This window comes from Pan troglodytes, chromosome 12, assembly GCF_028858775.2.
Source record: "Pan troglodytes isolate AG18354 chromosome 12, NHGRI_mPanTro3-v2.0_pri, whole genome shotgun sequence".
NCBI lineage: Eukaryota > Metazoa > Chordata > Mammalia > Primates > Hominidae > Pan > Pan troglodytes.
Window position 1 is genome coordinate 69,202,495 of NC_072410.2, and position 144,179 is coordinate 69,346,673.

The window sequence follows — 144,179 nt, forward strand, 5'->3', positions numbered from 1 at the left end:
GTCCGTCATATTCGCTTTTGCATGGGGCAAGCAAACATTGCTGTTTTCATGCAAAAACCAAGGGAATAAACACAGAAGTATGTTTTGCTCAGGATTATCTTTAATTGTTTAATGAGTCTTCATAAAAGTTCAGGTGCATTCCCAATTCTCAGCTCTGTCCACAGCTGCATATTTTAATTACTCTGGAGTATAGAGGGAGATTTTGTTAATCCTTAGCTATAACATGCTTGAGTGATTTGAATACTTCTTCCCTAGGCCAGTAGCATGCATATTCTGTATTGAGGCCACATTAACTATGCAAGGGCCAAATGAAGACCTGTGAGAATGGTTTTCAAAACATGGTCCCAGCATGAGGGATGTGTTGTTACTAAGTCAAAACAACTCCACAAAGTTCCAATGAAACCCACAGGCTACTATAACCTCGGACCAAATACTCATGAATAAGTCTCTCAGGATGTAACCATCACTATGAATAAGTTTTAGGATATATTTTTAATGAATTTATTCTATTAAAAATAAAACAAATTCATTTACTATAGAGTAGAGATGCCCTTCCCTGGGGTATTCTATCTGTGAAATATCAGGGTTTATATCACAAGTCCAAATAAAGGATATTTCTTGAGATTTTAATCTCCTAAAATAAGTTTTGGTGACTTTTTTTTGTCCAAGTGCAATTTTTGCTTGGATTTGAAAGGGTATTTATATTAGTAGGGGGCGAAGGTGAGAATGATTACAAAGGTTGCTTAGAATCTAACATGCTAAGCTTGTTTGTAAAGCAATCCTATATACCTGACACATGCGATTCTCTAGGATTGTTAGCTTGGGAACCAACTTCAATCCCAGAGACGCTGCTGAGGCTGGAAACATTTTTGGAAGCCTCCTTTAGAAATGGCTGTAAATGTCACTTTATAAATGATAGAGGACTTCCTCACTTATTTATGTTGATAACTCCTTTTAAAAAATACATTCTGTCATTTTCCTTATTTACTACATTTTACTTCAAATGATGTTTGGCTATTTAAAAAAACTTGGAACATAAAAAGGATATTGAAGAAAAGTGAGAAAATCTGAATAAACTATGAACTTTAGTCAATAACAACGTTTGGTTCATTAATGTAACAAATGCATCATACAAATGTAAGATATTAATGATAGAGGAAATTGGGTATGAGTTATATGGAAATTCTCTGTACTATTTTTGCAATTATTTTGTAAATATAAAACTATTCCAAACTAAAAAATATTTTAAAAAAAGGACAGACCTCATGCTTAAGGTATGTTACCTTTTTTTGATACTTCTTATTGACTAAGAAAAGAAAAGAAAAGGAAATGAGGAATAAAATAGTAAATAACATTTTCTGGGCTTCTATTATATTTCAGAATCTTATATATGTATGCTTATTTAATTCTCACAATAGGCCCATCCAGTTGTTATTTCAATTTTGTAGGATAAAAAAAAGATACAAAGGTTAAATAAATTGGCCAAGGAAAAAATAGCTAATATGTGGTAAATGTGAGAATTCAAACCCATTTTTACCTAGGCCCTAAATTCTCTCCACTACATTATCATATGTCTTCCATAAATGTGTCATTGGCTTTGAAATTATTTCCCAAAGAGCAGTTTTCAAAACAGTATCACGTACAAATTGTCGAAAACTGACCACTTTGAACAGAGTAGCGCTGCTTTGGATATAAAATTTCTGGTGTATTTATCTTCAAAATTAGTCACACTATTTTCTCATTATTGTTACTAATTCTCTGATAAAGTCCATAGTAGTGACAGATCTTTCACATTTGGAGGAACTGTTTTCACTTCAGGGATGGTGAATCTCTTGGACCAATCTCCTTTCTGAACTTGTCATCAGGCCAAAGCGTCCATTTGGTAGAAAGGCCTGTAGTGTGGAAATGAGGTTGGCTCTTGGAAATGTGGGGCCCAAATAAATGCTCTATTAATGGAGGATCCAGGACTTTTGCCAACATGGTGGCTTATCCAGCTGCCAAGCGTATCATGGAGAAATAAAGAGACCTGTTCATGAGCCCAACAAATGCCGTGTTGGAAGTGGGCTTTCATACCTGCGGTGAATGCTGTGGTATATTGCCTGGACACTCACTTCCCCAGCTTCTGTGAGTGTTCACTGCTAGATTCTCACAAATGTGTCCCTCCGCAGGAATTGCCCTCTGCTGGAGGGGTTGCCTCACTACAGGATTGCCCCCTCCTTTGGGGATGCCTCCTTCCAGTGACTGATAGATGTCAGAGTAACAAAGGCTTGGTCCCCTTGCCTCAATACAGGGCATCTCTGAAGGAACCCCTAGCTTCAGAGCTCCTTCTGGGATAAGCTGAGGTCTCTCTTGCAATTGTCTCACACTTCAACTTTACCTTTTTCCCAGTTCTGTTTCCTTCACTCTCTCCAAGAGCGTTTCTCAGTAGGCCATTTATTTAATATATGGCCACCTCAGAATGAGTTTCCAGGGAAGCACAGTCTGTGACAACTCCTCAATGTGTTACTGCCTTCTCTCCTTTTGGGAAGAATCCACTAAATTTATAATGCTGTCTTTACTTAAAAGTGTAGACTGCATTTGCCCAATATAGCACTTGTGTCACCAAAATGTAATTTCTTTTCTTTTCTTTTCTTTTTTTTTTTTTTTTGCATGTATTCCCTACAGAAGTGGTCTCTTTAAAGGTTGGAGCTGTGTGTTGCACATTTCTGTGTCCCCATTGCTTGGTGCACTGTAGGAACTCAGAAAACATTTGTGGAATTGAATTGTACTTAGATACGCCAAATTAGTCAAGCTCCTTTCAAGATCTTTTATTTATATTGGTTTTGCTTCAAAGTTACTTTGTCATACAACCAAAAGCATTGATGGGATTATCCTGGACACTTATTTCTTATTTGTTAATACCGGTTGATTTTTAAAAACTGGGCCAAGATTTAAAAGGAATGGTTCTGGAAGAAAGAAATTCTGAAAACCAAGATTTGCCTACAGGTCAAAATTCTTCTTCTAATATGTGTGGTTCTGAAATAGAAATATACATACTACAGGATATTGATTCAGAAATTATTATGATTTCTTCCAACCAAGGAATGACTACTTAGAACTAGAGGAAATTTTATGGTGCTCCAAATAATGTAATTTTGTTTACACAGATGATAGAATTGTCACATGTCACTTAGAGCTTACAATAAGCCGTGGCACAACAGCCATAGCCTCCTGCTTATAGTATCATTCCTCTTTTCCGTCTCTTCATTACCTATTTCATTTGTGCAACCTGCTAAGACTTAATTATGGGTTGGCTTGAGTACCTTTGCAGACAGGCCACTAGGGAATCTCTGCCCACAGACATCTTGAACAAAGCACAGACTCAAACTAGAACTGAGAAAATCACCAACTGGAAAACATCTCTGTGATTTCCCATCTAGAAGCAAAGCCTTGATAAATATTTTGACCTTATAGGCTCATAGGGCCTTAGCTTATGGGCCCTCTAGCTGTTGCCTACCGTGGTCAATGGGCTTGGTGTTAGTCCCTTACATTTCTATGGTTTATGTCTCCCAAGGCCTCTGTTAGATGTTTTATCTTGACTCCTGCCTTTGAGACCACTCTCCCATTCTCCATCATAGAATGTACTTGCACAATCAATTGCTGCTGAAACTTTCACTTAGTTTGAGAGTTAGGTAGTGAGTGCTATTAATAGTTGAAGTTGTGAGTCTGCCTTGACCCTGGAGGAGTTTTAAATATCCACTCAATCCTTTATATACTGAAAAGATTTAGGAGTTAATAAAGAGCATCCAATAGTTTGTGTCTTACCCAGCACAAAGCCAACTAACTTTCTTACTACTTGACATATCCATGAAACTTTATATTCAGTCTCATAACTACTTTTATGTTGGGTTGAATACTAATAATTCTCTTTTGCTGATGTTTAACTCTTCACATATATCTCTTGTCTTCTTAGAATAAATGTTCCCTAAGAGAAAAGTTCCTGTCTTATCTATCTTTTAATCTTTCAAAATGCTTGGAATACTGCTTTGCATATAACACGCTAGGCTAAATATAGTTGATTACACTCAGCATTCACTTCTACCTTCTTTTTATCACCATAAAAGGTCTGGGAGGCTAAAGACTACATTTCTCAAACTGCTTTTAAGCTTGGGTGATGAGGTGCTTTTTGCTGGGCCAGTAGGGTGTATATGCATGAGATTGGAAGGGAGGTGGAGGACAGCTTTCCTCAAGAGTGTCAGCTGCAAGCCAACCCCTAAGAATGAAAGTATTTTCCATATCCTTGTGCCAAATTCCAATCTCTGGCCACCAGCTTGTGGGTGTGGGACAACAGGTGATCACAGCAGTAGTTCAGTAACCTTTGGAGCACAGCCAAGGGGGTGTAACTTTGATTAAAAAAATCTAATCAGTGGCAACTCCCTGACTGCCTTTTTCACTGATTTAGAGAATACCTAATTCCTTATTAGATTTCCTTCTTTTGAAATGTTGAGTATTTTTTGTTTCTTGCCTTGAACCCTGACTGTTATATAGTTGCTCTACATTATTTGTTGACATAGTAAAAATATTTTATGCCCATCTCAGGTTATGCAAGAAAGTTTTGCACTGTAGTTCTGTTTGTTTCTAATTTTATGTTTATGTTTCTAATTTATTTTTCTTTTCTTTTCTTTCTTTTTTTTTTGGAGACAGGTCTCTCTCTGTCACCCAGACTGAAGTGCCATGGCATGATCATATGTCACTGCAGCCTTGAACTCCTGGGCTCAAGTGATCCTCTGGCCTCAGCCTTCTAAGTAGCTGGGCTATAGGTGTGCCCCATCATGCCTGGCTAATTTTTAAAATTTTCTGTAAAGACAGCATTTTGCTGTGTTGCCCAGGCTGGTCTTAAACTCCTGACCTCAAATGACTCTCCTGCCAAAGCCTCCCCAAGTACTGGGATTACAGGCATGAGTCACTGCTCCCAGCCCTAAGTTTCTAATTTCTGATGGACTACAAAGTGTTGAAAAGGGCTAAGGATTCATTTATATTCCTTTAGTCACTCTGATGGCATAATGAGCTCCTGGATTCTTCCAAACAAGCACAAATGCATTCAGTTGGTCGGTACAAAGGATTATAGCAAATAGGACATTATAGACTATAGAACTTTGAGTTGAAAAAACCTTGTATTGCGAAGTGAGCCTTTTCAAAAGGATCTGAAATGATTTACTCAACATCCTAAACAGTGAACACTCATTTATTTAAGCCCACGAAATCTCCCATGGATGCTTTTGATTTCATGGCAAAAATCCACATTCTGAAGCTGAATATTGTGGACTATTTGAGGAAAATTATATCTTTTACATGTAGTAGGCTTATCATGGGAAGAACTCAAAACACACTGAGAGATGTTTAGTGAGGCATGAACCATACATCATTTGCCTCTCTCCAAATGGCACTTCTGATTGTAGAGGTAGGACAACATCCCAGCGGTCTTGATTTTTGTCCACTGTGCTGTCTTGTGCCATTGGTCTGCTAAGTGTGTGATGCAGATAATCCTTTTTGTTTGAGCTTTCTGTAGTTCTTTCTCACATACATCCTCTCTGTGGGCCTGTAAATTACAACTGCGTCCAGTAGTTCAGCAACCTTGGCTTCCGTGAACATAATGATGGATGCTGACATTAACATGGTAACTTACTGCTTACAAATCTTTCACAAATTATAATTATCTGAGCCTTTCAAGCTTAGTGAGGTAAGTAAGGCAGGTCTGTATCATACCACACTTATTTTATGGGTAGGGAGAAAAATATCCTAGAGACAGTCACATATATATTAAAATGAAGGATGGAATCAGTTGGGATTTTTAAAAATTATTTCTATGTTGTTAGCTGATGTCTTCAAAAATATTTGCTAGAAGGTTGAACTATTGTGTCCCAAAATTAAAAGTCAATTGTATTAAAATGCCTAAGCCCCAAGTCCAGTCTGTGGTAATGGGTGATCTGGTAAAGATTTCTCCACAGGAGGTCTCTCAATATCTGATGTTTACAAGTTATCGTGATTTATAAGCAAGAGAGAAGGTAAAAAAGACACTTTGCAGGATAATTTTTGAGCTTTTACCAACCTTTGCAATCTAGATTTTGACCCTGAGGCAAAGGGATCATCCGAGTCTTTCTGGTTTCCTGGACTCTTCTGGTCCACTGGCTGTGAATTATTCAAGGGCAAACAGACCATGTCATTCATTTGTAAACCGTGCGCCTTGAACAGTGCTGAAAACAGAGTCAAATGTCCACTAAGCCTGGCTAGTGGTTCTTATCCCATAGTTCCTCTGAATTAATTCATTATCATTTGAGGTACTGTGTCAAATGCTTAACCTCCAGTGCTAATGTGTATCTCCAGCCCTTCATTTGGGATTCTCTTCTAGTACAAAAGCAATCAATTTTTTTCCTGGCGTGGTGGCTCTTTATAAATGCTTGCTGTTTATTGTGTCTGCTCCCATTATTCTCTCTCCTTACACATTTAATTCACTCTTATACTTTATTTTGTTTTGTTAGATGCTATTGCCAAATCACAAAATACATACAGATAGAATATGAGTGTAACACTTTCCCACTCTGTTCTAGACACATGCTCTTTAACAAGAACATTTTTATCGTCAAATTGGGAGGAATAGAAGGAACACTGAGTCATTCCCCAGGAGTATGAGAAAACCTGGTGCTGCAGTGGGGACTTGGCTTTCCCACCTGTCCTGCCTGGGTTCACACTGGGCTAAAGCATCAGATGGAGGAGACAGGGTACTGACTACATCGACACTGACTCTTCCATTGCACTGGAATGATTGACAACTGGTTGGCAATTCTTCTGTGAGAATTTTCAGGGGACAAGGGTATTCTGAGGCTGGCTCTTTCAGGCTTCTTGTTGTTGTTCCATTTTTAATACATCCCTTTCTTTTCAAAGAAAAAAAAGTCTTGTATTTTTGAGGGTTCAATTCAGATTAGAATTTTTTTGGTATGTAAGTTATGAGTATTTTTTTTAATCCTCTACTGCCCACATCCTCCTAATGTCTAAGAGGAACTGAATTGGCAGCAAGTAGCACATCTATTTGCTTCTCCTTTTCCTGAGAAATTCCCAGAAGATCCTTTCAGAAAAACAGGCTTGAATTGTGCCCGCTCCTTGTTGCTAATGCTCACTAGGAGAGATGGCAACACTAATGCAAGCAGTTATTAACAATGGCATTTGGGCCATGAGTGGCTTGCAGAAGTTGAGAATGCAGTATTTTAAAATGGGACTGTGTGGAAAAGCTGAATTCAAATTGAGAAGGGGGCTGCACATGTGCTTCATTTAACTTCAGACAAATTTTTGACTACTTGTGTCATATGCAAATGTGTACAACAATGCTTGAAATTGGATTTCCATTTTACTTAATTAGATTAGTGCAAGATCTGCATAATAATCAACAGTTAGTAGTCCTGCTACTCCTGGGGTTGAGAATTTCAAAATGATTGCTGGTTTTGAAGTTTGGTCTGACCCAGGGGAATTAGGTCAATTGGTTGATTTTGGGTATAGCTATGGTTGGTTATACTTACATTTGCGTGGTCTGACTAAAAGACCTCAATTTTCTTTAACTCAGAAAGGTAGACATAAAAATAGAATTGTGTTTTTTTAAAATTCCATAGAAGTAATTAAGGATTTTTTTTAAAGACTACGCTCTAACAAAAATAAGTTTGTTTTATTTTTTCCTGAGTTTTAAAGAAAATGAGTAATGAAACCTCACTGCATGTTTTCTCTCCAACATGAATAATAGGAATTTGAAATCCATTATAATTACAATTAGGGTGTTTTCTCTCCAGGTTTTAGATATCTACAGTGTGTGGCCTGCAAAGAGAACAGCTTTACATAATTACAAAAGACAAGGAAGATTGGTTTCAGAAAAGCCAATGGTGGAACAGATGATTACATATAAAATTCTGGGCAAGAAGACAATGAAAATACTAAGAGAGAGAGAGCTCAAGAGAGCGATACTAAGAACTCATTCAGAAATCAAGAAAACCCAAATAGCATTTATCCAAGCAGAGAGCAGCTCTGCAGTGTTCTATTAAGCAAAAGGAAGGCAGATGTTCCATTTTGTCCCTGTTGGGAAGGTTTTCATTTATAGCTGGGTGATGTTTTTAAATAAGACTTTCCTAAGTAACTGCTTTATGGAAGGAAATCGAATTTCTATGACAGGTTAGAGGAGTTTTAGGCCGCTCTGGTGGCTCTCAGATGGGCAGTTCAAACTTTGACTTAAAGGTAGCATGTAGAAATGGAAAAAGTTCAAGACTTAGAGTTAAGGACTCAATGTCTGCCTTTGCCATTAAGTACTCTTTCTACCTTTCATGCCTCAGTTTCTTCATTTGTTAATCAGGATTATAATAACACACTGTGTGAAATTGGCACACCTTTTAACTTCCCTGGGTCTCAGGATTTTTATCTGTAAAATGAGACTATTTTATGACTCTAGAGAACATCTAAGCAAGGATACTTTGGTTTTTATGTAAGCAAATTCTCAATTACCTCCCTATATCTCATATTCTGGCCCTGCTGTTTGTTTTTCATGTTTCGTGGAGTGTTTATGAAGATTAAATGAGACTACGTACAGATAATTGCTTTAAAAGTTATAGAGGGTGACCTAGAAATCAAAGTGAGACTTTTATTGCTAAGTCAACATCAGGTCTTGAAACAAATTCCAAATTTTTGCCAAAGTGTCTATAAATCATACATCCAGTCCAGCATAGGATCCTAAGGGGGAAATTTCCCACCCCAAAATTGGTAAGTGGTGGAGACAGAATTTAGACCAAGTCAGTGCAATCAAGGTCCATGTTCCTGATGATGGTCTGTATTGTGCAAATAGTGGGAATGACCAAAATTCAAACTGAATCAGGAAGAATACTGATGAAGAGGTTCATACCTGCTTTTCCCTTTTCCTTTGGATTCTTTCCATCGGGGGAAATGTCCATAAATCCTTCTTTACTTCTCATAATAGGCCTCTGTAATGTCAAAGGAGAGATCGTCTGGAGCATTGCTTTTACTGAGGTGTCAGATGAGTTCTAACCCCTGTGATTAGGTTATTGGTGAGGAAAATACACATTTTTCCCTTATCTGTTATATATGATCCATGTAAATTGAGTTTTTAGATTTAGCCATGCTGGAAGACTAAATGTGTTCTTGAAAATCTGTGAATGGCTGAGGTTTTCTTAAATTTTATAGCCTAAGTTATTGGTAATGTACTTCATAAATCTCAAGAGATAAGAACCCATGCAAAGATGTTATTATTAAAGACGAAGTGTTTATAATGGATGAGTTATGGTGGTAGAGGTGGTGGTATGTGTGTTTTCATTTAATTGGGAAGAGATAGGTGTAATGATATGGGCAGGGCTTTGTTGATAATATCTCTGCAGTGTCACCTTTTCTGAGTCAGACTGGAGGCAGATTCCAACCTGCTTCCATGACATCCGGCAGGCATAATGAGGCCAACAACATTTGCTAAGACCGTGTGAGTTAGAATCATGCTTGTCCTCAAGATTTATAAGTACCACATTTATAAAAGAAAGATTGTCTTAATGTTATGTAACAGACTGGATGTAGGACGGAAGGAAGTGGAAGGAGCCATGGATATATCAAAGGTTTCCAACTTGGGTGACTGAGACAGTGGGGACAGGAAGAGAAACAGGCTTGGTAAGAAAGATGATGACATTTTTGGACATCTTGTTTGTGAAGTGGTTGTGAGATATCCAGCTGAGGATGACAATAGGCTCTGTGTTAGGCCATTCTTGCGCTGGTATAAAGAAATACCGAAGACTGGGTAATTTATAAAGGAAAAAAGTTTAATTGGCTCACAGTTCCACAGGATGCATAGAAAGCATGATGCTGGCATCTGCTTGGTTTCTGGGGCAGTCTCAGGAAACTTACAGTCATGGCGGAAGGTGAAGGGAGAGTTGGCACTTCACATGGCTGGAGCAGGAGCAAGAGAGAGAGGGGTGAGGTGCTACCCACTTTTAAATGACCATAGCTCATGAGAACAGCACCAAGGGGATGGTAGGAAACCATCATGAGAAATCTGCCTCCATGATCTAGTTACCTCCCACTAGGTCCCACCTCCAACAGGGGGGATTACAATTTGACATGAGAGTTGGGCCGGGACACAGATCCAAACTATATTAGGCTCTACGAAGTAGAAGTTTAACTCAAGGGTGGGGGAAGTATCTGTAGTTGATATGGTTGGGCTGTATCCCCACCCAAATCTCACTTTGCATTGTAATAATCTCCATGTGTCAAGGGTGGGTTCAGGTGGAGATAATTGAATCATGGGGGTAGTTTCCCCTATACTGTTCTCATGGTAGTGAATAAGTCTCACAAGATCTCATGGGTTTATAGATGGGAGTTCCCCTGCACAAACTCTCTTTGCCTGCTACCACATAAGACATGACTTTGCTCCTCCTTTGCCTTCTGCCATGATTGTGAAGCCTCTCTAGCCATGTGGAACTGTGAGCCAATTAAACATCTTTCCTTTATAAATTACCCAGTCTCTGGTATGTCTTCATTAGCAGTGTGAGAATGGTCTAATACAGTAGTTAATGTGTGGGGTTGGGATGCACCAGCTTTGTGAAGATGGGGTGACCTAGCAGAAGAGATGGACATTGGAATAGGATGTGTAATGAGATTTTCTTATTAGAGCTGATTTTAAACAGAGGGAGGTACAGAATGAAGAAGAAGAAATAGTACTAGCAGATAAATTGGGATGCAGTCTTGGCTGACACAACTGCATATTTCTACTTTGGGGCTCTAGCACATTTTGTGCTATTTGCTGGAAAAGTTCTTCCCCCATAAAACTATGTTGGTGATTGCCTCACCCTTTTCAGAACTTGGCAAAAATGTCACTTTCTCAATGAAGCATTCAATGACTATTCCTTTTAAAACTGCAATCTCCCCTTTGTTCATCATTCCCTGTCTTTCTACCCTGCATTATTTCTCTAAGCACTTATCACCATGTCACATACTGTCAGTTCAACTTAATGAGTTGTTTAATGTCAGTCTCTATGTATTGGAATTGCAAGCTCTATAAGGGCAAAGATTTTTGTTTACTTTGTATTTTGGGGATCTCTTAGATTTCCTGGCATGTAGTAGGAGCTCTAAAAATACTTGTTGAGAAAATATATAGGCTCAGAGGGGCCTAAAGGTACAGATTTCATGTGATCATTTGCCTTGAAAATTTGGGAGAGCGCAGTTTTGGAGGAAAAGTGAAAAAAAAGATTATACCCTAAAACTTGATAGCAGGAAACTAGAGACCAGGTTTTGTGACTAGAAAATAGTTAAAGAAGACAAATGGTAAAGCAATTTGTCTTCTAGATAGGATAATTTAGAATATTAATGGGGCTGCTGATAAGTTAGTCAAGAAAATTAAGGATGCGCTTGCAGTGTTTGTGCAGGTGGAGATTGATGACAAGGGAGCCAGTTTGGAGGGACGGCAGCACATTTGAAAACCAGGCAGGCTGTGGCTCATTTCAGCTGGGCACAATGATGTCTCTCATATACTAAGGGTTGTTGTAAATGGTAGGTAAGGTTTGGCTTCTTAAAGTGCTTTGTTGTAATGTCTCTATAATGCAAAGAAATTAAGGATTACAACAGAGAAACTACCTGGGTTGATAAAATGAAGAGAAATGAATATTCTAGATTTAGGAAATTTGAAATTAAATACTTTTTGAGAAAAATACAAAGTTTAGCATGATATAACTAAAATTCTTAAACATGATTGAATGATATGTTAAAATATAGGAAAAACTAAGTGTAGCTTACAACATTTTATTGCAGAGTTTTAAAAGGATATAAACCAGTTGTGGAGAAGACAGTTGTCTCTCTTGCATCCTCAGAAGGTCCAGTTGGCTCATGGACTTCCTGGTAGTGCAACTTTCCACACTGGGAAGGCCCCTGGGTTACCAGGACCCAACCTGAAATGGCCATTGCAAGGTCTTAGGAAAAGACCTGCAATTGTGGTCTGTAGTCCACGAGACAAATGTTTGACTTAATTAGGTTCTGTTCAAATGATGAGCTGACCAATATTATATGTATTTAAAGGCTTTTATATTCTAAAACACAAATAACTGCATAATATTTACATATATTCACTGACTTCTTTTTCTGCAAGGAGAGTTTGGATAACTAACTTCTCAAGAGTGATAACACTTATCTTCCCATGGGCTGATCACTTTCAGTGATGCTTCAATTTTTGATCTAGTCTTAGTGAACACCAAGCTAGAGGAGGTATTACTCTCCTTTCATCTCTCCTGTTTTCTCTTCTACATGCCTTAAAGCTCTTCTCATGTTTTCTTCTGGTGCCGCTCAGGATTCTTTGGCTGTAAGCAACAGACGTCAGTTCTGGCTAATTTACAATAAAGAGGAGTTTCATAGAAGGTGGGGGTGAACACACAGAATTAGAGAATTAGAGCATTAGGCTTGGAGCAATCAGGGATGAAGCAGCTCCAGACAGTCTTGCTGGCAGAAATGTCTGCATAGTTTTGCCCAGGCTGAGCTCTGAAATTAGTTTTCTCCAGCAATTTTTAGTGTTTGCACCACATGGCTCATGATTCACATTCTAGGAAAGGATATCCATTTTCTCGAGGTTGGCCAAGGGGAGATAGGGCCCCCAATTTATATTCCCACACATCTGATCCATTGGGGAGGGGTAATTCTCTCAAAACAAAAACCAAAAAATCAAAGACCATAAAATAGACCATGGTCAGTGAAAAAGCAGCCAATATCTAAAACCACCGTAGGTTAAAAAAAAAAAACCCTGGAAGTTAACTGCTGTGCCCCTGGATGTGGCCAAGGCAGTTTAATCTCTGTGCTTCACATTTTATCTTGGACACCTCTAGTTCCTTGATGCTTTCTTCCATAGTGTATCAGAGTGCTGGTAGAAAATCAGCTCACTTTTTGTTGGTGTGTTCTGTGATGAAATTGTGGACAGAAATTAGATGGAGCTTTATAGTTTCCATCTGATAATCTGTATCTGTAGGTGAATGAAAATAGGATTTTAAATAACTTAGGCAGGATGTTATTAAACAGTGATTGAGAGCTACCACTTTCAGTAGTTTTAATGTTGTTACTTTTCTAGAATATTTTCTTTATTTTACTTCTCGGTGAGGATCTGTTTTCAGCTTGATCCCTATTCAGAAAGTCTTATCCTAAGGGATTTTTTTTCAGGCTTTGCTGTAATAATGCTGTTACTCCCTCCATCTCCCACTTATTTCTCACTCACTGGTCTAAAGGTCCAGTGGTTCTGATGGACCCTGCTGTGCTCAGTTGGGCTTAGCTGGGATTGGCTGAGCTTGGCTCTAGGCTGCAGGTTGTATTTACATTTGGTCTAAAAGCATCCTTATTCTGGAACCAGTGATTCCTTAAGGCATGCTCTTCTAATGGTGGGTACAGGAGTGTAAGGGGCTGGTGAAACTTGCCAGGCCTCTTAAACCCTCAGCTTGGAAGCAAGTGGCATGTATCATTTTTGCCCATGTTCCAATGGCCAGAGCAAGTCAAGTGACCATGCCTAGTGTTGAGGAAGCCATAGCAAGGTCAGAGAAGAAGGATAAATTGCAAACAAATAATGCTATCTTCCACAGGGCTTAAAATCTTTTCTTATCTTCATTCCAGCTGCAATGGGTTGCTGCAGAGAGCAGGCAGCTGAATGTCCTGGTTAGAAAGGGAACTAACTGAAGGTACCACAGATGTAGTGATTGCTGATGGTAGGAGAAGGAAAAAAAGTTTTATACAGGAATCGGTCAGTTTAAATTTTGTTTTATGAAGACACAAAGCAAATGCCTAAGCAAGGACCTGTACTCGGCAAAACGAGAATGGAGGCCCAAATGGAAAACCATTTAGAGATGAAAGAGCACCTAAGCAGCATGGGATGGACATGTGGGGCCAGAGCACACCTGAAGAGAAGAGAGGCTACCCTCTTGGCCATCCTGGTCAGATGTCGGTCACATTGTGTGAGAAGGAATTGAAGATTGGTTTCAGGACCAATTATTTACATCCTGTAGTTTGCATATAAACCTATATAAAAAATACTTACAGAAGACTGAAAAATCTTTGACACAAAACTGTGCTCACATGACCATATCTTCTCCAGTATCTTCCAAATTTAATATTTTTGTTTTTCAGGGTGTCTCATCAGTCATTTGCAATGACACTTGATTTTTTAAAATAAAGCCCTTGGTTGTATTAATAGATACCACAGCTAGGTAGGTACTACTTGATTATTAAGGTCAAAATGCTGGTGATCAAAGTATGCAAAACCAAGAAAGCAAGTTAGCTTTTTACAGAATGTGTATGTGTTATATACGTTTATGAATAAGGAACATGTTATCCTTTCATATCCCCAAGAATTGAAGTGTAGACACTCCAAATAAAATTTAAAAAAATTTGTTAGAGACGGGGTCCTGCTCTGTTGCCCAGGCTGGAGTACAGTGACATGATCATAGTTCACTGCAGCCTCGACCTCCTGGACTTACGTGATATTTCTGCCTCAGCCTCCCGAGTAGCTGGAAATACAGGTGCATGCACCCATGCCCAGCTAATTTTCAATTTTTTTCACAGAGACAGAGTCTTACTATGTTGCCCAGGCTGGTTTTGAACTCCTGGCCTCAAGCTATCCTCCCTCTTTGCTGCCCAAAGTGCTGGGATTACAGGTGTGAACAACTGTGTCTGGCCTAAAATCAATTTATTTAAAATATAAAGTTATTAGGTTATGCATATAGACATAGAACTAACTATCTGACCACAAATGATATGAAGGCAATTCATACAATGTTATTAGCCCTGCAGTGGCCTCTATCTTGTCCAGCACTGTCAGCCTGTAGGCAGAATCTGAGATTGGAAGGTGCTAGTATAATTTATTTAAACATACTTTCTGAGCATATTCTATATACTGGCTAGTCTCAAAACTTAATTTCAGTCACAGCACACGGAATTCTGTCTTAAGTACATTTCTCTCTTGGGGTGGTATGGGTAACCTCTCCTCTCCCCTAATTAGTTGTGTGTTCCTGTGTCTCAACCTGTAAAATGAAAATAACAACACTAATATTAATAGTAACAATAACAATAACAGCAACAACAGCACAACATAATAAACCACTACATGGTGTTTCTCTAAAGAGAAAATATTTTGCAAGAGAAAAGAGGTTTGTTAGTGTTAGCATGTTGCTATTGACTTATGAAGAAATGATGGGCATCACACAGTTGTAGGTTGAACAAAATGGAGGCAAACTGACCACTTGAACAGCTGTATATCCATAGGAATGTGGAATAATATTTTATGACATGTTTGTTTCCTAGGGCTGCTGTAACAAATCAACCCAATCTTGGTGGCTTAAACTAACAGAAATTTATCCCAGCACAGTTCTACAGGCTAGATGTCCAAAGTCAAGGGTTGAGCAGGGCCATGCTCTCTCTGAAGGCTCCGATGAAGAATCCTGCCTTGTTTCTTCTTAGCTTATAATGGCTCCTGGCAATCTTTGGTGTTCCTTGGCTTGTAGTGGCATCATCTCTGTCACCATCTTCCTTTCTTCCCTGTGTGTGTGTCTATGTGTTGCCAAATCTCATTTTTCTTATGTCAGTTATTAGACTTAAGTTCCAATCTAATCCAATATGTCCTCATGTTAATTACATTTGCTAAGACCCTCTTTCCAAATAAGGTTACATTCACAGGTACTAAAATTTAGGACTTAAACATATCATTTTGGAAGACAAAACAACTCATTATAGACATATAATAGAATGAAGTGATAAGATGACAATCTCCTCAGTTGACAAGATGTTATCAATGGATCAGTAATAAACTGAAGTTGATCATTGCTTACCTTTTTTTAAATGGAGAACTAAGGATAAGGTCCTAAATCATTTCAAAACAATGGAAAATCTGTAGACCAAATTTGGGAAAACAGGGCAAACTGATCACAAAAGTCATACTTTCTTCATTGTTTTCAGATGGCAACTGAAAATATCCTTTTTTTTTTTTGAGATGGAGTTTCACTCTTGCTGCCCAGGCTGGAGTGCAATGGCACAATCTCTGCTCACCACAACCTCTGCCTCCTGGCTTCAAGCGATTCTCCTGCCTCAGGAGAGTAGCTGGGATTACTCTCCCAAGTAGCTGGGATTACCAGCATGCACCACCACACCTGGCTAATTTTACATTTTTAGTAGAGACAGGGTTTCTCCATGTTGGTCAGGCTGGTCTCGAACTCCCCACCTCAGGTGATCCGCCTGCCTCGGCCTCCCAAACTGGTGGGATTACAGGCGTGAGCCACTGCACTTGGCCAAAAATTCAACCTGATGCAGATAAAGATAAAACAATAAGCCTAGGGCGATAAACTGGGTTAAAGAGAAACTCAAATGATCATGCAGCATACTAATCAGGAGTGGAATCAGTATATTTAAATCCTTGAAATTATCAGGTTAGACTATTCCTCCTTTTAAAGTAATTGATTAGGAGACAGATATTATCATATAAGGTATATAAACTGATAGGCAAAGGATATGGTTTTTAGAACTGTAGATATAAGGACATAGAGCTGTGTCAGATTGTATTTTATGTAAGCTGTAATGCTACCAGTGTTTGACTTAACCTAGTGAAAAATGCATCCATGCTTTTTAAAGGTTCATAAATTTCTTAGCAGAGTTTAGCAGGCAGTTTCATTCTCTATCCTAATTAACAATAAAATATTTTAAGTAAACTGCAAGGGAAATTATTTCAGATCCATTAATCTGAAGAACTACTATGCTTTTATCACTTATAGTCTTGGTCCATCTGAAGATGGTGGTGTTTCAGAATACCAGTGTATTTATAATGGCAGACTTTTCTGTAAAGCCTCATCTACCTGCACTGTATATTCATAGAATAATAGACACTGATGATAAGGTTACTATCGCATTTGCACAATGACTTGTTAGAAATTTAAGGGTTTCATGGGTAGGTGTTAGCTTGGCAACTCTACCCTCCATGGGTTTATTTTGTTTGCTGTAATGGTTAAATTTTATGTGTTAACTTGTCTATGGTGCCCAGTTGCCTGATCAGTCACTGGTCTAGACGTTGTGGTGAAAATATTTTGTAGATGTGATTAATATGTACAATCAGTTGACTTTAAGTAAAAGAGGAGAGTGAGTACCAATGTGGCTGACTAGAAGCAGCTAGTGAGCACCACTCTCACAGAGAGGAGACAGAGCAGCCAGTAGACACCAGCTCTTCAACTAGATGGTTCAGGAGGACACACTGGGATTCATCAAGGAAGCAATAAGGTCCATGGGGAACAGAGAAGAGCAAGACAGGAAGCCACCTACCTGGGACTGCTGCTGAGTCAAGGGAGGCTCCCCACTATGGGGAAATGGTGAGTGAGAGTCCCCAGGGGCCCACATTTCTGCCACAGACCTTTGCTACCGTGGGCACAGGAGATCCCCCTGACCTCCTCCCCCTGGGGCCTTTTGACTGACATGGAGAGCTATGTGGGTTCTGGGCAGAGCCGTAGCTCAGGCACATGCAAAGTCCCAAGGGCTTTGGACCCCTGAGCACTCCAGGCCAGCAGCAGTAGCTCCACCAACAAGGTAGGCTAGGCTCTCTCACATTCCTGAGGATAGCGGCTGGATCCAGACTGCTGAGGAGTGGACCGATTTGCCTCCGCTACACCTCTGCTACACATCACCTGCTGGCCTGGGACCTCAGCACAGCCACCCCACCCCTGCCTGAGCACTCAGACAGGTAGCGGCTTTGCATTTCTCTGGGATGGCGCTACCAGAGGTAACAGAGAGGCCTATCATTTTTGCTGCTGCAGTCCCTGCTCCTACTGTCCTCAGGCTTGGGAGGGAGTGAAGAATTTAAGGACCATTATTGGTCTCCAGCATAGTGCAGCTACCTTACAGAAAAGTGGCCAGACTTTCCTATGCAGGTCCCTGCCGCTGCTACTCCTCACTGGGCAGGGCCTCCCTGCCTGGGCTTCCAACACAGCCACCCTACCCCACCTGAGCACATCAGTCAGTGGCGGCTTTATGTTCCTCTGGGGAGGAAACTGACAGAGCAGGAGCACCGTCATCTTGGACAAACAACGCCACTTTAAGTTCCAGCTCTCTTTCTAGCCTCATGCATTTCAAGGAAATCACTTCTCTTCTAACTATGAGCAGCCAGAAAGAGGAGACAGTAAAACATAGATAAGACAGCTTGGGCACAGAGGGGGATGGGGGGAAAGTCCCTTTGGTAACTGCCAAAATTTACACTCATAAAATGGGCCCCAGTAAAACAGTGGGCCTTAATAAGCACATTCCTTTCCCTTCAGGTGCACTAAGATAGGGAAGCTAAAAGCAGACTCGGGGGTATGCCTGCAGTTGCAGAAAGATGTTTGGGAACAGACACACAACTCTCCCTCCCAGATAAGCACAACAAAGAGACACAGAAGCAATCCAAGCCTCTGATAAACTCTCCCACCCTGAATCCTTAAAAACTCCTAGTCTGTAAGAGAGTGTGCCTCTGACCTAACTTGGCCAGAAGCTCCTCTCGGGTTTGTTTTCTCTAAAATAAAACTGTCTTGACTGGTGAGCTGCATTTCATGTTTCTTTCCTCTTTAATTCTTACAGAAATCCCAGAGACAACCCAAAACCCTATTGCCACTGGAGCTGCAGAAGTACCACTTGCTGTCCTTGGGCTGGAGAAGAAACAAAGAGCCTGGATGTTTTGCTGGCACCTCGAGCATGACACAGTCACCATAGAGAGAGGAGCCCAGCCTCTCAGTCTCTCTTCCCTGTGAGCCTCTACCTCCCACTCTTCACCAAGCAGCCCTGCCCCCCACAGAGCTGCCCCACCCCTGCATGAACATTTCCATTGGCAGTGGCTCTGTTTCTCCAGGGTGAGGCTCCCAGATGCTACTGAAAGTCCCTCTGCCTTTGCAACTGCAGAGGTACTGCCCTTGCTGCCTTTGGACTGGAGAAGGAACAAAGACCCTAAGTGCTTTACTCATACCTCCAGCCTGCCACAGCTGCCCTAGGGAGAAGAGGCCATTCTGTCTTCCCTGCAAGCCCCTCATCCCCGTGTTCATCACCAGGCAGGGCCTCCTGGCTTGGGCCCTCAATGCAGCTACCCATCCTGGGGCTGACTGTTCCAATTGGCAGCAACTCTTAATTTCTCTAAGAGAAGTTAAGTGAAATGAAGTCCCAAGAGACAAGTGAAAGGCCCTCTGCCATTTACACTACCAAGGTCCCTTACCCTGCAGCTCCCAAGCTGGGGAGAAAACAAAAAGCCAGAGTTTACCCCAGGGTTGCAGTGCACAGCCTGAGAATGCCAAGCTGGGATATGCAGCCAGCATTGAATTGAAGAGGAGCCCTACACTCTCAGAGTACTGAGAGAGAACACTGCTGCAATCATGAGGAAATGCAGAGGAGCTAATGCAGAGGAGCTAATGTGGCTGAGCAAGAGCCTACATACTGGCCATTACACATAGGCTCCATCTACTGGATCCCAGGCCAAACTTTGACACCAAAAATACTTTGCTAGTATAGACCCCTGTGAAACCAAGGACAAGAATTCAGCCACAAATAAAGACCCTGCACAAAGCCTCGGCCTTTTGAAAACATCCAGAAATGAAGTCAACTGACGGTACTCAAATTACACCACAGTTAAAGGCACATCAGCCCACATGGATGAGAAAGAACCAGCACAAGAATTCTGGCAACTCTAAAAGTTAGTGTCTCCTTACCTCCAAAAGACCACATTATTTCCCAAGCCATTGTTCTTAACCAGAATGAAATGGCTGAAATGACAGACAGAATTCAAAATCTAGATGATAACAAAGGTCATTGAAATTCAGGAGAAAGTGGAAACCCATTCCAAAAAACCTGAAGAATCCAGTAAAATGATTCAGGAAATGAAAGATGAAATAGCCATTTTAAGAAAGAACCAAACTGAGCTGATAGAGCTGAAAAACTGACTACAAGAATCTCATAACACAATAGGAAGTATTAATAACAGAACAGACCAAGCTGAGGAAAGAATCGCAGAGATTCAAGACCAGTTCTTTGAATTATCAGGTTGATGCAAAAGTGATTGTGGCTTTTGTCATATTTGATGGCAAAAACCACAATTACTTTTGCACCAACCTGATAACCCAGACAAGGAAAAAAAAAACCTTGGAAAAATATAGTGTTATGTAAAGAGTCCAAATCTATGACTCATTGGCATATCTGAAAGGGAGAGAAAACAAGAAAATTGGGAAACATATTTGAGGATATTGTTCACAGAAATTTCCCCAACCCCACAAGAGGAGTCAGCATACAAATTCAAAAAATTTAGAGGACCCCTGTGAAATATAGTACAAGAGGACCATCTCCAAGACAAATAGTCATCAGATTCTTCAAGGTCAATGTGAAAGAGAAAAAATATTAAAGGCAGCTCAAGAGGAGGGGCAGGTCACCTACAAAGGGAACCCCATCAGGCTAACAGCAGACCTTTCAGCAGAAACTACAAGCCCGAAGAGATTGAGGGCCTATATTCAGCATCCTTAAGGAAAAGAAATTCCAACCAAGAATTTCATATCCAGCCAAACTAAGCTTCATAGACATAGAAGAAATAAGATCTCTTTCAGAGAAGCAATTGATAAAGAAATGTGTTACCACAAGATCTACCTTCTAAGAGGTCCTTAAGGGAGTGCTAAACATGGAAATGACCACCATGAAAACACACTCAAGTACATAGACCATCAACAACATAAAGCAAATACACAATCAAGTCTACATAACAACCAGCTAACAAAATAATGGCAGGATCAAATCTGCACATATCAATATTAACCTTGAGCATAAATGGGTTAAACACCTCACTTAAAAGTCATAGAGTAACAAATTGGATAAAGAAGCAAGACCCATGTATGTTGTCTTCAAGGGACCCAGCTCACATGCAAGGACACCCACAGGTTCAAAGTAAAGGGAGGGAGAAAGATCTATCAAGCAAATACAAAACAAAAAAGAGCAGGAGTTGCTATCCTTATTTTAAACAAAACCAACTTTAAACCAATAATGATAAAAAAGGAAAAAGAAGGGCATTACATAATGATAAAGGGTTTAATTCAACAAGAAGACTTAACTATCCTAAGTATGTATGCACCCAACACTGGAGCACCCAGATTCATAAAATAAGCTCTTAGAGACCTATGAAGAGACTTAGATAAACACAATAGTAGTGGGAGACTTCAACACCACACTAACAATATTGGACAGATCAAAGCAGAATGCTAACGAAGATATTCAGGACCTAAACTTTACTCTTGACCAAGAATCTGTAGATGGATCTAACAGGCATCTGCAGAACACTCCACCCAACAAAAACAGAGTATACATTCTTCTCATCTGCACATGAAACACACTCTAAAATTGACCACATGCTCAGCCATAAAGCAATTCTCAACAAATTAAAAAATGGAAATAATACCAACCACACTCTCAGACCGGAGCACAATAAAAATAGAAATCAATACCAAGAACATTTCTCAAAACCATACAATAAAATGGAAATTCATCTGTTCCTGAATGACTTTTGGGTAAACAATGAAATTAAGGCAGGAATCAAGAAAATCTTTGAAATTAATGAAAACAAAGATACAATGTAACAGAATCTCTGGGACACAGCTAAAACAGTGTTAAGAGGAAAGTTTGTAGCTCTAAACACCCACATCAAAAAGTTAGAAAGATCTCAAGTTAACAACCTAACATCACACCTAGAGGAACTTGAAAAAGAAGAGGAAACCAATATCAAAAGTAGCAGAAGAAAATAAAAAAAATCAGAGCTGAACTGAATTAAATGGAAATGAGAAAAACCATATAAAACATCAAGGTAACCAAAAGTTGGTTTTTCAAAAGAATAAGTACGATTGACAGACTGCTTGCTAGGCTAATAATAAAGAAAAAGAAGATCCAAATAAACACAATCAGAAATGACAAAGGGTGCATTACCACTGACCCCACAGAAGTACAAAAACCCTCAGAAACTATTATGAGCACCTCTATGCACACAAACTAGAAAACCTAAAAGAAATAGATACATTTCTGGAAACATACAACCTCCCAAGATTGAACCAGGAAGAAATTGAAACCCTGAACAGGTCAACAATGAGTTCTGAAACTGAATCAATAACAAAAAAACCTACCAATCAGAAAAATCCCTGTAGCAGACAGATTCACCACCGAATTTTACTACATGTATAAAGAAGAGCTGGTACCAATCCTACTGAAACTATTTCGAAAAAATCATTGAGGAGGGTCTCCTCTCTAACTCATTCTATGAGGCCAGAATAATTCTGATAACAGAACCTGGCAGAGCCACAGTGAAAAAAGAAAACTTCAGGTCAATATCCTTGATGAACAGACATATAAAAATCTTTAACAAAATACTAACAAACTAAATCTAGCAACATAGCAAAAAGCTAATTCACTATGATCAAGTAGACTTTATCTGGGATGCAAGGTTGGTTCATCTTACACAAATCAAAAATGTGATCCATTTCATAAACAGAACCAAAACCAAAACCCACATGATCATCTCAATAGACACAGAAAAGGCTTTCAATAAAATTCAATATCCTTTCATGTTAAAACTCTAAAAAAACTTGGAATCAAAGGTACATATCATAAAATAATAAGAGCCATCTATTACAAACCCACAGCTAACATCATACTAAATGGGCAAAAGCTAGAAGCATTCCACTTGAGAACCAGAACAAGACAAGTATTCCCACTGTCACCACTCCTATTCAACATAGTGCTGGAAGTCCTAGCCAGAGCAATCAGGCAAGAGAAGAAATTCCAACCAAGAATTTCATATCCAGCCAAACTAAGCTTCATAAACGCAGAAGAAAAAGATCTCTTTCAGAGAAGCAATTGGTAAGGAAATGTGTTACCACAAAATTAAAAAAAAATCCTATCCAAATAAGAAGAGAGAAAGTCAAATTATTTCTTTGCAGATGATATGATACTATACCTAGAAAACCCCATAATCTTTGCTCAAAGGCTCTTAGATCTTATGAACAAGTTCAGCAAGGTTTCAGGATACAAAATCGATGTACAAAAATGAGTAGCATTTCTATACACTAACAATGTCCAAGCTGAGAGCTAAATCAAGAATGAAATTCCATTCTCAATAGCCACCAAAGGAATAAAATACCTAGCAATACAGTTAACCAGGAAGGTGAAAGATATCTGCAATGAGAATTACAAAACACTGCTGAAAGGCATCAGAGGCAACACAAACAAATGGAAAAATATTCCATGCTCATGGATAGGAAGAATCAATACTGTTTAACTGGCCATACTGACCAAAGCAATTTATAGATTCAATGCTGTTCCCATCTACCAATGATACTTTTCACAGAATTAAAAAAATTATTCTAAAATTTATTTGGAACCAGAAAAGGAGCCCATACAGTCAGAGCAATCCTAAACAAAAAGAAAAAAGCTGCGGGTATCACTACCTGATTTCAAGCTATACTACAAAGCTACAGTAACTGAAACAGCGTAGTACTGATACAAAAACAGACATGTAGACCAATGGAACAGGTTAGATAACCTAGAAATAAAGTTGCACACCTACATCCATCTGATCTTCAAGAAATCTGACAAAATAAGCAATGGGGTAATGATTCCCTATTCAATAAATGGTACTGGGATAACTGACTTGTCATATGCAGAAGATTGAAACTGGATCCCTGAATTTTACCATATATAAAAATTTACTGAAGATGGATTAAAGACTTAAACGTAAAACCTAAAACTATAAGAAACTTAGAAAATACCATTCTGGAAATAGGAACTGGCAGAGATTTCATGATGAAGTCACAAAAAACAATTGCAACAATTGACAAATGGGACCTAGTTAAACTAAAGAGATTCTGCACAGCAAAAAAACAAAACAAACAAAAAAACCCAAAACAAAAAAAAGCAAACAAAAAAACCCCAAAACAATTAATAAACAGACAACCTACAGAATATGATAAAATATTTGCAAACCATGCATTTGATAAAGGTCTAATATTGATAACCTATAAGAAACTCAGAAATCAATATGCAAAAAACCCATTAAAAATGGGCAAAGGATGTGAACACTTCTCAAAAGAAGACATGGATGTGGCCAACAAACATATGAAAGAATTCTCAATATGACTTATCATTAGGGATATGCAAATCAAAACCACAATGAGATACCATCTCATAACAGTCAGAATGGATATTAATAAAAAGTCAAAAAATAAAAGATGCTGGTAAAGTTGCAGAGAAAAGGGAACACTTATACACTGTTGGTGTGACTGTAAATTAGTTCAGCCATTGCGGAAAGCAGTATGGTGACTCCTCAAATAGTCAAAAGCAGAACTAGCATTTGACCCAGCAATCTCATTACTGGGTATATACTCAAAGGAATGTAAATCATTCTACCATAAGATACATGTACGCTATTCACAATACCAAAGACATAGAATCATGTCTAGATGCCTACCAGTGATGGACTGGATAAGGAGAGTGTGGTACATATATACCATGAAATACTATGCAGCTATTAAAAAAATATTATGGCCTTTGCAGCAACATGGATGGAGCTGGAGGCCATTATCCAAAGCAAATTAATGCAGGAACAGAAAATCAAATACTGCATGTTCTCGCTTGTAAGTGTGAACTAAATTCTATTGATTACACATGGGCACAAAGAAGGGAACAACAGACACTGGAGCGTATTTGAGGGTAGAGAGTGAGAGTAGGTAAGGATTGAGGAACTATAATATTTATTAGGTATTATGCAGATTACCTGGGTGACAAAATTATCTGTACCCCAAATCCCTGTGAAACACAATTTGCCTTTGTAACAAACTTGCACATGTATCCCTTGAGCTCAAAATAAAAGTTGAAAAGAGAACAAAAACAAAACAAAAAAAGTGAAAGAGGTTATCCTCTGTAATGTGGGTGGGCCTCACCTAATCAGTTGAAAGCTTTGAAAGCAAAAACTAAGATTTCCTTTAAAAAAAAAAAAAAGGAATTCTGCCTCAAGACTATAATACACAAAATCCTGTCTGCATTCCAGTCTGCTGGCCTGTCCTACAAATTTGAGATTTGCCAAATATATCCTATTTGTTCTATGTGTCTGGAGAACCCTGACTGATAACAGTTGCTTTTTAATACATTTAAGCATCTTCAGACTTGAAGTTTAATAATGTTTCTAAAATTATGGTAGGATTGAAAATATCACAATAGCTGCTCTAACCCTGTATCCATTGTAAGACAGTGTATGGAATGCTGAGTCCCAGGAAGGGGCAAGATTGTTTGAGTATCCTTTTTTTAAGTAGCACCAGAATCGTGAAGACCATTATCAGTCCTATCCTCTTGGTTCAGCTGTCTTCTCTTCTATGACATTTAAAAAGCTTGTTAATTTTGGGTTTTCTAAAGTCAGCAAAAGGATAAATAGAGAAAAACAATACTCTGACATATGATTACATACAAAGTACACATATAAAATACATCCATGTATATTACTGCTACATAAAAATAGATGTGATCTCATGTATAATAAATGACAAAAACGATATTTTGTGGTTCTAATGTCTACATTGCAACCTTGTAATGTCATAAACTGACAAAGCCCCACAAAGTGGGAGTTGTCTCAGTTCTGGTCTTGTTTAGCCTGTCACCTTTCCTTGTCCTGGTTTTGTGTGTGGACAAATCAGTGTTTGAATCTTATGACATTTCATAGCATTTATTTTCTGCATTGGCCAGGTTGCTTCCTTATACATTAAGTTTCTTACCGTAAATGTAGATAATTCTTAACATCTCTGTAGTTTCTTAAGTAACATCTTTAATAGAGAGTTTACACCAGCTGTTTTCTTTCTCTCTCTCTGTAGCTACCCCTGATTGGGATTCATTCCTTTATACTGAAATTTTTCCTGAATGCCTGTGCTGGATACTATGAGAGATAATAGATGAACAAAATAGATGTCCTATTAGTTTGTTAGGGCTCCATAACAAAATACCACAAACCGGGTAGCTTAAACAACAGAAATTTATTTTCTTACAGTTATGGAGGTTGGAAATCCAAGTTCAGGGTGTCAATAAGTTTGGTTTCTCCTGAGGTCTGTCTCTCCTTGCCTTGCAGATAGCTGCCTTCTCAATGTGTCTTCACATGGCTTTCCCTCTGCGTATGCATCCCTGGTGTCTTCCTCTTTGTATAAGGACACAAGTCCTTTGGAATTAGGGCCTCACCCTTATGACCTGATTTAACCTTCATTACCCCTTTAAAGGCCCTTTCTATAAATATAATCTCATTAGGAATAAGGGTTTCAACATAGAATTTTTGGGAAACACAAATTCAGTCCATAACTGATGTAGTCATTGTACTGGTCATGTTCATAACTCCTGTCTGTATAGAGGCCCTGCTGGAACTGAAGCATGCTGGTCTTCTTCAATATGTCTTCTTCTAAATGTCTGCAAATTATTTAGGAAATAATCTCTCTGTGCGTTGTGTCCCTTGTCTCCTTTGCTAAGGGGTTGTAATGCAGAAATATTCCTCACAACTCAATAGCAAATAAAACAACCTGGGGCAAAGGATCTGAATAGACATTTCTTGAAAGAAGACATACAATTGCAACAGGTGCTCAATGTCAGTAATTACCAAGGAAATGCAAATCAATACCACAATAAGCTATCACCTTCCATCTGTTAAAATGGCTATTATAAAAAAGACTAGAGACAGCAAATATTGGCAAGCACGTGGGGAAAAGGGAACCCTTTACACACTGTTGATGGGAATGTAAAATGGTACAGCATTATGGCAAACTATTGTTGTTCCTCAAAAATTTAAAAATAGAGCTACTGTATGATATAGTAATCTTAATTCTGGGTATATACCCAAAGGAAATAAAATCAGGATCTTGAAGAGATATCTGTATTTCCATTTTATTGCAGCATTCTTCATAAAAGTCAAGATATAGAAATAACCGAAGTGTCTGCTGACCAATAAATGGATAAAGAAAATGTGTTATATAACAATGGAATATTATTCAGACATACAAAGGTAAGTCCTGCCATTTGTGATGTCATTAAGTGAAATAAGCCAGGCACAGAAAGACAATACCACATGATCTTACTTACAAGTGAAATCTAAAAAAGTTGAACTCACTGAAAAAAGAGTAGACTGTTGGTTGCCAAGGGCTGGGGGATCAGGGAAATAGAGTTCATCTGGTTAGTCAAAGGGTACAAACTTTCAGTTATAAGATGAATGGGGGTATAATATACAACATGGTGACTAAAGTTAATAAAGTATCATTTACTTGAAATTTGCTAAGGGAGTAGATCTTTAGTATCCTCATCTCCTCCTCCCCACTGCAAAATGATAGCTATGTGTGGTGATGGCTGTGTCAATTAATATGATTGTGGTAATCATCTCACAATGTATACATAAGTCATATCATTATGTTGCACACCTTGAATATACCCAATTTTTATTTGTCAATCATACCTCAATGAAGCTGAAAAAATAAACAAGATTCCTTTTGTTGTTTTGTGGGAAGTGGTTGTTCACAGTTTATTTCATGCCTGCTTGTGTAGAATAGAATTCTACTTTCTCTGAACTAAAATACTGTTAATAAGTGGACTCTCTAGAAACCTTGTAAACCCGTATATTGGAATGAAAATGGCATCTTTTTTTTTTTTTTTTACAAAAGAGGTTTAGTGGACTTACAGTTCCACCTGGCTGGGGAGGCCTTACAATCATGGCAGAAGGCAAGGAGGAGCAAGTCACGTCTTACATGGATGGCAGCAGGCAAAGAGAGAGCCTGTGCAAAGAAACTCCCTTTTTTTTTTTTAAATTATACTTTAAGTTTTAGGGTACATGTGCACAACTTTCAGGTTTGTTACATATGTATACATGTGCCATGTTGGTGTGCTGCACCCATTAACTCGTCATTTACATTAGGTATGTCTCCTAATGCTATCCCTCCTCCCTCTCCCCACCCCAAAACAGGCCCCAGTGTGTGATGTTCCCCTTCCTGTGTCCAAGTGTTCTCACTGTTCAATTGCCACCTATGAGTGAGAACATGCAGTGTTTGGTTTTTTGTCCTTGTGATAGTTTGCTGAGAATGGTGGTTTCCCGGTTCATCCATGTCCCTACAAAGGACATGAACTCATCCTTTTTTATGGCTCCATAGTATTCCATGGTGTATATGTGCCACATTTTCTTAATCCAGTCTATCATTGTTGGACATTTGGGTTGGTTCCAAGCCTTTGCTATTGTGAATAGTGCCGCAATAAACATACATGTGCGTGTGTCTTTATAGCAGCATGATTTATAATCCTTTGGGTATATACCCAGTAATGGGATTGCTGGGTCAAATGGTATTTCTAGTTCTAGATCCCTGAGGAATTGCCCCACTGACTTCCACAAGGGTTGAACTAGTTTACAGTCCCACCAACAGTGTAAAAGTGTTCCTATCTCTCGACATCCTCTCCAGCACCTGTTGTTTCCTGACTTTTTAATGATCGCCATTCTAACTGGTGTGAGATGGTATCTCATTGTGGTTTTGATTTGCATTTCTCTGATGGCCAGTGATGGTGAGCATTTTTTCATGTGTCTTTTGGCTGCATAAATGTCTCTTTTGAGAAGTGTCTGTTCATATCCTTTGCCCACTTATTGATGGGGTTGTTTTTTTCCTGTAAATTCGTTTGACTTCATTGTAGATTCTGGATATTAGCCCTTTGTCAGATGTGTAGATTGCAAAAATTTTCTCCCATTCTGTAGGTTACTTGTTCACTCTGATGGTAGTTTGTTTTGCTGTGCAGAAGCTCTTTAGTTTAATTAGATCCCATTTGTCAATTTTGGCTTTTGTTGCCATTGCTTTTGGTGTTTTAGACATGAAGACCTTGCCCATGCCTATGTCCTGATGGTATTGCCTAGGTTTTCTTCTAGTGTTTTTATGGTTTTAGGTCTAAGATTTAAGTCTTTAATCCATCCCGTGTAAGGTGTAAGGAAGTGATCCAGTTTCAGCTTTCTACGTATGACTAGCCAGTTTTCCCAGTACCATTTATTAAATACGGGATCCTTTCCCCGTTTCTTGTTTTTGTCAGATTTATCAAAGATCAGATAATTGTAGATGTATGGCATTATTTCTGAGGGCTCTGTTCTGTTCCATTGGTCTATATCTCTATTTTGGTTCCAGTACCATGTTGTTTTGGTTACTGTAGGCTTGGAGTATAGTTTGGAGTCAGGTAGCATGATGCCTCCAGCTTTGTTCTTTTGGCTTAGGATTGACTTGTCAATGCGGGCTCTTTTTTGGTTCCATATGAACTTTAAAGTAGTTTTGTTTTCCATTTGCTTAGTAGAGCTTCCTCCATCCCTTTATTTTGAGCCTATGTGTGTCTCTGCACGTGAGATGGGTTTCCTGAATACAGCACACTGATGGGTCTTGACTCTTTATCCAATTTGCCAGTCTGTGTCTTTTAACTGGAGCATTTAGCCCATTTACATTTAAGGTTAATATTGTTATGTGTGAATTTGGTCCTGTCATTATGATGTTAGCTGGTTATTTTGCTCGTTAGTTGATGCAGTTTCTTCCTAGCCTTCATGGTCTTTATAATTTGGCATGATTTTGCAGTGGCTGGTAGCAGTTGTTCCTTTCCATGTTTAGTGCTTCCTTCAGGAGCTCTTTTAGGGCAGGCCTGGTGGTGACAAAATCTCTCAGCATTTGCTTGTCTGTAAAGTATTTTATTTCTCCTTCACTTATGAAGCTTAGTTTGGCTGGATATGAAATTCTGGGTTGAAAATTCATTTATTAAAAATGTTGAATATTGTCCCCTACTCTCTTCTGGCTTGTAGAGTTTCTGCCGAGAGATCCACTGTTAGTCTGATGGGCTTCCCTTTGTGGGTAACCCAACCTTTCTCTCTGGCTGCCCTTAACATTTTTTCCTTCATTTCAACTTTGGTGAATCTGACAATTATGTGTCTTGGGGTTGCTCTTCTCAAGGAGTACCTTTGTGGCATTCTCTGTATTTCCTGAATTTGAATATTGGCCTGCCTTGCTAGATTGGGGAAGTTCTCCTGGATAATATCCTGCAGAGTGTTTTCCAACTTGGTTCCATTCTCCCCGTCACTTTCAGGTACACCAGTCAGACGTAGATTTGGTCTTTTCACATAGTCCCATATTTCTTGGAGGCTTTGTTCGTTTCTTTTTATTCCTTTTTCTCTAAACTTCTCCTCTCCCTTCATTTCATTCATTTCATCTTCCATCACTGATACCCTTTCTTCCGGTTGATTGAATCAGCTACTGACACTTGTGCATTCGTCACGTAGTTCTCATGCCATATTTTCAGCTCCATCAGGTCCTTTAAGGACTTCTCTGCATTGGTTATTCTAGTTAGCCATTCATCTAATCTTTTTTCAAGGTTTTTAACTTCTTTGGCTTGGGTTCGAACTTCCTCCTTTAGCTCAGCGAAGTTTGATCGTCTGAAGCCTTCTTCTCTCAACTCGTCATTCTCTGTCCAGCTTTGTTTCGTTGCTGGTGAGGAGCTGTGTTCCTTTGGAGGAGGAGAAGCGCTCTTGATTTTTAGAATTTTCAGTTTTTCTGCTCTGTTTTTTCCCCATCTTCGTGGTTTTATCTACCTTTGGTCTTTGATGATGGTGACGTACAGATGGGGTTTGGGGGTGGATGTCCTTTCTGTTTGTTAGTTTTCCTTCTAACAATCAGGACCCTCAGCTGCAGGTCTGTTGGAGTTTGCCAGAGGTCCACTCCAGACCCTGTTTGCCTGGGTATCATCAGCAGAGGCTGCAGAACAGCAAATTTTGGTGAATAGCAAATGCTGCTGCCTGATCGTTCCTCTGGAAGTTTTGTCTCAGAGGGGTACCTGGCCATGTGAGGTGTCAGTCTGCCCCTGCTGGGGGGTGCCTACCAGTTAGGCTACTTGGGGGTCAGGGACTCACTTGATGAGGCAGTCTGTCCGTTCTCAGATCTCAAGCTGCATGCTGGGAGAACCACTACTCTCTTCGAAGCTGTCAGACAGGGACATTTAAGTCTGCAGAGGTTTCTGCTGCCTTTTGTTTGGCTATACCCTGCCCCCAGAGGTGGAGTCTACAGAGGCAGGCAGGCCTCCTTGAGCTGCGGTGGGCTCCAGCTAGTTCGAGCCTCCTGGCTGCTTTGTTTTTCTGCTCAAGCCTCAGCAATGGCGGGCGCCGCTCCCCCAGCTTCACTGCTGCCTTGCAGTTTGATCTCAGACTGCTGTGCTAGCAATGAGCAAGGCTCCACGGGTGTAGGACCCTCTGAGCCATGCACAGGATATAATCTCCTGGTGTGCTGTTTGCTAAGACTGTCGGAAAAGCTCAGTATTAGGGTGGGAGTTACCTGATTTTCCAGGTGCCATCTGTCACCCCTTTCCTTGGCTAGGAAAGGGAATTCCCTGACCCCTTGTGCTTCCTGGGTGAGGCGATGCCTCACCCTGCTTCAGCTCATGCTTGGTGCACTGCACCCACTGTCCAACAGTCCCCAGTGAGATGAACCCTGTACCTCAGTTGGAAATGCAGAAATCATCCGTCTTCTGCATCGCTCGTGCTGGGAACTGTAGACTGGAGCTGTTCCTATTTGGCCATCTTGGAACCCAAGCCTGAAAATGGCTTTTTAAAATACTATGTCTTAGGACGTCAATTATATTTTGTCATTTTCCTCTGTGCTGAAATCAAAATTACCAGGTGGAATAAGAGTAGAATAGTTAAATGCAATTCTCTCCTCTAAGAGAAAATACAATTTCATATGCAACCTCCAGAATATTAAAATTTATTCTTATGAAGAAAGGAGTATTTCAATGAAAATTCAACTTAATTTTTTAAAAGCAAGATTACAAAAATTGAAGGTAAAATGAAAAAGTCCCTTTAAAATATCTTGGAAGTTCCTAGTTATATGATGCCAAATTGCTGATGTTAACATTTTAAAATAAAATAATGCCCTCATAGTTTATTATTTTCAAGGGGTACTTTGACCATGGAGTTGTGCTGTTTATTGATTAGATAGTTCTGCAAGTGAAAGATGGGCACTGAGAGCAAAATTCCAGATCTGCTGATTTTTTTTTGTTTGTGTTGTTTTTGTTTTTGAGACAAAGTCTCCGTCTGTCGCCCAGGCTGGAGTGCAGTGGTGCAATCTTGGCTCACTGCAACCTCTGCCTCCCAGGTTGATGCCATTCTCCTGCCTCAGCCTCCCTAGTAGCTGGAACTACAGGCACCTGCTACCACGCCTGGCTAATTTTTTGTATTTTTAGTAGAGATGGGGTTTCACTGAGTTAGCCAGGATGGTCTCGATCTCCTGACCTTTTGATCTGCCTGCCTTGGCCTCCCAAAGTGCTTGGATTATAGGTGTGAGCCACTGTGCCTGGCCCCTGGGCTGCTGAATTTTTACTGAGGCTTCCGGTTTTGCACACAGCACAATGGTTTTAATCATGTATTCTCTTTTTTCCCCACTTAATGGCAATTTTTATGTTTGAACAAATTTTAGTTTCTTTAAAGAAACCCTATTTCCAAACAATATCCTATTTTTGTTACCTAAACTTCTTCTAAAGACTTTTCCTCTTCGTTTCCATTATGCATATTTTAATTTTTTCACTGCCATATGTTTTGATTGAAGTTCTTAAGCTTACTCTCTGTTTTCTACTTCTTACCAATTTATTGTCTTCGAAAACTTTGATTCCATCCCTGGTGCTCTACAGAAACTTCATATGATTCTTCTGTCACCTCAAACCAAACAGCCTTTTCTTTCAAATAGTCTTCTACTTATTGTCTATTGCTGTATAACAAATTATTATAAACTTAGCCATTTAAAACAACACAAAATTATTATCTCATTTTTGTGGGTCAGAAATTTGGGCAACATTTAGCTGGGTTCTTGTCTTTGGGGTCTCTTGAAAAGGCTGCAGTCAAGTTATTGGCCAGGGCTGGGGTCTCATTCGAAGTTTTGACTGGGAAGGATTTGCTTCTGAGCTCACATGGTGTTGTCATGAGTTAGGTACTTGAGGGTTTTGAACTGAGGGCTTTGCAATTGTTTGACTGTCAGCCAAAGGTTTCTTTCAATTGCTTGCCATGAAAACCTCTCCATAGTGCATCTCACAATATGGCAGCTTGATTTCATCATAGCAAGCAAGAGAGAACTTCTGCTAGTAAGTTAGAAGTCATAGTCTCTTGTAATCTAATTATGAAAATGCTGCTTTATTCTTTTGGTTAGAACTAAGTTGATAGGCCAGCCTACCCTCCAGGGAAGGGGATTATATAAGGGTATGAATAACAAGTGGTGAAAACCACTGGGGGCCTTCTTAGAATCTCTGCCACAAAGATTAATTCTCAAATACTTTTTAGCTGACAATAATATCATGTTTTATCTGACAGTCATGTCTTTATTATATTTTAGGTCTGTTATCCTGGCCTAAAATCTTGGAGTTAGTCTTGATTCTAGTTTCTCTCTATTTGACTTCAATTTTTTCATCTGTTTCTATGTCGTATTGAAAAGAGTAGTCAGAAAACCAAGTTACAGTCCTAACAATTCTACCACCTTTGGAGAAGTTACTAAATTGGGCTGCAGTTTCATCTGCAAATGAGATCTGGCATTAAGTAATCTATAATTATATTCAGTCCTAATAGTTTTTGATCTCAAGTATGCTGAATTTTCCTGTGTAAATCTGTTTCTTTTCTTTTCCTTCTCCAATCCAAATAGACTATCATTTTCATTTTGCCATTTGCCAACTCAGGGGCCTATAGTAACTTCCCTGTTGCCTATAGGATAAAAGCCAAATTTACCTTAGTCTGCTGTTAATTGGCTCTCCTGTCTAACCCAAATTCTGTCCCCAACTTCATCTTGGATTCTACTAATATAGGAACCCTCTAGCTATGACTAGACTAAGCTATTCATTATACCTTGACTTTCCTCTATGGCTTGTGTCAACTCTGCTTTCTCCCTGATTATCATTCATACATTCCCTCTGCCTGTGTAACTTCTGTGCATTCTTTAGCGATAAACCGAACTTTCATCTTTACTACATAGATGATTAGTATACCGATTTCAAATTTGGAAACACTAAGTTTCAAATTTTGACATTGCACAGGTAAGCTTTATTACTTAGGCATATTTAAACTTTTTCAGTCTCATCTTTAAGGGTATTAATACCTTGCTTGTGGGTTATTATAAGAGTTACATAAAATAATTATTTTCAAGTGCTTAACACAGTCCTTGGTACACAGCAAGTTCTCAAAAATCATTATTGTCCCTCATTTTTTTCCAGTCTGTTTTAACTTTTCTTGACATTGAAATACTATGACATATTGTTCCTTGGCCTCACATTTTTTTCTACCTTTCATTGTTAATTGACTTTTTTTTTTTTTGCATAAGCCTTATTATGCCTCTATGCCTCCAACGGGTAGGCACTATGCTTTGTACTCTTTTCTGTTTCTCTCATCACCTAGAATAAGTGCTTTGTAGCACATTTATTACCCGCCCTTCTCTAAACTTACCATCCATGTTCATGCCATCATTACTTCTTGCTTTTCCCCCAGCTCTTTCTTTTACTTTTGATGTATGAATTTTGTAATTCTTTTGGTCTCAGCCCTAGGTTTCTCAATGATTCATTCAACAGGTATTTATTAAGAGTCCACAATATGTTAGGTACATTATTGCATTCCAGGGATATATTGATGAACTAAGACCAACATATTTTCTGACTCATGGAACTCACAGTCTAGTGGGAGAAAACTGGTATTTGTAAATATTCACAGAAACAAGTGCACATGTTTCCATGAGGAAACTGATATATCCTCAAGAAATAATAGCAATGTATGGGCATCATGAGCAACTATAATGGGGAAATTTGGTAGGCATATTTGATATATGAAAAATAATAAAAATTATCTGGATGAAGAGATAATGGAAGAGTATGATGTTAGAGGGAACATGGTGAATAAGATTCAGGGCAGAGCTAGGTTTTAAAATTTTTGGAGTGAGTCTAGGGATGAACCAGGCCAGTAGTGTGGGAGGTAACGTGAAAAGCCACCTTTTTGGTTTCTGTTTACATATATCATGATCTTGCATTAATTCTCCATAATATTAATAGTTGTCATGCTAAATTTTACTTTAAAATAGGTACCTATTTTGGAGAATGTATTCAGGGGACCAGTTGTATAATTTAATACCCCCAGCTATGGTTCTGAGTAATAGGAACTGAAAAGCCAGTGTGGGCAGATCTCAAAGTGGGATAGGATTCTGGGAGTAAGTCAGATTGGAGTGGTAGAAGGGGCCAGATTACACAGGGAATATCATATTAGGTTAAGGAGATTTATCCCAGGGGAAATTATAGGATAGAGATTTTTAATTTTAAGGATTATAAGATAGAGATTTTAATTTTAAACTAGAGCATTAATGAGATCTAATTCAAATTTTGAAAGCTATCTTTGGCTGCCATGTGGTGACAGATGACATCTCTGAATCACTTTTTGTCACTCAATTTTTTTGTGAAGCAGGATGTTGTTATATGACTAACGTTTATTTTAATCTACTTGACATTATAGCATCTTCCTCCATTCAACTATATGCTCTATCAATTAGGATTTGGTGTGCAAACAGAAGAATCCCAAATAACAGCTTAAACAAATAGAAGTTTGTTTTTATCTTATATAAAGGAATCTTGAAGTAAACATTCCAGGATTAGTATGGAAGCTTAGCAGTCATCAAGGAGCTGAAATCCTCTTTTTTTTTGTTACTCTAGCAGCATAGTGTGTCTGCTTCATGGCCCAAGATGGTCACTTGAATTCACTTTGGTCTTCCAGTTAGCAACAAGGAGAAGGGATTGAGGAAGGGCATGTCTTCTTTATTTAAGGACACTTCCTGGAAGTTACATATGATGTTTCCATGTTCCAGAACTTAATTACATGCCAACTCCCAGCTCCAGTGAATGCTGGGGTATGGTTAGTTTTCTGTGGGGCCAAGTGCCTAGCTAAAAATGCAAGGCTCTATTCTTATGGAAAAAGGAGAACATGAACATTTGGGGCAAATTTGGATTTTTGGCCACCCACTTCCTTTTTAGGGAGGCAACCCTGAATCCCATTAATTTACTAATTGTAGTTCAAAGTCCAGGATCTCTGAGAGTTAGGCAAACCTATCCATGAAGCTTGGGTGTGACTTTTTAAGTTCTGGTAGTGCGTAAATTAAAAGACAAATTGCCATAAACACAACTAACATACTATATTGGGGAGAAGGAATAGGATAATTGCAATAAAAACTCCCATTTAGAAATGGATAGAATGGAAACAACCATCATTCACTGGTCCTTAGTAATTATAAATTCCCTGCAGGCAGGAATGTGAGGGATAAGTTCCTTGATTAGCCATCCAAAAACCTCTGATTCTGTTCTTTGGAAGGAACTCCCTCATCCATTGTCCTGTGTTGCTCTGGATTTGCTCCTGGAAAGTTTTTTCTTTTCTATTTCCATGCAAGGACATCTCTGAGGACAATGGTTAGTAAGCCCCATGGAATGTTTCACATCACTTATTATTTTTGCTGTTTTGTTGGGGGGAGTAGGGCAGGAATTGTATTCTGAAGTATAGACAGTTATAGACCTTCCCCTGGCTAAAGATGGCTGTAACAATATCTTCCATCCTACGAGTTCTTCTTACAAAATAAGCAGTTATTTCCCCATCAAGAAGTAGAGTCTCTGTTTCCTCTCCTTGAAACTTGCACCTTTTGACTGCCTCAACAAAAGAGTATGGCAGAATGGCACCAAGTGACTTCCAAGGCAACATCATAAAAGGTGATGCAGCTTCTACCTGTCTTTCTAGGATGCTTTCTCTTAGAAACCAGCCACCATGTTATGAGGGAACTGTGCCATCATGAAAAGAGGGTTCCTAGATTTCCACCCTCTAATAATTTGTTGTGACCTACTACCCACCACACCTTAGAAGCCAATACTTGATATTTTTTAGGTGCCCACTTCCGGGTATCCACATTCTGAATCACTTTGGATTAGATTCAGCTACACATAACAGATAAATAAAAATAACAGTGGCTTACATAAGGTAGAAGTATATTTCTGTTCAACACAGAGGACTCCAGAGGTAGGGAATCCAGGATTTTTATGGTAGTTGCATGATTATCAGGATTCAGTTTCTTCTCTCTTAATGCTCTGTTATTCTTAATTTGATGCCTTATGTTCCAAGATAGCTGCTTGAACTCTAATCATCATGCCTACTCTCTAGCCAGGAGTAAGGAAAAAGGTAGGAGAAAAAGATCATTCTTCTTCCTTTAAGGGCACTTATTAGAAGTTTTACGTACAGCTTTCCATTTATACTCCATTTTTCAGCAACTCGTCATCTGGCTGCCCTTAGCTGGAAGGGAAGATGGGAAATGTTTTTATTCTGGGTAGACATGTACCATAGTCATGTACCATGAGTAGCCCTTAGTCACATTTTCTTTAAAATTACTTAGCTATGTTTTATATTTTCTTTATATCATTTTCTCATGAATTTAAACTTTTAAATGAACTATGTTATGCAAGGGAACATTACTGGGCCTTAATCAGAAAGGGGGCATTTTGGGATGATAAAGCTGAGAAAATTAAACCTCACATGTGTCCTTGGGACCTGGACTCCCAGGACCTCATTCATTCCTGGTAACTGAATCCCCCACACCAACCCTTATTAACCATTCTCACGGCAAGCTATAGTCTTCCCAAAAGGATTTATTATTTGCATTTTGGGGAGGCAATTAGAAGTTTATAGTAAGATTTAAGTTTGATAAGAACCCCAGTGCTGTTTTTTGTATTTCATCTCAATAACCTGACCAAGGATTTTTTTTCCCTAGCTTAATAAACTTTGTCAAATCTGATACTAGGAGAAAAAGCTGTTTGATCAAATGAAAACTTCTTTTTGTTTATCAAAAATAAGTTGATAAGAGATTCAGGAGCCCCCTCTTATTTGTGACTCATATGTTCCAAGACGCCAGTGGATGCCTGGAACCATGGATACCGCCAAACCCTATACTATGTTTTTTCCTATATATACATATGTATGATAAAATTTACTTTGGAATTAGGCACAGTATGAGACTAACAACAATAACTAATAATAAAATAGAACAATTGTAACAATACAGTGTAATAAAAGTTATGTGAATATGGTCTCCCTCAAAATATCTCATGCACCATACTCACCCTCCTTTTTCTTGTAATCTAGTGATCACAAGGAAACTCAGATGACTGCTGAGTGACTAACAGGCAGGTAGCATATACAGCATGGATATGCTGGGCAGAGATGATTCATATTCTGGGTGGGATGGAGTAGAATGGTGCAAGATTTTATCATGCTATTCAGGAAAATGCCCAGTTTAAAACTTGTGAGTTGTTTATTTCTGAAAATTTCCATTTAATATTTCCAAACTGAAGTTGTCCATGGGTAGCTGAAACCACAGAAAGTGAAACGGAGAAGAGTGACTACTGTAATGACTTATCTCTTGTTGTGTCTATGAGGAAGATTAATGAGGCATTCAGGTGATAAAAACTCACTAAATTCATTCATGTGTTCTTCAGTACTATTAACTGGATTCTTACATGGCCGATGCAGCACTAGCTGCTGGGGATATTGTGATGAATAGAACAGCCAGTCTTGACTGTAGTAGGCTGAATAATGACCACAAATAATGATCCAAGTCCTCATCCACAGAACCGGTGAATATGTTACCCTATATAATAAAAGAGACTTTGCAGATGTGGTGAAATTAAGGATCTTGATGTGGGGAGAATATTCTGGATTATCTGGGTGGGCCCTGAATGAAATCACAGTGTCCTTCTGAGAGGGATGCAGAGGGAATGTGAGAGAAGAGGAAGAAGGCAATATGATAAAGCAAGGGGAGGTGCAGAGCCGTGGGCCTCGGAGGCAGGACAGCTTCCAGAAGAAGGAAAAGGCCACAAAAAGGATTCTCCCCCAGAGCCTCCATTTGGAGTGGGGCCCTTCCCACAACTCAATTTCAGCCCACCAAAACAGCCAAATTTTGGTCTCCAAAACTGAGAAAGAATAAATTTCTGCTGTTGTAAGCCACCAATTTTGTAGTGATTTGTTACAGCAGCTACAAAAAACTAATACATTGCCTTTCACAGAGCTTATAACCTAGTGGGTTAAAAGGCAATGAGAATAAGGAATGAGACAATATCTTATCAGAAACTTGAAAGAGCAATAGGGGTTAGTCTGGGTAAGAGAGTGGGGAAGGGAAAAATCAGAGATAGCTATAAGTGTTGAGTTTTAAAATGTCAGCCAGCCTCTTTGGAGAATGCTTTTGTGGGGGCAAGGGGTTGGGAGGAATGTTGTGGCAAAAAATGAGGCTGAATGAATCATTAAGCAGGTGATAGAGGATGAGGGTTCATGTCATGCTAAGGAGTTTGCACTGCATTCTTAGAGCCTGGGGGCTGTACAAGAGTCCTGAGCAGAGGGATAGCATAATCAGGCCTCCATTTTAGAAAAACTTCTCAGACTGTAGGGTGGGTTATTGGAAAGCCCCTCATACCACATCACTCTCTTCAGGACCCATTCTTGGGCCTTTCGGGTTTAGACATTTTGTCTTACTGTTTTGGTCATTTTCCTAAACATGAACTTTTATTTGCAAGATTCTCTTGGTTTCAAGAGATCTCTTTTTGCTTTCTCTCCCTTGAACTCCGGACACATATATCTGTGTGCCTCCTCAACAACTCCATTTGGATAATAATAAGTATCTAAAATTTAGCATTCCCAAACTGATCTCCAGATTTTCTCTTATCCTAAAGCTGTTCCACATCTCAATAAATGATGACTCCTTTTCAATTGTTCAAGTCAAATACCTTGGAATTGCCCATGACTTTTCTTTTCTCTCATGTCCTACATGCAATCCAACAGGAAATTCTTGATAAGAAACACATCCAAAATCTGATCACTTCTTGCCATCCACACGCTTTCGTGGTCCAAGCTACTGTTACCACTCAGCTGTATTATTGCAGCCACCTTTGAATTCACTCCCTGATGCTACCACACCTCCTTATGGCTATGCTCAACACAAAATCACTCTTTTAACAAGAGTAATCTTGTTGAAACTTAACTCATGTTCCTCCTTTGCTTAACACCTTCCAGTGGCTCCCCATTTCATGTAGAATAGAAGCCCGTGGCCTATCGGGCTCTACAGAATCTACCCCTCATACCGCAAGTGAAGATGTAACATTCTGCTCACAGCCTTCCCCTTTTTCCACTCTGCTCAGTCTCACCAGCTTCCTTTCTGTTCCCTGAAAACGCGCATGCTCTCCCCAGGGCCTTGCAGTTCCATTTTCTTCAGTGATTCCCTTTCAGACATCCATGTTGCCAGTTTCCTCATCTGTTTCAAATCTTTGCTCAAACGTCCCCTTCTCAGCAAGGTGTTTTCTGACCGTTGTATTTAAAATCACAAACTTCCCAAACTTTCTTCCACTTCTGCACTCTATATCCCTCTTTTTTTTTTTTTTTGGTGGCACATACCTTATAATACTATATAATTTCTTCTTCATTAATATTTTTAATATGTATTCCTCTCCCCTGTGAAAAGTAAGTTCTTTGAAGGAAGACATTTTGTCTGTTTTGTTTAGTAGTTTATTTTCAGTGTCTAAAATATTTCCTGTCACATAAGGGGTGCTTAATAAGGGGTACTTGAATGAATGAGTCAGTGACAGCTGTGTTATGACAGTTTTATTTGGTGATCTTTCTGTGTTTCTTTTTCAGGTCAGAAGTTTATTTGATATTCACAACATGCAACTAAGGGTCCTTTAAGTCTGGAGCCATGTCACATTTCAGATAAGAAAGGTGAGACACTGAAAAGTTCTTCTGTAAGCAGTGAATGTTAGCACATCTGAATATCTACTAGAAAAATGAACTTACATGCCATACTTATTTAAAATGATTGTGTTTTCTGCCTATCCTAGAGCTTCTTATAGGGTTTGCCATGGCATGCTAAGATAATGGTCCCCTAAGCCCTTAGGAAGGCTGGGGTAACTGGAACTCCCAGGTAGCTGTCTCTGGAGGGAGCAGTTTTATCTAAGGCTTCTTAGAGGGTGGCCAGGAGCAGTGTCTGATAGCACACTCCCCATGTGTGCTGGGGATGGCAAAGGTACTTATCCGGCCTAGCTTCGGTACCAGGGCATGCCTCCCTCCTCATCTCCTCCAGCAGCCTGTTGCAGGGCATTCTGCTGCTCAGTATGCATAAGAAGTCTGGGCACTACTGAATGATCTCATGTTCTAGGTGTCTTAAGAGCACCAGCCAAGGGTGTAGGTTAAGGTGATGCCAGTGGGATGATGGTGGGGCTGGCAGGCTAGATGGAGGTTCCTTGTGACTGCACCTCCAGATGGGAATGAAGAAGCTCTTTCTTGTCAAATATCAGATACTTCTGTCCATCCATGGATGGGCCCTTTTACTTATGTCCAGGCTAGCTATAGGGTTTTGTTCTAAAATATATGTATTCTAAAAATCAAGGCTTCCTCATTATTTTGAAATACTTGATATGAAAATTTCAATTGGATTTAAAATGTCTTCATGTTATTACAAGAAATTGAATAGTTATATTTGTCAATGGAAGAGCTCTCAAATTCCTTAAATATAATTTCAACTGTTGTAAATTTTTGAATGGTTGCATAAAAAGGTTTTATTTATTTATTTATTTATTTTAAATCACCTACTAGTAAGAACAGTTTCTCATTGATGGTGTCCATCAAGAATTTATAGAGATCATCATTAAAATGTCTTGAACAGGAATTTAATAAAACCATCTTAACTCTAACCATGGATACAACTTTTTAATATCACTTTTTTTTATGGCTAAATGGCTTCATTAAAAAATGTTGAAAGATTTTAAGAGAAGTTTTATAAAATTTCTCTTTTTAACACCTTCCCTAACTCTTCGCATTTTATTTTTCTTATAATTGTGCAAGGAAATGGTAATGACTTTTTAATAAAGTACCAGATAGAGGTCCCTCCGTCCCTTTAGGTTTACTTCTGGCTCTTGTACAAACATTAATTTTTTTGTATGTTCTCCCATCCCCCCCACAATCAACTTAGAGGTTTGTTTTGCTGAGGTTGAGGAGGTGCCCAGGAAAAAGAAACAAACCACAGGAACATCTGTGATTAATGCTTTTTCCAAAGAGGGTCTGGGGACTTCAGTATTTAGAGGGGAAATAGTGGGCAGTAGGGGAAAGAGGAAAGAAAAAAAAGTGGGAGAGTAGATAAAAAGGGCAAGCAGTTGCATTCTTTTGAGGTTTTGAGCTGTGTTCACTAAATCTACATCTTACATGTAAACAGAAAGGGTAGAGTAATAGTCAATTACTGATTTGTCTCACATTCAGTGAATCTGCATTTTTACTTAAGATAAAGTAAACACAGAGTAGACAAAGCAGTCAAATATGCATTTATTTTAGGTGGGTGGAGGGATGACTTTTGATCCTGTCTGTCCCATACCGTTTCCTGGCTTGTGGGGTGTCCCAGTCTCTTCCCTGCAGATCTCCCAGTATCTTCAGGTCATAGGGCAACAGAGGTTGTGGTGGAGCCACTGGGGACTCCCAAAGCTGAGGAAACAGCAGTAGAGGTCTATGTTCTTTTATTTAAAACAATTATGGTAAGATACACATAACATAAAATTTACCATCTTCTCCATTTTTAAATATACATTTCGGTAGTGCTCAGTACATTCACATAGTTGTATAACCCGTTTCTGGAACTCTTTTCATCTTGCAAAACTGAAACTATATCCATTAAACAATTCCTGATTCTCCCCTTACCCCAGCCCCTGGAAACCACCATTTTACTTTTTGTCTCTATGAACTTGACTCCTCTAAGTATTTCATATGAGTGGAATAATACAGCATTTGTCTTTTGTGACTGGCTGATTTCACTTAGCACAATGTCCTTAAGGTTCATTCATATTGTAGCATGTGTCAGAATTTCCTTACTTTAAAGTCTGAATAATGTTCTATGGTATGTATACACCACATATTTATCCATTGTCTGTCAATGGACACTTGGTTGGCTTTCACCTTTTGGCTATTACGAATAATGTTATTATGAATATAGGTGTAAAATATTTCTTTGAGATAGTATTTTCATTTGTTTTGGTTATATACCCAGAAGTAGAATTGCTAAATCATATAATTCCATTTTAATTTTTTTTGAGAAACCACCATTATGTTTTTTCCACCATGTTACATTTCTTCTGATAGTTCACAAGAGTTCAAATTTCCCCACATCCTTGCCAACACTTGTTATTTTCTGTTTTTTTGACAGTAGCTGTCCTAATGAGCGTGAGGTGGTCTCTGTGTTCTTTGATATGAATGCTCAGGAGTGCAGTTGTTAGGTAGTATGGTAGTCGCAAATTTAGTTTTAAAAAATAAACTACCAAACTTTTCCAGAGTGCTTGTACTGCTTTACATTCTCACCAGCAATGTGTAAGTGATCCAGTTCTTTACATCCTTACTAGCATAAGGTGCTATTACTAACTTTTAATTTTAGCCATTCTGAAGTATGTAGTGACATTTCATTGTGGTTTTAGTTTGCATTTCTCTTAGGGTAGATGTTGAGTTTCTTGTCATGTGTTTGTCAACTGTATATCCCCTTTGGTGAAATACCTCTTCTTGTCTTTTGCCCATTTTCTAATTGGATGTTTTGAATGTTCTTTATGTATTGTAAATAGCAGCCTTTTCTTAGATATGTAGCTTGCACATATTTTCTCCTACACTGTACCTTCTCCGTTCATTCTGTTCCCAGTGTCTTTTATGAGCAAATGTTGTCCATTTTGATGAAATTCAATTTATTAACTTTTTAAAAAATAGCTTTTGCATTTGGTGTTAGATTTAAGAACTTTTGCTTAGCACTAGATCCTGAACATTTTCTCATATGTTTTTACTAAAAGTTTTATAGTTGTACTTTTTTCATTAAGCCTGTGATCCATTTGAATTAATTTTTATATATAGGATGAAACTTAGATTAATTTTTTTCTTCTTCTAGATGTCCAATTGCTCCAGCTCCATTTATTGAAAAGGATATATTTCTTCAACTGAATTGCTTTTGCACCTTTGTCAACAATCAGTTGAATATATTTGTATGGGTCTGTCTCTGGGTTTTCTATTTTGCTCCATTGATCTATGTGTCTAACTCTCTGACAATACCTCACAGTCATGATTACTGTAGCTATATAATAAATCTTGCCGGTAAATGGATTCCTCCCACTTTAATCTCCTTTTCCAAATTGTTTTAGCCATTCTAGTTCCTTTGCCTTTCCGTATAAATTTTAGAATAATATTATCTATATTTACAAAAAAAATCTTGCTGAGATTTTTAGAGGAATTGCCTTATATCTACACCTCAATTTTGGGAAAATGGACATCTTTATGATGCTCAGTCTCTCCGTCCATGAATATATTATATCTTTCTATTTATTTACATTTATTTTAGTTCTTTCATCAGCGTTTAGTACTTTCCAGCATACAAGTCCTGTACATGTTTAGTTAGATTTATACCTAAGTATTTATTATTTTTAGTGACTGTGAGTGGCATTATATTTTAAATTTCCTTTTCCATGTGTTCATTGCTAGTATGTATACAAGCAATTGAGTTTTGTATGATTATTCTGTATCCTGTGATCTTCCTGAACTCATTAATGTCAGGACATTTTTAATGTTTAGTAGATTCCTTGGAATTCTCTGTATGGACAATCATGTCATTTGCAAATATGAACAATTTTATTTATTTCCAATCTGTTCACCTTTTATTTCCTTTTCTTTGACTTAATATAATGGTTAGAACTTCCAATACTACAGTGAAGAAGAGTGGTGAGAGCAGACATTCTTACATTGTTCTTCATCTTGGAAAGAAAGCAGTCAGTCTTGCACCATTAAGGATAATGTTTGTTGTAAATGCTCTTCCTCTCTCCTAGGGAAATGAGGTTCCCCTCTACTCCTATTTTTTAGTTTTTATTATAAATGGATAGTGAATTTTCTGTAATAATTTTTCTTCATTGGTTGATATGATCATTGTGATTTTTTTGTCTATAGCTTGTTTATATGGCAGATTATATCGATTAGTTTTCACATATTGAGTCAGCCTTGCATCCCTGGTATAAACTCCACTTGGTTATAATATCTAATTCTTTTTATATTTTGCTACATTATATTTGCCAGTGTTATGTTAAGAGTTTTGGCATCTAAATCTATGAGGGATATTGGTCTGAAGTTTTCTTTTTTGGGTATTGTCTTCGTTTGATTTTGATAAAAGGGTAATGCTAACTTCCTAAGATAAATTGGGAAGTGTTAATATCTCTTCTAGGTTCTGAAAGAGATTGTGTAGAATCTTTCTTAAACATTTGGTAGAATTTTCTGGTGAAAACATCTGGGCATGGAGATTCCTTTTTTGTAAATATTTGGATTATGAATTCAATTCCCTCAAAAGTTACAGGGTTATTCAAATGGTCTCTTTCATATTGGGTATGTCGTGGTAGGTTGTGTTTTTAAAGGAATTCGTTCATTTCATCTAAGTTGCAAAATTTATGCACATATTATTGTTTGTAGTGTTCCCTTAATTCCCTTAGAGATTCTTTTTGATGTCTGGATGTCTGCAGGGTCTGTAGTGATACCCTATTTCATTTCTGATACTGGAAATTTGTGTTTTCTCTTTTTTTTCTTTGTCATTATTGCTAGAGGTTTACCAATTTTACAGTTCTTTTCAAGAAATAAACTATTTTTCTTTTTCTATTGATATTCTGTTTCCAATTTAATTGATTTCTGCCCTTATCTTTATCTTTATTATATTTTCCTTCCTGTTTACTTTGGGTTTATTTTACTTTTCTTTTCTGTTTTCAGGCTCTTAAGTTACGGATTTGAGACTTTTTTGTTTTCTACTATATGCACTTAGTTTATTAATTTGGCTGTCAATACTGCTTTAACAAACTTTGATATGTTATATTTTCATTTTCATTCAGTTCAATGTATTTTTTCAGTTTCTTTGAGACTTCTTTTTTACTTATGAATTATTTATAAATGTGCTGTTTAGTTTTCACGTGTTTCACGCTTTTTCTGTTATCTTTCTTTTGTTCATTTTTCATTTGATTTTATTGCACCAGTCAACACAATTTGCATAATTTCAATTTTTAAAAATATGTTAAAGTTTGTTTTATGGCCCAGTATATGGCTTACGGGCCATGGTCATTAGAAAATAAGTGTTTTCTGCTTTTGTTGGGTGGAGTGATCTATAAATGTTGATTAGATTCCATTGGTTGATGGTGTTGTTGAGATCTATATCCTTGCTAATTTTCTGTCTAGCTATTCTTTCAGATGCTGAGAGACGGATGTTATCTCCAACTAAAACTGTGGATTTGTGTGCTTTTCCTTTTGGTTCTGTCAGTTTTTATTTCACGTGTTTTACAGCTGTCTTGTTTGATACATACTTAAATTTAAGATTGCTATGTTTTCTTGATGGCTTGACATTTTTATTATGTAATATCTCACTCTGTCTTAAGTAATTTTCTGTGCTTTAAGGTCTACTTTATCTTATATTAATATAGCCATTCATGCTTACCTTTGGTTAATGGTACATCTTTTTCCATTCTTTCACTTTTGACCTGTCTATGTAATTAAATTTGAAGTGAATTTCCACAGAAATCCATAGCATATAGTGGGTTTATTTTTGTTTTACCTACTTTGTCAATCCCTATTAATTGGTATATTTAGACTATTTACATTTAATGTAATTATTGATACATTAGGATTTAATTATGCTGTTTTAATTTTTGTTTTCAGACTGTTCTTTATTTTTGGCTTCTCTCTTTTCCTTTACATGTCTTCATGTGGTTGCTTGAACATTTTTTTTAGAATTTCACTTTGGTTTATCTATAGAGTTTTTGAGTTATATATCTCTTTATATAACTATTTTTGTGGTTGCTCTGGGCATAAATATATATATATGTATATATAGACTGATAGTTGTGGTAGTTTGTGTTTTTATAATTTTATATTTATATAAAATTAATATAAATTTATCAGAGTCTACTGGTGCCACCATTTTATCAGTTCATACAGAAGCTGTACTGCCTTTACTGCCCTTTACATAATTTCCCCTTGTTTAGAATTTAATTGTATTCTAAATATTTCCTTTCAGATATTTAGGAGCACAGCAGATAGTGTTATAAATTTTGTTTCAACCATCAAACATAATTTAGCACTCAAGAAGAGAAGGAAATTTAATTGTGTTTACACTGAATTTTGCTTACCATTGCTTTAATTTTCTATCGTTGTAATAAACCTTCACAAACTTACTGGAATAAAATAGCACAATTTTATTATCTTATAGCTCTACAGGCCAAAAGTCTGAAATAAATTTATTGCGTTGAAAACTGAGGTATTGGCAGGGCTGTGTTTTTTTCTGAAGGCTCCTGGGAAGAATATGTTATGTTTCTCAGCTTTTAGAGGCCACTTGCATTTCCTGTCTTATGACCATTTCTTAATCTTCAAAGCGAGAATCATAACATCTTTAAACCTCTTTCTCTAACGCTTTACTTCCATTGTCACATCTTCTTATATGACTCTGACCTTGATGCTTTCCTCTTATTAATATGCTGTGATTATAACCAGCACAACTCACTAATCCAAGATAATCTCCCTGTTTCAAAATTCTTAACTTAATCACGTATACAAAATCCTTGCTGTCATATAAGGTAACATATTTACTGGTTTCAGGGATTAGCATGTGGATATCTTTTTTTGGGGAAGGGGTCATTATTCTATCTGCCACAGTTCCTTCTCTGGCCCCCATGATGATTTATGTCTATCCATATCCAAAATATATTCATCCCACCCTAGCATCCCCCAAAGTCTCAACCTATCGAATAATCTATCCAAAGTTCAAATTGTCATCTAAATCTCATCAGCTCAGAAGCCCCAAACCTCACCATCTAAATCATTTCAATCAGGTATGAATGAGACTCTAAGTGTGATTCATTTTGTAGAAATTTCTCTCTATATGTGGACCTGTGAAACTAGGAAACAAGTTATCTGCCTCCAAAATACAAAGGTGGGGCATGCATTTGATACCAATTATAGAAATTCCTGTTAAAAAAGGGAGAAAATGGAAGGGGAAAAGGAACCAGAGCCACAAGCAATCTTGAAATCCAGAAGGACAAACACCATTTGGTTTCAAGGCCTGGCAATAATCATCTGTGTCTCTCAACTCTGTGGGCCATTATTCTCTCTACACACTGATACTCAAAGATTCCCTTCTGGTTTTCTACCTGTTTAGAGAACTTCCTTTAGTCTTTCTTTTAGGATAGGTCTGCTACCAACAAATTCTTAGTCTTCCTTCATCTGAGAATGTCTTAATTTACCCTTCATTTCCAAAGGAAATTTTTGCTGTGTACGGAATTCTGACTTGGCAGTTATTTTCTTTCAGTACTTGAAAAATCTACCATTTCCTCTGGCCTACATGATTTCTGTGAGAAATATACTATTAATTTCATTGTTTTTCTCTTTTAGGTAAATTTTTGTTTCTCACTTCTTTTAAAGCTTTTTTTTTTTTTTTTTTTTTTTGTCTTTAGTTTTCAAAACCTTCACCAAGATGTGTCCTGGTGTGGATTTCTTTAACTTTATTCTGTTTGAAGTTCAATTTCTTGAATTAATCTTCTTGAATCTGTAGTGCTGTGGGATAATGAAGGAATCAGAGAGACCGAGGAGTTGAGGAGGAATTATTTAATCATTTAGGTGCACCGACCCAGTCAGGTTAACATCCAAAGGACTGAGCCCCGAACAAAGAGTCAAGCTACTTTTTAAGCATTTTGTGGGCTGGGGGAGATCTGTGCAGGGGGAAGCGTATTACAGAAGTGAGAAACAAAGACAGTAGTTTAATTGAGACATGCATTACATTATTTTTTACTTTTTAAGGAAATATGTTTTATGACTTGATTTTATCTATCTAGTGACCTTACAGCTGCACAGCTAGAGAAACAGGGTCTTTACAATGCCTGGGAAAGGGAGAGATAAGGCTCAGTAGCCACAGAAAAACAGGCAGTTAATTTTAAAGGACTCCAGCCCTTTCTCTACTTTAGGGGGAATTGGCTTTTCTTATATACAACTGAGTTTTTGCTTATACAGTCTTTAATTTTTTTAAATTTCTGTTCCAGTAGGCTTATGTTTGCCAAATTTGAGAAGTTTCATTTCTTCAAGTACTTTTTCAATCCCGCCTTACCTCTCCTCTTCTTCTGGAACTCTGATAAAAATGAATGCTACATATTTCGGTATAGTCTCACAGGTCTCTGAGGCTTTGTTCACTTTTTAAGTCTATTTTCTCTCTGTTCAAATTAAGTAATCTTTATTAATCTATCTTCTAGCTTATTGATATTTTCTTTTGCCCTCACCATTTGCTATTGAGCCTATCCATTGATATTTTTTATTTTTGATTGTATTTTTCAGTTCTAAAATTTTCAGGTGTTTTTTATAGCTTGTTTCTTTGTTCTGTTTGCTTGCTGAGACTTTCATTTGTTTCAAATATGTTTATAATTGCTCATTGAAGCATTTTTATGATGGTTGCTTTAAAATCTTTTTCAGATAATTCTAACTTTTCTTTCATATTGGTGTTAGGATTCTTTTTTAAAAAAAATTTGATTTAAGATCTTCTTGGTTGTTGGTATAATGAGTGATATTCAATTTAATCTTGTACATTTTGGGTATTTGTTATGAGATTCTGGATTTTATTTAAATAATCTGTTTCAGCTGGTGTCTAACATTTTTCTAACGGGGAAGGAGCGCACTGTCTTATTATTGTTGAGTGAAGAAGTCATCCAGCCAGCCATTCCATTTGGCCTCCACTGGCACTCACTTGAGGGAACTCTGTTCTTTTTGGGTGTGAGTGGGATTCTATGTGATTACCACCAACATTGCAGGAGGAGAGTGCTTCTTACTACCTGGAGGGGATGAAAATCTTGACCTTCTCCTTGGTTTTCTTTGATTGTACCCTGGGAAACAGGAAGGTTTGGTGGTGGTTGGGGCACCCTGTTACAGCCTGGTGAGGATGAACGTCTAGGCTTCCTGCTTGGCCTTCACTTTCATTATCCCAGTTGTAATGTTGGAGGGTCCTTCATCATAGCCTCATGAGGATTGAAGTCTAGGCTCTCTCCACTTGGTCTTTGCTGATGTGGTTGGGATTAGGGCCATAGTTTATTTCTGTTGTATTTGGCTGTAGTAGAGTGGTTATTTTCTAGAATTTAAAAAAAAAAATCTCCCTAGATTGTCTCTTTCTCTTGATTCTTTGGTTAATAGAGTAGGCTTTTGTTGTGGGTTTTTGCTTGTTTCTATGTTTATATGTATTTTTTGGTTTGTGCCTATTGATATTTCTGGGTAGTCAGTTCCAGGTCTGTGAAATATGAGAAAAAGTGAAAACCCAGGAAACTTTCTAGTATGTTGTTTGGGTCCTAAGCTTCTTCCCTTTTTCTCTTTACTTTTCAGAGTTTACCTGTGTTTGATGTATAATATCTGGAATTTTACCTGCACATGGCAGAAGAAATAGGGAAAAGTATGTCTATTCTATCTTCCCAGAAGAAAAAGACCTCTAGGTGATTCCGGAGAAGCACTGTTTAGAATCTCAGGTTGTGCTATCCAGCTGATTATCTTATTACTATACTTAGACTTTCCTAGGTCTAGTCATTTATGTGGATATTATATGAGAATAGTGTTATATTGTTTAATGCCTTAAGACTCTGAATAACCCAATATAAATAGCTCCAATTAAACTTGTATGGTCTCCTAATAAGCAAGGTAGATAATCTGCCTGAGTCTCAATAATGTAACTTATAAATTGGGCTCTTGAGGCCATTTAAGCTTCTGGTTTCTCAAATCTTACAGGAACAATTAGATGACATACTCCATCATTGATGGTTGCATATTGATCAGGCTTTTTACAGAATCATCTTACATCTCCTGATGTCAGAAAATCTCGAGTTGGTCAGCAGTTTTATGTAATTCTACCAAAAGATTTTGTCACACTTTAAATCACATGTGTAGGCTATTCATATATGCTCTTAACTATGACAAAGATCATTGGATTGAAATTCTTATACTCTTTAAAGACCAAATTTCTTTTATTTATTTATTTTAAATTAGGAACTGGTATATAAATTGAAGTATTAAAAAACCTGGGTGATTTATTTCTGTTTACTACAAACTACAAAGCTGGCTCTGGCTAGAAACGTGGATTTGTGAGTCTCAATCATTTTGACATGACAGGGTTTTTGAATGAGCTCATTCAAATTGTTGAATCATAGAAATCATTGAAATGCTTTTTTAAAAAAATGTGTTTCCATAGCTTTATCTCTAGAAATAATAAAGGAGCCCACTTTCATTCTAATTCCAAAGCCAAGATAAGGAGTTTACTTCTAAGAATTCAAAATCCTTGAAAGTCTGTTTTTTTTTTTTGTTTTTTTTTTTTTTGTAATTGCCTTCTTTGATATATTGCTCTCTCAATTCAGTGGGGTTTGGAGAAGATTTCATCTCAAATTTGGGAGATTTGGAAGGTGAATTCAGTTTAGTGTCCCATAACCTTCAAATACACTTATTGCCCCAGCAATCCTTTCGTACTCCAATTCCATAGAAGGTTCTGGATTATTTGTGATTCTTTTTACCGTTTTTCTTGGAAGCTTACAGTGTCACCACCTGCATCATCTCTGCATCATCTGCCAACTTCTGAATTTCCACAGATAAGCCTGAAAGTTCAGTCCTACAGTTCTCTTGCAAGTTGATAGTATGAAATCTATTTAATTGATTTTGTTTTGTCTTTCTATTCTGGCAAATTTCAACTCTAACTTGTTTCCCCTAACCCCAGTTAAAAACTTTAGCGCTGGCCAATAAGTTCTCAGGTAGATATCTATGAATCTTAATTTATTTTCATTCAGTCCCTCTTGTTATGATTTATGTTGCGGGAAGTCAGGGACCCCAAATGGAGGGACGAGCTGAAGCCTTGGCAGAAGAACATAAATTGTGAAGATGTCATGGACATTTATTAGTTCCCCAAATTAATACTTTTATAATTTCTTACACCTGTCTTTACTGCAATCTCTGAACATAAATTGTGAAGATTTCATGGACATTTATCACTTCCCCAATCAATAGTCTTGTGATTTCCTATGCCTGTCTTTACTTTAATCTCTTAATCCCATCATCTTCATAAGCTGAGGATGTATGTCGCCTCAGGACCCTGTGATGATTGTGTTAACTGCACAAATTGTTCGTAAGCATGTGTGTTTAAACAATATGAAATCTGGGCACCTTGAAAAAAGAACAGGATAACAGCGATGTTCAGGGAATAAGGGACATAACCATTAGGTCTGGCTGCCTGTGAGCCTGGCGGAACAGAGCCATATTTCTCTTCTTTCAAAAGCAAATAGGAGAAATATCACTGAATTATTTTTCTCAGCAAGGAACAGCCCTGAGAAAGAGAATGCGTTCCTCGGGGGAGGTCTCTAAAATGGCCACTGTAGGAAAGTCTGTCTTTTATGATTGAAGATAAGGGATGAAACAAGCCCAGGTCTCCCATACCACTCCCAGGCTTATTAGGACGAGGAAATTTCTGCCTAATAAATTTTGGTCAGACCGGTTGTCTGCTCTGAAACCCTGTCTCCTGATAAGATGTTATCAATGACAATGCATGCCCGAAACTTCATTAGCAATTTTAATTTCGCCTCGGTCCTGTGGTCCTGTGATCTCGCCCTGCCTCCATTTGCTTTGTAATATTGTATTACCTTGTGAGGCATGTGATCTCTGTGATCCACACCCTATTCATACACTCCCTCCCCTTTGAAAATCACTAATAAAAACTTGCTGGTTTTGCAGCTTGGGGGGCATCACGGATCCTGCCGTCATGTGATGTCTCCCCCGGACACCCAGCTTTAAAATTTCTCTCTTTTGTGGTCTTTCCCTTTATTTCTCAGACCGGCTGACACTTAGGGAAATAGAAAAGAACCTATATGAAATAACATTGAATTATCGGGGGAGGGTTCCCCGGATAGATTTATATTTCCATCCCTTGTTCCCGAGTTGAGGTTTATCCCATCTCTATGCATTTTGTTTCCTAAGACAAGAGTTCTAGTTTTAGACCTGCTACTCTGTTCTTCTCTAGCCAAAACCCAGACATGATGGGTGTGGATACATCTCCCTGACGATATCCATCTGGTGCAGTAACTCCTGATTTTGTCTATCCCTGGATGCCATGTCTGTGTGCTATATCCACCTGCTGGGACCCTGCCTTTTCCTTTGAAATACTGCAGGTTCTATGATATCTTGAAAACGAGTGAGCTATTTATGCCCTTTGAACATTTCCTAACTCTCATTTCCAGGCACATTTTACTCTCACAGTTGAGTTTCATTCAACATTGAATTTTATATTTCAGGAAAATGGAGAAAACTTTGCAAAGAAACCTAACCTAGAGATAGCCAAATCAACTCTATTGATTTTCTGTATACCAAGCTCTCTTTTTAAAAATTTGTAGTGACCTAACTATAACACATTCTTGTGGTACAGAAGCCCTGGTGTCCTGTGTGGTCCTATACCAATGCTCATCTCATAAATTGTTTATCCACATTTTGGATCTGGAGTTTGCGATTATAGTTTTCATTTCTGACAGTCACAGTGTTTTTTACTCGGGAGGTCATAGCGTATAAAGCAATAGAGCTCCAATTCTGGTGTCAGACTGCCTGAATTGAAGCTTGCCTCCATCATTTATTAAAAGTGTGAACTTGGGCAAGTGGATTAATCTTCCTAAGCATGTTTTATTATTATAAACTGGGAAATACAATAATAGTGGCATTTATATCATAGATTTTTTTCATGAAAATTAAATGAAATACTGTATATAAAAAAATACGTAACACAGTTCTTGCCATATAGCAGTTTCTCAATAAATGCTATAATTTTAAAAATTATATGTAGCAAAAATTCAAATTTATAATTCTGAGTAAGCATAGCCCTACCAATTAATCTTATCTTCAGTTAATGTTTGATTAGACCTATATTTAGCAAATAACTAAATAGGCCTGTTTTGAACTGTTAACTCCACACAGGAAGGATAGTCCTTTATAAACAATGAGGCTATTTATTGGTCACAGGTTGCACATAGAGTTTCACTTCCAAAACTAAGCATAGATGTGGTTCTCAGAGTGCATTGCCAGTGAAAGTAACATAAATGCACATTCTTGGACCCCATTCCTGACATAACTGAACTAGAAGCTCTGGGGGTGAGGTCCAGCAACCTGCCCTTTAACAAGCTCTGCAGGAGATTATGATGCACACTCAAGTTTGAGAAGCACTGCTAGATTAAGATTTGAACCACTATAATGCATTTCTTGTCTTGTGGCTGTTGCTCCTGTGTTGACTGTTCTTCCTGCTGTCATGCTCATCAGGTGCCTTTAGCTGGTTAGAAACCTAAAAGGCTCAACATAGAATTAAATGATTGTGTCAGATTTGGGGAAAACTACTTTTTTAAGGGTTTTCTTATAAGGAAGAAAAATCTTTTTTTAAAATTATACTTAAAGTTTTAGGGTACATGTGCACAATGTGCAGGTTTGTTACATATATATATACATGTGCCATGTTGGTGTGCTGCACCCATTAACTCGTCATTTAACATTAGGTATATCTCCTAATGCTATCCCTCCCCCCTCCCCCCACACCACAACAGGCCCCGGTGTGTGATGTTCCCCTTCATAAGGAAGAAAAATCTAAAGGGAGAAATAGCCAACAGCCAAATCAAGTAGTCACATCTCCTGTGAATAATCACTGGAATTGTCTTAATTGTTTGATTATTTGCTTTTCTGTTCAATAGCAGCAACCTAGGCCTCGGGATCTTTATTTTCCTTTCTTGGAAATAATCCCAAAGAAACCAGGACTAGTTAGTGTCTGTGACTGCCTTGTCGATTGTTATTTTAAGAAGCCTCTGAATTTAATCTTGGTATACTCCTTTTTTCCTGTTGGTGTTTCAGTGCTTATTTCAACACATGAATAAATTTAGAGTGACTGATTAAAAGCATTTTGGGCTTCTTAAAAGCATTTTGGGTATAATCTTGGCAGTTGTAAATACAATTTCACTTATTCTGAGCAGCTAATTTCTGGATAAACAGTAATTCAGTTGCTAAAAGCTATCTTTGTTGTATTTCCTATTTTTCTAAGCATTTAAAGTGAATCAAAAACATTATGTAGAATTGAGAAAGAAAATATTGAACATTATATAAATTTAGTGCATGAGTGCTCAAAAAATAGCATGTCCTTTTCATTTACTTATATGGAGATACTAATGTATTTGAAACCTAAGGAGAGAATGAGGTTTAGGGCAGATAAAATGTGTGACACTGGTTCTGCCACCTCCTTGGCATGGAGTTTGGGTAAGTTGTTTAATATACCAAACCTTGGATTCTTCATGTTCAAAATGATGACAATAAGGGCATTTTTGAGGTTATTGAAGTGTAAGTAACAGAATATAGGTAAAGTATCTGGCATAGACTAAGAGAGCCCCCAAAATATTGTCACTACTTCTGAGGCATTTTCAACATTACATAGTTTTGATTTGCATTTAGTACTCTTTCTAATTAATAAGGCTATTTATATACATACCACTTGTGATTCCTTGTTTGAGTCTTTCAATTTTCCTATGAGATATATAAAATAGATCTCTTTATTCATTTTTTTAAAACAGGGAAAAATATTTTAATGACCGGCTTATTACCAGGCCTAACACTGGTTCATAAAACTTTAGAATCAGATCGAGACGTGATTGATCTTGGAGGCCATCAAATTCAAGCTCTCCCTTAACAAATAAATAAACAATCTGGGCCCTGACAGTGGAAATGAGATATCCAAGGCCTCATAGCTAGTTGTTGGCGTGATGTTACCTGTTCCCTGCAAGTTTGTAACCTGTTAGATGGCAGGGAGAAATATATCATTTTAAATGCGCAAAGCTCGTTAGCTTGGCATATGAGGCCTCTGCTTACTTCTAGCTTCATCTTCATCACTTCCTGCCTCATACTTCATGATTCCGCAGTACGCATTATACTAACGTTTTTCCCTATGCATAGCTCTGCTGATATTGTCTTTGCCTAAAATACCCTTGTAACTCTTTCCTATTTTCAACTCATTCATTCTAACTTTGAATCACAGGAGTCCTTGCAACTCTCACAGTCCTATCTCTTTCTCACTCAAATATACCCCCCAAACCTCGTTTGCTTCCATGTCATACTTTTGTCATAACTCTGACTATATTCTATCACAATGATGGATTGATAATGTCTGTCTCACTTACCATATTATAAAACTCTTCAGTGCTGGGAACATGTCTTATTTATTTTTCTATTTTCAGTATCTAATATAGGGTCTGGAGCATTTTACAGGTTCAGCAAATGCTTGTTGAACTGAACTGTTGTTTGGCTTCTGTGGACTGCCTTTTGGATTGCCTTTACTTATATGTCATTGTGGTCTTCTCTAGTCTAATGCTTTCAGACTTGAATGAACATGGGTCAAGGTTTATTTATACAAGTAGCTACAAAAATGAACCTAAGTTTTCCATCTTTGCCACCTAAAAGTTATGCAAATACAGAAAACTTAGAATGTTTCAGGGCCTTGGTTTCTTTCTTTTTAGTTTTTTTGTTGTAAAAAATAACACACAAAAATGCACAAAACATAGATTTACCCTTCACATATTGATATAATGCAAATGTACCTGTCTCCTTCTCTTCTCTGTCACCACCACAAAGTCTGATGAATAGAGCATTGCTAGCACACAGAAGGTAACTTTCTGTCCTTTCCTGATCACAACCCCTCTCTCCACACTAAAGGTAACCTGGATTCTGACTTTTATGATAATGATGTTTTCACTTTTCTTTATACTTTTACTAGGTATATATTCTTAAGAATTTCAGATTGCTTTTGCCTATTTTTATACTTTATGTAAATGGAAACATACATTGGGCATCATCCTCTATGTGGCTGATATATAGAAATATAATTGATTTTTTATTATGCTAAAAGTACGACATAAAATTCAGTGTTTTAATCATTTTTAAGTATACAGTTCAGTAGTGATAAGTATATATACATAGCTGTAAAACAGATCTCTGGAACTTTATCTTACAAATCTGAAACTTTCTACCCATTAAAAAATAGCTCCCTTTTTCCTCTCTCCTCCGAGGCTCTGATAACCACTCATATTTTCTGTTTCTATGAATTTGACCACTTTAGATATATCAGACAAGTGCAATCACACTGTATTTGTCTTTTTGTGACTGGTTTATTTCACTTGGCATAATTTCCTCAAGGTTCATGCATGTTGTAGCGTGTGTCAGAAATTTTTTCCTTTTTAAGGTTAATGCACTGTATGCATAGGCCACATTTTGTTTATGTACTTATCCATCAATGGACATTGGGTTACTTCCACCTCTTTGCTATTGTGAATAGTGCTGCTACGAACATGGGTGTGCAGATATCTCCTTGAGATCCTGCTTTCAATTATTTTGGATATATATCCAAAAGTGGACTTGCTGAGTAATATAGCAGTTTTATTTTTAATTTTTTGAGAAACACCTCTACGTTTTTTTATAAAGGTTACATCATTTTATGACACCCTCAACGGTGCACAGTGATTCTAATTTTTCTGCATCCTTGTCAATACTTGTTATTTTCTGTTTCTTTGATAGTAGTTATCCTAATGAGCAATATCTCACTGTGGTTTTAATTTGTATTTCTCTGGTGACAGTGATACTTAACATCTTTTGATATGCTTGCTCATTTGTATATCTATAATTGGTTTTTATATATTGATTTTGTATCCAGTCACCTTTTAAAATTCACATATAAAATTGAATATTCTTTGTAGATTTCTTTGGAACACACACATACTTTTATAATTTATGAGTAATACTAGTTTTATTTCTAATTCTTACAATTTTTTTCCTTGCCCTACTTCTTTGGCTAGAAATTCACCATTGACTTCGGACTTTTTATGCTCACAAATATTTTTACCGTCTTCGAGGAAAATGCAGATTCATTAAATCTGTTTAAGCCTTTTTATCTCCTGTCTAAAACATGCTATTATTTTTTACATTGCTGAATTCTCTAAGAGTGTGTTGTTTGGAGACCTTGAATTATACTGTCTTCTGCTAGAAAACACCTGTCAGTTGACTCTGGGTACCAGTAATGTAGGATCACCTTAACCTATTTCAAGTTTTAAGATTATTCTGTGCCAGTTAGATGAGTTGAAAATGGGCAAGACCTCAAGGTCTTAATCTGATTACATCTACAAATACCCTATTTGCAGATAAAGGTCACATTGTAAGGCACTGGGGTTTAGGACTTCAGTATATCTTTCTGAGGGGCAGTTCACCCCTTAACACTTAGTAAACATTCTTTGTCAACATTTTGAGGGGTACAATTCACCCCTTAACACTTAGTAAACATTCTTTGTCAACATTTTTTAGTATTTTAATAAATATTTGTTGAACTCATTACTGCTCAAAAATCCCTCTTTGAAGGGGCATGCATTCTAGTGGGCAGGGGTAGCTGTAAGAAGAAGGGGGTACAAAATACTATGTATTTGCTGGAGGTAAAGAAACACTTGTAGTCACTGTTCAGTTAAAAAGAGATTTGGCACTTCCAACCAAATGGATGCCTGTAGCAACAGGGATGTCATAAGCCTCAAGTGAAGATAGCATCCCAGCTGCTGTGTGACAGGTCATCTGGGGCTCCTCAAGCACTTCTTTCATCACTCCTCCCTGTTCAGTAACAGACTGCAGTAGTTCAGACAAGAAAAGGATATCTTCCAAAGATTAGTGCTAATTTACTAGTGAGATGACATAGAGCTCTGTGGTCCCCAAACATATACACTTTAATTATTTTGTTTGTATGGTTTAGCTTTGTGCTTTCTGCAAGTGTGTGTGTTATGGATCAAAGTAGTCCTGGCCACTTATTTATTGGTTAGTCTGATGATCTACTTGCTAGCAATTAGAGTGGGGTGAAGTCAACTATTAGTCAGATTTCGGGCTGCAGAGAAAGCTAGTATTGGCTGCAGTTTTTTTTTTTTTTCAACTTTAGGCTTGATGGGCTTTGTAAGTAGACAGAAGAGATGCTGAAGAAAACTAGGGGAGATTGGAGGTCAGGTGAATCATTTGAAGAACAGAGGGCCAGGGCAGCTGTTTTTAAATTGGAGTCTGCAGACCCTTTGGGGTCTCTCAAGCTCTTTCAAAAGGTTTGTGAGGTCAAGACTATTCTCATTATAATATTAACATGTTATTTGCCATTTTTGCTGTACTGATGTTTGCACTGATGGTGCAATGGTAAAACTGCTGGTGCCTTAGCATAAATCAAGCCTGTGGCATCAAACTGTATTCATTACCGCCATACACACATGTAATTGAAAGGAAAAGTGACTGTCCTTGATGAAGCAGCAAAATATTTGTTTCATTAAATTTTGATCCTTGAGTACATGTCTTTTTAGTACCTTGCATTAAAAATGAAAGGTGCGCATAAAGCCCTCCTGTTGTATGTCAGTGTACGATAGTTGTCCTGAGAAAAAGCATTTGTGTGATTGCTTTAGTTGCAAGCTGAACTAGCCACTTATTTATAAAACATCACTTTTACTTGAAACAATTACAGATAAACTGTGGTCATGCAGATTTGTACATTTGGTCAACAGCCATTTTTGTGAAAATGAATGAAGTGAGTCTGTTTTTTCAACAATAAACAATTCACAGCAAGTATTGCCAGTGATAAAATTTAAGATTTCTATTAACTATTAGAATTTTGGAAAACTTGTATTTGCCACTGTGACAGTTCCCCAGTAGTTAAAGATTCTTTTGATGAGATTTGTGGTAATATAAATGAATGTGATTTTTAAATAGTATTTGGTAAAAGGCATCAACATTTGGAAGATCTATGTAACTCAGTAAACTAATGTTTTCCAAATGACCAAAGCATGATATTACAAAACCATGCATCAAAATATACATGATTTAAATGTAAGAGTATGAAAAGTTCATTGATAGTGGTTCCAAACTGCGCATTGCAACTAAATGGAGAAACTACCACTTGTCGAGTTTGGATATTGTTTTGTCCTATATTGTTTTGTCCCACTGAACCCATGCCTGGAATTGCCCCAAAGGCAGAGGCAGGGAAGTTCCCACAAGGGAGTACCCCAAACCAACCCCAGATGTGGTCAGTTGGGATTCCAAAGAAAGAAACACTAAATGCCAGGGTGATCAGTTCAAAGCATTTATTAGGGGAACTTCCTTATAGAGTGCTGTAGCAATCCTTGAGATGGACAGTGAGAGAAAAGGGTGTTCCACCTGTGGACAGTGAGGGGGTCAGGGCATGGAATTTATATGAGGGGTTAAAGAATTTGGCTCAGGGCTGGAGCCAGTTTCTTTCAGTGTTTTGGACAAGCTAGATACTGTTATCACTGCTTGGGAATGTTCAAGGCCCTGGTTTGGGTTCAAGCCTGCTGGGAAAATATCTGCAGCTGGCTGGGTCACAGAGCTGTCAAGATACTCTGTGATTTTTACTTAGGGCACAGAAAGAAAGTGGGGGAACTGGGAAGCCCTAAAGATATAGGAGTAAAAAGTAATATCCACAGTTATTTGAAAAGACTATTAAAATACACCTCCCTTCTCCAACTTCACATTTGTGTAAGGAGAGACTTTCTTCATACACTTCAACCAAAAGAACATAATGAGAACCCAGTAGTTTTCTATCAAGTCTACTATTAAAAATATTAGCAAATTAAGAAAATTTGCAAAAAATCTAATGAAAGAGGTTTCATGGAGGCCATTTGAAAACAAGATCCTGTTCACTGGCGGAGAACATAGTGAAGGGGAGCAAATCTCATCTAGATTTTCCAAATGACTGCAAATATCCATAAAGATTTCATACAAAGTTGTAACACCTATTTTCAGATAGAAGTTTCTTTTAGGACTCCTTTGCAGCCTGCTAAAAGAGTCCCAATTTTTACCAACTAGGTAGCACCATCTCAAATATTCAAGATAATTTACCTGCACTATCTTTCTTCTTGGCTTTCAGATTTTAGAACATCTGATCAGAGATTTGACTTTTATTCTTTTCCCTCAGGAGTTTTGATTTTGTGTTTAACTACCTTCCAAATAGGGTTAATTATTATTTATGGCTCGAAGATCTTTTAGATGAGTCAAAAGAATTCTTAGAATATTTCATGAGTTTTAGACAGACCTACCGTGCTTTTCTTTCTTGACTATGTAAAAATGAGATAAAATAGAATGTGAGCTAGTCCTACCTTAAATTTGGAATATTAATAAGATGACAACCAGCACATAGAGAATGAATCTCACAATTCTATTCACAAAACCACAGTTCTTAATGTCTATATCTGGATCATTATTTAAATTCTTCCCATGGTCATTTTGACAGCTTCCTGATATATTAAGCTATATATTTCTGTAGCCAACTTTTATGCTTCCATAGAAAGAAATTTAGACAGGCTGGGCTTAGTGGCTCATGCCTGTAATCCCAGTACTTTGGGAGGCTGAGGAGGGCAGAACACTGAGGTCAGGAGTTTGAGACCAGCCTGGCCAAATGGTGAAACTTCGTCTCTACTAAAAGTACAAAAATTAGAGGGCATGGTGGTGCACACCTATAATCCCAGCAACTCGGGAGGCTGAGGCAGAAGAATTGCTTGACTCAGGAGGCAGAGGTTGCAGTAAGCTGAGATCACACCACTGCACTCCAGCCTGGGCAACAGAGTGAGTGAGATTCCTCTCAAAAAATAAAAAATAAAATAAAATAAAATAAAAAATAAGAAGAAGAAGAAAGAAACTTGGAGAAAATTTGAAAATTTGAATTGAAAAATACAGTTAGTGTATGAGTAAAATATTGGTGCAAATAAGCAGAGAGTATGTCTATTGTCCACAGTTTTGTTTCTTGAAATTTGAAATAGAAGCTTGGGGGAAGTACAAAGATACTAAAATACAAAGTTAACCATTTGGGTTTTATTATTTGAGATAATTAAGACTACCGACCTAATCATGTACTTATCAGTACACATTATTGAAATTTTTACCTACCTCCAGTTTAAATTGTAGACTAAAAAAATTCCTACTTTTAACACCTGAATTTTTGGGACCTGTACCCACAAGACCTCTCAAGAGATGTCACATAATAGTTTTAGTCCTTAAATTGTCAATTGTTTCAAATGTTTAAATGTGGCATAAAGCCTTCATGGAATGACCCTTACCCTCCAACCAGTGCCTTCTTTCCCCATTTCTCCATTATTTCTCCATTATTCTGGCCACAGTGAACTCATTAATATTTTTATAAACATGCCATTCTTTTTTCTTTATATAAACACCCAGTTTATATATACTGCTCTCTATGCCCCAATAGCCCTTCATTTTTTTTTCTTCCTAGCCAACATCTAATCATTTTTCAAAAAATAGTGATAACACATAGTGCTTACTGTGAACAAGGTACTGTTCTAAGCACTCTTGCATATTTTAATTCATTTAATACTTACAATTACTCTATGAGATGGGTACTATATTAGCACCATTTTAAAGAAGAAAAAACAGCCACAGAGAGCTTAAATGAAAGTCCAAGATCACCCAGCTTATAAAGGGTGGAGTCGTGATATGAACCCAGGCTGTCTGGCTATAGAGTCCACACTTTTTTAAAAAGCTTTTAAGTTCAGGGGTACATGTGCAGGTTTGCTACACAGGTAAACTTGTATCCCTGGGGTTTGTTATATAGATTATGTCGTCACCCAGGTATTAAGCCTAGTACCCATTAGTTATTTTTCCTAATCCTCTTCCTCATCCAACTCTCCACCCTCCAGTAGGCCCCAGTGTGTGTTGTTCCCTTCTATGTGTCCATATGTTTTCCTTATTTATCTCCCACTTGTAAGGGAGAACATGTGATATTTGGTTTTCTGTTCCTCTGTTAGTTTGCTAAGGAGAATGGCCTCCAGCTTCATTCATGTTCCTGCAAAGGACATGATGTCATTCTTTTTTATGGCTGCATAGTATTCTATGGTGTGTATGTACAATATTTTCTTTATCCAGTCTGTCACTGATGGGCTTTTAGGTTGATTCTATGTCTTTGCTATTGGGAATAGTGCTGGAGTGAACATACATGTGCATGTCTGTTTATAATAGAATGATTTATATTCCTTTGGGTATATACCCAGTAATGGGATTGCTGGGTTGAATGGTAGTTCTGCTTTTAGCTCTTTGAGGCATCATAATACTGCTTTCCACAATGGTTGAACTAATTTACACTCCCACCAACAGTGTATAAGCATTCCTTTTTCTCTGCAACCTTGCCAGCATCTGTTATTTTTTGACTTTTTAATACTAGCTATTCTGACTGGTGTGAGATGGTATCTCATTGTGGTTTTGATTTGCATTTCTCTAATTATCAGTGATGTTGATCTTTTTTTTCATATGCTTTTTGGTTGCATGTATGTCTTATTTTGAAAGGTGTCTGTTCATGTCCTTTACCCTTTTTAAATGGGCTTGTTTATTTTTTCCTGTAAATTTGTTTAAGTTCCATATAGATGCTGGATATTAGACCTTTGTTGGATCCACGGTTTGCCAAATTTTTCTTCCATTCTGTAGGTTGTCTGTCTACTCTGTTGATAGTTTCCTTTGCTTTGCAGGAAGTCTTAAGTGTAATTAGATCTCATTTGTTAATTTTTGCTTTTGCTGCAATTGGTTTTGGTGTTTTCATCATGAGATCTTTGCCTATTCTTATGTCCAGAATGGTACTGCCTAGGTTGTCTTCCAGGGTTTTTATTATTTTGGGTTTTACATTTTAGTCTTTAATCTGTCATGATTTGATTTTTATATATGGTATAAGGAAGGGGTCCAGTTTCAATTTGCTGCATATAATAAACCAGTTATCTCAGCACCATTTGTTGAATATCGAGTCTTTTTCTCATTGCTTATTTTTGTTAGCTTTGTCAAAGATCAGATGGTTGTAGGTGCAAGGCCCTATTTCTGAGCTCTCTATTCTGTTCCATTGGTCTATGTGTCTGTTTTTGCACCAGTACCATGCTGTTTTGGTTATTGTAGCCCTGTAGTATAGTTTGAAGTCTAAAGTCAGACAATGTGATGCCTCCAGCTTTGTTCTTTTTGCTTAGAATTGTCTTGGCTATTGGGCTCTTTTTTGGTTTCATATTCATTTTAAAACAGTTTTTTTCTAGTTCTCTGAAGAATGTCATAGGTAGTTTGATAGGCAAAGCATTGTGTGAGATGGTATCTCATTGTGGTTTTGATTTGCATTTCTTTAATGATTAGTGATGTTGATCTTTTTTTCATATGCTTGTTGGTTGCATATATGTCTTATTTTGAAAGATGTCTGTTCATGTCCTTTGCCCTTTTTTACCTAATCTATAAATTGCTTTGGGGATTATGGCCATCTTAATGACATTTATTCATCCTATCCATGAGCATAGAATGTTTTTCCATTTGTTTCTGTCATCTATGATTTCTTAGAGCAATGTTTTGTAGTTCTCCTTGTAGAGATCTTTCGCCTCTCTGGTTAGCTGTACCCCTAAGTATTTTATTCTTCTTTGTGGCAGTTGTGAATGGGATTGTGTTCTTGATTTGGCTCTCAGTTTGGCTGTTGCTGGTGTATAGGAATGCTAGTGATTTTTGTACATTGATTTTATATTCTGATTATTTGCTGAAGGTGTTTATCAGCTTAAGGAGATTTTGGGCCGAGACTGTGGGGTTTTCTAGGTAAAATTCACCCCTTCATGTTAAAAACTCTCAATGAACTAGGTATTGATGGAATATACCTCAAAATAATAAGAGCCATGTATGGCAAACCCACAGTCAACATCATACTGAATGGGCAAAAGCTGGAAGCATTTCTCCTGAAAACTGGCATAAGACGAGGATGTCCTCTCTTACCACTCCTATTTAGTGTAGTATTGGGAGTCTTGGGCAGAGCAATCAGGCAAGAGAAAGAAATAAAAGGCATGCAAATAGGAAGGGAGGAAGTCAAACTATCCCTGTTTGCAGATGACATGATTTTGTATCTAGAAAGCACACTTTTAATCGTATGTAATCCTGTCATCTTTGGGCACAAAAAGAATTTTATCTTTGTTCCTGGTTCATACCTTGGTTATAGCACTTATCACATTGTTGCTATGATGTGTTTTCACCCTTATTTCCCTACAATAGACCATGAAACTGTCAAGAGCAGGAACTGGGTTTTATTCAACTTTGTACCCTCAGCAGATTACCTGGAGTAATGCATGTTGAATAAAAAAATTGACCAATTTGGTAAAAACTCAAATGAAACATAAAGTACTAAATATGTGTTTCCTACTTTAAAGCTCTAGATACTTTTCATGGATTGACTGCCTTTCAGCAAAACATTACTTATCTGACCTGGGTAGCTTTATTAGGAGAACCAAAGACAATTGGACATCCATTATAATTTATGAATATTAGAATGATAGGGCTGGAAGCAGCCTAATATAACAGAATGTCTACCACCCTTCAAGCCAGTGAAGTGCCTTGCCCAAAGTCAGAGATTTGTAGCAGGGTAGGGATTAAAAACCCGGTTCTCTTGATCCCCAGACTGAATTTTCTAGCAGAAAATGTAAAACTTCTTCCTTAAACTCTATAGTTTCAAGTTAGATTAGTATTCTCAGTTCTGTGCTTGGGGCATGTTTGAGCTCTACATTGAATGCAGTATGTGCATTTTTAGAGAATAGTTGTAAAAGATTGAATGTTTCTTTACAGGTCAAAGCTTCTTTGTTAGGTTTTTTCTTTCTGTTAAAAAAGTTTCAAATTTACAAATGAATTCCTTTTTGATTACACATAAGTGCTTTCATGCTTTCTCATTAAAGATGAATATTTATTCCTTTAAATTTTAAATGTAATTGGAGGATGAGCTGCCAGAAACCTGAAATACTGTTACAGAAGCAGATTTCTTTAAATTCAGCATAAAATAGAAAATGTTACCTTTTTTTTTTTCTAAAAAAAGACTTTTATTCAAGTTACCAGTTATAATTAATTTTATTAAGGTCTTCACTAATGGGGATACTCTTGGCAACTAAAATATTTCAATAAGAATATGTAAAGAGTAGAAGGAAAACTGAGGGTGATAAGAGGGAAAAGCCTGTGAGAGCTTTCTGCCAATGCTAAAAGTATTGGAATGAACTGTAAACTTAGTAAGAGCATAGATTAGAAGATATTATTTAAAAAGCTGTAATTACTTCCTGTCTTTGATGCCATGGTCAATGTAGTGGCTACAGTGGTTCAATGTAACTTGATTGGAATTAGCAAAGGTATGGTTTAAAGTAACTGAAATTTTAAAGTGCTGTTAAAGTATAGATGAGGATTTGCAACCAATCACCCCTACCACTTTAAATGATCCAAAAGGCTGAATCTTTAAAATCTGGTAGGTTTTGATGCAATGTGAGGACTGCTTCTCTAAGTGTCTGATGTCTGAAGAGTATTCGGATTCCTTTAAAAAAGTCAGTAAATGTTAAATCAAAGAAGATAATGAACTCAATTGCAATGTAAATTCCCAATTTCTATGTAAGTATGCTTATATTTCAGTTTCAGTGACATGTTACCTCTTCTGCTCTCCTCAACAAAATGTTTTCAGTTCCAAGTGTAAGAGGAAGTAAAATGCTTCCTTTCGTGTTCGTTAAAATAACACCTTTGTTTAAAGAGACAACCACTCCAAGTGGAAATCCAATTGTTTGAATGGGACTTGGAGTAGACAAGACCATCTTTCTTTCACTTAAATTCCTGAATCCAGAAAATTTTTAGAAAATCTTCCTTCTCTTTCTCTCTTTAGTTTCTATTTCCCAAGGCAGATAAAATTGGAGTCCCCTTTGGGGAAAATTTTGTCTACATTCAGTGGAGAGTCTGTTATGGAAATTCTTACCCCAGGCTATTTGGACAAATCAAGAGTGTATTTTAGTGCACTCCCATTGCCTAAGGAAAAGAGATGACATTCTCAGAAATGTTTTGAAAGATGGTATTTGAAGGAAGGGTTGGGATTTTCTCTGTGCAGAGTATTCTGTAAAAAGGCGTATATCTTCTTGCTGATTCAGATGAAAGACCTACAACAGGCAGAAATAAGGAATAGTTAGAGATATTCTTGTAGAAACACAACAGACAAAAAGCAAAAGTGAGTGAATCTTGCTGATTGTATAAATACTTCAATTAAATCTCATTTGTATTTACTGAGTGCTTTCAATTCAAGCATTGAATTAGGTACTTTAACCCTAAATGGTATGAACTGGGCCACAGGAATATGAGAACCAAAATAGGAAATAGCAATATAGGATCCAAGAGAAGAGAAAAAAGAATTTGGGAACCAAAATAGGAATAAATACATGGAACAACAACAACAACAACAAAAAATAAGCGAGGAGAATAAAAAATTAGGAGTTAGAGATGGGTTTTTGTATCACTTCTTTCACCATCCATGTGCCCTTAGACTACTCTGTGAATTATATATAGTCATACTTAATCTACTCATATCTTGCGATTGTGGTAAGGATAATAGATATAGAAATATACTGAAAAATTAATGATGGAATATAAATATAAGATAATACTCTTTTTTTCCCTTTCCCATCTCAACCCACACACTCTAAAGCAGGATCAATTACTCCTGTTGCTGCCTTCCTACCACATAATATTCTTTTTATTTTTTGTAGAAACAGGGTCTTGCTATGTTGTTCCAGGCTGGTCTTGAAATCCTGGCCTCAAATAATCCTCCTACCTTGGCCTCCCAAAGTGCTGGGATTACAGATGTGAGCCACCGTGCCCAACCAATGATATTCTTAATTATTATTTGTTAGCTATCCTTTTTTCTTTACCTTTCAGTGATTTGAAGGACATGAAGTTTAGATCCCATTTCAACAAACTCTTTGTGCAACCAAAGATTTCCAATGGCTAGATAATGATCACTACAACATTATCCCAGAGAAACAGTATTTCTGACAGGACTTGAGCTGTCAAAGCAAAAGTAAATATCACTCAAGAGCAAGCAAGTTTCATTAAATTCAATTCTGTAGTGGAGATGGACATGTCTCCTAAGCTTTATCTGCACTATGCTGATCTATTTCAGCACACAATAAATGTGCTCAATATTTCAGCAGTTTCAGTCTCTTAAACCTTATATCATTGCTTCTGGCTGCCATTGTTGTTTAATCAAAGCCACAGATTAAAGTCACTTCTGTAATACAGTCAGATGAAGCAGTAAAAGTAAAGAAGGCTGTTATAAGAAAAGGATAGAAGAGGTAACCCAAGGTGCTTTTTTATAGTCCAAAGCTAGATGGTTTCTTATTGATCTGATATGAAGTAGGATCTGTTTTTCGCCTTTGAATTTCTTCAGAGTTTTATGCATTTAAGCAATGTGGAATTATCCAGAATTATTTTTTTATTTTTTTATTTTTTTTTGATACAGAGTCTCACTTTGTCACCCAGGCTGGAATGCAATGGCGTGATCTCGGCTCACTGAAACCTCTGCCTCCCGGGTTCAAGCAATTCTCCTGCCTCAGCCTCCCAGGTAGCTGGGACTACAGGCGCCTGCCACCATGCCCAGCTAATTTTTGTATTTTTGGTGGAGATGGGGTTTCACAATGCTGGCCAGGCTGGTCTCGAACTCCTGACCTCGTGATCCACCTGCGTCGGCCTCCCAAAGTGCTAGGATTATAGGTGTGAGGCACCATGCCTGGCCTTTTTTTTTTTTAAATAATAATAAATTTGAAAAGCATAACGGAAAAAAACAAAACATGTTCTAAGATTTCTGTATATATCCTCTTGTCAACAGAAACAAGCCCTTTCTCATAGGGCAGCATAAAGTCAAAGTATCCAGGCAAGCAGATTCTTTATAAGAACAAAAGTAGAAAGTTAAAAGGGAGAGGAAGAAATACATCACACTACCAGATGAAAAGAAAGTAAATGTTAGTCTTTATAATAAGTAGTCTCCTTCTAATTGTTTATAGATTTCTCTTAAATGAAATTCCAAGATAAAAGAGAAATATACCCAAAAGCTAAATGCTTAGAATGAATTATGTGAATTATAGGTACAGGGGTTTGAGAAGACTAGAAAGGAAGGCTGGAAAGTGAAAATTCTGATTGTCTTAACTAATTCAAATAGATTGCACTACAGCCTTGTCCTTATGCACTTCCTCATTATTAACACATTCCATTAATTCTGTCCAGAACTAAAAATAGTACAGCCAATGCACACTGGTACCATAGAATAAATCTGGAAAAAGAATACATAACACAGTAGACTGGAAGTATCAGCGGTCTTATAGGAAGATCAGGTTGTCAGTCTACTTTTTTCATGTAATCTCTTCTTTAAATTCAAGTTTATCTGTAAAGTGGGAATGAAAGCTCTTTACTTTTCTTAATTCAGGAAACTTGTTCAGATGATGTCTTCAAGACAATAAGTTCTGTCTCTATGATATATTCTGTGTCTAAATCTGGATAAAATGCCATTTTTATTAGGCTAAACTTAAATCAAATACAGAAAAAACTTTTTCCCTGGCCATAACTTCAGTAGAACTCAAGTTAGCCATCCTAACTAAAATAAAAACTAAATTTTCTGAGTTTTCAGTCATCTGGCCTCTGTGGCTGCTGCAGGACTTATCATTAATTATACACTTATGAAATATAATTCTTTAAGTCATTAATTCGTAGACATTTTGCAGGTAAGACATAGTTGGACATTGTTTTAAAAACTGTCAATTAAAGGTTTTCTCATTTGTTTATAATTCCTTGATATATCCTGGGCTATATGAAACTTGGGAAAATCACAATGATGAATTATTCTGATTAGATGTGTGCCCCACTCTACTCTAACAGGATATCATTAGCCTGTTCTTTATCAAATGCATATGGACAAAGTATTCAAAAAAGTCTAGTCCAAGCTCAAAAATTAATTAATAAAATTGTATACCCTTTTACTTTAACCATTTGACGAATGTACTATTTTGGCTACTGTACTTTTTACTGTAGTATTTTCTTCTGGTAGTTTAGTGTTTTAGTGTCATCTCCTTATTGGTTAATAGTTGATATCTTTGGATTGAGGCAGGATTCTCACCTTTATTTTCTCATTAAATGATACATTCTGCTTCATTTTAGTCTTCCCTTGATTCAGGATTTTATTGCCAAGTGAATCAAATTTTATAAAGAAGAGTGACAAATTCAAAGGGATAACCATTTCTTTTGATGAATTTAAGTAGGAGAAATTCACTTCTGCAAGATTTGATTCTTTACATTTTAAACTTTCAACCTAGAATGTTGGAAACAGCAGGATGGCAACCCTTAACCCAGCTAAGTAGTGCTGGCATGGAAATGGAGAGGTGAGGCCCTGTGGTTCAGGTTGGTTATTTCCTCCTTCACCCATGTTCTTGGTTCATTTTACTTATTTTTTAGGATGGCTTTATTGCCAGTCTATATTGATATGTAATAGATTCCTTTTGTCTTTTACTTATTATGCAAAAAATAATTCACAGAAAATAATTGATATATTCTTGTTAAAAATTACGATTCTTTCTTCTGTCTTCCTTAGTGACCTAGAATTTTTATATACCTTTAAAAGGAAAAAAATTCATCATGGCTTATACTTTTTACTGATTAATAGTGCTTGCAACCATTTCCATGTTAGAAAATACATATAGATGTTTATTCACTGTTTTTTAAATTAGGGTTTTGCTCTGTTGCCCAGGCTAGAGTGCAATGGCATGATCATAGTTCACTGTAACCCTGAACTCCTGGGCTCAAGTGATCTTCCTGGCTCAGCCTTGAGTAGCTTGGATTATAGGCATGCACTACGATATAAGTCTAATGAAAACAATTTCTTTGTAGTGATAGGGTCTTGCCATGGTGCCTGGGCTGGTCTTGAACTTCTGGTCTCAAGTGATCCTCCTCAGCCTCCCAAAGTGCTGGGATTACAGGCATGAGTCAGTGTGCCAAGCCAGTTCACTGTTTTTTTGTTGTTGTTGTTGTTTTTTTTTTTTAATAGAAACATACAGCCATGTACATTGCACTGATACTTGTTTTTGTTCAGGCAATATATCAGAAATATTTCTTTCAGTTAATGCATATAAATAAATGCACCATAATATAGGCACTCAGCTGTTAAAAGATAGTTGTTTCTAATTTTTCCTGTTCACTGAATGTTCAGTGACAATATTTTATTTGCATCTTTGTTACTGGGTTGAGTAATATTAAGGAACAGATTATCACATGTAGAAACAAAGGGTCAAGGATATGAACATTTTAAGTTGTGGTAGGTAATGCCATATTGTTCTGAGAAGAAATTATCAATTTGCATGCCTACTGATAGTAAATGAGATTTTATTAGTCACTTTAATTTTTGTTGATCTGATAGGACAGAAATGATGTATTATTGTTGACTTAATTTGCCTTTCCATGATTACCAATGAGTTTGAGAATCTTTCTCTTTTTTTATTTCTTTGATATATTATCCTTTCATAAACTTTACCCATCTTTTCTAGTCAATTATCAGTTTTCTTGATTTAGGGAAGTTCTAACCATGGTTGGTATCAGCCTACCACTTATTTTTAATTTTACAAATAATATCCTTTAAATCTCAAATACGCTGTCCTTTCCTGGAGTTTATTTTCATGTATGGCATTAGCGGTGTAGATGTGTGTAGTTTTTTTCAAATATGATTATTATTAAGTTTGCTATGCTTTATCCTACAGATTGATTCTAAAAACAAAAATTCAATAAGCAGGTTTTACAATATTATAATTATATAAGTGTTGTTTACTTCAAAATCTAGTATGTTTGGGCTTTTAAGAAAATGTAATCTATAAACACTAACCCATGCCACTCAAGAGGAGATGTTGCTAGTATCAAGGACAAATGGATTCTCTATGTCCTTTTAAAAAAATACTGCAACCCCTGCTAAAAAAATCATACATTTTAGTTTGCTTTATATGTAGACCATTAATTTCTTTTACAGCTTTTTGTTTTTCTTGCCATTTTAAATTATCTCTCATTTGAAAATATTACTCTGGTTATCAGTATAGAAAGGAAGGTCAGTGGTCCAAGTTAAAACAAACTTAACTTTGAGATATCTGACTTTAATTTCTATATGTCTATTCATAGGACTCAATTGGTAGATGTATAGGAAATATTCATTTATTAAGACATTGAAGATTTCAGATCTGAGTACCCATGGAACCAGCATGGTTAAAAACAGGATCTGTGGTCATTCTTGGTCAAATTTCAAGAACTTCTCTTTACTACTAGGTCTTCTACATGTGAGTACATCATCAGTAAGTTCTGAAATCTTGTATTCAGGTAGAAACCAAATAAATCTTGCATTGCTATTGAAAGGTGAGTTCCACAGAGATAGAGACCCACAGAAGAATGCTGTAGGGACAGTGGAGGAAGATTGGAATCATGCTGCCACAAGCCAAAATACACCAAGGATTGCTGGCAACCACCATATCTAGGCCAGAGGTGTTGAGCAGACTCTCCCTCTGAGCCCCAAAGTAGGAGCCAACCCTATGGATACCTTGATTTCAGACTTCTGACCTCCTGAACTATGACAATAAATTTCCGTTGTTTTAAGCCAAAAAATGAAAACAAAAAAATTACAAAAATAAAAAAAGAGAAAGTTGAGTTGTAAACTGAGTGGGATCCACAGAAGCCATTCGTTTCCTAATGGGGCATGAGGAAAAGGCATCGAGAAATGTACATCCTCTTCAGGAGGCTCAGAGAAATGAGGAGATTTTTGAAAAAGCCATTATATCTCTGAAAATCCTTGTTACCAAAACAGCAATGTAACTATTAAGTGACACAGAATAATGTACAGTAAGGCCTTTCAAAATCAGACAATTGCCACTGTTAGAGTTATTTTAAGATATTGGGGACTTCCTTAATTTTTTTTTAACGCAGCATTATGTTTAAAATGATAGATTACTTGTTTAGAACAGGGGCAGGTGGGAAGAGAAATGGGAATGTCAGCTTTAGAGCATAAATTAGCAGAAAAGTACCTCTAAAAGTTCTTCCCTGAAAGATGAAATAAACTAACATGCTTGTTGGGCTCGTTTGCTCCAATTTTCTCCTCTGATTTCCTGTTACTGAAAGGTCTACTAACCCTTTGTACTGCCTGTGGATTGCAGATCCTCACCAATACTCTAACACCATGGTCAGCAGCGCATCTGATTTACATCTCTCTCTTGCTTAGAACAAGCAACACAAAAAACAAAAAACAAACCCTGAATTGAAATTCATGCTCTTTTAGATGAGTTGAGGATCCTATGCCATGTAGTCCATGCCGGAAATCTATACATAGAGCCATGGTTTTAAGGTCTCCTAAGAAAAAAGCATGGATTTGCGGCTTAATATTTGGTAGTCTATAACTCGGCATGATTGTTATCATCCTCTGTTAAGTAAATCTGGAAACCACGCTGAGGGCTGGGCAAACTTGAATGGCAGTCATAAAAATTATGTTTTACGAAGTGGGAATGGTTGTCATGGTTGTTTAAGTTTATGTGCTCATTAAGTCCTGGAAAAGCTACCAATTACCACTTTGCTCTGTCCTTGGAAGTAGGACCAAATTAGTAATCTAGGGGAGGAGTAGATAGGGTTGATAATGTACTTTAATTAATACAGTTCCTTTCAGCATGTCCTTTGAGTTTAAATACTTGGGAGTGGCTGTGGTTGAAATTACATAGCAGCAGGAATGAAAATATTTTCTGTAAAAAATTAGTGTCTGAGATTATTAGTTTTTTTTTTTTAATGAGAGAAATGTGTGTTGTTTCACAGAGCCCACTGTTGATCACTTTAAGAACAATCTGAATAATGGAGTGAATTGTCAAATTTTGTGGATTGACATTTAGGAGTACTTTTGACTTAAGAGTGACAATTGAAAGGTGGTTTAATGGCATGTTAGGAAAAACAGAGCCTCTAATTTTTTTTTTTTGAGACAGAGTCTTGCTATATCACCCAGGCTGGAGTGCAGTGGTGTGGTCTCAGCTCATGGTAACTTCTGCCTCCCAGGTTCAAGCGATTCTTCTGCCTCAGCCTCCCAAGTAGCTGGGACTACAGGTGCCCACCACCACACCCAGCTAATTTTTGTATTTTTAGTAGAGATGGGGTTTCACCATATTGACCAGGCTGGTCTCGAACTCCTGACCTCGTGATCCACCTGCCTTGGCTTCCCAAAGTGCTGGGATTACAGGCATGAGCTACCATGCCCTAGATACTACACAGAATTATGGTTTTAAAAAAGAAAACGACTTGAAATTATAGAAGAAATTATGTTATTTTCAGATATCCTCTAAAGAAAAAATAAGCAAGCATTGGAATTATTATGTTAGAAAAACTGAAAACCAATTTGTGAAAATTAAAGTGACCAATTGCTATGTATTTCTGTCTCCAACTTCCACCCAAATACAGATATCCTCAGGTTTAATAGTATAACAGAATTTATTTAGCCCCAAATAATTAAATATTATTGTAGATGTTTATAAAATATATGGTAATTGTCTCTCATTTTTTTTTAATCCAACATGTGCTATACTTCAACCCAGGATGTAGTATTTCACCATGTAAAAGAAAAATAACAGATGCTTCCAAGGAACTGGTTGGTTAGATCTGCCTGGAGCAAAAGCTGTTACTCAGAAACCCCAAACATATTTTTCTCTTGTAAAATATGACCTCTAGATCAAGGGAAGATAGCCCTTAGGATGACTTATTAATATGGCAAAATCTTCTATTATGAAAAAATGGTCCTGTATTGAAATGCAGCGGGTTCTATTTTTCCAACTGCTAGATGACTTGAGGTGGGACAAGTCAGCACATGCATCAGAGTTCTGTTCTTTGAAAGGAAAATGATAAATCCTAAACTCCTGTCAATGACAGCATTAAGAACAAATAAGATTAGGAAGAAACAGATCTTGCCTTGAACACCCAAGTGTTCCAATCTTCTGGCACCTATTGTGCCCTTTTATTGTTAATTATGTTTTTATGTGTTTAGTTGTCAGAAGTCAGAGTTAAGTCAAGGATCTTTTTTCCCCCTAAAAGACTGATAATTACACCAAGAAAATAAAATACGTGGCTACCAAAAAAAAAGATTGTTTGCATTGGAGCTTATGTATGTCACCTTATTTCCTGGTTTCTGGTCTTGAACTCCTTCCTTTAGATACATGTTTGAGTCTAATTTTTATCTATTTACTGGTTGTATAGAAACTAGGTAAGTTACTTTACTCCTCTGAACTGTCATTTCTTATAAAATGGAGATTACAAGGTCTCCTTTACTAGGGAGATGCATTTCATAAACTGTACAGCATTATAGAAAAGTAAGATGTTGTTGCTGAAATTTGATATTAGTTCCTATCTCCAAGGGCTTTGACTGAGTTTCTTTTTCATTCTCAATATTCAGCTTTAATCTCTGTCTCTCTAAAAGGAGTCCTTCAGTTTCTTAGGCCAGACTTTGGTAATTTGTTCTAAATTGAGATCACACCATGAAAGTTGTGCCTGCCTAATAAATCGCCAGTCTCATCAGGGTAGGGTCTATATTTGTTCACTCCTATTTTCTATGTTGTTGCCATTCAACAAATATGTATTATCTGATAATTCTAAAGAGTGCATTGAGTTATTTGATAATATCGAAATAACAAAATTACTTCTATATACAATCCAAATGTCCTCAAAGGTGCTTATTTAGTGTTCAACACTAAAATTCGTTATTAACATTTTCTTGCACATTGATATGGTTTGGCTGTGTCCCCACCCAAATCTCACCTTGAATAGTAGTTACCATAATCCCCACATGTTGAGGGAGGGGAGGTAATTGAATCAAGGGGGTGGTTACCCCCATACAGTTCGCATGATAGTGAGTAAATTCTCATGAGATCTGATGGTTTTATAAGGCACTTTTCCGCCTTTGCTCAGCACTTCTCTCTCCTGCTGCCATGTGAAGAAGGGTGTGTTTACTTCCCCTTCCGCCAAGACTGTAATTTTCATGTGGTCTCCCCAGCCATGCAGAATTGTGAGTCAGTTAACCCTCTTTGGTTTATAAATTACCCAGTCTTGGGTATTTTTTCATAGCAGCATGAGAATGGACTAATACACACACACACACACACACACACACACACACACGTGTGTGTGTGTTTATTATATATAATTTGATCACATATATTAAAGTATTTCTTGGATTGATTTTTCTGAGGTAGTATTACAGGTCAAAAGCCATGTATACTTTTGTGGCTTTTGCTGTATCTTACTAAGTTGCTTATATATATTTTCATTCTGACTAAGTGTTCAACATTTTTAATTTGAATTCAATAATAATGAAACTAAAGAAAAAGAATGAAATATTATATTTCAATAGGGATAATTGGAAGCATGGGTATTTGCCATAACCAATGAGTGGTCATATTAGGACTAAATCACAGGCAAGTAAAAGGCAGATGCATAGACTACATGGCCAGCAGCATTTTCTTTCTCCCTTATTTCCTGGCAGAGTGTGCTTGGCTGAGCCTGCCTTCCACAAGAGAGACTGAACATGCAAGAAACTTGGTTTCCCAGGCTCATCAGCAAAAGGCATAAATACAGGACACAGTCTCCAACCCTGGGGAGATTTATTCTGGTGGATTCTTGAAAAGGATATCTTAGGACTGCTGTGTTTGGTCATCTCTGTAGGTTGCCATACTCATTGTGGGTTGTGTGATTGCTCCTCTGGAGTTGTGAGGTGTACAACCTGTGTGGTCACATACTGTGGCTACGGGCTTCTCCCCCGTTAGAGACTTGTAAAGTAGCTGACCTACCAGACTTTGGACCTGGTAATTCATTGGATTGATTCTTAGAGCAATGGCAGTCATCTTGTGATCATGATGAAACAAATTTTCTAATGAAAGCAACACTCTGAGAATGACTAAGTACAAAGAGAGAGTACTTCAAGCCCTTGATTATGTTATTTAGTCCCAAATTAACCCAACTCTGGACCAACCTCTTTCCAGATTCTTGTTCAGTGATGTAGTAAATGCCCTTATCCTTTAAGACCCATATTGTTATAGCTTTTGTCACTTATCACAGAAACAATTCAACTGGCACAGTAGGTAATTCGTCTTTGGACTTTCCTCCCGAGCTAAGTTATTATTTGTCTTATATATAATTACAATATAGCATTGTTTAGTACCAGCCACTGGCATGCCTCAAAACCCTTTTTATTTGGAATTGGTTTCATGCATTTGAAGTGAGAGGGTGGTAGCACTGGTAGCACTTGAAAATACTGCAAAATGAATTTCAAGTCTTGTGAAAGACGTATTCTAATTTGTTTTTACCAAAGGCAGCTTTGGTCCAAACTCCACTTTACAGGATCCATTTTTCTTTCTGGAGGTGCATACCATGCCATGAGAGCTGATGGCAAAGATACATTTGATATTTTAAAATCTTCTTTTCAACTCCCACATGAACTTATTCCAGCTCTGTGAGGTCAAGAGTTTCTTTCACCTGCTCTTCCAATCGGGTAATGTCTTCATTAATCAGAGCAGCTCTGACTGTGTGTGATGGCAGGTCAAAACCAAGCTGATTTTCTTATTTTTATTCCTCCCACATTATTTTTCAAACAAAATTGGATCTAATAATTTCGTAAAGAATTTAATCTACTTTAATTTAGTTTTTGACTTGGCAGAAATAAACAGGAACTTACACCTACAGACCCTGAAGTTGACTGTGACAATACAGCACAACTAATAGAGCCAACCATCTCCTAATTGTTATAAAACTCTTAGGTTTACATAATAATGACAAAGTTATTTTTGTTTTATCTTTGTTTAGTTATCTGTTTTTTTGTATCAGTGTTAAAATCTTGGTTAAGTATAGATTTCTTACTTTGTTTTTTGTTTTTGAAGTTTACTCCAAATTGTGTTGGGTTGAGTTACACTAAATAGGCAGGAATTATCAGACCTTCAATAATAATCCTTACTGAAACATAATCTTTCATTATCTGAAGTCAGTGTTCTCTCTACCTAGAAATATTCTCTGCCCTAGGTCTAGCTGATAATTTCCTACTCATTCTTCAGGACTCAACCTAAAGTTTTGACCTTTAGATGAAGATTCTACTTATCTTCTCTTTTCCTGCTAAGATAGTAATATACCTAGCATAGTAGTGGCAACTTGTATATGCTCAACAAGAGCTGGTTTCTCTTCTCTTTCCAGACTTTACCCTTGTTAAGGGTGTATATATGGTCTTATTCATTGGTATTTAGTAGATACTTTATAAATATTTGTTGACTGAATTAATAAAAAATGGCCCTGTCTACATCTACTTTGAATTTCTATAATAAATTATGCAAAGCCACTACAAGGAAACAAAACAACTATCATATCCTGTTGTACATACACTATTCTCTGAAGTCAGGCAACAGTATATGGGTGGAGATCATCTTCCAAACTGGTGGAGTGTGGACCTTGTTGAACTTGCTTTCCCTTAAAAACAAAGAAAATACTAGCAAAACTAAAGCCAACCATTTCAGAACTCTAGAAATTAACCAAAGGCACAGAACAAACTGAAAAGGAAAACAATGCACTGAATATCAAAAAAAAAAAAAAAAACCCAGTAGGGTCTTTCATGTTTTACCTTGACACTATTGTTATCCCCTCTTTCCCAGCTTAGTGGCATGGTAGTTGCCGGTACTCTTGAAACCATGGAGGACTGACAATTTTTGGAGCTCCAATAAATGTTCTTGCTCCAAAGCACAGTAAATATTTTGTCCAAAATATGCAACTTTAGAGAAAATCTCTGTTCCTGGATACTATAGCTATTTGATCTGACTGAAACCTCAGCTTAGTAAAAATGTCCTACCTCCAAGGCATTACTGAAAAAAGTAGCAGTCCTTTGGCAATTTCATTCTGCTTGTGGCTGAATTTCAGCTGGGGTGTATAAGAGCCTAAGTGGAAATTTAAAAGGATTGTATACTAAGACCAAGCAGGATTTAGTCCAGGAATTCAAGGTTGGTTTAACATAAGAAAATCACCACATAAACAGAATAAAGGATGAAATGTACATGATCATCTCAATATATAAAAAAGAACAGTTGAGAAAACAGTATCCTTTCTTTATTAAAAACAATAAACTAGATATAGAAAGCATCTGATAAAGGACATCTGGGAAAACCTACAGTTAACATCATACATAATGTTGAAAGCCTGAAGGTCTTCCCCAAAACAATAAACTAGATATGGAAAACATCTGATAAAGGACATCTGAGAAAACCTGCAGTTAACATCATACATAATGTTGAAAGCCTGAAGGTCTTCCCCATTAGGATAAGGAAGGAGACAAAAACACTTGTGCTCATCACCTCTATTCAATACTGTACTGTAGGTTCTAGCCAGGACGTTTGGCAACAAAGGAAATAAAAGGCATCTATATTGGAAAAGAAGAAGTAAAACTATTTCTGTTTACAAATGACATGATTTTGTATATAGAAAATCCTGGGGAACCCACTAAGAAACTGTCAAACTAATTAACAAGTTCAATAAAGTTGCAGAATATAATATCAATAAAATTAATAAAATTAATTTTATTTTCACATACTATTGACAAAGAATCTGAAAAAATTAAGTAACCAATTCCATTTATAATAGCATCAAAAATAATAAAATACTTGGGAAAAATTTAACAATATAATGGCAGGACTTATATACAAAAACTACAAAACATTGTTGGAATACATTTTAAAAGATCTGAATAAATGGAAAGATATCCCTTGTTCATGAGTTGGTACACTTAATGTCAACATGGTAAATAATCCCAAAATTGACCTACACATTCAATGTAATCTCTATCAAAATATTGGCTTTTTTTGCAGATATTGCCAAGTTGATCCTAAAATTCATATGGTATGCAAGACACCCAGAGTAGCCAAAAAATCTTGAAAAGGAAAAGCTACTAGAGGACTCACACTCCCTGATTTCAAAACAATTAATGGAGAAATAATTATCTATCTAAGAAATAGTGTCAGACAAGTGAATATCTGTATGCAAAAGAATAAAGTTGGATCTCTACCTCATACCCTAGAAAAAATTAACTTCAGTGGATCAGAGTCTTAAATATAAGAGCTAAACCTATAAAACTTTTCAATAAAAATGTAGCAGTAAATTTTTATGATCTTGGGTTAAGCAATGGTTTTTCAAGATATGACACCAAAAGCACAAGTAACAGAGGAAAAAATTTAAATTTCCTACCTCCAATTAAACATTTTGGGCTACAAGTACATAATCAAGAAAGTGAAAAGAAGACCCACAGAATGGGAGAATATATTTTCAAAGATATATCTGATAAGAGACTTTTATGCAGAATATATCAATAACTGTAACTCAATGGTGAAAAGACAATCCAGTTAAAAACGTGGTAAATAATACAAATAGCTATTTTTCACCAAAAATACAAATGGCTTATAAGCACATGATAAGGTGTTCAACATCATTAATCATTAGGAAAATGCAAATCAAAACCTTGAGACACCACTTTATATTCACCAGGAGGTTATAATCAAAAAGGCAAAAAAAAAAAAAAAAAAACCCAAGTGTTAGCAGACATATGGAGAAATTGGAACCCTCTTCATTGCTGTTGAAAATGGAAAATGGAAAACAGCCTGTCAGTTCTTGAAACTGTTAAACGTAGATTTAACCTATGATCTAGTAATTCTACTCCTAGGTACATTCTCAAGAGAAAAGAAAAAATATGTGTACAAAGAAACAAATATAAAAATGTTTTTATTATTATTCATAGTAGACATAAAGTGAAATCAACCAAATTGTCCAGCATTTTATGAGTAGATAAACAAAACAGGGTATATCTATATGATGAAAAAATTACATAGCCATAATAAGAAGAATTACTGATAGAAGATACAAAATGGATTAATCTTAAAATAAAAATAATACTCTAAATTTAGATTGTGGTTATGGTGGCCCAACTCTGTATATATACAAAAACCACTGATTCATACACTTTAAATGGATGAATTTTTTAGTGTGTGAATTCTCTCAATAAAACTGATAACATCTTTGTGTTATACTAGATTGTTGTTTCATTTGAGCAGTGGCAATAGAGACACCAACTTCTGCCTTCACTTTGAGACTTTGTGAATCCCAAAGCAATGCAGTTGAAAAATCATTACAGTGTAGTTCTAGAGGATTTACTCCTTATGGTTCAGATATTAGTTCATAGCAGAAGGAATGTCAGTCTCTCAGTTTATAAGGTTGTCTTCACTCTGCACATCGATTGATAATGCTTTTTTATTCATAGCCTTGGACTTTAGAAAACAGTAAATTATGCAGGAAAATAATTTATATCAAAAAACTTGTAAAGATAGATGGAGCCCTCCCTTTTTTTCCTATATGCATTTTAAGAATAATTTTTTTTTGACAAAGTATTTCCAGGTTCTGATTTCTTTACAATGTCTGGATAGACATGATAAAAGGAAGAAAGGAAGTCTTACATTTACTCGTTATTTACTTATTTATTCAAGAAGTGTTTATTAAACACATCCCAGGCATTGTGCTAGGGTTTGAGAAAACAGAGAACACTGTGTGAACTGAGACTTCAAGGATTCCTTAATCTAGTGCTGTCTCAGCAAGATAGACTTCGTAAACGCTCATTGCCAAGTTAAACAACAAGAAACTAGTGAACCTCTTTGGCCAATCCTTAAATCATGTTTCCCAGGATTCTTAGCAGTTCACACTATATTTTGTAATTGTCTAGTGATGAGGCATAATTTAATCACCTTGGTTAAAAACTCTCTTAAAAACTCCCAAACTCCTCAGGATGTAATACAGAAAAACCATCAGAGATGACATTATCTTTTAAACTATGAAGTGAAAATAACCAGTCCAGATCTTTGGAACTAGAAATACTGAATCCTTTGTCAGAAGTAAGTTACTACGAGTAGCAGATATTCTGCCTTCACCTTTGTATAATAAATTCAAGGGTTTTTGACTTATGCTTCTTGGTCATTTTCCATGTAAAGGTGGTATGCTGGCAAATTTGTGATGAATATCATACATGTATGTTCCGTCACAATTTTTCAACCTCAAAAAGTCATCAAAGTTTTTTTTTGTTTTTTTTTTTTTGAAATGGAGTTTCACTCTTGTTGCCCAGGCTGGAGTGCAATGGCGCGATCTCTGTTCACTGCAACCTCCGCCTCCCTGGTTCAAGGGATTCTCCTGCCTCAGCCTCCTGAGTAGCTGGGATTACAGGCATGTGCCACCACACCCGGCTAATTTTTGTATTTTTATTAGAAACGGGGCTTCTCCATGTTGGTCAGTCTGGTCTCAAACTCCCGACCTCAGGTGATCCCCCCATCTCGGCCTCCCATAGTGCTGGGATTACAGGTGTGACCCACCACACCCGGCAAAGTTTCTTTATTAAATGAAATATTGAGTAGAAATGTGTCCAAAATTGGTGGGTTCTTGGTCTCACTGACTTCAAGAATGAAGCCACGCACCCTCGCGGTGAGCGTTACAGGTCTTAAAGATGGTGTGTCCGGAGTTTGTTCTTTCTGATGTTCGGATGTGTTCAGAGTTTCTTCCTTCTGGTGGGTTCGTGGTCTTGCTGGCTTCAGGAGTGAAGGTGCAGACCTTCGTGGTGAGTGTTACAGCTCTTAAGCTGGCGTGTTTGGAGTTGTTCGTTCTTCCAGTCTGGAGTTGTTCATTCTTCCCGGTGGGTTGCTGGTCTCGCTGGCCTCAGGAGTGAGCCTGCAGACCTTTGCAGTGAGTGTTATAGCTCATAAAGGCACTGCGGACCCAAAGAGCGAGCCGCAGCAAGATTTATTGCAAAGAGTGAAAGAACAAAGCTTCCACAGTGTGGAAGAGGACGCTAGCAAGGTGCTGCTGCTGCCTCAGGCAGCCTGCTTTTATTCCCTTATCTGACCCCACCCACATCCTGCTGATTGGCCCATTTTACAGAGAGCTGATTGGTCCGTTTTGATAGGGTGCTGATTGGTGCGTTTACAATCCCTGAGCTAGACACAGAGTGCTGATTGGTGTATTTACAATCCTCTAGCTAGACGTAAAAGTTCTCCAAGCCCCCACCAGATTAGCTAGACACAGAGTGCTGATTGGTGCATCCATGAACCCCGATCTAGACACAGAGTGCTGATTGGTGCATATACAATCCTCCAGCTAGACATAAAAGTGCTCCAAGTTCCCTACACAATCCTCCAACTAGACATAAAAGTTCTCCAAGTTCCCACCCGACTCAGAAGCCAAGCTGGTTTTGCCTAGTGGATCCCCTGCCAGGGCCATGGACAGAGCTGCCTGCCAGTCCCATGCCGTGTGACTGCACTCCTCAGCTCTTGGGTGGTCGATGGGACTGGGCACCGTGGAGCAGGGGGCGGTGCCTGTTGGGGAGGCTCGGGGCCACGTGGGAGCCCACTGCAAGGGGGTTCAGGCATGGCGGGCTGCAGTTCCCAAGCCTTGCCCCATGGGGAGGCGGCTGAGGCCTGTCGAGAATTCAAGTGTGGTGCAGGTGGACCAGCAGTGCTGGAGGACCCAGCACCCCCTCTGCAGCTGCTGCCCTGGGTGCTGAGCCCTTCACTGCCCAGGGCCAGCGGTGCTGGCTGGCTGCTCTGAGTGCGGAGCCTGCAGAGACCATGCACACCCAGAACTCGCACTGGCCTGCGAGCGCACAGCCCTGGTTCCCACCCGCGCCTCTCCCTCCACACCTCCACGCAAGCAGAGGGAGCCGGCTCCAGCCTCGGCAAGCCCAGAGAGGGGCTCCCACAGTGCAGCGGTGGGCTGAAGAGCTCCTCAAGTGCGGCCAGAGTGGACGCCAAGGCCGAGGAGGTGCCGAGAGCAAGCGAGAGCTGCTAGCACGTTGTCACCTCTCAGAAACAAAGTAACATTTACACAACATGAGTTAGGCATAAAGAATAATGAACACCTATGTGTGTACCACATATTTTAAGAAGAATATTAGCATTACCTTTAAAGTCCTGTGTGCACTCTCCTTGAAGCCTATCTTCTTCCCAGAGGCAGCCTCAATCCTAAATTTGTATTTATTTTGTTTTTCCTATAGTTTTATTTTCATTTCTCTCCAAAGAAGAGAATGTAGTTTTGCCTGGTTTTGAACTTTATAGAAATGGAGTCATTCTGTTTATATTCTTTTGTATTTCCATTTTTTTAAAGAGCTCAAGTTTATGTTTGTAAAAATCATCTGTATGATTGTAGGTAGCTCTAGTTTGTTAAGTTTTATTGCTCTATAACATTCTTATGCATGAATATGATAAAGAAAATATCTTTTTTATTTATGACTGACGTTCGGGTTGTTTATAGGATGGGGTTGTTCTGAAAAATGTTGTGCTAAACTTCTTATTTATCACTTCTGGGCTCGGAAATACATAGTTTTCTATACTATGAGTGAAACAACTGGTAGACATCTATTTAGTAGATAGCAACACTTTTTTCCTACATAGTTCTATCAAGTTACGTTTCCACAAGCAGTGTTTGAGTGTTTCTAGGCCTCCATATTCTCTCCAATAAATGCTTACTTTTCCAGGCATGAATTTATTTTTTTCAGTCCAGTGAGTATGTAGTGGCAACTCCTTCGGGTTTTAACAGTGTTTCACAATGGTTGAACTAGTTCAACCATTGTGGAAGTCAGTGTGGCGATTCCTCAGGGATCTAGAACTTGAAATACCATTTGACCCAGCCATCCCATTACTGGGTATATACCCAAAGGACTATAAATCATGCTGCTATAAAGACACATGCACACATATGTTTATTGCGGCACTATTCACAATAGCAAAGACTTGGAACCAACCCAAATGTCCAACAATGATAGACTGGATTAAGAAAATGTGGCATATATACACCATGGAATACTATGCAGCCATAAAAAATGATGAGTTCATGTCCTTTGTAGGGACATGGATGAAATTGGAAATCATCATTCTCAGTAAACTATCGCAAGAACAAAAAACCAAACACCGTGTATTCTCACTCATAGGTGGGAATTGAACAATGAGAACACATGGCCACAGGAAGGGGAACATCACACTCTGGGGACTGTTGTGGGGTGGGGGGAGAGGGGAGGGATAGCATTGGGAGATATACCTAATGCTAGATGACAAGTTAATGGGTGCAGCGCACCAGCATGGCAAATGTATACATATGTAACTAACCTGTACGTTGTGCACATGTACCCTAAAACTTAAAGTATAATAATAATAAAAAAAAGAAAAAAATAGTGTTTCACTGATTACTGAGGCCTAGTGCCTTTTCACATGCCTATTGCCTGTTTGTATTCATTTTTTCATGAAGGGCATGTCCAAGACTTTTGTCTACATTTTTAAGTCTTTCTTTTTCTCAATGATTCGTAGGACTTCTCTATGTATTCCATATATGAATTCTTTGTTGATGGTGAGTGCAAATATCTTCTGCTCAGTAACTATTGTTTGTCATTGCTAGAAGTTAATTTTTTTCTTAAATTTACTGGTCATTGTCTTCATCTTTTTATATTTATTCATATTTTTCATCATTTAAAAACATACTTATATTTCATATTCTATGTTTGATAGTTATGATATAAACGAATTTTGAAACTGCGCTGTTGTTTCTGTTGTCTTTCCCTCAAGATTCCTTGTTTCCTTGCATTTTTTATGACTTTTGGGTTTGAGCTCATATTTTTTAGAGCTTTACCTTTGTCTTTTGAGATTTCTTTTTGGAGATGGATTTCTACAAAGAAGATTTGCACTATTTCTAACATTTTTCTACTCCTGTGATCACTGTAAGTTAAGGTAGCATAAATTCAGGTTGTAAACCCATGGGAAGACTACTTTGTGGTAAAAAGTATTCAGCACCAAGTTTCTTTTAGGTTTTTGTTACATTCCGTTGTGGAGTAGGTTTATTTCTAATCAATGTTAAGTGAAGCCATATGTTGCCTTGGCTTTTTGAGAATGTTGTAATCTATTAAATTTCCTATTTGGACAGATCCTGCACTTTGTCTCCTGTCTTCTGTTTTCTGTGATGCTATGAAAACCCAAGTTCACCCAGTTTGGCCTATGTCCTCAAGGGAAAAACCAACTTTAGTTATTTGTCTTATTTTTCTAGGTTCTTCAAAGTATTCCTTATTTTCTTGTCAGGTTAATAATTCATGAAGGAAGATTGTAAAACTATTTTTATGTACTATACATATATATTTTTTTCATCAGGAGAGTCAGGATTTCTGCTGTGCCTTGTTACATGAAACAGACAGAATACCCCACACATAGCTTTGCAACACCATTGTGAAATCAATTTCTACGTGGCTACTCCCATTTATTGACACATTAACAATGATCCTTATGAGTAGGATGACCATTAACTTTGTTGCCCTAACTGAGACACTTCTGAGAGTGAAAGAAGGCACACCTAACAATTATGTAGGAATCACAGGTGTAATGTGGAATTATTGTAGGCAAGCAAAAATTAATATTATTCTACTTATTGGTAGAGGTCATATAATGGAATCATGGGTGAACTGATTTCCTCATCTGTTTGTCTATGCAGAATATATTGATTTTATCATCTTGACAAGATAGGAGGTCTTGCTAGTAGAGGTGATAGAATGTAATTAAATTAGAATTATACTTGGTTTACATCCTGATTTTGCCATTTACTACCTATTTGTCCTTGGGTGAATTATTGAATTTTTCTGAGGTTTACTTTTCATGTATATCATGTTTATATAATATGGGGGGAATAAGCTATCTCATGGTGTTGTCATGAAGTTTATGTAACATGCTTGATAGAGTACCTCACACACTGTCAATAATAGTAGTTGTTAATAATGCAATCATGAATTCTTTACAACAAGATGACTTAGTGACTCAATATTCAATATTTTACTTTTGGACCTTGAAGGTTATGCACAGCAAAAGACTCAGGAACTGTGAATGAGACATAATTAAGAAAGAAGATGTAACTGTAAACAAAGAGTTTAAGGTGAGTCTTGTGATCAATATCATTAGTTAAGGCACATGTGTAGAGTAATTATAAAGCTTTTTGATTCCTGTAATAAAAACTGCCCAATTATGGGAAGTCATTTCTTTTCTGTAGATCATTGCTTTATAAGCTATTGTTGAGCTTGAATGTTATAGTCCTAAGGCAGTACATGTTTTCAATTTAAAAAATGGTGCCCTCATTAAGCTGTTGATCTAATTTATAAAATTTGTACATATGTTCACAGAATTCTGACTATTTATTGCGTTTCTTAGACTTAGATGAAGCAAGTGCTGTGAGAAACTTGTAACACATATTCAGGGCCTTTGATTTTCAAGAATTCTTTGTTTGCTTCAGTATAGAATAAAAGCATATGAATTCCCGGAACAGGCTAACTTCAAGCCTTTCAATATGGCTCAACGCAGTAATTTGATGCATTATATCAGAGTTGTGTGATTTTTTAATTTTTAATTTAATTTAATTTTTTTATTTCCAAAAGTTATTTGGGAACAAGTAGTGTTTGGTTATATAAGTTCTTTAGTGGTGATTTGTGAGATTTTGGTGTACTCATCACCGAGCAGTATACACTGTACCCTATTTGTAGTCTTTTATCCCTCACCCCCTTCCCACTCTTTCACCCTGTGTCCCCAAAATCCATTGTGTCATTCTTATGCCTTTGCATCCTCATAGCTTTGCTCCCACTTATGTGTGAGAACCTACGATGTTGGTTTTCCATTCCTGAGTTACTTCACTTAGAATAATAGTCTCCAATCTCATCCAGGTTGCTGCGAATGCCATTAATTCATTCCTTTTTATGGCTAAGTAGTATTCCACAGTACATATATACCACAGTTTCTTTATCCACTCATTGACTGATGGGCATTTGGGTTGGTTCCACATTTTTCCAATTGTGAATTGTACTGCCATAAACATGCATGTGCAAGTATCTTTTTCGTATAATGACTTCTTTTCCTCTGGGTAGATACCCAGTAGTGGGGTTGCTGGATCAAATGGTAGTTCTGCTTTTAGTTCTTCAAGGAATCTCCACACTCTTTTCTATAGTGGTTGTACTAGTTCACATTCCCACTAGCAGTGTAGAAGTGTTTCTTGTTCACTGCATCCACTCTAACATCTACTATTTTTTGATTTTTTGATTATGGCCATTCTAGCAGGAGTAAGGTGGTACTGCATTGTGGTTTTAATTTGCATTTCCCTGATCATTAGTGATGTTGAGCATTTTTTCATATGTTTGTTGCCCATTTGTATATCTTCTTTTGAGAATTGTCTATTCATGTCCTTAGCCCACTTTCTGATTGGACTGTTTTTTTTTTTCTTGTTGATTTGTTTGAGTTCATTGTAGGTTCTGGATATTAGTGCTTTGTCAGATGTATAGATTGTGAAGATTTTTTTCCCACTCTATGGGTTGTATGTTTACTCTGCTGACTATTCCTTTTGCTGTGCAAAAGCTCTTTAGTTTAAGTCCCAGGAATTTATCTTTGTTTTTGTTGCATTTGCTTTTGGGTTCTTGGTCATGAAATCCTTGACTAAGCCAAAGTCTAGAAGGGCTTTCCAATGTTATCTTCTGGAATTTTTATAGTTTCAGGTCTTAGATTTAAGTCTTTAATCCATCTTGAGTTGATTTTAATCCATCTTAAGTTGTAAGGTAAAAGATGAGGATCCAGTTTCATTCTCCTACGTATGGCTAGCCAATTACTTCAGCACCATTTGTTGAAAAGGGTGTCCTTTCCCCATTTTACATTTTAGTTTGCTTTGTCAAAGACCAGGGGGCTGTAAGTATTTGGGTTTATTTCTGGCTTCTCTATTCGGTTCTATTGGTCTATGTGCCTATTTTTATAGCAGTACCATGCTGTTTTGGTGACTATGGCCTTATAGTATAGTTTGAAATCAGGTAATGTGATGCCTCCAGATTTGTTCCTTTTGCTTAGTCTTGCTTTGACTCTGCAGGCTCTTTTTTGGTTCCATATGAATTTTAGTTTTTTTTTTTTTAATTCTGTGAAGAATGATGGTGATATTTTGATGGGAATTGTGTTGAATTTGTAGATTGCTTTGGGCAGTATGGTCATTTTTACAATATTGATTCTACCCATTCATGAGCATGGGATGTATTTCCATCTCTTTGTGTCATATATGATTTCTTTAAGCAGTATTTAGTAGTTTTCCTGTAGAGGTCTTTCACCTCCTTGCTTAGGTATATTCCTAAGTATTTTTTTTTTTTTTTTGCAGCTATTGTAAAAGGGGTTGAGTTCTTAATTTGATTCTCAGGTTGGTCATTGTTGGTGTATTGAAGAACTACTGATTTGTGTATATTAATTTTGTATCTGGAAACTTTGCTGAATTCTTTTATCAAGAGTTGTGCAACTTAATACTCGAGAGTGTTTATACTACTGTTATTGTTTGTCTATTTTTTTGGAAAGAAATATGTATTGTCTGAACACTATTATAAAAATAGTAACAAAATTTAAAATATATTTTATTGACTAATAGATTAACATATTTGTATTTTAAAAATAATTTGCAGCCTTTTACACTCCCATATGTAATCTTTCGATGATGTAATTATAGGGTAGACATAGTTTTGCGTTTTATTCTGTTGACATAGTATAATTTTTAATGACCATGTGGCCATTTCTCTATTGTGAGAGGAGCTTTATTGTTAAAGGTATCTCATCTTCACCACCCAAAAACGTTATGTGCTATTTCAGGGGCCAACTAGACTTAGACTTTCAACAACTGCCTTGCATTGAAACAGAAATGATTGGAACTAATCCTGCCATAAATCTCTGTAAAAAAAAAAAACAAAAAACAACTATTAGATTGGCATGTCTGAGCTCAGACTCTCCTTGGGCAGGGCTTGCTGCAGCTGCTGTGGGGGACAGGGGTGTGGTTCCCAGGCCAATGGAGTTACATTCCCAAGGGGATTATGGCTGCCTCTGCTGAGTCATACAGGTCACCAGGGAAGTGAGGGAAAGCCAGCAGTCACAGGACTCACCCTGCTCCCACACAGCCTGCAGTCCCAAAGGCCGATCTCACTCCCTCTATGTCCCCCTCAACAGTACCAAGCCTATTTCCAGGCAGCCAGTGACCATCGCTGAGAACTCACTTCAGACCACCAGCCTCCCTGCTGAGAAAGTAAGCAGACTCAGAGTTTTTCAGCATGTCAGGGAGCCTGCAGTGGCAATCCAGTTCCTTCAAAGTGTCGGTGGATTCTCTCAGCTTTTCTGATATGTTCCTGCAGTAGTTCTTGGAGCAAAATTCATGATGTGATTTTCTACCCGCTGCTCTGTCTGTCCAAGCCTGAGAGCTGCAAGCCAGTCCTGCTTCCCATCCACCATCTTAATCCCTATGTCTCAGAATGGTTATTTTTAAAAAGACAAAAAATAGCAAATACTGGCAAGGATGCAGAGAAAGTGGAATGCTCATACAGTGTTAGTGGGAATGTACAGTAGGATAGTCATTATGGAAAACAGTATGGAGGTTCCTTAAAAATTAAAAATAGAAATGTCATATGATCTAGCAATCCCACTACTGGCATTTATTCAAATAAAAGCAAATCAGTATATTGAAGAGATATCTGTTCTCACATATTCACTGCAACACTATTCACAGTAGTCAAAATATGAATCAACCTAAGTGTTCATCAACAGATGAATGGATAAAGGAAATGTGGTACGTATACCTAATGAAATACTGTTCAGCCATAAAACAAAACAAAATTCTGTCATTCTCAGCAACATGAATATCTTGGAGTACATTCTGTTAAGTGTCAGGCACAGAAAGATAAAGACTGCATGTTCTCACTTATATGTAGGACCTAAAAAAGTGAAGCTCATTAAAGTAGAAAACAGAAGTATGGTTATTAGGGCCCAGGGAGAGGATGTAGAAATACTGTTGGTTAAGTGATACAAAATTACAGTTACGTGTACATATATTCCTCCCATATATGGGGACTATATATAGGAGGAATATGTGTGTGTGTGTGTGTGTGACACATATAAATATTTCTTTATATATATGGAATGAGTTCTTGTTTTCTATAGCACTGTACGGTGACTATAGTTAACAATAATTTGTTGTATATTTTCAAACAGAAGAAGAGAGAATTCTGAATGTTCTCAACACAAAGATATGGTAAATATTTGAGGTGACGACTATATTAATCATCCTGATTTAATCATTACATATTTTATATATACATATACATATATATGTATCAAAATATCACTCTGAACCCCATAAATATGTACAACTGTTACAAGTCAATTAAAAATGAAGAAAATTAAGTCAGTCTGCATATACTAACATGGAATGAGACAAAGGTCTAATATGTAAATAAATGTAAATATTTATGTATATATAAAAATACCTTTAGTATGATTAGATACATCAGAAAATCTATTAGTTATAACTTTTTCTTGAATACATTCTTCATGGAGCTATCTCTAGGCTTTCTATACATCATTGCCATTCATCATTATTCTAGAAACCTTCTTTGCCTAGACTCTGAGTCAGATTTCTTATTTCCTGGATCTTATGTTTTTACATTTATTGCTTTATTTTACATTTTTGGGTGCAATATGTTCTTCAACAGCTTCTCAAGAAGTAGAGAAAATGTATTCTTGAGAAGCTTTCATAATTATAAATGTTTTTATTTTTGCTCACATTTAATAGTTTGATTTGGGATAGAAATAGATTGGGAATTTTTTTTCCTCATAATTTGGAGTTATTTTTCTATTGTCTTCTAGCATCCAGTGTTGTTGCTGAAACTTCTGCCATTACAGTTTCTAATCATCTGTATGCATCCTTTAACTTATCTCTAGAAACTAATATTCTTTATTCCTGGTGTCTTGATATTTCATGACTACATGCCCTAATATATAGGTCTTTTAAAATCATGTTTTTTTGGTTATGCTGTGGGTCCTTCCAATCTGTAAATTCATGACTTTATGTTCTGGAAATTTTCTTGAATTATTTGACAAATTTGTCCCCTGTTTTTTTCCTATTCTTTCTGTAAAACTTCTATTCAAAGGTTGAACCGCTTTGCAAGATCATCCTACTCCCATATTTTCTTTATTATTTCTAAACACTTTGTCCTCATATTCTGCTTTATTGGAGATTTTCTCAGTGTAATATTAAACTTTTCTTATTTGTTTTTGTAATTATCTTTCATCATGTTTTTTGAAAATTTTCAGGACTTTCTGTCTGTATGTCTCTGAATCTTCTTTCTCGGTGTTTTTCTCATTTGATAACATTTTGTTCTTTCCTTTTTGGCTGTAACAATTGTAGATTGCAAAAAGGTTCATTCTTCTGCCTTCATTATTTCTGTGTCATCCACATTCTTATTTTTTGTTTTCTTTTGCTTTGTTTTTCTTTGGTCTCTGCTTTATGTGAGAGGTGTGCCTCAAATGGTCTCATGATCTTTGTCTCCACTTATATGTAGGATTGAAGGCTGAATGTTTGAGAAGTGTGCATTTGGGAAGAAGTCTCAATGCTTGGGAAGGATCAGATACTTCTTATGAATGGGGTAGGGCAGGGTAAGCAGGCTATTTTTTTAGGAGATCTTCACATTTTAATCTCAATCTCTTTTCTTTTACTTTAGTCAATTTCCCCGGAGAAGACTCCTCAACCTCCTTTCTGAGGTAGTATGAATCTTGGATTCACAGGGGTCAGGGAAGTGTAGTGTTTACTGTACCAAATTCAGACTTGTGATTATTTACTGAATTTTCAGGAAGAGACCTCAGCTGTCTATACTCATTGTCCCCTGGTTCAGAGACTTTTTCATTTAGTCTCTCCAGAATACAACACTGAAACGTTCATATTATTATTTTTTAAACCAGAGATACTTTTCTGGTGTGAGGATTTCAAAGAGATGTTGGATGCATAAAGTTTTCATGCAAAATACTGAGGTCAACTGCATGAAGTAAGTACATTTTTAGGGGTATTTTTTCCCAGTTATCCCAATTATCAGCTCTACTTTTATGGTTTTGACATTTGAACAATGACAGAGGCTCAGAATTTAGATCATGCAGACCCTATAACTTTTCAATCTGGCAAAATGTAAATATGATATTACCTATTACATGAAATTTATTTTATATAAGAGCTCCTTTACATGTGAAGTAGAAATCAAAGCAATCTATCAACATATGTATGTGTACTGCTATTATCAGATTCTCAATTGGGGGAGCTTATTATAAGAGTGAGTCTCGGTTTGAATATATGAATGGGGGACTTATTTTGAAAAAATATATGTAGGTAATCCAGATGAATTTGGACCAAGATGAGATGAGCAGTCTGACTGGAATGCAGAGGAGATGCATGCCTTGATCTCCATTGGCTGGGCCCCAGGCACAAATCCATCCATTTTCTAAGTGGGATAGTGGTCTGGTCAGGTTGCAGAAGACATTGCTACATTTTTATTCCCTTTTAATTATGAGCAGAGTTGAGAAGAATACACTAGAGATGTTACTAATTTACTTCAAGTTATTTATTTGACTGAATTTTGTTAGGATCTAATATATTTTGATAAAGATTAACAATAATTTGATACTAATTTGGATCTGCATGTTGTTATTGATTAATTGATCTATTTTTGAAGTAACAGATGTGTTCTAGGTTAGTGAGCGGCTTGCTTTACTGAAGGTCCACTTTGGAACATCCTGAGAAGGATACTCAACTTAATAATGGGATATTAATGAAGTCTTATAGTGACTTTAATGATAAGGTGGGCAGGATAACACTTTGGGCAGTGATATGATCTGAAAATACAATATTTGTTCTGAGCCAGCTCAGTCAGGTCCAACTAGCCATCCACTGTGTTTAGGAATCTAAGTTATTTGGAGTCAGGGCGAGGCTGGGACTTCTTAGGAGAGATACTACAAAACAGAGTAACGGGGAAGATCATGACTGAAACTACAAATGGACAACAAATATACATATAATCAAGCACATTAAATATTTAACTGACAAGATTAATTCAGCGTTGCTTGGCCCATCTCATACACAGTGTGTTTGGCCTGCATTACTAGGTGGTTTTTCACATTTCTTTCATCTGTTTTTTACTCAATTGTAAACACCATCTTAATCCTAAAGAACCAGAGTGTTATGAAAAGATATCAATCATTTACCAAAGGTGAAGTTCACAGTGTACCTCTTTAAAGTGCTGGCTTTCCATGAAGAGATAAGATTCCCATTGAAGTAAGTTGTAGATGAGCTTTGACAAGTGTTAGTATTACTATATTCACTTTATGATGAAAAGAAAGCATCTGTACACTAGGTCGTAAACTGGTACAGAAACTTCTTTTGCAGTGGGATGTCAGTTTCCAAGTTCCTCTCTATGGCAAATTATGGCAATGTGAATTGTTAAGAACACTTGGTGTGGTTTAATTCTAAAAGGATTAAATGAGACTTTTTAATACATGCCCCTTGATTTGGGGTCTCAGTATCCAGGTTAAAGTTTGGGACTTGGATGGGTGTGACTCTTTGCAAAGGCAGATTTGGCCTATTAATAATAAGACCAAGAAATATTTATAAGAGCTTGACAGTGTGAAGTGCTATTATTATTGGGCAACTGTAATGGAAGGATTTTTAGGGTAGATGCAAAAGATTTCTTAGGCCTACTCTATTGTTTGAGTAAAATTCAGGTTTCCGATTTGGTGTGGCTCTTTAGGTCATTAAATTTGTATAAATCTAATCTTCAGACCAAGGTAAACTGCCGTTGTCAGAAATTTTAGAAAATTTACTCATTAAAATACTTTATTTCCTCTTAACTGCTCCTGCAATATGGAGATGATATGGATAGTACAAGAATTTTTATACATTAACAAATTGACCTTATTACCAAAACCAGACAAAGATACAACCAAAAAGGAAAACAACAGGCAAAATCCCTGATGAACATAGGTGCAGAAATCCTCCACAAAATGCCAGCAAACAAAATTCAACGACACATTAAAAAAATCATTCACTGTGATCAAGTGGGATTCATCCCACGGATGCAGTCTACAGACTCAATGCAACCCCTGTTGAAATACCAATGACATTCTTCACATAAATAGAAAAAATAATCCTGAAACTTACATAGAACCACCAGAAGAGTCAGAATAGCCAAAGCCATCCTGACCAGAAAGAACAAAACTAAAGGAATCACATTACAGCTGACTCCAGATTGTACTACAGAGCTATAGTAACCAAAACAGCATGGTACTGGCATAAAAACAGATATATAGACCAATGAAACAGATTAAAGAACCCAGAAATAAAGCCATGCATCTACAGTCAACTCATTTTCAACAATGGCACTAAGAACATACATCGGGGAAAGAACATGAACTTTAATAAATTGTACTGGGAAAACTGGATGTCCATATGCAGAAGGGTAAAACCAGACCCCTGTCTCTCACCATATACCAACATCAAATCAAAATGGATTAAAGACTTAAATTTAAGACTTGAAACTATGAAATTACTAGAAGAAAACACAGGGGAAATGCCATAGGACATGGTCTGGATAAAGATTTTTTAGGTAGGACCTCAAAAGCACAGGCAACAAAAGAAAAAAAAATAGACGAATGGGATTACATCAAGCTAAAAAGCTTCTGTACAACAAAGGAAATAATTAACAAAGTGAAAATAAAACCTACAGAATGAGACAAAATATTTGCAAATTGTTCATTTAACAAGGGCTTAATAACCAGAATAAAGAACTCAAACAAGTCAATAACAACAACAATAACAACAAAAATCTAATTTAAATACAGGCAAAAGACCTGAATAAACATTTCTGAAAAGAAGACATACAAATGGCCAAAAGGTATATGAAAAAATGCTCAACATCACTAATCACCAGGGGAATGCAAATCAAGACCACATTGAGATATTATCTCACCCTAGTTAAATGGGTATTATTAAAAAGACAAAAAATAATGCTGGCAAGGGTGACAAGAAAGAACATTTATACACTGTTGGTGGGAATGTAAAGTAGGACAGTCACTATAGAAAACATGGCAGCTCTTCAGAAAACAAAAAATAAAACTACCATATGATCCAGCATTCTCACTGCTGGTTATATATCCAAAGGAAGGGAAAACAGTATATCAAAGAGCTATCTGCATTCCCATGTTTATTGCAACACTACTCACAATGGCCAAGATGTCGAAATGTCTGTCAACAAATGAGTGGATTTGAAAAATGTGTTATATACACACAATGGAATATTATTCAGCCATTAAAATAATAAAGTCCTGTGATTTGCAGCAACACGGATGGAACTGAAAATCATTATGTTAAGTAAAATAACCAGGCACAGTAAAACAAATACTGCATGTTCTCATTAAATGTGGGAGCTGAAGAAGTGGATCTCATGCAGATAGAGAGTAGATTGGTGGCTACCAGAGGCTGGAGAAGGGTAGAGGGGAGTGGGCGATGAAGAGAATGTGGTTAATGGGTACAAAAATATGTTAGATAGAATAAATAAGTTCTAGTATTTTATAGTACAGTAGGGAGACTGTAGTTAACCACCATTTATTATATTTTTCAAAACAGCTAGAAGAGAAGAATTGCAATGTTCCTAACACAAAGATAAATGTTTGAGGTGATAGATATTCCAGTTACCCTGATTTGATCATTATACCCTGCATACCTGTATCAAATATAACATGTACCCCCAAAATATGTACAATTATGATATACCAATTAAAAAAGAATGGACTCACTTTTTTCCCCTAATCTGATCTGTGAGGTGGTTTAGTATAATAGAAACAGAAACAGGTGATCTTTTTGTCATTGCAGTAAAACCACCTTTCCTGTAAGGATGGTGTTCTGTGAATGCAGAGATGAAACATACTATCACTTGATAATAGCCATATCAATTTACTTTAGAATATTAAACTCATTTGTAAGTTTGGGAGAGGTCTCAAGGACCTAGACTTGTCATAATTCTTACATTTTTTTCTATGTCATGAACTTGACAAATCAGGCATATGAAATGATAGTCCTCAGCAATTTTTGTAAAATTAGAGGCAAATCAATATTTCTTACCTGATTTATTATATTCTTTACTTATTTCAGACATACAGCACAGGAACAAGATGTGGAAGAACAACCTGAGGGGAAATCAGGCTATTATCTTGGGCTTTCTGCAGATAATCAACATTTAAAAAATACAGATAAACTCTAGACTAGGCTTCCAGGTGAAACTCCCAGGAGAGCACCTGAGGGAAATATTATGTCTTGGACTCTCGGGAAATTGGGAATTAGATAACTTTAGACTCCACTCTGGTTCCAGAATCATACCAATTTGGTTTCAAAACAGAGATCAGAAACTGAGAGTGCAACTGTTTGCCACAGGAATACCTTACCTTCGTTTTACAATCTAGAAATCAGCTACTACCATTCCCATCAAGAAAATTCCCATGGTATCTCTCTCCACATGTCCTAGTTCCAAATGCAATTTTCATAACAGTATATGGGATTGGCAGAATCTAATTCATATCTGGAACCCAAGCTTCAAGAGTGTGTTTAAATGCTCCTAAGTTTTCTATTCTATGCAGTATAGAAGATTGACATAGATGCTGAACAAACTTGACTATTGGATTGGGCGTCCTTTATCATTTGACAATTTTAAACTATGAGATTATATTAATTATTTAAAAAATTTAATAAAAATTCAAACATCCTGATGAGTATCTACTACTGGCTGTGACAAAGTGCTCTACTGCTAAACCTAGCCCTACCACTATCAACAATTATAAAATTGGACAAAAATCTCTGAAACAACTGTTTCAAAGGCAGTGCAGGACTTTGAGCCCTGAGAGAATATAATCCCATAAGATGAGTCCAATTTTTACCTGGGGTCACTTTTTTTATTATGGCACAGGGAAGTGGAGTACCAACAGCAGTAACTTATCAAGGAATTAAAAATCTGCACTGAATCTTCCAGGCCTTTAGGAAAGAAATCATATTAAAATTATACAGAGTCCTACAGAAAATAGAAAAATAGAAATTAGAAAAGAAGAACACATTTTGAGAGATCAACTTAGCCCTAGTATCTACCAATAATAGAAGAGAACATTACAAGACAGGAAAATTACAAACCCATTTTCTCATTTATATATGCAAAAACTCACCATATATTAGCACATTGAGTGGATAATGCATCCTGACCAAGAGGGTTTAATCTAATGAATGCAAGATTGGTTTAATATTCAAAAACTAATTAATAAAATTTACCACATTGAAAGACTGTAGGAGTAAAATCATGTGATCATCTGATAGATTCACAAAAGAAAATCACTTGACAAAGTTCAACACCAATTCATAAGAAAAACATACACACACACACTGAAAAGTAGGAATAGAAGGAAACTTAATGAAGCACACCTATGAAAATCTTATGGCTAGTATTATACTTACTGAAGACCAAAAGATTTCCCCTAAGTTCAGGAAAAAAGCAAGGATGTGTGATCTCATCATTTTGATTCCATATTTATTGAAGGTTGCAGCCAATACAAAAAGCAAAATATAGAAGAGGCATCAAGATTGGAAAGAAGGAAGTAAAATTGTCTCTATTCACAGAAAAAGTGAGCTAAAAAAATAAAATAGACAACATTAAATTGTATTTATATTGCTATGGTTTTCTTATTTCTTACTCTACTAGAATATAAGTTTCACAAATGAAAAAGAAATAAACACTAATTCCATTTACAATAGCAATAAAAATGTAATACTTAGGGATAAATTAAAGATGTACAAAGCCTTTACAATAAAATCTATGAATTTTTGAGGTAAATATCAAAATGAAATTTTGAGATAAATATCTAAATAAGTAGAAAGTTACACCATATTTATGGTGTGGAAAAAATCTATAGTGTTAAGATGTTAATTATCTACAAACTAATTTCTAGATTTAATGCATTCTCAATCAAAATCTCAGCAGATGTGTTGTTGTTCAGACGGACAAATCAATTCTAAAATTTATTTCTAAATGCACAAAACTAGAATATCTAAAACTATTTTAAGAAAACAAAGTTTAAGAATCGTAATTCTACTCTCTTTCTATCAGATCAACTTTTTCTGATTCCACATATGAGTGAGATCATGCTCTATTTGTCCATTTGTGCTTGGCTTATTTTACTTAATATAATGTCTTCTAGGTTCATCCATGTTGTTGCAAATAAAAGCCTTTTATTTTATTTTGTAACATTCTAGTAGAGGGAGGAATATATATTTTTTGTGAATCTTTTTATAGCTGAATAGCATTTCATTATGTATATGTACCACATTTTAAAATTCCATTCATCTGTTGATAGACACTTAGGTTGATTCCATATCTTGGCTATTGTGAACAGTGCTGCAATAAATATGGGAGTGCAGATATCTCTTTTACATACTGATTTTATTTCCTTTGAATATATCCTCAGTGGTGGGTTGTTGGATCATGTAGCAGTTCTATTTTTTACTGATATATAATAGTCGTACATATTTTTGGGGAACTTATGATTTGGTGTATGTATACAATGTGTAATGATCAAATAAGGGTAATAGGATATTAATCACCTGAAACATTTATTTTTTCTTTGTGTGGGGAACATTACAATTCTTCTCTTCTAGCTATTTTGAAATATGCAATAAATTATTGTTTACTATAGTCTGGCTATTGTACTATCAAATATTAGAACTTATTTCTTCTATCTAGCTATATTTTTGTATCCATTAACCAACTTCTCTTCATCTTCCATTTCCCCCTTCCATTCTCAGCCTCCAGTAACCACCATTCCACTCTCTACCTGCATGACATCCAGATTTTTAGCTCTCACAATGAGTGAGGACATGCAATCTTAGTCTTTCTGTGTCTAGCTTCTTTCACTTAACGTAATGATTTCCAGTTCCATTAATGTTGCTGAAAATGACAGGATTTCATTCTTCTTATGGCTGAATAATATTCCAATGGGTATATACCACATTTAAAAAATCCATTTGTTCATTGATAGACAATCCCATATTTTGGCTTGTGAATGGTGCTGAAATAAACATTGTAGTGCAGATAGCTCTTCAATAAACTGATTTCCTTTCTTTAGGATATATATGTGGTAGTTCTATTTTTAATTTTTTGAGGAATCACCATAACGTTGTTTATAATGGCTATACTAATTTACTTTCTCACTGACATCCTCGCCAGCATTCATTGTTTTGTCTTGTAACAGTAATTCTAACTGGGGTAAGGTGATATTCCGTTTGGTTTTGATTTGCCTTTCCCTGATGATGAGTGATGCTGTGTATTTTTTTCATATCCCTGTAGATTATTTCTATGTCTTATTTTAAGAAATGTTCCCGCATCCTCCCAAGACTGAGCCAGGAAGAAAATGAACCCCTGAAAAGACCAATAACAAGCTCTGAAACTGAATCTGTAATAAACAGCCTGCCACCCCCTAAAATCTCAGGACCAGACAGATTTGTAGTCAAATTCTACTAGATTTACAAGGAAGATCTGGTACTATTCCTACTGAGACTATTCAAAAAAATTGAGGAGGGACTTCTAACTCGTTCTATGAGGCCAGCATCATCTTGATACCAAAACCTGGCGCAATAAAAAAAATAAAACTCTAGGCCAATATCCTCAATGAACATAGATGCAAAAATCCTCAGCAAAGTACTGGCAAATGGAATCCAACAGCACATTACAAAGTTTGTCCACCACAATCAAGTAGATTTTATCCCTGGGATGCAAGGTTGGTTCAACATACACAATAATAAATGTGATTCATCATGTAAACAGCACTAAAGACAAAAACCGCATGATTATTTCAATAGATGCAGAAAAGGCTTTTGATAAAATTGAACACCACTTCATATTAAAAATAAACCATCTCAATAAACTAGGTATTGAAAGAACATACCTCAAAATACTAAGAGCCATCTATGACAAACCGACAGCCGGCAACATACTGAATGGCCAAAAGCTGAAAGCATTCTCCTTGAAAACCTACATAAGACAAGGATGTCCTCTCTTACCACTTCTATTCAACATAGTAATGAAAGTCCTGGCCAGAACAATGAGGCAAGATAAAGAAATAAAGGAAAGGAAATAGGAAGAGAGGAAGTTAAACTGTCCCTGTTTGCAGATGACGTAATTTTATATCTAGAAAGCCTCATAATATTGGTCCAAAAGCTCCTTAAGCTGATAAAAAACTTCAGCAAACTCTCAGTATACAAAGTCAATGTACAAAAATCACTAGCATTCCTGTACACCAACAACAGTCAAGCTGAAAGCCAAATCAGAAATGCGGTCCTATTCACAATTGCCACAAGAAGAATAAAATACCTAGGAATACAACTAACCAGTAAGGTAAAAGATCTCTACAAGGAGAACTACAAAACCATGCTTAAAGAAATCAGAGACGACACAAATGCATGGAAAAAGATTTCATGCTTGTGGATAGGAAGAATCAATATTGTTAAAATGGCCATTCTGCCCAAATCAATTTATAGATTCCTATCAAACAGCCAATGACATTCTTCACAGAACTAGAAAAAAGTATTCTAAAATTCATATGAAACATAAAAGAGCCCAAATAGCCAAGGCAATTCTTTTTTTCTTTCTTTTTTCTTTCTTTCTTTCTTTCTTTTCTTTTTTCTTTTTTTTGAGATGTAGTCTCACTCTATCTCCCAGGCTGGAGTGCAGTGGTGTGATCTCGGCTCACTGCAAGCTCCGCCTCCTGGGTTCACACCACTCTCCTGCCTCGGCCTCCTGAGTAGCTGGGACTACAAGCACCCACCACCATGCCCGACTAATTTTTTTGTATTTTTAGTAGAGATGGGGTTTCACCGTGTTTGCCAGGATGGTCTTGATCTCCTGACCTTGTGATCCAACTGCCTTGGCCCCCCAAAGTGCTGGGATTACAGGCGTGAGTCACCACGCCCAGCCTAGCCAAGGCAATTATAAGCAAAAATAACAGAGCTGGAGGCATCATACTACCCAACTTCAAACTGTACTACGTGGCTATAGTAATCAAAACAGCATGGTACTGGTACAAAAACAGACACATAGACCAGTGGAACAGAATAGAGGGCCCAGAAATAGGGCCATGCACCTACAATCACCTGATCTTCAACAAAGCTGACAAAAACAAGCAATGGGGAATGGACTTCCTGTTCAGTAAGTGGTACTGAGACAACTGGCTAGCCGTATGCAGAAAATTGGAACTGGATCTCTTTCTTATACCATATAAAAAGTTAACTAGAGATGGATTAAAGACTTAAATGTAAAACCCAAAACTATGAAAACCCTGGAAGACAACCTATGCAATACCATCCTGGACATAGGAACAAACAGATTTCATGAGGAAGACACCAAAAGTAATTGCAACAAAAGCAAAAATTGACAAATGGCGTCTAATTAAACTAAGAGCTCTGCATGGCTAAAGAAACTATCAACAAAATAAACAGACTACCTACAGAATGGGAGAAAACTTTTGCAAACTATGCATCTGACAAAATTCTAATGTCTAGCATTTATAAGGAACTTAAACCAATTTATAAGCAAAAAACCCAACCCCATTAGAAAGTGGGCAAAGTACATAAGAGACATTTTCAAAAGGAAACACACATGTGGTCAACAAGCATATGAAAAAAAGCTTAACATCACTGATCATTAGAGAAATGCAAATCAAAACAACAATGATACACCATCTCACACCAGCCAGAATGGTTATTAATAAAAGTAAAAAAATAATAGGTTCTGGTGAGGTTGTGGAGAAAAAGGAATACTTATACACTGTTGGTAGGATGTAAACTAGTTCAACCATTGTGGAAAGCTGGGTGGCGATTCCTCAAAGCCCTAAAAACAGAACTACGATTTGACCCAATAATCCTTTGGGTATATAAGCTGCTGCCAAACTAATTTCCAAAATGTGTAATCCTTAAGCAGATCAATAACAAGTTCCAAAGCTGAATCAGTTTCCAAAATGTGGAAACTAGTTTGGCAGTATCTTATATACCCAAAGGAATATAAACTGTTCTGTCATAAAGACACATGCACACAAATGTTCATTGCAGCACTATTCACAGTAGCAAAGACATGGAATCAACCTAACTGCCCATCAATGGTAGACTGGATAAAGAAAATGTGGTACATATATACCGTAGAATGACACGCAGCCATAAAAAAGAATGAGATCATGTCCCTGCAAAGGGATGGAGCTGGAGGCCTTTATCCTTAGCAAACTAATGCAGGAATAGAAAAGCAAATACTGCGTGTTTTCATTTGTAATTGAGAGCTAAATGATGAGAACACATGGACACATAGAGGGAAACAACAGACACTGGGACCTAGTGGAGGGTTGAAAATGAGAGGAGGGAGGGGATCAGGAAAAGTAACTATTGTGTACTGGACTTAATACCTGGGCAATGAAATAATCTGTACAACAAACCCACATGACACGAGTTTACCTTACTTAAAATAAAAGTTTTAAAAAAAAATGTCTATTTAGATCTTTCGCCCATTGAAAAAAATCAGATTATTTGTTTTTTGAGAGAAGGGGAAGGAGGATGGCAAGAGGTTGGTCAATGAGTATAAAGTTAGAGTTACATAGGAGAAATAAATTCTGATGTTCTTTTGCATAGTAAGGTGACAATACAATGAAAATATACTGTATATTTCAAAATAGTTAAAGAGAAGGTTTTGAATGTTTTTACCACAAAGAAATGACAAGTTTTTGGGGTGGTGGTTATGCTAATTACCTTGATTTGATCATTACAGAATGTATAAATGTATCAAAACGTCACAGTGTACCCCATAAATGTGTACAATTATGTGTCAATTAAAAATATAATTTTTTAAAAGACTAAGAGAAACAAAACACCAAAGTTTGAGTATTTTCACTACTTTATTTTAGATTATTAGAAAGTTATAATAAGCAAGATGGTATTGTTATAAAAACAAATATATTACTGAAATCTGTTCCAATGACAAACAGAGAATCTTGAATTTGTGCTATAATGACTTTTGACGAAGCCACCAAATTAATTCAGTGGAGGAAAGGACAATTTTTCAACAAATAGGGAAGAACTGGATATCCGTATGGAAAAAAACACCACAATTCCTATATCATACCATTTATAAGAATTAATGTGATATGAATCATAAACCTAAACATGAAGTGCAAAGCTATAAGGGTTATAAAATAAAACATGGAAGAATGTTTGATGACCTAGAAGTTTTCTTGACAGAACTCAGAAAGCACTAACCTTACAAGATACAAGTAATAAATTGGACTTTATCAACATTGAAAAGTTTTGCTCATCAAAAGACATCATTAAGGAAATGTACACGAAAGCCACAGATTAACATAAAGTATCCACAATATAGAAATGTGAAAAATAATTTTTTTTTTTTTTTTTTTAAGACAGAGACTCACTCTGTCACCCAGGCCGGAGTGCAGTGGCACGGTCTTGGCTCACTGCAAGCTCCGTTTCTGGGGTTCACGCCATTCTCCTGCCTCAGCCTCCCGAGTAGCTGGGACTGCAGGCACCTGCCACCACGCCCGGCTAATTTTTTGTATTTTTAGTAGAGACGGGGTTTCACCGTGTTAGCCAGGATGGTCTTGATCTCTTGACCTTCTGATCCCCCCGCCTGGGCCTTCCAAAGTGCTGGGATTACAGGTGTGAGCCACTGCACGCGGCCTGAAAAAATTTTTTATTTTGATTACATAAACAATTTATAATTTAATAACAAGAATATTTCCAATCCTCCCAAAAAATAGATGAAAGATTTAAATAGACACCTCACCAAGAAAGCTAAGCAAATGGCCAATTAGTCCATGGAAAAGTGTTTAGCATTATTGATCATCAGAGAAATCTAAACTAAAATCACTATGATATATCACCACACACTGATGCACACTAATGTTGAGATGGCTAACAGCAGCATAAAAGACAATGCCAAATGTTGGGGAGTATGTGGAGCAACAAGAACTCTTATACATTGTAGGTATAAAATGAAAACAAAACAAAATAGAACACATTTTGGAAACTAGTTTAGCAGCCTCTTATAAAGTTAACGACACCCTATGCCCTAGCAATCCACTTTTAAGTACTTAAGAAAAACAAAAGTATATCCCTAGAAATAGACTTGTGCAAACAAAATGCACCTAATATCCATATTGGAAAGGAAGAAATAAGACTATTTGTTTGCAGATGATATGATATTATAGACAGAGTATACTAAAAACCTCACTAAAAAACTATTAGAACTAATAAACAAGTTTAGCAAGGTTGTGAGCTAAAAGATCAAGATGCAAAAATCAACCGTATTTTTATGTACTGGCAATGAACAATCTGAAAATGAAATGAAAATATTCTGTTTACAATACTATGAAATGGAATGAAATGCTTACGAATAAATTTAACAAAAGAAGTTTAAGACTTATACTTTAAATACTACCACACATTGTTGAAAGGAATTTTAAGAGATCCAAATAAATAGAAAGACATCCATGGTAAAAAAAACTGGAAGACTTAAATTTTATAAAATGGCAATATTCTTCTGCAGATTCAATGGAACCTAATCAAATCCCAGCTGCTGTTTTGGGGGACAGAAATTGACAAGATAATCCAAATTTGTATGGAGACTTAAGGGACCCAGAATAGCCAAAGCAATCTTGAAAAAGAAGAACAAAGTTGGAGTACTCATGTTTCATGATTTCAACACTTACTGTAAAGTTATAGTAATCAACATAGTGTGATACTAGAATAATTATGGGCACATAGATTAACAGAATAGAATTGAGAGTCCCGAAATAAACCCTTACATTTTTAGTCAACTAATTTCAACAAAGGTACCCAAATCATTCAATGGGGGAAAGAATCGTATTAAGTGATTCTGGGAAACGAGATATCCACAGGCAGAAGAATTTAATTGGCTGCCTCAGCCCATACACAAAAATTAACTCAAAATGGCTCACCAGCCTAAATGTAAGGATCAAAAGGATAAAACCTTTAGATGAAAAGAGGAGTAAATATTTATAAGCTTCAGTTAGGAAATGGTTTCTTAGTTATGACACCAAAAGTACAAGCAACAACAATAATATAGATAAATTGGATTCACCACAATTAATAGCTTTTTTGCTTAAATGCTATTAAGGTAAAAAGACAACCCATAGACTATGCAATTTCCAAATCATATATTTGATGTGGGATTTTTGTACAGAATGTATAAAGAACTCTTACAAAACAATAATGAAAACGTAAGTAACCCAATTAAAAGTGGGCAAAGGATCTGAATAGATATATTTTCAAAGACCATGTGCACATGGCTAACAGACATGAAAAGATGCTCAATATCATTAGTCATTAGGGAAAGTGCAAATGAAAAGCATGATAAGATACAATTTCATGCCCAATAGGGTGGCTATAATAAAAAAGACAGACAATAACAAGATTATGGATAAATTGGTACCATTTTACATCGCTGGTGGGAATGTGAAATGGTGCAGCCACTTTGGAAAAGAGTCTGGTGGTTCCCAAAAATGTTAAACATAGGGTTACCATATGACCTAGTAGTTCTGCTTTTAGGTATCTTTTCAAGAGAAATAAGAAGATAGTTCCACAGAAAAAGTTGTATACTGCTTGGGTGATGGGTGCACCAAAATCTCACAAATCACCACAAAACAACTTACTCATGTGACTAAACACCACCTGTTCCCCAATAACCTATGGAAATAAAAAATTTAAAAAAAATTTTTTAAAAAGAAAACCTTGTAGGCAATTGTTAATAGCAGCTTTATTCAGAATTGTCAAAACTTGGAGCACAAAATATTCTATATTTGAGGATGAATAGACAAATAAAATGTGTTATATCCAGATAATGGAATATTACATGATCACAAAAAGGAATGAAGTACTGATACATGCTATAACATGGGGGAAGCTTGAAAACATTTTGCTAAGTGAAATAAACCAGTCACAAAAGATTACATATTTTATGATTACATGTATATTAGGTATCCAAAATAGGTAAAGCTATAGAGACAGAAAGTAGGTTAGTGATTACAAGGACCCGGGGCAGTGGGAATTTGGTGGAGGTATTGGGGAAGGGAATGGGAAGTGACTGCTAATAGGTATGAGGTTTCTTCTGGAAGAGTGAAATGCTCTAAACTTGATTGTAGTGATGATTGCACACCTCTGAATATGCTGAAAACCACTGGATTGCACACTGGGTGCAAATTCCCCGTTAAATGGATGAAATGTATGGTGTGTCACTTTTATTTTAATAAAGCTATTAAAAAAGAAAGAATGCACGAAGTAGCTTTATTCAAAATAGCCCCAAAGTAGAAAGAAAATCTACCAATAGGAGAACAGGTAAAATAATCGTGGAATATTCAGTGAATTCCACTGACTAATAAAAATGAATATACTACTGACACAAGCAATGGCGTGGATGAATTTCGAAAACATGGTAAGTGTCGAAATACAGACATAGAAGAATACATGCTAGAACAGGCAAAGCTAGCCATTGGTGTAAGAAATCAGAACTGCAGCAGCGGTTCAGTGGAAGGGTATACTAAGGAATTTTTTGGGTTGAAGAGTTCTGTACTTTGATAGGGATTTGGGTTACACATATGTTTATATTTTTAAAAACTTCCTAAACTATCCAGTTAAACTCTATGCATTTCACTGTTCATAAATAACTCAATAAAACATCCCATAACATTAAACAATGAAATATTACTTCTAATGAGAAAAGAGGATTTAATCTCTGCTAAGGGGAATTCTATAGAACACTAGATTTTAGAGCACGTCATGTCTTAGAAAATTTTTTTTCCCAACCCATAAATAATAGAAATAGAAAGGAATACATAGAGCAATAACTGTAAGGTTTGCCTAGAATGCTTTTTAATTTTTCTTTTCTTTCTTTTTTTTTTTTTTTGAGACAAGGTCTCACTCTGTCACCCAGGTTGGAGTGCAGTGGGGCAATCTCAGCTCACTGCAGTCTCTGCCCACTGGGTTTCAAGCAATTCTCCCACCTAAGCCTCCTGAGTAGCTGGGACTACAGTCTCGTGCTACACCCAGCTAATTTTTATTTTTAGGCAGAGATGGGGTTTCACCATGTTGTCCAGGCTGGTCTCGAACTCCTGACCTCAAGTGATCTGCCCGCCTCAGCCTCCCAAAGGGCTGGGATTACAGCTGTGAGCCACTGTGTCCAGCCATTTTTAAAATTTTTTATTTTTTAACATAATTTTCATTTATCTTATGACACATGGATTTAGTGTTGAACTCAATTTTTAAAAGTCTTGAAATCAATACAGAAATTTATTACCTTCAGTATTCTATTAGCCTGATTTTTGGGATGCACTGCAGATGTCAGAAATGTACTGAAATGACTAGCAAGGATTATCAGAGATTTAAAAACCTCGACTCAGAATTTTAGGTGAAACAATTTTTGTACGTAATCAAAAGCACCTTTGCTTTGCATACTCATTCATGTATTGATTTTGTAAATATTTACTGTGTGCCTATTTTGTGCTGGATAAAGTTCTAGGAACTGTAAATATGCCTCTAAACAAGAGAACAAAAAAATACTTCTCTTTATAAAACTAACATTCTGATGAAGAACAGAATAACCGTTGCATATAAATACATTTTTATAGTAGCTTGGAAAAAATCATACAGAGTATTGGGGACCTTGTTGAAATCTTAGCGAGGTCAGGATAGGCCTTACTTGAATGATATTTAAGCAAACGTTTGAGAAGTGACACATTTGAGTATTTAGGGAAAGGCATCCAGGCAGAGGAAACCAGACGTGAAAAGCCCCAAGACGGAAGCATGCCAGGTATTTTTAAGAAACAGTAAGGAGGCTAATGTGCTTGTAGCAGAGTGAACAAGTGGATAGAATGGTAGGAGATGAAGTTGAAGGTGTATTCTGGGAGAAAGGGGTAAATATCGTGCAGGGCCTGGTGGAATAAAATTTCCTTTGGTTTTTATTCTGAATGTAATGGGGAGCCATAGGACATGCTCTGACTGACATTGTCCTAGGATCACTTTGTCCTCTCGATTCTCTCGATTACTGTTGAGAGGCAATGCCAGAAGCAAGGAGACCAATTAAGAGGCTATTGCAATACAGAGAGAGGCTGTTGGTGTGGACCCAGGTGGTAGTAATTGAGGTGAGGAGAAGCGGCCTGATTCTGTAGACTGCAGGTGGAGCAGGTCTGTTGTTAGTGGGTGGTGGTAGCAGTGATGGGGAGACTGAAGTCACATTTCGGACACACTAAAACGGACATCCAAGTGTATTTCTAGTAAGTAGTTTGATATATCAGTATGGAAGCCTGGGGAGGAATCTGGATTACAGATATACATTGTATTATTGTTTACTTACAGTAATATGGCATGTGATTGGGTGAAATCAGTAATGGAGAAAGTACAGAGAAAGACGAGCAGTTTCTCTTCTTGGGAAGAGAATGGAGCACTTTCTTGATGTTAAAGGAACAGCCTTAGCATTTCACCATTCAATGTTTTCTGTAGTTTTGTCATTGCAGATATCCATGATCAGGTTAAGGAAGTTCCTTGCTAGGAAATTAGACTAATTTTTTTTTAAATTATCAATTTGATATGGTTTGACTCTGTGTCCCCATTTAAATCTCATCTTGATTTGTAGTCCCCAGGTGTGGAGGGAGGGAGATGATTGGATTATGGGGGTAGTTTCCCCCATGCTGCTCTCCTAATAGTGAGTGAGTTCTCACGAGAACTGATGGTTGTAAAGTGTTTGGAAGTTTCTCCGCCGCTCTTTTCTCTCTCCTGCCGCCTCGTGAAGAAAGTGTCTGTTTCTCCTTTGCCTTCCGCCATGATTGTAGGTTTCCTGAGGCCTCCCCAGCCTTTCAGAAGTGAGTCAATTAAACCTCCTTTCTTACTCAGTCGGACTAATACACAATTGACGCTTAATTTTTATCAAATAGTTGTTCTGTACCAATTGAGATAATTATATGATTTTTTTTCTTTAATCTGTTAATTTATCTTTTTCTTATTAAACCAACCTTACATTTCCTGGGATAAACCTAACTTGGTTAGGATATATTATCTTCTTTATATATTGCTGAATTAGTTTTGCTAATATTTGGTTCAGGATTTTGCACCTGTGTTAATTTAAATAGGCCTGTGATAGTCCGTTTTGCATTGTTCTTGTTGGATTTGGCATAAAAATTATTTTAATTGGTAAAGTGAGTAGGGGAGTGTTTCCCCTGGAACAGTTTGTGAAAGCTTAAAATTTGTTGTATCTTCCATGCTGGTTGAATTTGCTGGTAAACCTCCCTGAGCCTAAAGTTGTCTTCATGAAAACATTTTATATTTCTCATTCAATTTTTTTAATACTTATGTTTTAAGGCTGTTTAGATTTTCCATTCCTTATTGAGTTAACTTTGGCAAGTGATTTTTTATGGGAATTAGTCCATTTTGTTTAAATTTTCAGTGTAGTCGTTAATAAAATTATTTTACTTCATTTTATATGCCTGCAGCATCTGTAGTATGTCTCCCTTTTCATTCCATATATTATTTTTCTTTTATTTGATTGACCTTGCCAGATGCTTGTCAGTCTTAGCAATCTCTTCACAGAACTTTCAGCTTTTTTTCCTCTATACTATTTTATTTTCTATTTAATTAATTGCCACTTATTTCTCTTTATTTTCCAGTATCTTTGGGTATATTTTATTTTTTGTAACTTTTTAAGATGGATGCTTAGTTCATTGACTTTTATCCTTTTTTTAAACAAATATATGTATTTAAGACATTTTCTCTCTGATTACTGCTTTAGAAATATCCAAAAATTCTATTAGGCAGCTTCTTGTTGTATTCCTTTCTGAATATTTTCTATTTTCTGTTATTTCTTCTTTAACCTGTTTTTTAAGTTTCAAAACACAGGAATGTCTAATTATCTTCTTGTTATTGTATTTTCAAATTAGTGCACTGTGGTTTAAAATGTTAATGTAGATTTTAATCCTTTAACATTTTTGAGACTCCTTTATTGGTCCTTGTGTAGTCAATTTCCAAACACATTCCAGGTGTGCACAAAAAGAATGCATGTTTGACATATTTGGAGTGGATTGCTCATTTGTTCATTAGCTCAATTTTAATAATATTGCTCAAGTAAACTGTATTCTTACTGATACTTTGTCAGCCTGTTCTATTCTCAAATAAATGTGTTATAATCTTCTATCATGATTTGCCTATTTATTGTTTCAGTTCTGTATTCTCTTTTGATATATCCTGAGAGTGCTGTTTTCTTTAAACTTTTTATTTGCACTAAGTTCAAAGAGGTAGGTTGTCATTTTTAAAGGAATTACCCATTTCATTTAGGTTTTCAAATTAATTTGATTTAGAGTTGTTCAAAGTAGATTTTGTGATTAAAAGAAATTCTTTATGTTTAAAGGTAGTTTTCCCTTTTGCCATCATTTAAACATTTCCTCCATCTATGCTTTACTTTTTAAATTAAGTTTTCTGGTCACTTATTTTATTGAATTTTTTAAAATAGTTTTTTTTTAACCTCATTAATATCTAATTTTTTTTTGTTTGACTAGCTGTTTTGAGTTGGTAATTTAATTTGTGCATTTTTATTTTTCCATTTTTATTGTTATAAGTATCTAAGGCTATGAATTTTCATCTGATCACTGCTTTTGTTTTCCATAGATTATAGAAATTCTACAATTGCGATTTGAATTTTCCTGCTGACCTAAGCATTGTTTAATAAAAAGCTTCTGAATTTCCAGATGAAAAGACTGCTTTAAAAACAATTTTTATGATTAATTTTTATTTTTATTTCATGGTCACCAGATAAAATATATGTTTTGTTTTATGGCATGTAATTTAATGTTTATACATGTTTGCAAAGAGGATGCATTCTTTGTTACTGGGTGCAAAGAAAGCTTCACAAATCATACGTTATTAATCATTTTTTTCCCCTTAAACTTCTTATAACATGACTATGGTGTTAGAGTCTTTTATTTATCAGTCTATTTCTGTCTTCTTGCATTTATGTTGCTTATTTGGTATATATATTCACACATACTCTTTTTATGTTTTCATTGTGGACTATGGCCTTTAGCATTATAAAATGTCTTTCTGTGTCTCATTAATTGTTTTGGGGCCAGAATTGGACTTTCTTTGTTTAATATTAAGACCACAACCTCTGTTTTCTTATTTTTTCCATTTGCCAAGTATATCTTTATCCATTCTTAAGTTTTAGCTTTGCAAAATCATATTGTTTGGGGTGTTTTTTATGCACAGAATAGTGCTGGATTTTTGTTAGCCATTCTAAAATCTTTAAATAGGAGAGTAGAGAATTTACATTTATTGATATGATTGCTATCTTGAGCCTTACCTCTGTCATAGTATTCTATGTATTATTTAATTAGTTTTTCAATTTTTGAATTTTTTTATAAGTTTTTGGTATTTAGGAAGGTATGTAGTTTTTATATACTACTTTTCTTTATATTAATATTTTTGTATTGCTTTTAGACCCTTTTCCTCTTTACGATTCTACTAATTGGTTTGCCTTCTTAAATCATTTCCTTCTACTACCCCCTATCACTCAATTGGAAATAGTTAGCTCGTTCTACTTCTTTCTTTTACTGTTAGACTTTGTTATTTCTCCTTTTCCTGTACAGATACCATTTACATGGCATTCTTCTTCCTGTATTATGCCTTTGTTTTGGTATTACAGTTACAATTAAATGTTGTAAGTGTTCTTCATTAATTGTTTTACAGAAGTGTCCCCAGTAATACTGTGGTTGGATGGTATTGTATGTTTAGTTTTACAGTTGGACAGCTTGATTTGATATAAAATGCTTGAATCACACTGTCTTTTCTTGCATTTAAAAAATATTGCTACATCATTAGCTTTAAAAATATACATATATGCTGCTGGCAACATGGTCTTTAAAAAAATTTGTAGGTGACATAATCATTTTACTAAGAAGTTTAGAGGATTAAAAAATTCATATTTAAAGTCTAATAGTTGCTTTATAATATGTCGTAAAGTTGACCACCCTTATTCATTTTCTCAAGTATGTGGTGAACTCTTACTAAATTGATTCATGCCTTTTATTTCTGGGAAGGTTTCTTTGGATATAATTTAAAATACTCTGTTCTATCCCTTTGTTTTTCTTCATAGGGAGACCTAATTTGTAGTATGTTGTATCGTTTTGCCTTTCTTCTATATTTATCTCTTTCTCTCAGATACTTTTTTGCCTCTATGTTTATGTCATTTTGTTTTCTAAGGTTCCTTTTATTTTTATCCCCTGTATCCCTTACCATACCTTCAATTTTTAATCTATTCTCCCTTGGGCGTTTTGTAGTTTTTGAGACAGAGTCTTGCTATGTCAGCCAGGCTGGGGTGCAGTGACATGATCTTGGCTCACTACAACCTGTACCTCGTGGGCTCAAGCAATTCTTCCACCTCAGCCTCCTGAGTAGCTGAGACTACAGGCACGTGCCATCGCACCCGGCTAATACTGGGTTCCACCATCTTGGCCAGGCTAGTCTGGAACTTCTGGGCTCAAGTGATTCGCCCACACTGGCTTCCCAAAGTGCTGGGGTTACAGGTGTAAGCCACTGCTCCTCGCCTTTTAAATAATGTTTTTTAGTTTTGAGCTGATTTTATCTTTTTCTTCGGTTTCTTTCTGGTGTTTGATCATCTCTTTTGTCACACCTTCCTATTTTTTGTCTGTTTCTATCTGAGTTTTTTAGTTTGAGATTTGTGATTTTTAAATCACATATGCAATTATTGTTTTATTTATTTGCTTTATGTTGGAGAAGGTTTTACCGTGTGAGTGTGGGTGAATGTGTTAACAATAGTCTGGATCATTTTTTTTCCACATCCAAGAACGTCTTGGAAGGCGACCTTAACTCCTTGCAACACTGTTTCTGAAATTATACCAAGTTGATACAGATTTGAAATGTTAACAGTATCAGGACTTTGTTATCATTGCTTAATGTACAGCACCTGATTTATGGACTTCCCCTCAACTGGCGGAATGTTAAATTCACACACAGACCCTGCTAGGCTACATGACTTAGGACTGTACAAAAAAACAATGAAGAACATAGTTAGCAGATATTCTTTGTGCAGCTGGTCCACCCATGTAAACATTATCTCTTGCAACTAACTGTGTCCATCTAGGACTGGAGTCTAGAAGCTGTACCTAGGTTTTTAGAATACTTTTTGATGAAAATGCCAATTATTTTTCTGCTACATTTCCTGAACTATATCCCTTCAAAAGGTAAATAAACTTGGTGCTTGGTTAAACCTTGGGGAGAAAAAGGAGCAGGTGAAAAGAGGGCAGGAGAAGGTCAGAGAGAAAGAAAGAGACAGAGATTCTGTTTTCTGAGGCCTTCTCTTGAGGCCTAAAGCACTCTAACATTATAACAAGGGCTATGAGAGTTATGAACCAGGAACCATGAATGAAAGGCTACGTATATATAAAATGAGATACATATATATGTCATAATACCACAGTAGTACTTAGTTTCTTGTTTCCAAGGCTTAGTTCAAGTTACCTCTTGGCTGTGTTCCAGATACTATGGCTGTATAACCCAGGGGTCTCCAACTCCCGGGCCGTGGACCAGTATGATTTGTTGCCTGTTAGGAACCGGCTGCACAGCAGAAGGTGAGCAGCTGGTGAGTGAGCATTACCGCCTGAGCTCTGCCTTCTGTCAGATCAGTGGCAGCATTAAATTCTCATAGGAGCACGAACCCTATTAACAGTGCATGCGAGGGATCTCGGTTGGGCGCTCCTTATGAGAATCCAATGCCTGATGATCTGAGGTGGAACAGTTTCATCCCCACACCATCTGCACTCCTCCTCCTGGTACATGGAAAAATTGTCTTCGGTGAAACCTATCCCTAATGCCAAAAAGGTTGAGAACTGCTAGTATAACCAACAACCTCTGAATTCAGTGACTTAAGACACTGACAATATTTATTTTGCTCATGAAACTGCAGTTTAGGCAAGGCTCAGTGGAGATAGCTCATATCTGGTGCACTTTATGTTGTCTGGGGCATCTCAAAGGTAAGGGGCTGAGATCATCTAAAGCAAGCTTGTCCAACCTGTGGGCTGCATGCAGCCCAGGATGGCTTTGAATGCAGCCCAACACAAACTCATAAACTTTCTTAATTTAAATATGAGGGGTTTTTGTGATTTTTTTTTCTTTAGCTTATCAGCTGTTGTTAGTGTTGGTGTATTCTATGTGTGGCCCAAGACAATTGTTCTTCTTCCAATGTGGCTCAGAAAAGCCAAAAGATTGGATACCCTGATCTAAAGTCTTGCTCACTTAACATGTCTAGTGTTTGATGATAACTATTGAAAGATGTCTCAGATCCTCTCTATGTGGGTCTCTTTATATAGTTTTTCTGTATGGGCTAGTTGAAACTTCCTCAGAGATTGGTGGCTGAGTTCTAACAGCAAGCATCACAAAAGCAAGAGACAGGTGGAAACCAAATAATCTTTTGTGACTTAGTCTTGGAAGTTATACAGCATCACTTATAATACATTTTATTCAATGAGACAGTCATAAAATTAAACCTAGGTTCAAGGAGAGGAGAAATAGACTATACCTCTTGACAGGGAGTGGCAAAGTTCTAGAAAGGCATGTGGGACTAGAAATATTTTTATGATTATTTTTTGGAAAATATGAGAGGAAGACAATCTAGAATTAAAAGAACAAAGGACCGAGCTGGGCAAGTAACCAGCTGGCACTTCAAATGAATGAGAAGTTAGGGAACTAACATCTCAGAATAGATGGCAAGATACCATGAGAAACAGTAAGGAAAATAGGAGAGAAATGAAAGATTCTGAAATCTACAAGTATTCAATGTTCTCCAGGTGTTCATTTTTTTTTTTTGGAAAGTAACCTCTCTGTGTGAGCATACTTTTTTGTATATTTTAAAATATATTTTTGTATATTTTAAATATATGATATATTTTTGTATATTTTAAATATACAATATAATTTTATATGTTTTAATATATGTGTGTGTGTGTGTGTATATATATATATATATATATATTTTTTTTTTTTTTTTTGGGACGGAGTCTCGCTCTGTTGCCCAGGCTGGAGTGCAGTGATGCAATCTCGGCTCACTGCAAGCTCCGCCTCCCAGGTTCACACCATTCTCCTGCGTCAGCCTCCTGAGTAGCTGGGACTACAGGCACCCACCACCACACCTGGTTAATTTTTTGTATTTTTAGTAGAGGCAGGGTTTCACCGTGTTAGGCAGGACGGTCTCGATCTCTTGACCTCGTGATCTGCCTGCCTCAGCCTCCCAAAGTGCTGGGATTATGTTTGTATGTTTTTAAATATACAAACAGATTATCAATTTTAGATAAACAAGTTTATAGAGTAAAAATGCAAGCATGAAATTTATACAGTTAAAGCATTTTTACTTTATTCAATTAGTGGGATGATATTGTTACCAGCAGCAAATCCACATGGGTCTGCAGCAACTTCAATTCTTGCCTCCTCAGAAGAAAGAATTTGACTGAGGGGCACAAGGCAGAAGGAGAGACTGAGGGAAGTTTTAGAGCAGGAGTGAAAGTTTATTAAAAAGCTTTAGAGCAGGAATGAAAGGAAGTATAGCACACTTGGAAGAGGGCCAAGCGGGTGACTTGAGAGATCAAGCGCACAGTTTGACTGACTTGGGGTTTTATAGATTGGCATGCTTTGGGGTCTTGTGTCTTTTCTTCCCTGATTCTTCCCTTGAGGTGGGCATCTGCCTGTGCAGTGGTCTGATAGCAGGTTTACTAGAGTTGTACACATGCTCACTTGAGGTGTTCTTCTCTTCATTTTGGAATGTCATACACAGTTAAACATCACCATTTTGCCTGTTAATGTGCATGCTTGAGCCCAGTCGCCCAACTCCTGAGTTCTTACTGGGAGGCTGCTGATCATGTTTGAGGTGTTTTTTATTTATCGAGAGCTGCCTTTCCGTGGTGCCAGCTGGGACTAATTATTATTTTAGCAAGACAGTTAACAACTACCTGATGATGTCTTGATGATTGCCTGGCATTCCTGGTGTGTGTGTTGGGGGAGGGAGACAGCACTGTCCTGCCCTGCTTCTGCTGAACTAGCTACTCACTGTACCAATATCATTTTAGTCTTTGAATAATATGTATATAATTAAATTATAGCTACCTGAAGCCATAGATCACATCTCATATCTATTTTTTTCTCTTATTCCTTCTGTGCTTCTATATTAGAAAACATCAACTATTATAGATCATTGAAACAGGCAACTGTCATATGGTGGCATTGTGAGACAGTTGAACTTTTTGGTTGGAATATTCATTTCAAATTATATAGAGATCTTTCAGCAAAGACTTCAGCTTTTGGTCAAATGCTTGAGTATTTCAATGAGCATATTACCCTTGAAAACAGACTGAATACTTCTTAGAAATAATGGTGGATGATATTCAGTCTGGTTTTATTCAGCTTTGTAAAATTTCACATTCTATTGAAACATTTGGTGACACTTAAAAATACATGCAATAGTTCATCATTATCTATTTTCCTCAGTAGTGAAAAAAGTAACTATTAGGAAAAATACAAAATTATCTTAGATTGAGTTATTTATATTGGTTTGATCCTTTTAAAGAAAGCCTAGTTTTATCCTCTATATTTCAAAAAAAAAATCATACTATTTTAGAATACTTAGGTTCTGGCTATGAAATATTTTGAATGTATTACTGAAATATACTACTTAATGAAGTCATATAAAATAATATAATTATTTTTATCTAGTTTTGTCATAAATAAATATTTTTATCTTTAATTTTAAAAATGCATATGAGTACCTTTCCACTTAACAGTCAGCATAAACCAGTGTTGATCAACAGGCATGTATTCATGCTCATTTCTTTGTATAGTCCACTCAAATGTGATATGCTCAGTGGCTTCAATTTGTGTTTGTATCTATCCTATTTACTTTAATACCGAATTAAGAGCAGTTGACTGAAACTTGTCTTTGAAAGGGCCATGTCATTCAGGAGAAACTTTTAAATTCTCTTAGTAATGTTCTTCTTTGCTGTATATTCCATAGATGATGTTGATCAGTTCTGGTCCCAATGTATTTTTTCTCCATCTATGTTGCAACTCATAGATTTTTCAGCATTAAAGCAAAAAGGTACTTGGTGTATCTCCCTTGTATAAGAATAACATCTATGTCGATAACAGATTCACACTCTGAGCATCAGCGATTTTATTCAACTCAAATTCAAATGTCTACTGGAACACTTGTGCGACAGTAATTGTGTCCCTCATTGTTTGTATGGCATAATTTCCTACAGCTGCTTTAACAAATTACTGCAAACTTTGTAGCTTAAGCTAGCACAGATTGATTCTTTTACAGTGGTCAGAATTCCAAAATCAGTTTTACTGGGCCCAAATTAAGGTGTCACCAAGGAGTTGCCTCTTTCCAGAGCTCTCTGGGAGAATCAATTTGTTTGCTTTTTCCAGCTTCTAGAGCTCATGCCTTGCATTCCTTGGCTGGTGGCCCCTTCCTCCATTTTCAAAGGCAGCAGTCTAGCATTTTGCTTCAAAGTCGCATTTCCTTCTTCTGTATCAAATCTCCCTTTGCCGCCCTCTCTGAAGAGCACATGTGATGACATTCAGGGCCCACCCAGATAATTCAGCGTAATCTCCCCATCTCAAAAGCATTAATTAATCACATCTGCAAAGGCCCTTTTGCAATATAAGGCTGCATTCACAGATTCCAGGGATTAGGACTTGAATACATTTGAGGGTCATTATTTAGTCTGCCATATATGATTATATTGTGGGATATTTTCATAGATTACTTAATAATGTTGATATTCTACCCTTTTTCCATGTACAGTATTTTTCACTAACTTTTGGGATGCTTTTAAAAGCTGCTTGACAATGGTGTGACTGATACATGCATTTGCTCCATGGAGCACATCTTTGAATAATATCTCTAGAGTCTAATATCTTTGGTCTATTTTTTGTCTTTACCTTGTTTACCATTTCTTATTGGAGCACATTTTTTTTGTAGTAGCCATTTGTTGCTTTTAGCTGTCCACATCCATAAGCACTCCTCCTCTTGTAATTAAGAGCTGCTGCCCCTTTTGGAGGTTCTCCTATTTTATATAGACTTGGGGGTACACAGTGTTGTACCTTCCCCCAAGAAACCCGGAAGGATCAGATACTTTTATACACCCCACTGGCATACTTAGGAGCAGGTACATGACTTAGGTCAATTAATCAGTTGCTATCTATTAGGACTTTGAATATTTTGTGAACCATATTCTTGCATGTATCCAAAAACATTTGTTATACTAAATACTGTTCTAGGCACTGAGAATATAGCAATAAACAAAACAATGTCCTATCATCCTGAATTTTACATTCTAGTAGGATGATACAAATAATGGAAAAGTAAATGAACATATTATATGTCAGATGGGGATAAATGCTATGAGGAAAAATAAGGGCATTAGAGTAACTGCTGGAAGATAGCTTTCTAGACATGGTGGACAGGGAAAGTCTCTTGTAAGTGGTATTTGTGCAGAGAACTAAAACAGATGAAAGACTGCTCCGCACCGTCCGGGAGGGAGGTGCGGGGCAGCCCCCGCCCGGCCAGCCGCCCGGTCCGGGAGGGAGGAGGGGGGCGCCTCCGCCCGGCCGCTGCCCCGTCCGGGAGGTGGGGGGCGCCTCTGCCCGCCCGCCCCTTCTGGGAAGTGAGGAGCCCCTCTGCCCGGCTGCCACCCCGTCTGGGAGGTGTACCCAAGAGCTCATTGAGAACGGGCCATGATGACGATGGCGGTTTTGTCGCATAGAAAAGGGGGAAATGTGGGGAAAAGATAGAGAAATCAGATTGTTGCTGTGTCTGTGTAGAAAGAAGTGGACATAGGAGACTTCATTTTGTTCTGTACTAAGAAAAGTTCTTCTGCCTTGGGATGCTGTTGATCTATATGACCTTACCCCCAACCCTGTGCTCTCTGAAACATGTGCTGTGTCCACTCAGGGTTAAATGGATTAAGGGCGGTGCAACATGTGCTTTGTTAAACAGATGCTTGAAGGCAGCATGCTCCTTAAGGGTCATCACCACTCCCTAATCTCAAGTACCCAGGGACACAAACACTGCGGAAGGCCACAGGGTCCTCTGCCTAGGAAAACCAGAGACCTTTGTTCACTTGTTTATCTGCTGACCTTCCCTCCACTATTGTCCTATGACCCTGCCAAATCCCCCTCTGCGAGAAACACCCAAGAATGATCAATTAAAAAAAAAAAAAAAAAAAAAAAGAAATGTTGTTTCTAAATGATGAAAAAAAAAAAAAGAAAGACTGGGATATTCATATATTGGAAGGGTGTGATAAGCAAAGGAAATAATCAGAACAAAGAGTCTAAATGGGTCTGTGATTGACTTGTTTATGGGAAAGCTGTGGGGCAGGATAAATGGAGAGGCCAGGATAGGAGATAAGGTCAGAGAGCCAATGGTGGGTCAGATTATGTAAAGTTTTGTGAACCATGGTAAGGAGTTTGTATTTTGCTTCAACGGTTAGTGGGACGTTTTGAAAGATGAGGGGAGGAGTCACATAAACTGATTTACATTTTAAAAAGCATTCTAGCTGTTGTTTGAAGAATAGTATACAGGAGGCAAAGGTGGAAGCAAGGTGGTGCCTTAGAAGTCTATTGGGCAGTCTGGCTTAAAGTTGATGGTGGTGTAGCCTATGGCAGTGGTTCTCAAACTTTAGTTTCAGAATCATCTGGAAGGCTTGTTAAACATAGATTGCTGATCTGCATCCTGAGTTTTGATTCAGTAAGTCTGGTGGGGCCAAAGAATGTACATTTCTAACAAATTTGCATGTGATGCTGATGCTGCTGGTCTGAGGTTTATACTTTGAGAACTATTCAATGGTAGTTAGTAGTGGAAGTGTTGAGAAGTGATTAGATTCTGGATATATTTCAAAAGCTCAGGCAGAAGTATTGGATGATTGATTGGATGTGGGGTGTTAGATAAGAGAATCTAATATGACTCCAAGGTTTTTGTCTGAGAAACAGAAGAAGGTAGGTGGGTGAGAAGAAGATTTTATTCTGTAAGGTTGAATCAAAACATCCAGTTTTGCATATGTTAAGGTTTGAGAACCCAGTCGGACTTCCAAACCCAAATGTCAAATAGGGACTTGGAAAATGTGCTTGATATTCAGTTGAGAGGTCAGGGCTAGGATAGGAGAAGTCTGTAGCACATGAATAGCATTTAAACCCATGGGACTACATGATTTACCTAGGGACTGAGTGAGGACAGAGTAAAGAGAAGAAGTGTGGAGAGAGTCATATCCTGGAATAGAGAGGAAAAAAGTAGGATGAAAGAGTGCAGAAAGAAGTAGGATGTTATCATTGGTGTTAAATCATGTTAATAGGTCAAATATGATGAGAGCCTAGAACTGACCAATGTATCAGGCAAGGTGGAGGTCATTGGTGGCTTTCATAGGTGTAGTTATTTTGGAGTGAATCAATAATGGCTTATTTGTGGTGGGTACAAGAAAAGACTGGAAACAGCAAATATAGTTGGTACTTTCAAGGGATTTTTCTGTAAAGGGGAAGAGAGAAATAGAGAAATGGTTGTAGAGGATTGGATGAAAGGAGATCTTTTGTTTTTTTTAATATGAAGGATACTACATCATGTTTTACTGATGAAGGCATCATCCTTTATAACCGAAAAGAAAGTCAAAAATGTGGGTCTGGTGCAGATAGGATGGTATGTTTGGTCATGAAAACCTAAGTAACTTTTAATTCTACTTTTCTTATTGAGGCACCAAGGCCGTCAATAGAAGGAAGAAAGCATTAGAGTTTTAAGGGAAAGAAGTGGGAAAGAGAAATGACTAGGGAAACACAGCGGGACTGTTAGGCAATAGGGAGGCCCACTGAGCATTTGTAGTAATGAATTCAGGATGAATCTGGTCAACCTAATTGTATGTTTCTTCTTAAGGCACATGCAACTTTTCAGGCAGGGATGAGGAGGACAGGGAGCTAGATTTAACTAGGGTTGGGATTTGCCAGTCTTATTGGATGAAAGAGAAGGGTATGGACATAGAGGGTATATACAAAGAGTGATACAGGTTAAACATTTCCAATTCAAAAAACCAAAATCCAAAATTCTCCCAAATCTGAAACTTTTTAAAGCACTGACATGATGCCACAAGTGGAAAATTCCACACCTGTCCTCATATGATGGGTCATAGTCAAAATGTAGTCAAACATTTGTTTCATGCACAAAGTTATTAAAAATACTGTATAAAATTGCCTTCAGTTGATGTGTACAAGGTACATATGAAACATAATGAATTTGTGTTTAGACTTGTGTCTCAAATCCAAAGCACTTCTAGTCCCGGGCACTTTGGATAAGGGATACTCAACCTGTATAATGACAGGCCATGGAATCTAAGCCAATTTAGGAGTAAAATGGAGACTTAGAGAGGTGATGGACAGTGAGAAGGTAGTAGGATCAATGGATTGTTGTCTCGAACAAATAGTTTGGGTCCTTGGGGGAGTGAAGTGGATTGATAAGGGAAGCTGGTTACACTGTGGGATTTTACAACTGAGATCATAAAGGATGTTCAGTTATGAGTATGACAAGGATCAAGATATAATCAGAGAGTAGGTGACTAAGGTGGGTAGAGGACAAGAATACTGGAAATAGGTCAATGAACTTAGAGGGCAGAATAGTATTAGAAGCACAACTTAGGTGAATACTGAAATAAGAATTATAAAGAGTAGTGGTAGAGAGTGAAAATCAGGAGCTAAAATATTCTGGGAATGAGGGAGAGTGACTCAGGTCTGTAGTTAACTGCAACAATGAAGGATCAACAGTGTTCATATTTGATGGCATGAGTTTCTAAAAGGATTTATAAAGGTTTTCTGAAATGGCAAGCCCCATATATTTGAGTTTGGAAAAATAGTGACCACTAAATTAGATCATTAGGAGATAGCAAAGTTTTGCTTGGAGCAAAAAGGTGAAGAGAATGTTTAGAGAGAAGAGCTATAATAGGTATTCACTGATGGCAGATGATTACTCTGATGTTTGGGAGTTTTAGTGTGGGTGGGGTGGCTGTTCTATTTCGGGCAGTGTACAGAGCTGTATGGGTGTGAGAGTCCAGGTGAGAAGAGATGGCCTCAGAGTCTAGGGCTTCTTATGGTGCCCCCCCTCACATGATGTCAAGATGTGAAGGTAAGTTTCATGGCAGGAAGACAGTGTAGGAATTCCTCAAAGACATAAAGACAGAAATACCATTTGACTCAGCAATCCTATTATTGGGTATATATACAAAGGAATATAAATTATTCTGTTATAAATACATATGCATATGTATGTTAATTGCAACACTATTCACAATAGTAAAGACATAGAATCGACATAAATGCCCACCAATGATAGACTGGATGAAGAAAATGTGGTACATATATACGATGGAATATTATTCAGCCATAAAAAAGAATGAGATCATGTCCTTTGCAGGCACCTGGATGGAGCTGGAGGCCATTATCCTTAGCAAACTAATGCAGGAACAGAAAACCAGATATCACATGTTCTCACTTATAAGTGGGAACTAAATGATGAGAACACATGGACACATAGAGAGGAACAACAGACACTGGGGCCTTTTGGAAGGTGGGTGGTGGGAGGAGGGAGAGGATCAGGAAAAATAATAGGTACTAGGCTTAATACCTGGGTGACAAAATAATCTGTACAACAAACCCCCATGACACACGTTTACCTCCGTAACAAACCTGGACATGTACCTCTGAAGTTAAAAGTTAAAAAAGACTCATGGCAGGGTTGTGGCAGCATTGGCAAGCACCCAGACTCTTCTGTAGTGTGACCTTTGTAACAAAACACTCAGTCCCACGTTACTTTGTTGTGGAGAAACCTTCCTGGTCTTTCTTGTTCCACTGAGCTTATTCTCATGCCTGTTGGGAAGAAGACCATATCATCTGTGAATTTGAAAGAAGGAAATGGGGATGCTCAGTTCAGCCTCATCTTCTCTTCTTCACATCCGTCTGTCTGCAGAAAGGCTCCTGCCTTAGAATAATGGTCTTGCCTCTGTCTGTCTAGCTGAGGCATAAGAGGGGTATAAATCTAACTGAGGAAGCCTCTTCTGTCTATGACATCTGCAACTCAGATTTTTCCCTAATAATTTGGTAATTTACCCTCAAGTTTTTAGCTCAGGCAGAAGGAGGGTATTGTTCCAGCCTTGGCTTCTAATGCAGACCCTCAGATATGCTTTTGATTCTACCCATTTTTAAGCCTGGTTCTTCAGCCTTGGACTGATTCTGTATAAACTCTGAATTGTCCTTTAAACACATTCCCATTTTGCTTATTATACATAGAGTCACTTACAGTTGCTTTAAACCAAGCACCATGACAAATACAATCATTTAGTTCTTGTTCTGGACAAACTTCATTGGTTTGCCAGAAAGGTCATCGTGCTTTGTTTGAAAATGGCTAAAATGGTTGTATGTTACTCTTTGACGTTTTTATTACAGACAGCGAACAGGGGAATAAATCATCAGTCTAGGAAAACCCAATTTTCAGATAATTATCATTGTACTTTGTATTCTCTACTGTTTTGACTGTTTATACTAAATTCTCACATTTGCAGATTCACTTGGATGAGCATGTACAGATTCACTTTCTGTAGTCTTTCTGGAGTCAGGTTTAACTATGTTTATGACATCCTTCTGGGCTGTACTTTTTACATTATAGTTTTGGACTTTTTTTTCTATCCGTGCACAATATTAGAGCCGTTATTTCATTTGGAGGGATTGGTGGCATAATGATAGACTACAGTACACACGGAAGTATAAATTTAACAACTGTAAACAATTACATAGAAATATGAATCCATTGGCTCAGACTGCATGCTGTCAACAAATATGAGCCAAAATAAACTGACCAATATTGTCTTCAGAGCACTTATATGACCTTTGCAGATTTAATGATTAGTAAGAATCTCAAAGGGGTTGTGTGAAAATCATAAATAATCTTATTCTTCTGGTTACGTATTGTTACATGACAAACTATCCCAGTACTCAGTGGCTTAAAACAACACCATCAAGCTATATTTCACAGTTCTGTGGGTTGAGCTTTGGGGGCAAGGCTTGGCCGTTTGATTTTTCTGCTCCACATGGCATTGGCTGGTGTTAATGGTATTCAGTGATGAAGGCTGGGCTAAGCCAGAGATTCCAAGGTGCTTTGCTCACGTGCCCACTGATTTTGTAGGAATGACTGGAAAACTAGGATCAGCTGGTGGCCCCCGCTCTCTCCAGGGTAGTTTTAAGGTCTTTCCTACGGGTGTGTAAAACAGGGTAGGTGGATTTCTAACACACTAGTTTAGGGATCCAAGAGCAATGGTCCTAAGAGACCCAGGTGGGAGCTTCAGGACTTTTTATAACATAGCCTAGGAGGCCCCAGAAAGCCACTTTTATATTCTATTTATCAAATAAGTTACTAAGACCAGGTTGGCTTCAAAGGCAAGAGAATTAGACTATCTTTTAGTGACAGAAATGTAAAACACTTTATAGTTATCTTTAGTCCACATTATGAAATTTATTAAAAGAATATGAACAACATTGTTCCATTGTTTTCGTCTCTGAAATGAATTGTGTGTGGACTGCTTGGGATCACCAGTACTCCAAAGACCACATTTTTACAAAAAGCTTTGTCTAGAAAATGAGGTTGGTCCTTAAAATAGCCCTAAAACTCACAAGGACAGTTGCTACTTAAAACCTGATCATATGATGTTTAGCCCTGACTGGGAGGTAGTATAACATAATGGATACTGTGGTCTGTGGAGTGAAACTGCCTGGAATTCACAGCCAGGTGATAAAACTTATTAGCTATATCATATAGACAAATGCCTTAATTTGTTTACATTTCAGTTCTCATTTTCTGCTTCTCTATCTGGAAATAATAACATCTTCTATTTCACCAGGTTGTTTTGAGAATTAAACAAGAAAATGGAAGTGAAACATTTATCACAGTTAAACTTAGTTATCACTCAATAAATGTTAAGTATAATTATTAATATTGATAAATTTACTTGAGCTCTGAAATCTCGCTGGTATTAGGCATTGCCTTAAGAACAACAGATATTTAAGATACGAGCTATTGAAAATGTGTGAACCAGTGTTTTGCAATGATCCTTTTATACTGCTGGTTAAATTCTGTTCTCTTGATTTCTGTAACAGTAAATTGAAGGCCAAGAGAGAATTGGCCTGTAGAGATTCTCCAGGCCAATCGACTAGAATGGAGGCATGCAAACAATGGGTCAATATTTTAAGAAACAAAAACAAAACCAAATCAAAGCATACTCTTGTTTCAGGTAGATTAAATGTATTCCTCTCTTTTTTTTTCTTCCAATGTGAATTCTGTCATAGACATTTTTCCTATGCCAAATGTTTGGACCATGGCATGGTTAGTAAAAAAGTTCCATGTTAGGATCTTAAAGCTTTCATTTTAGTGTTTGTCATATGATTAGGGTTTAGAATTGGCAATGTGTGTGAGAAACCTATAAGTGTGCTGGCTTAAGCAAGATAAAGGATTCTTTCCATCTCACATACAGTCTGGGGATAGGCAGTCCAGAACTTATATGGCAGCTTGTATTAATAATTTATGATCCCAGGTTCCCTCCATCCTGTGGCTCTGTCATGTGTCATTTTCATTCCTAAGGACAGTATCCATGATGACTTCTGGAGCTCCAGACATCAGTTTGCTTTCCTACTATCAGAAAGAAGAAGGAAGGAGAGAGGATATGCCTCCTGACTATAAGGATACTTCCTATAGAATTCAAATAATGCTTTTATGAAGTTCTTTCTGACACCAAATATGTGGTATCTTTCCATATCAATTATCTGGCACCAACTGGATGACCAGCAATTCAACTCAATCCTGTCATTTTTTACCTGTGTGCAATTCCACAAGTTAAAGGGCTCTGTCCCACAAGACCGTTCCTACTTCAGATGCCAGCCACATACGATGTGCCCAGGCTGCCAACAGTTCTGCTCCACTGACTTCAAATTTGGGAATTCTCACAACGCCTCTCAGTTTTGATAATTTGTTTTAGCAACTCACAGAACTTGGAAAAACACTTTGCTTGTGTGTATTTGTTTACTATAAAGGATAGAAGTGAACAGCCAGATAAAGAGGTACATGGGGTGAGGTCTGGTTCCAAGTGCAGGAGCCTCTGTCCTAATGGAGCAACCTCTCCTCATGCGGATGTGTTTACCAACCAGGAAGCTTCCCAATCTCATTCTTCAAGAGTTTTTATAGAGCTCAATCTTCAGGTCCCCCCTTCTCCTCCTCAGAGGTACTGAAAGTTCCAACCCTCTAATAACAAGTTTGGTCTTCCTTGTGACCAGCTCTATCTGAGACTACCTGCAGGCCACCCCCCTTCTACCCCCCTTCCACCCCCTGCGCACCCCATCTAAGTCACCTCATTAGCATAAACTCAGATGTGGTTGAAAGGGTCTCCTTATGAATAACAAAAGATACCCCCATCACTAAAGAAATTCCAAGAGTTTTAAGGAGCTCTGTGGAACTGGGCGTAAAGACCAAATATTTATTTTTATCGTATCATAGCCCATTGACCATAATTTAGTTACATGGCCTCATCTAGCTGTAAGGGAGTCTTAGAAATGTGCTCAATGGGGATTTTATTATCAAGGAAGGAGAGAAGAATGGATTATGGGATAACCTCCCTGCTCCTTCATGAATGAATTTTCTATTCATTAATGGAAGTTTCTGGCAGTCAGCCTTAATGATTTGTAGTAAAGACCTGGGCCCCATGGGAATGGTTTTCCAAATGTTGGCATTAGCCTCACTATTGTTGTAGTCCCTGAACATTTGGAAAAGACTCATCATTACTAATCAGTCTGGACTTCTGTATGGCGTGTTAGTCTGTGACCCTGCTTGTCCCTAAGTCAGTTGCCACCTCATTTGGTTTGGTTTGTTAGGCTGTAAGTCCTGCAGATAGGGACTCTGTGCAATTCTAAAGATTATGCCTACTTCCTTGACATTTTGTGTAAACATTTGTCTAAATATTCAACGTTACTCATAATACAATATTTCTTCTACTTCTAATTAACCAAAATGAATTAGTTTCTTTTGGAGAACTACCCTTCAACTTTTAACATCTTGCCTTGTCTTTGATTTTACTTGCTATCTCTGTGACTTGTTCATTTACTACTGATACACCTTTTAATCTCTTAAACCAATGCTTAATTTGCAAATTTCTGTAACATACCAACTATTTGACTCATCTGAAGGACTTTATCAAAAGCCCATGGGAGTCTAACTTTATATAAAAGCACACATTCTCATTTGTTTCTCTGCAATCTCCTTATCTCTTAGCTTTTCCTGAAATGCTATGACAGGTGAGCTACCTTAAGATCCTCTCAGGAGGTTCAGATTTCAGGCTTATTTTAAAATATTGCTGGACTTTGTATTTGGGCAAATGATTTATCATCTTATTTGTTCTCAGTTTTATCAGTGAGAACACCTTTTATATGAGACTGGCATGTCCTGGACTCCTTCTATTGTTATTGAACTTGGTAAATGTTTTTTAATTGTTGACCAAAGTCATTGTTTTGTATTATAAAAACATAGACATATAGGATTATTGTTTGTGATGTATTTGAGAAAGACTTAACTGTTCTACAATGTTGGGATGTATTTTGGTGATGGGAATGTTTGGAGTTTGCCATGCTGTGACAAGTAGTAGCAGGAAGACTCAAAAAACCTGTTACAAAGACAGCTGTGGTGTGGTGGGTTCAGCACAAATTTTGTGTTGGAACACCTGGATTACTGGGAGAATTTGAGTAGTGTTTGCCATGGTGTTTGGGGGAGCTTCAAAATGTTGTAAAATGAAATCTAATACATACTTTCTGAGAGCCCATGCTGACTTGATGTTTTGCTGTTCTTGCAGGAAGCACTCAGCCTCTTGTGGGGTTCAGTTCACAGGCATCAGTAGCTATTGGATACTAATAGTCAAATTCTGTGGAACACTATGACAGGAGATATAAAGAAAGGTATTCAATAACATGTGTCACAGCTCTCAGGAATATTAGTCCTGATCCTTTGCAGTTATTCATCTCCTTTTCCTTTTCCTCTTTCTCTGTTTCTCTCTCTCTTTCTCTCTCGCTCTCTTCTTTTCTCTTTACTTCCTTTCCTTTCCTTTCTTTCCTTTCTTTCTCTCCTTCCTTTCTTTTCTTTTCCTTCCTTACCTCCTTCCCTTCTTTTCTTTTCTTCTTTCTTTCTCTCTACTCTTCTTTTTTGTTTCTCTCTCTTTGTCTCTGTCTGTCTCTCTGTCTCTCTCTCTCTCTTTCTCTTTGTTTCTTGACGCAGTCACACTCTGTCACCCAGGCTGGAGTCCAGTGGTACGATCTTGGCTCACTGCAACATCAGCCTCCTGGGTTCAAGTGATTCTCCTGACTCATCCTCCTGAGTAGCTGAGATTACAGGCATGTGCCACCACACCCGGCTAACTTTTGTATTTTTAGTAGAGACATGGTTTCACTACATAGGCAAGGCTGGTCTTGAACTCCTGACCTCAGGTGATCTGCCCACCTCAGCCTCCCAAAGTGTTGGGATTAAAGGCATAAGCCACCTCGCCTGGCCTATTCATATATTTTAATTTTACTTTTTCATGATTTTAGTGTTTTATGTCCTTTGTATGAATTATATTAATTGCTTTGATTTCTTGGATTGAAAAGGACTCTTGGAACTTATTTTCTTCTTAGCACAGTTAGTGGTCTTTTCTGCCATAATAACTTAGCAAGACAGCAGGATCAACTTAACTCACAGCTCTTTGTTAGTCACTTTAGACATGTAATCAAATTAATTCTCCAGACAGTAGAATGTTGAATGATGTATTCAAGTCCTTTAAACATTGTTAAGTCATAAATAGTCATTTTCCTTATAACATGAAAATATATATATATCAACCAACACACATTTTTGAAAACTGTAAATTTTTTGCCTGATTATTTATTAACAGCAGTGTAATTTTATGTTTATTAAGACTGTCTTTCTGTGAATTCAGATACTGTGATGGTTAATTTTAGATATTAACTTGACTGAATTCAATAATATCTAGAAACCTGGTGACTGGTGAAGGATTATTTTTGGGTGTGTCTGTGAGGGTGTTTCCAGAAGAGGTTAGCATGTGAGTCTGAGTGGACTAGGCAGGGAAGATCTGCCTTCAGTGTGGGCGGGTACATCTAATCTGTTGGGAGCACAGACAGAACAAAAACAGAGAAAAGGTAAATATGTTGATCTATCTGCTGGAGCTGGGATACACTATTCCTCTCCTGTCCTTGGACAAGAACTCCAGGCTCCCAGGCCTTCGGACTCCAGGACTTATATCAGCAGGCTTCTGGGTTCTCAGGCCTTTGGCCTTGGAATGAGAATTACATCATCTGCTTCTCTCATTCTAAGGCCTTTGGACTACACTGATCCATGCTGACAGCATCCCGGGGTCTCCAGCTTGCAGATAGCCTATCATGGGACTTCTCAGCCTCCATGAGTACATGAGCCAATTCCCCTAACAAATCCCATCTCTTATCTATCTGTCTATCTATCTATCTACCCACCCACCCGTCCATCTGTCTGGTGGTTCTGTCTGTCTAGAGAACTCTGACTAATACAGATTTCTTAATTTGCTGCATCTTCTTTATTTTTATGTGTTCCTTGAATCTTAGTGTAACAGGGGTACCAGTTTGATCTCATGCCAGGTTTAATCATATCTTGGCATGACTGGGAAACTGTTGGATTGGTCCCATCATTCATTCATTCCATCAGTATTCTCTGAGTGCATGGTACATGCCAGACGCTGTTCCAGTCATTTGGGATAAAGCAGTGGCCAAAACAGAAAAAAAATTCTATCCTCATAGAGCTTATGCTTTCTTTTTGGGAGCGTGTGTGGGTGTGGAAGAAGCAGTAATTTCTAGAACTATTTTGTTTTTGAGATGGAGTTTTACTGTGTCACCCAGTCTCGAGTGCAGTGGCACGATTTCGGCTCACTGCAACCTCTGCCTCCAGTGCTCAAGCGATTCTCCTGCCTCAGCCTCCTAAGTAGCTGGGACTACAGGCATGCACCACCATGTCTGGCTGATTTTTTGTATTTTTAGTAGAAACGGGGTTTCACCATGTTGGCGAGGTTGGTTCCAAACTCCTGACCTCAAGCAGTCTACCTGCTTAGGCCTCCCAAAGCGCTGGGATTACAGGTGTGATCCACCATGCCCAGCCAGAACTTTGTTTTTTTAGGCTCTACACAGCCTGCAAATAGACAACACTGATTAGAGGACAGAGGAGCCTTTTGCCAGCAGCTAGACACCTGAACCTGACTCAGTCAGAAAGCCTTAGTCATTAGAGGGGAGGGGCTGTCTTTGGCTGAGTCCTGATTGTTCTCAGGACTGGCTCTGTGTGTGTGTGTGTGTGTGTGTGTGTGTGTGTGTGTGTGTGTGTGTGTGTATGAGAGAGAAGGAGGGAGGGAGGGAGAGAGAAGGAAGGGAGAAGGAAGAAGGTAGAAAGGGAAAGGTAGATCTGTTAGTTTGAAAGTAAAAGGGAAAACAGTCCATTTTATAATATACAAGAGGGAGTAGACTTCATGTATTTATTATGAACACAAGTGAGAGAAAATGCTTGGAAATATGCCAGACTGGAAGGACTTTGCCGGAGGTTAATATCCTGTGTGAGAAAATGGGGAGAGACAGTAAAAGGTGTTAATGAACCCAGTAGGCTGGTGAGAGTGTATTTTCCTAGATGTTTCTTTTTGACCCTAAGCTAGGCCAACAATCCTAAGTCCTTCATGTCTCTGAAGAAGCATCATCTTTATTTTGGAAAATTATCCATGGTGCCTAAAAGATGGAATTACATGCTCCTTATTTTTGCTCCCATTGTGCTCATGTATTATCATCTATTATTCTGTGCTGTAATTGCATGCTATGTGTTCTAAGGCTGTAAGTTCTATAAGCAGGACCAAATATGGAAGATTTTTAAGCTCTTAACTGCGTGTCAGTCATGCTACCATGCACAAGGGAACAGAGTACTTCTTTAGGTACATGCTTGGTAGAGTGCCTGATACGTAGTAAGAGCTTAATAAAGACTTAATATTTACATTTATATTCTTTGTCTAAAGCTAAACATTTCTGCTACTCTTTTTCTTGGCCATTTTTATACAATAGTAGAAGGTTATAAAATGATGGCGTTGTTTTTAGGAGGTTTTCTTAACATATTGTATACAACTATGAAAGAAGTAACCACCATATTCAGAATATTAAAAAATTATTAATTATTTAAATTGACAAATAAAATTTGTATATATTTAAAATGCACAACACGATGTTTTGAATATGTATACATTATGAAATGCAAGTCAAGCTAATTAACATATGCATTACCTCACTTATTTTTTTTTCTGGTGAGAACACTTATAATTTACTCTCTTAGTGATTTTCAATAGTACAATACATTGTTATTAACTATAGTCACCATGTTTTACGATAGATCTCTTAAATTTATTCCTCTTATCTAACTAAAGTTTTATATCCTTTGACCAACATTACCCAGTCTTCCTCACACCTCATTCTCCTAGCACATGCTAACCAACATTTTGCTCTCTGCTTTATGAGTTTTAACTTTTTAAGACTCCACATATAAATGAGATCATGAGGTATTTGTCTTTCTGTGCCTGGATTATTTCACTTAGTATAATGTCCTCCAGGTTCATCCACGTTGACGGAATCTCGCTCCAGGCTGTAGTACAGTGGCGCGATCTCGGTTCACTGTAAGCTCTGCCTCCCGGGTTCATGCCATTCTCCTGCCTCAGCCTCCCAAGTAGTTGGGACTACAGGCGCCTGCCACCACGCCCGGCTAATTTTTTGTATTTTTAGTAGAGACAGGGTTTTGCCATGTTAGCCAGGATGGTCTCGATCTCTTGACCTCATGATCGCCCCACCTCGGCCTCCCAAAGTGCTGGGATTACAGGCGTGAACCACCACGCCTGGCCAAGATTTCTTACTTTTTAAAAGCTGAATAGTGTAGTATTCATATACGGTGTATGTCACATTTTATAAATATCACATTTTCTTCATTCATCCATTGATGGACACTTAGGTTGATTCTATATCTTTAATTCTGTGAATAATACTGCAATGAACATGGGAATGCAGATATTTCTTCAACATACTGATTTCATTTTCTTTGTACATATATCCAGTAATGGATCATATTGTAGTTCCATTTTTAATTTTTTGAGGGACCTCCATACAATTTTCCACAATGGTTGTATTAACTTGCATTCCCATCAACCCTGTGTGAGAATTCCCTTTTCTCAACATACTTGCCAAAACTTATCTTTTATCTAGTCTAGCCATCCTAACAGGTGTGAGCTGATATCTCACTGTGGTTTTGATTTGCATTTCCCGGATGATTAGTGATGTTGAGCACTTTTTCATATACCTGTTAGCCATTCTGTGTCTTTTTTTGAGAAATGTCTATTTAGCTCCATTGTCCATTTTTTAATTGAGTTATTTGTTTTCTTGCTGTTGAGTTGTTTGAGTTCCATACATATTTTGGATACTAACTCCTTATCAGATATATGGTGTGCAGGTATTTTCCCCTGTCTCATAGGCTGTTTCTTTATTTTGTTGATTGTTTCCTTGGCTGTGCAGAAGGTATTTAGTTTGATATAATCCCATTTGTCTATTTTTGTTTTTGTTCCCTGTGCTTTTGTTGTCATATAAAAAAAATTGCACAGACCAATGTCATAGAGATTTCCCCTAGTTTTTCTTCTAGTAGTTTTATAGTTTCAGGTCTTATGCTTAAGTCTTTAATCCATTTTGAATTGATTTTTGTAGATGGTGTGAGATAGGATCTAATTTTACTCTTCTGCTTATGGATATCCAGTTTTCCCAGCACCACTTACTAAAGCGACTGTTTCTTCCTCATTGTGTGTTCTTAGCACTTTTGCTGAAAATGAATTGGTTTGTAAATACGTGAATTTATTTCTTGGCTCTCTATTCTGTTCCATTGGTCTAGATGTCAGTTTTTAATGCCATTAGCATGCTGTTTTGGTTACTATAACTTTGTGGTATATTTTAAAGGCAGGTCGTATGATGCCTCCAGCTTTGTTCTTTTTGCTCAAGATTGCTTTGTCTATTCAGGGTCTTTTGTGGCCTGGAAGTTTTTTTTTCTATTTCTATAAAAAAGTCATTTGAATTTTGATAGAGATTGTATTGAATCTGTAGACTGCTTTGAATAGTATGGACATTTTAACAATATATATTTTTTTCAATCCATAAATGTGGGATATCTTTCCATTTAGTTATGTCTTATTCAATTTCTTTCATCAGTGTTTTATAGTTTCAGTGTACAGGTCTTTCACTTCCTTGGTTAAATTTATACCTAAGTATTTTATTTTTCTCGTAACTATTGGAAATGAGATTGTTTTCTTAATTATATTTTTGATAGTTTATTGTTAGTGTATAGACTACAGATTTTTAAAAAATTATTTTAATTTTTGTGGGTATAAGGTATATATATTTATGGGGTATATGAGATGTTTTGAAGCAGGCATGCAATGTATAATAATCACATCATGTAAAAAGGGGTACCCATCCGATCAAGCATTTATTTTTTGTGTTACAATCCACTTACACTCTTGTAGTTATCTTTAAATGTACAATTAAATTATTATTGACTATAGTCACCCTGTTGTGTTATCAAATACTAGATCTTATTCATTCTTTCTAACTATATATTTTTTTGTGGCTATTAACCATTCCCACCTTCCTACCACCCTCCCACTACCTTTCCCAGTCTCTGGTAACCATCCATGTACTCTCTATCTCCAGGATTTCAATTGTTTTGATTTTTAGATCCCAGAAATAAATGAGTACATGTGATGTTTATCTTTCTGTCCTTGGCTTATTTCACTTAACATAATGACCTTCACTTCCATCCATGTTGTTATAAGTGACAGGGTCTCATTCTTTATTATGGCTGAATACAACTCTGTTGTTTATATGTACCACATTTTCTTTATTCATTCATCCGTTGATGGACACATATGTTGCTTCCAAATCTCAGCTATTGTCAACAGTGCTGCAAGGAGCATGGGTGTGCAGACATGTCTTCGATATACTAATTTCCTTTTTTGGGGGTATATACCTGGTCGTGGGATTGCTGTGTCATACAGTAACTCTGTTTTTAGTTTTTTGAGGAAACCTTCAACCTGTTCTCCATAGTGGTTGTGCTAATTTACATTTCTACCAACTGTGTATGAGGGTTCCCTTTTCTCTACATCCTCTTCAGCATTTGTTATTGCCTGTCTTTTGTATGTAGGCCACTTTAACTGGGGTGAGATGATCCCTCATTGTAGTTTTGATTTGGGAAACAGTACTGATTGTATGTTGATATTGTATCTTGCAACTTTACTGAATTTGTTTATTAGTCCTAACAGTTTTTTTGGTGGAGTCTTTAGGGTTCTTGTTTTTGTTTTATTTTGGTTAATAAAATGCTTTCTACATATTGTTTTCTTTAATTCTAATAAAAACTTATGAGGTAATATTGTTCTTGATATCTTCTGAATGAGTTGGAGGAATTAAGGATTTGGTCTTTTTATAGTGTGTGTACCTATCTTTTGCTCCTGTTGTGACTATGTATTTATTCTTTGCTGATCTTTTTGTTCATGGTACATAACATGATACATTTGTTTTTGGTACATATAAAACGGGATTATTTTGCCTTGGCTCATTTCCAATTGTATTAAGTTCTTCATTAATGCACTTAAGTTAAACCAATACCACCACTATCTTAAGACAAAAAATTATATTAACAATAGTGATAAATCTTGTAAAAGCCACGTAACATTTCAACAGGCATCTACAGATTTTTACTCCAGATTCCTGCCATGTTGGTGATTCTACTATCATCAAGTCATTGTAATTTTAATTTGAAATTCCAAATTTGAGGGGTTTAAATGCAGTGATTCATCCACACTGAGTCAGGTATTTGCCCTTGAAATAAACAATTATGAGCAGTGGAAGGTCATTGAGTGGAAATATATCTGCCAAGAGTCCCCTCTTTTGAAAGTTGTGATAATCTCCAGAGAAATGCAGCTGGTCGGACAATCCAGTAGTGTCCATTGGAACTCTTAAAGACCAACCCATCAATGACAAATTTTGGTAATATTCATCTGCTTGCCCTTATCTTTACAGTAATCATATTTTAATTTCATGGACTAATTGGTCTAACAAGGTAAGATTATTTGCAGCTAAAATGTAAGAAATTCCAAACAAAGAATTATTAAGCCGATTTTAGAGATATCAAAATTGAGGCTCAGAGAGTTTAATTGTTCATGTACCAAGAGCTATTCAGTGGCATAGCCAGAATTTACCCCTTAAACTGCAAACTTCATATTCTTTTCACGTCATCATGCTATCTCTCTTCATTATTTTGTTTATTCCTCACAATAAGTCTGTGAAGCTGGTGTATTATCTTCATTTTATGCCTCTTGGGGCAGTAAGACTTGGCACAGAAATCTTTTCTATACTTTAAGATATTTCAGGATGTGAGAAGTTATTGTTGGCTCATTGTAGGAAATCCCGTATCTTGAATACCTGGTAAATTGGTTGACTTAAAAGATGATATTCTTGGCTGGGCGCAGTGGCTCACGCCTATAATCCCAGCACTTTGAGAGGTCGAAGCGGGCAGATCATGAGGTCAGGAGATGGAGACCATCCTGGCTAACACGGTGAAACCCCATCTCTACTAAAAATTAAAAAAAAAAAAAAAATTACCTGGGCGTGGTGGCGGGCGCCTGTAGTCCCAGCTACTCGGTAGGCTGAGGGAGGAGAATGGCGTCAACCCAGGAGGCAGAGGTTGCAGTGAGCCAAGATCGCGCCACTGCACTCCAGCCTGGGCAACAGAGGAAGACTTCGACTCAAAAAAAAAAAAAAAAAAAAAAAGATGATATTCTCCCATCTTGTAGTATTAAAGCTCACATGAAATATAAGGTAATAATATTTAGAAAACAAAGAATATGCCCTTTAGGTCTTGGTTTTGGCAATGTGTAGTAAATAAATTTACTTGATATAGTTCCATAGAATGTTTTAATATATTCCACTGAAATGTATATATAATCATTCACTAATTGTAAGACATTTTCCCCCCTAAAATTTCAATATCACTGAAACTGGGCTTGCTGCTCTCGAACAATATCATGTTGTAGTTTAAATGGCAACATTTAGGAATTTCTTAATTGTGTATAAAATAACAGGGCCTCTTATATTTGATGGATTCTTAGATTTAAGAAAATAATGTATATATGCACACATATTGAAATGTAATGCGAGGACAACAGAAGACAATTCCAGCTGCTTAGATTCTTGTATTACAGATTGCTTCCCAAAATAACACAGAACAGTAAGAAAAAAATGACACAGAAATCACTTAAAATAACTCGAAGACAGAGAATGCCCAAACTTCAGAATAACATAAGTTTTAAAAAAATCAAACCTCATTAAGTAATCTCTCATGTTCCTGCCCTCCTGCAAAACTCTGAGACAAACAAAGGCAGGCTTTAAAAAACTGCAGGGAAGATTCAAGAAGGGAGGTGCTAGCAGCTAGCCTAAAGTTGATTAAAAAATAACCTGCAGAAAAGAGTAAGTCCACGTTAAGTCTGAAAATGTAGAAAGTGTTTTGGGCATATCAAGACATGGTCTACAGGGAAATGACTTTAAGAACATGTGTAATTTGTTCTTCTGTTTCCCTTTTCTGCCTTCTTTTGGATCATTAAAAAATGCCACTGTATATCCAAAATCGAGAAATGCTCTGAAAGACAGGTACGTTGTCTTCTGTTAAAACCCTTTGGTAGATAAAGATAACTTCAAGTAAATGCTTTCATTTGTCGGTGATGATTCTCCTCCAGATGGTTGATAAGCTCAAAGTACCTAAGGTTAAGTTTGGAGAGAAAGAAGCAGATTTCAAAAAGAAATGTGTATGTGTCTTTTGGCAAATTGAGCTGCCTGGAATCAAACAATTAGTTATAAAGCTACGTTTTGGTAGAATGTATATAGCCAAAAAAGAAAAAAAAAAGCCTCTAACCTGGATTAAAGGATACTGTCACTATTCTAGACTTAATATAACCTTTGAGCCTTCAACATTATACAGGCAAGAAGCCTTCCAATGCCCTTTTCACTTGTTGTAAAGGAAAATAATGGAACTGGAGGGACATAGCAGAGTGTAGAGCTAAGAGCCACAGAGAACAATGAATTATAGCGGCAAAACCAGGCTGCAATAGGAAACATTTCATACCCCCAGAGTAGAGTCCTTGGTGATAAAAATATTCCCATTAGGGTTTCAAAACTGCTAAGGACCAGGGACTGCTGTGTGCCTTGCATTCTTGCTTGTGATCAAGAATATTTGTTTGCAATGAATTTTCCATTGCCTCCCATTCACCCTGTTCCTGTGGAGTTTAATGATACTCTTTTTCTTTGTAGAATATGAGTGTAAAACAGTTTAGAATAAAAGAAGACATGGGTGCAGAGAAGCATCTGACCTGCAGTTGATATATAACATGAGGGAAAAACAAAGTTTTATTGTTGCAAGCAATTTGAACTTTAGGTTGCTTGTTATGACAGCATAACATAGCAAAAGCTGATTCATACATACAACCAGATTAATATTTTTAAAAGATCACTCTGGTTGCAATGAATTGAAGGGTTAAAAAGAATGAAGTTGGAAAAATGTTAGAAAAATATTTCACTATTCTGAAGGGAAATAATGATGAAATCAGAACATGAAAATGAAAAGGAAAGGGTGTTTGATTATATGTGGTGATGTGAGAAATATGTCAAGTTAATTGTAGTTTTGGCAGAAATAACTGAATGGGTGATGATAATATGGTCAACAATGAAGAGTACATATGGGGCAGGAAAAGAAACATATTGGACAAATCCCAATAGAGGAACATTCTGTAAAATACTCTTTAGTACTCCTCAAAAGTGTCAAGGTCATTAAAATCTGAGAAATTGTCCCAACCTAAAGAAGCCTAAAAAGACATGACAACTAAATATAATGTGATATCTTGGATGGGATGCTAGAACATAAGAAGGACATTAGATAAAAACTGACAAAATATGAAAAATGAATAAACTTTAGTTAATAATAATGAATCAAGATTGATTCATTAATTGAAACAAATGCACCCCATTAATATTAGGTGAAACTGGGTATGTGGTAGATAGAAAATCTCTTAATTATATTTGCAACTTTAATCTAAAACTTTTCTAAAATATAAAACTTATTTCTTAAAAAAAAAATCTTTCCAACAAACAACAAATAAAGAAGCACAAAGTGAATGAGAAAAATTAAATCCAAAATGTCTTAGTTGGTTTTGTGTTTCTATAACAATACTACAGACTAAGTAATTTATAATGAACAGAAATCTATTTGGCTCATGGTTATGGAGTCTGGGAAGTCTAAGAGCATAGCCTCAGCATCTGGTGAGAGCCTTCTTACTGTGTCATTCCTTGGCAGTAGGTGAAAGGGCAAGAGACAGTGGGAGTGAGCAAGCAAAAGGAGGCTGGAGTTGATGTTATAAAAACTACACCTGCAATAACTAACCCACTCCTTCGATAATGGCATTAATTCACTTATAAGGGCAGAGCCCTCATGGCCTAATCACCTCTTAATGGTCCCACCTCTTAATATAACAATTGCAATTAAATTCCAACATGAGTTTTAGAGGGAATATTCAAACCATAGCACAAGATATGGAAGCTAAGTAAAGGGAGTAGTCCAAAAAATTACAAGTAATACATTTTCTGTCTAAAGATCATCAGCAATGAAGTAAGTTGATAGAAAATTATTATTATTTTTTATTTAATAACATGGAGGTCATCTATGACCTGAGCAAGAGTAGTTTCAGGAAGGGGTGGAAATGGAAGCCAGATTGGAGCAGGATAAAGAGTAAATGTGATTTAAAGGCAGAAAGACATTGTGTGGAGACATCGTTAAAACAGATTAATTTGCTTGATTAATTTGCTTAATCTGTTTTAAGGTGACAGATAATTGGGGGAAACAGAACAGGTGGGTTCCATGTTTTAGGAAGACCTTTTTTTTAAAAAAATAAAAAATGTAAACTCAACTCAATGTAAATGGAAAAATGAATGGTAAGAATCCAATATAAAGGCATATATTGGAAATATAGGAGTGTGGAAATTTAATCAATGGCATAATGAGGGATGGGATGTGTAGCACACCTGATAGATCAGCTTTTACTAGGTGTCAGGGCATGCCCTTCATTGAAACAGAAGACAGGAAGGGAGGGTAAGTGCTGGAAGAAGGATTCTAGTGGAGATGGTAACTCTGGGTTAAAGGAGTGCCCATCTGTTATGGGTTAAATTTTGTTCCTCCAAAAATGTTAAACTAATCTCTCCTACTTGGGAATATAACTTTACTAGAAAATAGGGAGGTGATCAAGTCAAGATGAGGCCATTAGTGTGGTGCCTAATATAATAAAATTGTGTCCTTATCAAAAGAGGACATTTGAACAGAGACATGAAAAGAAGGAGAACGCCATGTGAAGATGAAGGAGAGATCAGGGTGATGCATCTACTTTACTTGGAATGCCAAAGACTGCCAGCAACCACTCACAGCCCTCAGACAGAACCCTTTTGACACGTTGATCTTGGAGTTTTAGCTCCTAGAATTGAGACAACACATTTCTGTTGTGAAGCCACTCAGTTTGTGTTACAGCAATCCTAGGAAATGAATACATGGTCTGATGGTTTTTGTTTTCTCTGTGGGATGAGGCAAGAAAAGGGGATGGAGGTGGGATAGAGTTGAGGGTTTAAAGAGAGAGGAGAGGGAATGAAGGAAACTTTATACTGGATGTAGAAATTTGAATGATACACAGAAGTAAAAGCAAAGCAGTAAAAACCATCTCAAATATCACAACCCTGTGATAACCACTATTGCTCTTTTAGAAAGCATCTTTTTGAACCTCTTTCCATACATTCTTTATTGCCTACTTTTTTTTGTCAGCAATGTCATGGGCCCCTTTCTATGGCAATACATATTGGTAATTTTAAATGAAGCATAGCATTTTATTGCCATGTAAGTTGTTTCCAATTGTTGATAATTGCATGCATGTGGGGCTACAATGAATTCCTATATCCTCAAATTAGATTTTGCTCTTATGTGGTTCCTCCTTATGCTGAAGTCACTTAAGTGAGATTGCTGGATAAGGTTGCTTTTGAAATGAGAAAATCCAGGGTCAGAAAGATTTTTCAGGCGTCAAAAAGAGTCTATGTGTTAACTTACAGGCAAGGTCTGTTTTTTTTTGTTTTGTTTTTTATAGACTACTTAGTAGTTTTTTCTTATACATGTCTCACTGGAAAAGTTCCATTCACTGTTGCTAATTTATATAGTTTACTGAGGCCACATCTTTCACAGAGCCTTGAATTTTATTTACTGTAATCACATACTAGAAGAAAGAAGCAAGTCTTTTGGTGGAGTAGTTTCCACTAACATTTTATATTTATGTTTTAAAAGATGATAGAAATCCAGAAGGGTAGCTTAGGAGCCTCTTTTGGTCTGAGTGGATGAGGAGCTTCTATGTGACTGCCTGTTGATCATTTTAATGGCAATCTATATGCAGAAAGAGAGATCACGTCACCAGTGCTTGCTGATGGGGAAGTAAAATTTTGTGAAACAGTAACATTTTGTATGGAAAAAGGCCATAGAGTCCATAAAGAGAGCAATTGATATACATGGCTCTGATGAACAAGTTTTCCATCTGAATCAGGATTTTGAGAGTATTGAATAGAATTGTTTGCTTTTCATTCAACCAGCTAATCAACAGGTTTTTTTTTTCTTTTTTCCTTTTTTGTTTTGAGACCGAGTTTTTCCCTTGTCGCCCAGGCTGGAGTCCAATGGTGTGATCTTGGCTCACTGCAACCTCCGCTTCCCGGGTTCAAGCAATTCTCCTGCCTCAGCCTCCCAAGTAGCTGGGATTATAGGCACCCACCACCACACCCGGCTAATTTTTGTATTTTTAGTAGAGACAGGGTTTCACCATTTTGGTCAGGCTGGTCTCAAACTCCTGACCTCAGGTGATCCACCTACCTCAGCCTCCCAAAGTGCTGGGTTTACAGGCGTGAGCCACCACACCTGGCCAACATATTTTAAAATTTAACCTTAGTGAGTACTTTAACTCCTTTAAATATAATTATCTGGGTATCCAGCCATCAACTTACACAGTAGGTGCCCAATAAATATTTATTGAAGGAAGGGAAAATGAATTAATCTAGTAAGACTGGGTTATTTATATTCATCTATGTTACTAATAAAAAGGTGTTGGTCTTTCTTGTAACTGAGAGTTTAGTAGTGAACATATGTTTGTCTTATCCCTAGAAAATAAAACTAGAGTTAGTTTACAGACTGGCATTATTCAATACTGTAGCCACTAGCCACATGTGACCATTTAAATTAATTAAAATTTAAAATTTAGTTTCTGTATTACAATAGCTACATTGCAAAAGGCTTGGTAACCTCATATGGATAGTGGCTACCTTATTGGACAGCACAGATATCAGGCCTTTCTGAAAAACACTATTCTAGGCTGTACTCAGCAATGAAAAATTTTGGTAAATAGCAGATGAACAGGAATCATAATGAAGCAATGTCAACAATTATTTAGTGCTCACTGACAATAAGCTTTTTCCTTTTTCCTTTAATTTTAAGCTGGTACTGCTACAGCTCAAGATGTTTACACATGTGATTAGTTGTCTTTATATCTGAAAAACTTTTGTTTAATTTTTCTAATTTACATAATCCCCACCTATGCTTGCTACTATTTTTCTCTTTTATCTAGCCAGACTCTTCTTTTCAGTGTGAATTTTATTTAATTTACTGTAAATTACTGGCTGCAGTGAATACTCTTTAAATTTTGCCCCTATTCATCCCCCTTCAAGAGTCTAGTACAATCAGAGAAGAGGCCGAGCTCTTTAAATGGTATGGGAATCCCAGAATTTTGGTTCATGTGGCTCACTGAATCTTCTATTATGAGGTTCTTTTCATGTGATCTTTTAGAATCACCCAATTTTAAATGTGGCTTATTTATGCATGCCTAAAAAATGCTTTTTTTAAAACCCCAGATTAGATATTTTAATTTGGAGATTTAGTCATGATTGGCATAGGGAAAAAAGACCCAAGAGTATGAGTTTATTTGGCAAAGGCTTTCTTCCCAATTATAGATATGAACAAGCAGTGGGCTTCTAAATAGATACCAGCCCTCTCACTACACCCAGGTAGACAGATAGCATCTTCTTCATCTAAGGTTGCATCTCCTTTCTTTTTCTTCCTCATAACAAGGAAAAATCCAGTTGTAGTATGAAAGCCAATTTATTTTCAAATTCTTTGTTCATAAGATAAAATTTAAAAAGTTTTTTGAATTAATTTAGAGAAGGATTCATGTTTTATAGCTTATGGGTTTTTCTCCTTCCTCCTCCCAATTTTTCAGAAGAGTGAGATCGTTCAAGCTAAATGTATGAAGAGAAACAATTTTAACTGATGTAAAGACTTTATATTTTGCTTTGGCCCAAACAAAACACAGTCATTTGTCAAGGGATAAAAAAGCAAGGAAATTAAAATTAGCTTGTACTATTCACAAGTATTAATTTTTCAAGAAACCCTCTGTCTGAATTATTTGTACTTTTAAATCATTCTTCAACTATTCATATTCTCTTGTAGATCTTTTCAGAAGGAATACTATAAAAATTGTTAATGGATTATGAAGTGTATTAGTCTGTTCTCACGCTGCTAATAAAGCCATACCTGAGAGTGGCTAATTTATAAAGGAAAGACGTTTAATTGACTCACACTTCCACATGGCTGGGGAGGCCTTACAATCACGGTGTAAGGTGAGTGAGGAGCACAGTCGTGTCTTACATGGTGGCAGGCAAGAGCATGCAAGGGGAACTCCCCTTTATAAAACCATCAGATCTCATGAGACGTATTCACTACCATGAGAATAGCATGGGAAAGACCCACCCCCATGAT

At 36.9% G+C, this 144,179-nt stretch overlaps 1 long non-coding RNA gene across 1 annotated transcript; it reads left to right on the forward strand.

The window, feature by feature from the left end:
- Positions 1 to 26,961: 26,961 nt before the first annotated feature.
- LOC112208140 (uncharacterized) lies at positions 26,962 to 89,469 on the forward strand. The gene is made up of 3 exons (XR_002942467.2): positions 26,962 to 27,070; positions 40,775 to 40,855; positions 86,963 to 89,469. It is a non-coding gene; the product is annotated as an uncharacterized LOC112208140 (long non-coding RNA).
- The last annotated feature ends 54,710 nt before the right edge of the window (positions 89,470 to 144,179 follow it).